The 116,677-nt window shown below is 38.0% G+C and overlaps 4 protein-coding genes across 11 annotated transcripts in view; 3 read left to right on the top strand and 1 right to left on the bottom strand.

Moving 5' to 3' along the window:
- Positions 1-9,153: 9,153 nt before the first annotated feature.
- DHCR7 (7-dehydrocholesterol reductase) lies at positions 9,154-19,622 on the bottom strand. 4 transcript variants are annotated; one of them, XM_062576677.1, is made up of 9 exons: positions 19,419-19,622; positions 18,918-19,121; positions 15,184-15,289; positions 13,797-14,019; positions 13,486-13,576; positions 12,583-12,796; positions 11,885-12,089; positions 11,016-11,147; positions 9,154-10,437 (listed from the first exon to the last, which is right to left on the bottom strand). In XM_062576677.1, exons 3-9 carry the CDS (start codon positions 15,279-15,281, stop codon positions 9,973-9,975), a joined length of 1,428 nt encoding a protein of 475 aa, XP_062432661.1. In that variant the 5' UTR covers positions 15,282-15,289; positions 18,918-19,121; positions 19,419-19,622; the 3' UTR covers positions 9,154-9,972. The 4 variants fall into 4 exon arrangements, with proteins under 4 accessions (XP_062432661.1, XP_062432662.1, XP_062432663.1 ...); XM_062576678.1 differs by lacking the exon at positions 19,419-19,622 and having other exon boundaries at positions 18,918-19,148; XM_062576679.1 differs by lacking the exons at positions 18,918-19,121; positions 19,419-19,622 and adding an exon at positions 18,461-18,485.
- Positions 19,623-19,854: 232 nt separating this feature from the next.
- NADSYN1 (NAD synthetase 1) lies at positions 19,855-40,116 on the top strand. Of its 2 annotated transcripts, XM_062576454.1 has the most exons (22): positions 19,855-19,961; positions 20,151-20,211; positions 20,734-20,850; positions 21,654-21,707; positions 22,148-22,237; positions 23,508-23,559; positions 24,254-24,342; positions 26,130-26,247; positions 27,953-28,084; positions 28,877-28,951; positions 29,125-29,249; positions 29,438-29,486; positions 30,178-30,280; positions 31,040-31,208; positions 31,553-31,688; positions 33,005-33,111; positions 33,903-34,034; positions 34,497-34,566; positions 35,240-35,368; positions 36,093-36,269; positions 39,133-39,206; positions 39,937-40,116. In XM_062576454.1, the coding sequence occupies exons 1-21, from the start codon at positions 19,877-19,879 to the stop codon at positions 39,184-39,186; spliced, it is 2,124 nt and encodes a 707-aa protein (XP_062432438.1). In that variant the 5' UTR covers positions 19,855-19,876; the 3' UTR covers positions 39,187-39,206; positions 39,937-40,116. The 2 variants fall into 2 exon arrangements, with proteins under 2 accessions (XP_062432438.1, XP_062432440.1); XM_062576456.1 differs by lacking the exons at positions 36,093-36,269; positions 39,133-39,206; positions 39,937-40,116 and having other exon boundaries at positions 34,497-34,595; positions 35,240-35,340.
- A 3,127-nt stretch (positions 40,117-43,243) lies between these two features.
- Positions 43,244-75,139, top strand: TPCN2 (two pore segment channel 2). Of its 4 annotated transcripts, XM_062576450.1 has the most exons (25): positions 43,244-43,352; positions 45,902-45,966; positions 46,941-47,017; positions 47,537-47,714; positions 48,317-48,433; positions 49,990-50,096; positions 51,010-51,082; positions 54,147-54,246; positions 54,559-54,624; positions 55,316-55,380; positions 58,676-58,773; positions 59,143-59,224; positions 60,946-61,032; positions 62,001-62,120; positions 62,532-62,591; positions 62,684-62,812; positions 63,459-63,508; positions 65,711-65,810; positions 66,774-66,845; positions 69,707-69,780; positions 70,260-70,350; positions 70,466-70,548; positions 71,727-71,808; positions 73,747-73,832; positions 74,518-75,139. In XM_062576450.1, the coding sequence occupies exons 1-25, from the start codon at positions 43,244-43,246 to the stop codon at positions 74,594-74,596; spliced, it is 2,250 nt and encodes a 749-aa protein (XP_062432434.1). In that variant the 3' UTR covers positions 74,597-75,139. The 4 variants fall into 4 exon arrangements, with proteins under 4 accessions (XP_062432434.1, XP_062432435.1, XP_062432437.1 ...); XM_062576451.1 differs by lacking the exons at positions 60,946-61,032; positions 62,001-62,120; XM_062576453.1 differs by lacking the exons at positions 70,260-70,350; positions 71,727-71,808; positions 73,747-73,832; positions 74,518-75,139 and having other exon boundaries at positions 70,466-70,542.
- Positions 75,140-100,536: 25,397 nt separating this feature from the next.
- The window catches only part of SMIM38 (small integral membrane protein 38), a 21,443-nt gene continuing 5,302 nt past the window's right edge, over positions 100,537-116,677 (top strand). The window contains exons 1-3 of the mRNA XM_062576983.1: positions 100,537-100,675; positions 113,623-113,720; positions 115,328-115,359. The gene's annotated coding sequence lies outside the window, so the exon portion shown is untranslated. The remainder of the gene's footprint in view (positions 100,676-113,622; positions 113,721-115,327; positions 115,360-116,677) is intronic.

Here is a 116,677-nt window from a genome sequence, read left to right as displayed (position 1 = left end):
TTTGTATGTCTTTCTTAATGCCCTTCTTGCTTATTCTGTCTTGGCACGTGCTATATAATTATCATTTTCCCAGGAACTTTTGCTTGATGACTTCCTGACAAAAGTTCAGCTATGTCACTGTATAGTTTTAGGAACAGTAACACTTAAGTAGTACAACAATAGGTAACAACATAGATAATACAAATATGAAATAGTGCTACACAACATCCTGCCATGATGTCATCGTTCTCAGGATGAACATCAGTGTATAGCTTAGTTAACTGTTATTCACCCGCATTGATGAGTCTGGGAGTCAAATAGCATCGTAATTCATTTTTAAGGCCTCCCAACTCCATATAGATTTTTTACATTATTTTGCAGTTGGTTAACCCTTCTTTTGTCTTAACCTTAAAGGCTGGTGAAGTGATAATGTTTCTGCCTGAATTGAAACTTTCCAAGTAATATTTTTGATACATGCATGTGTGCAGCTTGTTTCAAAAGAAATCTTCATAAACGTCTTTTTTTTTTTTTTTTTTTTTTTTTTTTTTTAATCCAAGAAGCAGTTTATCAAAGAGAATTCTGAGACTGAAAGGAATTGCTGCACTATGCTATTAATGCTGGACTGCTAACATCATCTCAAGTACTTATACTTTGTGAATTTGGTTAAAGTACTTAAGCATCCACATGAGTAAGACCAGCTTTTAGTAGAATAGCGACCTCACAATCTCTATGAGACTGAAAGCCTTGGAGTAAGTGCATTTTCTTCAAAAGTGTGATAACAATTATCCACACTCCTAGACAATCTTTTATGAGTGACTATATGAGATTAGTGTCATTTTGATTAGATAAAGGTAAAGAGGTATTTAGGCCTTTAGCAGCTTTTAAATAGCATTTTGCACTCACTTCACTGAATAAATGAGAGAGAAGCAAGTATAAAAAATGCTATTAAATCACATCAAATTGTATAGAAATTGCAATGTAAATAGAATGCTTTTTATTATGGCAAAACATCATATTATATATTTTACATTTTATTTTATTGCTTTTAGTGCTGCTTTATGGAGCAGTGTAAGCAATAAGATTTTGCACGTAAGTGTGTCCTTTCTGAAGAAAAAATTTATAAGGCACTGTTAGCACTCCATCTATTACTAGAAGCTATTTCTGTATTGTATCTCTTAAAATATCTTTCCAGTTCTACTCTACAAAGAGTTTTAATGAAGCTACAGGAATATCACCGTAAAGACCTGCCAACAGACACATCATTGTAACTCTCCCTCTCTCTACTCTCCCCTACATCTATTAAAACAAAACTATCAATCAGCTGTGCAAGTGTCTGTGAACTTTGAATAAAATGGGTTGTGAGTCTATTCTGAGTGATTCCAAAGAACATTTAAGTTCCTTTTTTTTAAACTTTTTGTCTATAGTCTCACACAGCCAAAGGAAGTACGGGGGCACTGAGGTATGAGGCAATAACTGAGGTACTCTAATCTTCAAGTTCGCAGAGGAAAAAGTCTTGAAGTCTTCTGTGTTGCCACGCATCAAAACTGAACTACCAGCTACCATACTCAAGAATATGTTTTACAGATTGCCTGTGTGTATGACTTAGACCCAGACTGCTTTTCAGGGAAGATTCAGACGACTTAGAAAGTTAGATAAAAGCCCAGAATGTCCTATCTCAGAGAAATGTGCAGTTTGAAGAAGCTTATGAAAGCAGTTTAAAAACTGTTGTTAATTTATTCTGAAAATGCTTGCGTATCTGTGATTCTCTTTTCATGTAATGTTAAGAATAGTATTAAAAAACCTTCATTTTGATTAAACTGTTGTCTAATAAAGCAATTAAAAAAGAGGATAGATTCAGTGGCTCTCAGCAAAGGAGTTAAAGACACACAAATAGACCTAGCACTGAAGAAAACGAGATGTGCTGATTACTGGTTTGTCTGTACAGCTTTCCCTGTGTTTCACAAACAAAGCAAAGCGCGTATCAATTTTAATGCTGCCCAAGTTTTAATTAATAACATGATCTCTTAGGGGAGCTGACATTATTATAGTTAGGGAAGTAGTTGTGATTTGATGAATGTTTTCTATTAGAAAGCAAGAGAAGTCAGTGGGACAAAGCAATTTGTTTCCTGTGCTCTCAAATAACAAATGGGGACAATGTTGCCTAAAGAGACCCACCATGTCCCAGAACCATCATGTCCATGTCCACACAAAGCCAAATGGCACAGAGGTAAGAGATGCTGAAGTATACTCCTTTCTTCTATAAGACTGTAAATCACTTTTAAGATATGATCCTTTAAGTACTTCTTTTAATCACAAAACTGTTGACATAAGGAGAGAACAGTCATCTGAGAATACAAATGCTTCTTTCAGAGCAACCTCATTTCTTGCAGCTGCCCATACTAGTTCTTAAAAAATAGGAGAAACATTTAAAGAGTGTGTGCATAGTCTGCATTTCTGATAGTTGTGGTTTATGTTTGAATCATAGGACTTTATTATATTACAACAGCGAACCAGTTCATTTACATTGCTAGCTACAAAAAGCATCAAAAACCTAGCATAAGGGCAATAATTCAGTTCAAGCTGGTGAAATTCCACTGAAGTTACACAAAGGAGGAAATCAAACAAGAGGAACATGTTTTGTTGCTGTTGAGCAGAGCAACTTTGGTAATTAGAGAAAAAGGATTTACACAGTATAATTCAGTACAGAATCTCACTTTGTCGCTTCAGTCTAACTTTAGGTGTCAGAAATATGTTTTTTGGAAATACGTGACTTTTGGCTCTCCAACTGCTGGCGGAAGCACTGATACGGAAGACTGTAAAGCTAAAGAAGAGAGCTATATTAAACAAAAGCAACTCAGATTCTGAAAAAAAAGGAGTAATTATTGGTCTTATCTTGCAAACATAAATTAAATCACTGCAGTAAGCAGGAAGCCAAGTCCATCTTCATGGTGTGCATGACATAACATGGAAGACAGGGCTGCAACCGGGAATTAGAGAATATTAATGTACAGCTGCTAGTAATTTGTATTAAATTGTAAGTTTTGGCTGCAATATTTTGAATGTAATGTCATGATTTTGCTCAACTGTCATGAACTACTCATTGACATGTGACCTACAGTTTTACAAAGAGAAAACATATCACTGAATGATCTTTGATAGTAACTACAAAATGCCAGTTGGAAAGCCAAATGTTACAACAAAACATACTTTCCAGACACCAAGATTATTACTTCTTATCGCATTAAAAAGAATGAATATATTTCAAGATATTTTGTGAGTTTATGATAGCCATCTGCTTGATGTATTCATTTTCCGCATAACTGAAATTCTGGTAGTGATATCATATTTTTTGTTTTTCTTTTTTTTTGTTTTATTTTCGCAAGTGATCCGTCTTGTAGCACCACCCACTGTAGATATCAAACAGTTAATTGTATTTCCCCATTCTAATACATTTTTTCTGTCTGCAGAGAAGCTTTATCTCTGAAGAAGGGGGTTAATTTTGCACATGCAATAAAGCAATAGACTCAGGTTTGAATTAACAGACCATTTAATACATGCTTTGGTCACCTCTTTAAGAGCCTGATTCCAAGTACATTGAAATTGATTGTAAGCTTTCTTTTTAAATTATGAGAGATGAACATGAATGCACCATTATAGACACTCTTGAATTGGAGCATATTAATGCAGTGTAAAATATATGACACTAAGAAAATCACCATTATTTCACATGACTTAGTTTTCCTCTACTCCAGCACTGTGCAAAAATACTTAGTTTTCTTGTTGGGTTGCTTCTGTCATACTTCTTGGCATACTAAATCTGTCTGTAGAACAAAAACTGGCAGCCTCAAACCTAATAAATGTTTATTATATGAGTTCATTCATGTAATTAGGTTGCAAGCATCTTGAACTTTAGAATCCTTAAAAAAATCACCTTCCAAAGGGAGGTTGTTAACAGAAAAAATAGTTGATTCAAGAACAAAGCTTAAGAAGACTTGTGGAAGAATAAATTATCTTGATTCCGTGTTTTCAGCATTTCAATACTTTCAGCATACAGCAGATTGAGGCCCTTTTCATACTAAAGAAATTTCTATTAATAGTGTTACCATATGGTATAAGATTAAATTCAGCACTCATCAATTATAGCCTTTATCAATACTGCAACTATAGTCTAGAGTTTTGCATTCTTTGTAATCACAGTAGCATGAATTTATTTCACATAGTCAGTCTCTTTTTGAAGTTACAGTTGATGCCTGATAATACCAAAGGGAAGTTTAAGGGTGGTAGTGTAAGGAAAACTCTGAGGTGGTTGCCCTGAAAGCAGTTGGCTTCCTCCACTGTTACAAAAGCAGAAAAAACACAATGACTATCTTCTCCCTAGCCACTGCAACTGTCTTAAATGTTTCACCAGGCTGTCCTGACTCCCAATAAACATTTTAGTAGTCATAGCTGGCAACTCTTGTTCAGCTGCTGACTTAAGTCTTTCGTATTTCAGGAGACAGTGCAGTATTAACAAGAAAGCCTGGACAGGGACTAAAACAATTACTTAATTTCTCATTAATATACATTTGAGCCACAGTTGCTGTTTGAATTCAATCTTAACATTGTGCATAACCTTTTGCGTTTTATTTGCTTTAAATGTAGGAATTACCAAACTAGATCAAATCAGAGGTCCACTTAAGTCCCGCATCCTGCTTGATTAAAAAGGCTTCAGAAGTTGGCTGCTGTAGTATGCAGCTAAGAGACAATCAAACCTCTTCATAATTCTTCTCCTGAATTCTAATAAACATTTGTTTAAACTCTTTGTCAAAACCTTTAACTTGACAAATTTTAAATTTTGTTATTAGTTCATAACTCTGGATAATCCAGATGAATATTGACAATTAAAACCTTTTAAATTCTGGACTTCAACCATTTCCAGTAGCTACTAGTTCCACATCATCATGACATGTTTTTTGTTAGTTTCAAGTTCCCCAACCTAATTTTCTAAATTATCTCCGCTTCTTTCTATTTGTTTACTTTCTGAGCTGACCTTCTTCCAGTTTTTGTTTTCTCTATTTGGAAATTTTTCCTATGACTTATGCTTGTCGTCATTCTCTGATTCATTCACAATACTCGAGAAAGAACAGATATGGCCATCGCAATACATACTTAATTTCTTTTTTTTTAATCTGTGTTAATTGAAATATATTAATTTCTTAAATTGCAAAAATGTCTCTGATAATTAGGTGGGGAAAAAAAAAATCGAGAAAAAGGTTTTGAATTGCCTACTTAAAAATAACAACTTCCTTACTTGTCCAGTTACCATAAAGTAGACCTGTATTTGTAATCTGGAAAAAAAACCGTAATTACTAACTTTATTTTCCTTTTGATTTGTCAGACACTTTCAGGCTTTTTCCGTGTGAGCTGAGACAAAAAAGTACACAGGTCCAATTTTATTTTCAACTGCAGCTAACTTTTAACCTTCAATGACAATAGTATATTATTTAAAATTATCCAGTGCAGCTCTGGGTTAAGGGCACTGGCACATGGTCAGAACTTGCATTGATAATTTACAGCAGAAAATATTTTGTGGCTGCCCCCATGAGGTAAAAGTGTGCGCTTCTGCTGTCATTTATATTCTCTGAATAAAGCTGGAACTGAACAATCAAATCCCCTTATATTCTAAGCATAGCGCTTTGGATTAGTCCTCCGTTGCTCAGAGGTGTAGGTTTTATAAAAGTCTACATATTTATGAATCTCTTAAAAACCTGCATGCATAATGTACCTGATAGTCCACCGTTGAACTGTGTCAGCACTCTTGCAGTCTGGATTGGAATGAATTGAACTGCAGCTTTGTGCCAAGGGTTATAAATGAATAACCTTCCTTTTGCTGAAAAGTAAGGGCATCCTATGAGCAATGATATCAGAAATGCTATCCTACTGCAATGCCCATTAGTGTCAGGATTTTTAGCATGGGAAGACACCCTCTGTCTCCAGATTATTGGAAATTCTCTTCCCCCCACTTGGCTCCATCTGTAGGTTGGATGCTGACAATCTGTAATAGTTATACGCTAGAAGAAAGTCATTTTCTTCCTTAGACAGACCAATGGCAATCTAGAACTTATTTAGATTGTTCTGCCCTAGTCACATAGGCATTTGTTACTTTTTTCATACACTAGTTCAACCAAAGTAAACGTATTAAAATACTGTGCTATAACTTTATATCTGCTCCAAGTAATTATCAGAAGCTTTTGCTGTATTTTCCTGTTCGTTTTAACCTGCATGTAAAGCAATACCATTTTACAAATAATAGAAACCTTATATTCAGAATTTCCAACATACCCCAGAGACATATGCACTCAAAACCTGATAGGCGATATTAATAGCTTAACTTTAATAAATATGAAATAGGGCAGAAGTTAATCTAAAACACACACTCACCCACAAACTCTTCTAGGCAAAATAAGTATTGACATGTTTTTTGGTGTTCTACAGGAAACAAGTTTGAACAGCACTGCTATGCATACAACACAAAATGTGACATAGGCATCACTCAGTCTGAAGATGAGTAAGTCTGTAGTCTTTCAAATGATTCGGTTTTAAAGGATGAAATTAGTAGGACACTGCTTAAAGCATTGCTTATGCATTTGCATGCTTCTCCAAAAAATCATTTATTTAGAAGAAATACAAACCTGAATGGAATTACCACTTTCTTCCCCAAAAAGATGGAGAGCCCTGTATACAGTACACACTTCGTCTGCGTGTGCCATGAAGGTGAAATATAAATGAAGATCTGTATAGACAGCAGGAAAACCTGGAGAATCAGGATCTGTCATCCTCACAACTATAAGGATGTGAATGTGGCCTAGAGATGGACTCCTGCTTGAACAATCTTGCAACTAATTGCTTGCTGTCATGGGTTTAACAATCTGGCTGACAGAGTTCTCACTCGTGGCAGCTCAGCTATCTGCAGGGTAAAGTATTCCCAGCAGCAGCAGCAAAGGCTGCAGCAAAGAAACAGATGAAAGAGCTTCGGTGCTCCAGTGTCAGGCAGTACAGAAAATCCTTTGACTAAGATTAGATGCAACACAAATTGCCTAAAAGAAGCCTTTGCATACATAATGCACTTAGTGCTCAAAATACCACTCTTTCTCTTTAAATTGCTCCATTTTATTTTTAAAATGCTGATGTTTTTATTCACCTTAATTTGGCAATTCTTTCCACTAATCATCCAGATTTTATCAGTGAAAAGAGCATAACATACTGTGGCATGCAAGGCTACCATGATTTAGAGTCCAGATCATCTTGTAGTATTTAAATAGCCTTGGCATTAACAGCAAGCTCTCAGTGTAATTCCCAAGGCTACATAAGAAAAAGATGCAAATGCATGGCCTTCAGGAAGCTGTGAAGAGAAACTACCCAATTACTCCAGCAAAATCGGGGTCAGCCTAAAGCAATGCGTTCTGATGGGGACCACAGTCCTGGAAGCTCACAGCTCTGTTATCCTCTGCTCCAGTGTTCTCTCAAACCAATCATTTTACAGTACCACTCTTTGGTGAACTGCTAAATATATGGGACTATGCATTTTCAGTAAAGGCAGTTGGCATTGGTTCTTTTCTTTCAGCATTTGCATTGGATGTTCTTCTTTTCATTAATAGGTGTAGCAAAATATTTATTGCCATGGTGTCATCACTGTGGCAGCAATTTCTCCTTCTAAAGGCACCACTTCAAATAGGCTACTTCGTCAAACAAGTTTATGGGCACAAATATCTTCAAAAGCATCATTAAATTGCAACAGCCCACTTGGCTGAGGTTTCCAGCTCATAGACTGCAAAGCTGCTGCATTTTATACAGGGTACTACATAGAAGAGATTCTGCTTTTCGCTTCTGTTGGGCAAGAAAATGGTGTTGCCCTCTCCCAGGTAGAAGTGCAGGTGAAACCAGAAGATGCAGGAAGATGAGGTTACAGTGATCTTTGATGTTAAGGACGTGTAAGAGCTGTTATTCTACTGTATTTTCCCCGATACCCAAAATATTAAAAATCCCCAATACAACACGCAGGCCCTAGGACACCTACCTTATGGCAAGATACATGAATGCCATACACAGGCAATTCAAAAAACTGAATTGTACCTGTGTAAGCACCAATATGTCTGTAACTCTGAAGATATTCATCAGGTTTAGCACTACCGGTTGCATTATCAATTAAGTGTACTTAAACATGTGAGTTTTAAACAATATTGGGCAATATAATGACATTATTAAGTTTGTAACCAGCTCTTTACCAACACACTTGAACAGCTTTTTATTCCACGTGACTGCTTTGGGATTTCAGAGTAGAAATTGCTGCTAATTAATTATTTTATTGAAATACTGCTACCACTTATTTAGAAAAGTTCACAGATCCAAGATTTTATGTCTTGGCATTCTCTTTCCCTTAACACATTCTCACTACTAGATAAACTTGGCTGATCCCCAAGTACTATACCCGTCACCAGAGTCCCACAGACTTCGGACGGCTGTGCATGCAGGCCTGCATCCTTCCTGTGCCTTATGACCATTCAGAATCACAAGACTTGATTGCCTGTTCTGCCAACACAGCAACATGTTGAGCAGCAGGGTATCATCCGTGTCCTGGTAAGGAATTGGAAGAGTTACCAGATATAGCTTCTCCCAGCTCCATGAAAATGCTGTTACTAACAAGTGTCTTGCATTGAAACTGTTATCTGCAAAACTGGTGATAAAATAGTTACCTCAGGTCTATGGTTGGTATTGACACTACAGGTAGAAGAACTATATACACTTACGCATCCAGCTCTGAAACAAAGCCAAACTAAACAATGCATTTATCTTCTGGGTTTTCAGAGACACTATTTCTCCTGGCAAACTTATCCTTTTAGGGAATACCGCAACAAAACTAAAACACTAACACACACCCCTCATTTAGGACTCCCATGAAAATCCTGCAACTCCTATAAGAAACCAGTTGATACAATTATCTACTTACTGTAAAAGCTAGGTATGTATTTATATATGAAAAAAATCATTGTCTTTTCTATTTTTTCTCCTTTATCCATTGTTGAATTAGCTCTTCGGGTTGCATTCTTTGAAGAGCTTTGAATCCTGCAATTTTAAAAGATAACTATGTAATAGAAAAAAAAAAGATATAAAAGGAAAAAAAAGATTTTGTCTTGAAACCAGGCATTTATTTCTTGATGTTTTACAAATATTATTTTAGGCAAAAGTGATAGGGGAATCAAGTTCTCTATCCACATAAAAGAATTCAATGTATGCTCAGTATCTTTGCAAAGCAATTTTGTTTCAGTATCAAATAATACCCACCTGGACATGGACTAAACTCTCAAGTGCTGTAAACAAAACACAGCTATCCAGCTATACTAATTTACATCTGCTTTCGTAAGTATTTCTATCCGCTTATACCAGTCTTCCTGTAGCACCAGTTTAGGATCAGGTTCAGTATTTCCCCAGCAACCTCTTGAAAAGGAACAAACACCACAACCTTCTTTTGAGAGTTATTGACTGTAAACCATGACTGTCACAGGCATAACCATGTTGCATAACTGCTTTCATGAACAGATTAAGCACCTGTTTTCCTGCACTCCTCTCTGACTGAAAACTGGTTCCAGACCCCTGCTACTTTAAATGGTAAAGCCTCTTCCCAGCATAGGAGAGATTTCAGGAATATGAATACATGCAACTTTTCTTCAATTCCAAGTTAATTTTGAGAGGAGGGGAAAATATTATCAGGTAAAATAGTCTTATAAAAACATCGGCCTATTTCAGTGCCTTATTTCATTTACTTTATGTAAAATGTGACTGGTTACTAGAAGCATATTCTTTAAGTACACAAAAAATTGCTGTCCAGTCACCTTTTCTCATCCAGAGCATTAAAAGTTTCCTACAGAAATTCTTTTTGTTGGTTTAACTGTTCACATAAGCTCTTTTTGTATCAACAAAATTTCTTTTTTGTTTCTCTTGGATTCTTTGTTAGTCTTAAAATATTCCTGGTATTAGCCGGTAAGGCACTTTAGTAGTATAGCGCTTCCAATCCTTCCCATATTTGCTGAAACAACGGTGTTCATCCCTAATGCATCGGTGGGTTAGCAGAATAGCCATATAAACAATGTAGAAATAAGGCAAGATATGTGCAAACCCACAAGTCAGGCAGTAGGCTAGGGAGCCCATCAAATCTCCTGTGTAATTGAAATGGCGTGCCCATCCCCAGAAGCCTGAGGTCATCAGTTTGCTGTAGTACTTTGTCCCATCGACAGCCATGTAGGAGCATTCAATATATTCTGGTTTCTTTCCCCATATCTTGCAGTTGCCATTTGTACGTCGAAAGAGATCTTTCTGGTGGTTAGTCACTCTAAAGATATAATAACCAAACAATCCCAGTATCAAGATCCCTACAGCATTAGCTGTGCCAAGTTGGACAGGGTGATAAACCAAATATAAACCCTGGGGAGCAGAAAAAAAAAAAAAGACAATCAGTGATTTACTTTAAATGCATCTTTTCTCAATGCTCAGTGCGTGCTCAGGATGCCAAGACTAATACCCTGACCTACAGTGACCCAAAATAAATGAGTAAAAAGAACAGGAAAATCCACTGTACCAGTAAAACCATGGAGATTTTTCAAAAATTCTGCATCCTACATTCTCTCTTTCCAGAAATCACATTTTTTAATATGAGAACAATAACAAAGGGGAGTTGTGAAAGGTGCATCCAAATGTAGCAGAAGAAAAAGAATCATACAGAAACAAAAAACAGGAGACCAAAAGGATTTAGAAAAAATACAGACATGACAGACAGTGACAGAAAGGGGCACAAAAGAGGAAGAGAAGAAAAGATGTCAATTGCATGTTAGGACAGCAGGCCCAGCTACAGGTGAATTGTTCCCCGCACAGGAGGTTTTAATGGTTACTTCATTTTCAGAATGTCTAGAAGCAACTTAAGATACAAACAAAATTGATGGAGAGAACATTTATGAAAATGTTTCTTTCCTTTAGCCCAAACACTTATTGTACTGTATTTTTACCTGCAGAGTATAGAGGTATGGTAACCAAACACAGTCTCCCCAGCCCAAGTACCATCCAAAATGATCGTGGCAGATATCGATGGTTTTCAAATACCAGGCTTCATTCCAGAAAAAGTCCAAAACGTAAATACCCTGAAATAGAATGATTCCGCTTAGTAACAGAGCACTGTCACCAGTCATCATGTTTAATACCACCAGCCTAACCTTTCCGTGCTGTCTTGTGGTAAGATCTCAAAACTGACCTGTGTTTTTATTTTACCACTCTCTTTGAGAGTGTCATGCATACCAAGAGTGAGAGTAGAGCTTCTATCAAGACGATCCCTAGCTGCACTTGTGAATGAGTAAACACAAACTATTATCTCTAATAGAGACCTTGGGGTCTCATTCAGCAGAATGTGTAGAACCTGAATGGCAATTTTTGTTGTGGAGAGATCAGTAGTTGTGCCCTTCTCACATTAAAAATGTGGAGCAAGATGTGGTGCTACTTTTAGAAAAAAAAATGCCCCAATCTTGCTCCAATTGAAGTCACAAAATGTTGCCATTGTTCTCTGAATTCTAGATCAGGCTCTATCTGTTTCTAGAACACAGGTTCAGAAAAGTTTCTCTCAGTTTAAGCTTATACTGAAATCTGCTGGTGCAGGCATAACCATACCACTGGTAGCACTATGACTGAGTACACTAGAACACTGTCAGTGGCACTCTGAATGAGTACAAGTGCTCAAAGAAGCAAGTCCCAGTGCATCATCACTGAATGAAGTTGTTTAAGCCAAGAAAAATATTGCAAGTTCAATTTCAATGCAGGGAGTTTTTCTATTTCAATATTAGATTATTTCCAATTTGGTTTCTTATTTTTCCTCCTTCAAATTTACCTGGAGAACATTGACAAGGATCATGGAGTTAGTTACTTGACCATACAGCTCCTGTTGTTTAGCAGCATAGGAAAGGTTAATTAGAGTCCAGGCTACGATACCAGGGCGCCCATTGAAGAAGAGCTTGAAATCAAACCACTTTCCTATTCGAGGATTAAATTCAATCCCCATCATGTAGTCATAAAAAAAGTTGCCAGTGAATTTGCTGGAAAGCATAAGAGATTACAAATTAATACAGTTATACACAAGCTCAGGTAATTGTTGTTCTATTTAAACATTTCACTTGATTTCCCAAAACCCTTAATGTAATGATAATAAAAATCAGGTCATGTTTGCTTTGGATAAATCGATCCAATAAAGATAAATCTTGATAGATTTATCAAATATCTTCAAAGAGTAAAGATAAATTTTGGCTTCAAAAGCATTCTATTTTACACTCAGTATTACTTGTGAACAGTCTAACCATAACCTATTCTTAGTCTCAGATAGGAATGGATGTATTCGTGATACCGAGGCTTCCATAACCACACAACCTGTAGCATGAAACATAGAGGATAGAGCAAATGAAGTAAAATCTCACAGTCCTACCTTGGCCTACCCATCTGTGCCAATAGCATGCATTCTTTCATTACTGTTCTGTGCAACATTCAATGCATGTGTCAGATTTCCTAGTATTCTCTTTATTGAAAGCCACATACCAGTCTTCAGCATTAGTAGGAAAAAAGTAGCCTTTAATCATTGCAAATGTGGAAACTACATATCCCAGGATGTTGGCACACCACAGAAGAGGAATCCAATTGTCAAAAATTATGGTAGGTGAGAAGAAGTGAAAGTAATAGGCATTGGCAAACCAAAGCACATGGGTAATGATCCAAGCCTGAAGTCCATTGATTTCATACTTATTTACTAAACCTAAAAGGAAAAGGAAAAAAAAAATGTTATTATAATATTGTACTAGGACAGCTTTTCATCTAGAAAGCTCAACCTAGTGCTCAATATATGATCAAGTTCTCCCCACTTCCTTTGAATTTCACTCTCAGGAAAGTTTCATTATGCTTGGGTGTAACCATTAGGCTATGCTAGACTGTGCTTTTTTCTTCACTCTTTTCACAAAGAGTGGATTTGGAATTCCTCCTAAAACTGATTAAGGTCTCAAGTTACTCTTTGTTACACTTAGTTCACAACATTTTTTTTTTTAGCTTGAGTCTTGTAGATTAAACTAGCTTGGGTAGGTGTAGCTGCATTGCAAAATACTAGCAATAGTCCCCTGGTGATCTTAAACTGCAAAATTACCAGTCTGAGTTTTTCCACCACAGTGGTGTGGTACTAGCCATATTTTACTTAAGGATGAATTAACCACCTAATTGCATGATTGGTAGTTTTGCCAACACTAAGAAACAGAAATTCTGTAAGCTATTCTCAAAGATGAAGTTTTTTTTTTTTTTTTTTTTTTAAAAATGAAGTAAACAAAGACGATGAAAGCATTTGCATCCATGTTTCCTCCATAGATGTAGGTTTATAGATAATTTAAACATTTTAAGTAGAGATATACTATCATTTAAGAAGTGCATAGTGTCGTTAAATTCTAAAGAATATCTTACCAGCAGGAGTAACAGCACCTTCCTGTATACCTCCTACATATCCAGGAAGAAACTTATGGCAGAAATCAGGAATGAAGACATACAAAATCACCTAAAAGAGAGAGAACTATGGGAGAATTATTTGGGCCTGTGTTTGACATATTTAGTTTTTAATTATGTCAGGTTTGTTTGGATTCCAAAAAGCCACGTAAAGAAACACCAGAAAGTAAAAGCCAGTGTGACATTCCCTTATCTTTTATGAAAAAGGATTAATCAAACAGCTGGTTTTAAAGAAAGCAACTACCACCTATATCATTAAATCAGTAACATACCTGGAAAGTGACCCAAAGGATATAGATGCCAGCAGCCTTGTACGTCAGTGTAGGAGTTTTGTTCCAGATGTCAGACAGATGTGTATTCCCCATGAGTAAGTCAACAAGTGGACTGATCAGGGAGCACTGGTACTGGTCACAGGACATTATGAAATAGTATACGATGAGTGGTGCAAATATGAGCAGGAAAATGATGCTTGCCAAAGAAAACCAGTCTACTTCCCTGTAATCCAAAACAGAACATTTATTTTCCAACTTTCAATTGGAACAGTAGGTCTGATTAAGATAGCCAGTTTTTTTTCAATGGACCTTCTAGGCTAACCAGGTGAAACTGGAAACATTTTGAGGGCATAAGTTTCTCTGGGTCAAACAGTTACATGTTAACATACTTCACTACAAAGCGTTATAAACCCATGCTACTGAATCAATGCAACAGAATAGACATTTCTTCCCTCCCACCCCGCCTTCCCCCCCCAAAACAGGCTATTATTGCCATCAAATACATGAAGATAGTAATCAGGGGCATAATTTGTAAAGAGTTCAGTTAGAGGTGTTAAGGAGTCACAAGCACATTAAGCAAAGCTTGGACACACAGAACAGGCAGACTGTGGACAGACAGAAATTGAACCTGTTCTACCACACACTGTCTGTAGTGGCAAGCCATATGGAAATTCATATCTCAGTTTCCAGTTGCAATATAACACACTAATATTTGTGCAATACATTGAGGACAAAGATATGGGTCATAAATCTTGCTACAGCAAGATTTCAGCTGGTGCTGCAGGAGATGTCAGCTGGCAACACCACAAATGGATGTCTGCTGTATAACTCTGAGCAAATATTTTGTTATACTTTTGAAGAACAACAAGTGCTGCTGATTTTTATGAGTTTTCCTTTCTGCAAGCAGGAGTGTGTTTTAACTCAAGTCTTCTGGGCCCCCCCCCCAAAAAAAAAAAAAAAAAAAGTTGTTTTATGCAACTAGGTACTGGCAGATCCAAGATACCTAGACAAAGATATCTTCTTTGCCTTTGCTTCTAAATATCTCTTTAAAGATAACCATATTTGATGAAAACAAGCTGGCAAAAAAAGCAGACTTGAACATGAATTTCTCTCCCAGCTGAGGCATTACAACAAGGCATTACAACATTATGCCACTCAACAGAATGATGAAAGCATCAATACATTAGTGCATGAAAGGCAAAGCAATGTTATGCATTACTCTTTACAGCTTGCTGTAACTAGCGCCTCTTACAACTCATTCTATGAAAGATCAATGCAACCGTCTTTTATTAATAAAGTCAAGCTTTAAAAGAAAGTGGCAACCACAAGAGTAGGTTTGAACCAATCTGAAATACAGTGACTAATTAGGGTTATCAACTTCCCTCACCATGCTCTTCCCCACTGTCCTTGAGATGTTTGAGCACCGTTTTGGACACTTTTGTGTTTTCTTTCTTCAGAAGGTCTTTTCTCCTGAAGGGCTGCCATGCTTCCCTCTATGAAAGAAAATATTTGTGGTATTATTCCAGACAGTTCTCAGTAATTCTTTTGGTTTGACTGAAGAGATTTAAAATTTATTAGAAATTATTTTATTGCCTTCGGATTGCAGGAAGTTCAAGAGGGGTTTAGGAAGAAGAAAAAACCAAACAAACAAAAAAAACACCCAAACTCTTACAGTCTTTTCTTCAGCAAAACATTACCAAACTATTGATGCCAAAGTACTTCATTAAACTTGGTGCTAACTGGAAATGTCTTCCAAGCCATATTGTAAAATACGTGGCTTGTCACTTATATGTGAGATACAAAGGACAAGAATGTGGCAGAACACATTCTTACAAACCTCTGGAAACAAGGGTCTGCAATGAATTGTCTTTCCTAGAGTAATTGCTACTGCTGTAATATCATGTATACTGGACCTTCCCCTGCATTTTCCTCAGATCCTTTGCTTGATACATACTAGCTACATTGGAGAAAACAAGAAGACAACTATAATCCCCTCTGTATCAGAAATGAGTCAGAATTGAGAATGACTATACTACACCTAATTCTCCGTATAACATGCATTACAGATATTTGTTTTTTTTTCTTTTGCTTTGCCCAAATATTTCTTTTCTTAGGGATCATTATCATCCCATAATCTCAACATTTGGTAATCCTTCTTCCAAAAGGAAAAGGAAGAATATTTACCCTAAACTTTGTTTGTGTCTTATGGGAAGATACGGATTCTAAAACATATGGAATATTGTAGTTTACTATTCAGATGGGAATTTGCTAACAGTTGTTAGTTTTGTAGTTTTTAGTCTTTGATATTTTAACTAAAGCCAGAAATCAGCACTTATTTCCACTGAAATAGAAATGACAATAAAGCATGTTAAGAAAGAGAAAAATGCCTAGATGCCAAAGTAGAAAGATCTCTTAACAGATCAGCTCAAGCACAAGGATAATGTACCACCCATATTCAAAATATATAATATGCTCTGTAGAAATCTCCTCCCCATCATACATTTGAATTAAAATGCTTATTTTTTGGAAGTAATTGGAAAAGCAATATAATGCTTCCTCTCATTAATTTGATGAGCTCTAAAGAAGGAATACAAGAAGATACATGAGGCACAGGAAGCTTACATAACTTACTATTTTAATAATGATAAATTGAAATACTAATAACTTGTCTTTCAGCAGAAACTTTCTAAAATACTGTCAAAAGTAAAAAGTTTGGCTTAGATTTTAGCCAGAATTCTACATTTTTTTCAGGTATCAACACCTTCATAAGAGGGTTTCTAATGTGAGTAATGAAGCGGATAAGCAGTATAAGAACAAGAAAGACAGGAAATTTCCTGTACCAAGGTTAGGAGCATGGGACCTTACTCCAGTAATTTTTGTTGGTTTAACTTTTCATAACACTACAAGCTCATACTGGGAACAGTTACAGCGCCAGTAAAAATTCTGCCAAGATAGAAAGGCTCTTTTTCAAGAAATAACAGAATCAGAATAATTCAGATTGGATGAGACCTTTGAAAGCATTTAGTCCAACTCCAGCTCTGCTCAGAGCAGGGCCAGCATAGATCAGGTTGCTCAGAGCCTTGCCAAGTTTTGAATATTTCCATGGATTCCCCATGATATTTCTTGTTTGTCAGTCCTACTGAGGGAGGAGACATAAGATATTCAGCACAGAAACCCTAGCAACTTATCAGAGAGCAGATGAAGAGTTATAAAACTAAGTTCTGGTCAGTAGGTTGAGAACTATCATTGGTGTTCAGCTTTCCTTTAGTCTCTAAAGTAATGAAATAGCCTGGTTATTCTGCAGAGCTCAGCATATTGGACTTGAAAACCCTGCTCAGGCTGTTGAGCACTTGTAAAAAGCCTGTCTGCTGCTGGCAGCAGCTGGGATTTTGTGCAAGGCTCATACACACCCAGTTTATCATTAATCCTACCAAACAGTGCAGAAACATGACCAATATCTAATTACTAAAACTGGAAACTTGACAAGATGAAAAAGGCTGGAATTGAGTCACAGCGTATGTGGGATCCACGTGTTTCACCTGCTTAAAGATCAATAACTGCCAATAAAGTTTACCCTTCTGCAAGAGGATTTGAACAAGCACTTGCTCAGGGCCTTCCCCTACAGCTATACCCTGGTAGATAAATAGCTCTGCTGGCAACCGAGAACCTCTCTATGTTCAGAAGTTTTCCCCACACCTTAAATGCCTGCTAATGCTTCTGATTTATGACTCCCATTGACACCTTACTCCTGTGTTAAATGCTTACTAGCTATTGGAGCTGCTTTATACACAAGGATCCGGATACCCCTCTAAACTTTAATAAGTCCCGACCCATTGCTTTCCTAACCCCTCGTGAGCTTTTTAACAACAGCCTGAAGCACAATTCGCAACTTAAAGATCACCCTCGCAGAAAAATCCAGAGACATACTCTTCATCTGACTCCAAATTTCAAAGTTTAACAATAAATACTGTGTCGAAGGAAAAACCACAGCAACCCATCAGTTCACTCTCTTTCCTTTCAGTACCCAAGACACAAGTTTAACGCACAGTTCACAGGTTAAGTTTTGTACAAAGCAGAGCCCTTTCAAGCATCAACATTTCACAGCTGTTTGATGTTCTTCTGGAAACGCTGAATTTAATGAACTATCATGAAATAAGCATGGCAAAAACTACGGTGAGATTTTTCCCTCTCCTACAGAGAACACGACAGTCTCACGCCTATCTATATACGTTTAAAACAAAATCTCCCGGCCGAAACATAACGCTCCCCCAAAATCAAATGTTTTGCATGCGAGACGAACGCAGCAGCTGGTTACCAGGGCTAACTCAGCAGATTCCCGTCAGCAAAAACGACGCCACCTTCCCCCACCCCAGACCCCGCGTACTAAGACACACGCGCTTTGGAGCGCGTTATGGGGAGGGGGGAAGGAGGAAGCGAGAAGCGACCCTAGTGGGGGATGTTTATCGGATTTATTATTAAAAAAAACCCCTCCCTTCCAGCCACGCTTCGTCTCCCCCTTCCCCAAGGCCCACTATGGCTCGCGGTGAAATACGCACCTGCGCAGCGCAGCCGGCCGCAGCCGGCCGCAGCCGCCCCGCCCGCCCCCTGCCCGCGGCGGGCGCCCCGGCGCCCCCGCCCCACCTGTGCGCAGCAGCCCCGCTCACCTGCGCCGCCGCCGCCGCCGCCGGGGAGCCGAGCGCCCGCCCCGCCCCCACCCCACCGCCCTGCCCAATCCCCGCCGCGCCAAGCCCGGCCCCGCCCCCGCCGCGCCACCGCATTGGTGCGGCGCGCTCAACCCATGGGCTGAGGCGGCCGCGCGGCGGGGGGGGGGCGGGGCCGGGCCCCCTCCTCATCTCCGACCCCCCCCCCGCCCCGCGGAGCCTCGCTGCGGGGGAGGGAGGGAGCCGCCTTCCGCCGCCCGGTGCCTGCCTCGCTGCGCCGAGTACCTAACGGGTGTCCTTGTGCCCGGGTGCTTGTGGGAACGTCGCCTTGCAGTGGGTTTCCGTTAAAAAAAGGAACGTTCAGTAAATTAATGTTATTATAGTTGCAAGGAAGGATTTGTAAACGTGCTTCCTGGAGTGTAACACTAAAAGCCGCGTGTGGAGACAATTAAAATCTTACCGAAAAGCAAATCGTGTGCTTCCAGAGAAGTACAACTCACTGCTGCTTTCTGTGCGGGTTTGACCGACAGGGGGAAAGGAGGGAGCTCGTGGACTCGGAGAGGCTTGCTCGGGCTCTGGCAGGAGGGGAGAGGGAAGGAGCGTCGGCCACGGGGCTTCTCTGCACCTGTTAAATTGCTCTGGGGCTTCTGCACAGCTCCAGCTCCTCCTCGCGCGGGGAAACAAGCCAGAAAGAACAGGGCCGTCAGGATAATGGAAACCCTGGTAGGTAAGAGCACCTGCGGGCTATTTCCCCTCCCCTGTATCTTTCCAAGGTGCAGCTCCCCAACTTCCCACACATCTTGCGGGATCAGAAGTTTCCCTCCCTGCTATGAGGACTCCCCGCCACCTTGAAAGCAAGAAGCGATTCAGAGAGAATCCCTCGTGACAGCAAGTACACGAGGGATTCGGGACAGGAGGCCAGACCGCGTTCTGGATGTCCCTGCTACGCTGGGACTTGTACCGGCTGCTTTGATGAGGCACAAATGCGAAGAAACATGCGAACCCAGCTCGGCATTTCCCCACCATCTCGAGGCCTCGCATTCCGAACTTGTTTCGAGGGCCGCCTGCTAGAAGCCGTTAGCAGAGGACTAAGACAGCGTTCCCCGCGTGCCGGCGGATACACACGTTCTTAAATGGCAGAATTGCAGACACGCGATAGGGGATGTGACAAAAAAATCCCGCCGGAGGAGTCACGCTCGGGATCCTGGCAGCAGCTCTCCGTGAGAGCGGCAGCCGTTGTGCTAACGGTGCCGGAGCTCCTCGCACCAGCTGTGCCAGCAACATAACTGGGGGGAAAAAAGCTGTATCACGCCGCCCCAGCCGGGAGCGCCCACAGGCGCCACCCCGGAAGGGGCCGGCGGGCGGCGGGGCGGCGCTGCCGGGGCCGGGGCCGGGGCCGGGGCCGGGGCCGGGGCCGCCATGGGCAGGGCGGTGACTGTGGCCACCTGCGCCCTCAACCAGTGGGCTCTGGACTTCGACGGCAACCTGGGGAGGATCTCCAGAAGTGAGCGGCGGCACCACCGGCGCCGGGACTGGGCTGGCAGCGGGGGGCTGTGGGGCGGCTGTGGCGGCGGCGGCGGCGGCGGGCGCTGCCGGGGGCCTCTCGCAGCGGCGTCGGGCGCCGGGCGGTCGTTTGCGAGGTGTAAGGCCGAGGCAGGACGGTGGGGTTTAATCAGAGCTTCCCCCCCCCCAGGTATTGAAATTGCGAAATGCAAAGGAGCAAGATACAGGCTTGGCCCAGAGCTCGAGATTTGGTGAGAGCGTTTTGATTATTATTGATATATTGATTGATATACCAATAATTTGATTATGGATATATTTCCAAGAGCTGTGTTATTAAAAAGCAAGGTAGCTAAGAAAATAAGTACTTTGCGCAGGATCGTATAAGATATTTGTCTGTCAGTGCAAACAGAAATCTCGCTGCTGTAGTTGCAGGCACTAGATGAGTTCTGTTGTCTCGAGAATGTCCCCGATACGGTGTTATTGTTGTACGGTGTTATTGTTATTATTGTACGAGGTTATTTCCGTGAGTATTCCTCACGGCAACCGTAGCGCTTAGATGCTGCCTGTGCTCAGGCCCTTTTGGAAGGTGGATCCCAGCACCACCGAGGAATTTTAAACACCAGCGACAGGGCTTGTGTTTACAGTATTGCTTCTTCACGGTCTATATCGGTTGTGTATGCGTATGAGATGACTTTTGTCCGAAATAGTTTTGGTTCTGCGGCTCTGATGCTGATCTTGTCCAAAAGTATCATTTTGAATGTTTTCATATGCAGTGGTTATGGCTGCGCAGATCACTATTATGAATCCGATACGCTTTTGCATTCGTTTCAAGTTCTGGCAAAGCTTTTGGAGTCTCCAGCTACTCAAGATATTATCTGCGACGTGGGAATGTAAGTCTCGTAAAACTGTGAAGATGGGGTAACTTTACAGAAAACGGACTGTGCTGTGTAAATAGATATTCCGGACTGCACCAAACTTTTAAACGTGCTGTAGGAACTACACCTGTGCATTTTTAGTGGTAATCTATATAGTACAACTTTCTACTCTGATTTCCATGAGTAGGACTGCAACACAGGAGACATTCTTATATCCTAACTTTTAAGAAAGGAGGGGAAAAAGGTAAGATGCCTAGTGGCTGAGGAGAGAGAGACAGACAGAGACGGAAGAATTACTGTTTTTTAATGGGAACATAAATGACTGGGGTCTATTCCCCAGTTGCTTTAGACTTATGACTGAAATGGGTAAGCTTTGGGTAGGACGTCTTATCTCAATTTACGTGGCTGTCCAAGGGCTTTATAAATTGTCTATCTCTCAGGAATGTCAGAGTTAATGTTAATGTAAAAAGTGCTGGCATTCTGTGGTATAACTTGCTTGAACTGCAAGCTATTTTACAAGTGATATACATTTAATGTGGAAAACGTTGAAACTGTTGTAAGCCGCGTGAAGAGCATGAGCTGTGATAAACTGTAATTGTAAAAGTAACATGCACACACATTTTTTTATTAATATTTATATAAATAAATGTGTAAAGCTAGCTTGCTATGTTATTTTATTTAGCTCCTTATAGTGATACAATGTAGAAACACTGTTTTATAATAGATTTTCAGTGGTGAGGTAGCTTCTGTAGCTTTTCTTGGTGGGGGGAAGGTTCATCTAATAAGTTTTGCCACTGATCTGCTTCTTATTTTCACAGGCCTGTTATGCACAGAAATGTTCGCTACAATTGTCGAGTGATCTTTTTAAACAAGTAAGTAGTTCCCTATGCATTTTGTGGGACGTGGGTTAGCATATCATTTCAGAGGCCTGTTTTGCCTCTGAAATTTCATGGAAAGCATGAAAAAATGTTCCTCAGCGTGATGTGAAGGAAGATAACTGCATCTCTATCTACTACATTTTAGAGAGACAACTGATGCTCTCAGAAAGATAACTTTCTGTTACCTCCATTTCCTTTCTGAATTTGTAAACTAGATTTCCATTGACTTCCTAGAGCCCAGAAAGAAAACTTGAAAAGTCTACAGACAGGAACGGTAAAAAATGATATGTAGATGATATAGATAAATGATAGATGCATATCATAGTAGGAAAAAAAAGGAGAGACTTGCTGTTTAGAAGTGTGTGTATTTAATATTTGGTTGCATGTCAGGTCTTAACTCACTGTTTCTGTTTTGTATTATTTTATGTTTTAAGAAAAATTCTTCTGATCAGACCAAAAGTAACATTGGCAAATGCAGGAAACTACAGGGAATTCCGATGGTTCACGCCATGGAACAAAGCAAGGTAGGCCAAATACTATGAAAATAGTGTTTAAAAACCCAGCTTGTTATTTGCTGCCACAGGAAAGGGATTGAAATCTCTATTGCAGCGCATCAGTGCTGCTTCAGGATGAGCAGCAAGCCAAAGTCAGCTAAGCTGCATAATGGCAGATCAGTTAGAAAGCTTGTTAAATACAATCACGCTCAAAATTGCTAAGCTTAACAGAAAAGTGTGGCAGAATGATTCAACTAGTGTAGCATTGTCGTTTTCCTTATGTTGACTGTCTCAACTATATGCAGCTCAGGATTGGGAGAGCCTGTGTTTAGAAGAGCTTGTGTTCCAACTGCTGCATATTCTGCTCGATATTAAATTGAAAAATAATGTGAAATTGATGACTTCTGTGGTGTTCTGTTAGAATATAGTGACTCCAGAGAATGGAAGTTATGTACATTATGATGCAGGATAACTGACCTGAATACACTTGATGCTCATCTCTGATACTGTTCACTCACCATAGAGTTTAAAAAAAAATAAATAAAAATCATTCTAGCTTGATAATGTTAGTAAAGTATTTCTTAGAGAATCTCCAAGAATCTGTCCTCTTAACATGATCAATTCCAAATTAGTTCTGAAATACTAGTATGATAACACTGGAATTTTTTAATTTTTATTATTATTTTTTTAATTTGGTGTTTGACTTGCCTATAGTGTTCCTTGTCAGGTCTAGTTAACAGCTAGGAGGAAGACAACATGAAGGCTTACGCATCTATGCTACTTAGCAAACATTTCTTCCAGTTGTTTTTTGTTAAATAGATGTTATTTTCTCTCTCAGCAGCCTTTTAGCTCTTGGGAGGGTGACAGTGTTACTCCTACACAATCATTTTCAGCATCCTTCATGCTTTTTTTCTTCATAAAATCAGGATGTCTCCACTGAAGGTGTTTGGCTGGTGGAGTCTATATCAGGCTTTAGCTTTAGCCACAAGATTTTTTCTTCTAACATTGATTATTTACTAGAAAGTAGAGAAGCCAGATACCAGGCTTTTTTAATTTCTGCTGCTTACTTGCTTACCATGCATCATTTCTGAAGAAAATTGGAATGTTCTTAGTTCATAATCTTAACATTTCTGATAATTTCCTGGAAAGATTTTTTTTTAATACATATATACAAACAGTCTTTACAACTTAAGTGCAATTTTTTAACCAATGTTAAAGTTAGGCAATGCTTTATGAAGATTGGAATAAGTTTTTCTGCTCTGATTTATAACTATTCATAATTTATAAACTTGCATTTTAGGCATGTGGAGGAATATTTTCTACCCAGGATAATTCAGGAAGTGACAGGACAGGTAAGTTTAAAGGATTTTTTTTTTTCTTTTTAACTTTAGCATCTTCTAGATTCACCAATTTAAACAAAGAGAATTTACGGAATAAAACTATAGCAGACCAAGCTATTGTCAGTCACATTACAGATTCAGTCATTTCAATGATAACTCTCAGTTACATTAAGTAAGAGCTTAATTTAACCTCTTTTATGTTAGGACTTGGCAATAGAGCAAGTTCAAAATTTCCCTCAGAGTTACTGAGGATTGTGCTGAGTAGCACAGAATATAAGACAAATTATCTGTGGTGGAGACTAGAAATGACGGAGTGATTTAAGGTTACAAATTTCAGAAAGATGTTGTCTGTCTTTGTTCATTAGGATGTCTAAAACTCGTCGCTTCCTCCTGAAGTGTGAGGATGGTTTCTAGCAAAAGACAATCTCTGTTTTGTAGAGCATTAAATTCAAAAGCAGTAGTCCTGAGATAAAGCCCTTGATTGAAGTACCTATGAAATTTCATTATGATTCAAACAATTGCAGTGTAGGGTTTTCTTTGCTTAAATTCAGTATAAAATAAAGAAAGGTACACCGTGATTGATACTATGTCGCTCGTTTCTCACAAATAAGCATTTGGCTTGATTGGGAGCTAATGTTTTGACCTTTACAAAATGAATTCTTCCACTACATGTATGTCTTTTTTTTTTTTTTTTTTTTTTTGTCAGGACACTGTTCCTTTTGGAGATGCAGTATTAGCAACCAAAGATACCTGCCTGGGGGCAGAAATGTGTGAAGAACTCTGGGCACCAAACAGGTAAAGGAGAAATGAAAAGTAACCCTAGAGCTGCGAAAAGAAAATACATATTTTTTAAAAAAAGTTACCTATGATTCCTCTAAGAGTATATCCTTCAGAAAGTGCCAGTGAGCTAAATGAAATGAGGAGCACGAAATGGATCACGGGAAGGATATAGAAGAGAAGAAAAAAGAATGGCAAGTGTTACCAGTCTTTGCCAATTTTGGCACTGTTTTTAGCAGTAATGGCTGTATTGGTATGCAAAGACAAGTTGGGAGAATGATCTTATGAAGCACTTTGAGAAACTTGTGCTAATGGGAGACTCTAGCAAGGTGAAGAGCAATGTCTTACAGATGGAGGCCTAGCAGAATGGTAAAAGAGGTTTTAGGTGGTGAAGTAAAATTGATTTTACGAAGAAGCTGGGAGAAAAATATAGAATAGAAGCACAATGGAAAAGGTAACCTGAGAAAGAGGTGACAGAGAACTGTAATGTTCCCATTCCAGATATTGTTCCACTTTTAGTTGACACTGGAGTGGAAATGTCCTCTGGGTCCCACTCAGTAACTTGGTGCAAGGCCAAAGTGACAAAGTTATTTCAGTGGTTCTTAGGGTTTTAGGAAACATTGGGGAGGGCAGCCACAATAAAGGAGAAGTAATTTGTTTCAATCTGCTGGTCCTCCTTGCCTCAATGTCAAGTTACGTTCTTCTTCCCCAAATGGAAACGAGTGGGATAAGCTATCCTTTAATTTCTGCAATTAGGCTTAATTTCTGGAGCATCAGTGTGGTCTGGTATCTAATCTCATGTTATTTCCATTTACTATGCATAGTCTGAAAAATTTGGGAGAATAGTTTTGTTTTGTTTTAATTTTAATTATTCTCTTTATCTTCAACTTTTATTAATTCCTCTAAACCATTTCACATAATTGAGTTGAGCTTTGTTATACTGGACAAGCTGGAGCATAGGCTTATAGGCAACATCACTTTCAGAAGTATCATTTATTTTTCTGTTTAGCTTAATCTTTCTACTTTTTTAAAAAACTAGCTTTGGACAATTCATAAAGATAATGCAGAAGTAAACAAGTAAAGGTTATTGAGATAGAATAAATTCTAGTGCCCTGAAGTAATACTTCCTGTTAATTGTTTTAGTTTCTGTTATAATACAAGGTTTTTCCAATGATAAGGAAGATCTCAGTTGCACAGATCAGATAAAAAGAAAAAAGAGAAATGGGTGAATTAAAGCAGTTGTAATTAACACAGATAAAATATTCCTATTTTTTTCAAATTTCTCAATTCTAGTTGTTTATTTCCTTGTAATTGCAGAAAGTGCAATGTTTTACACAAAGATGTAATTTTTGGCACTTGAAAAAAATGCAGTATAATTCTTTTCCTTGCCATGGTTCTATTTGTTTGTACTTCTGAGTTTACTAAGAGAGAAGGAAAATGGGACAACTGACCTTGCAAGAGTATGTCAATGTTGGAAACATTTCCAACTCCCACTGCAGACCGAGATTGTATTTTCTTTTTATTGATGACCCAGATTTCTGTAGACTTAAGTAGAAAGTGTTCATTTACAATAGAATGAGTAAAAGTCCAACTGTCTTCTGGAACCACTTGCTATGTTTGATGAAATATCTGTGTACTGCATAAAAACAGATGTTTTTGTGAGCACTACCTTCATTTGAGCTAAGGCTTGTGTAAAGTTTGCAGTGACTTAGATGTTTTATATTTGTCCATAGATCTAAATGATACATGTAGTGTACCTTTCCAGCATTGCAAGCTGAATATTTTTCTGCCTTTTGCTTTGACAGCCCCCACATTGAAATGGGACTTGATGGGGTGGAGATTTTCACTAACTCTTCGGGGAGTCATCATGTGCTACGGAAGGCTCATACCCGTGTGGATTTGGTGAATTCTGCCACAGCAAAGGTAGGCACTTCTTAAAAAAAATAGATGTAGTTTTGGTTATGTGCTTTTTTTTTTTTTTTTTTTAAGGACAGTTTCCTGTTCTGTGATTCTGTGATAGAACTTTGTGCTTTCTTATGTGAACTTGGTGGCCTCTGCAGACCTTGCTAGTTTCTTGTCTCCTTATGCATAATTACCTCCCCTAATTGAATCAGCTGAAGGAGAACAGCTCCCCAACTGGGAACTGTACTTCTTGAGGTCCCTGCTATAAAAGCATGCTCTGATGTGAAGCATGCCAACTTCTTCCCTGCTCTGTAATTCCATGTGCAGTTTGGTAGCCTGTCAGGTCTGCCTGGTCTGTGGAGCAGAGAAGTGGAAGAGAAGCCTTTTGGCAGCTGCATGTGAATATGGGAGATAGAAGCCTGCATGTGTGTGTGTGTGTGGGGGGGGGCATCTCTGAGAGGGAACACTGTGTGGGAGGCCTTCATTCTGCAAGACCACACTAACTATTTAATCTTTCTTTCACACGGATACCTGTAGGAGAGTTAGAATTACCTTAAAACATTTTCTTGATAACTCCCAGCTCTGGGGATGTATGTTCCAAAAATGCATTTGGTGTCTCCTATTTTAATTCCACTAAACATTGAAGAAAAAATATTGCACTCATATGATGAATAGAAAATAGCTCAAAATTCAAAGTAAATGAGTGTTTAGTAGTTGGAAGCATGAGATGTTGAATCCACCATATACAGTGAAGTTTATTAAAAACAGTTTTAAAGGCTGTAGCTGAGTGAACACATTCTGCATAAAGGATAAACTAGCAGTGGCTGTGGTTGTTCTCTGTAGTGATCTGTGACTAAACAGTCTCCCTTTGTACGCTCTGTTTACTATATTGACAGGTCATTACCAACTTGTAATTCACGCCACAGGGGGGGATATTTTGCTGGCCCATAAAAAACCATTCACAAGTCTGTTTCATTTCCTTAAATTTACAGTTTATTTTCTGATCTTAGTCCACGTAGCAACATTCTGCTGAAGAAATATTAGTAATTGTATCAGGAAGTGAAGATAGAAATCAGTGTTTAAACTCGGACATTATTTTTTTTTCCTCTCATCATTTTCTTACTTAAAAATGTGTTTTATTTATTTATTTTTTTTATATTGAAAGCTTTGCTTATTTCAAAAAGGAGAAGCCTTTCAGTGATTAGACTAACTCTGTCTCACAGTTAGTGACGAGGACAAAACCAAACCAATGAATGGATGGTAAGCTGTGGAAAGTGATTAGTTCGTGTAACTCCCTTGTCATAGATATTTGACAGGCTTTGGTTGTATTTGACAACATCTGCTCTGTTCTCAGACATCCAAAACCAGCTTCTGTTGTCTTCTTCCTGCTTTTCTCAATCTCTGTCTTGAACTTAATGTTTGAATTTTGAAGTGTGGCCGTCCACATCTGGGCTAGAGGCACAACTCTTTTTGCTAATAACAGAAGAAAACTCCTATCTTCCAATAACACAGAAGGGATATTGCTCATCTACTATATTTACGCTATTTGTTTCTGTTGTGTGCATGGTGTGCTAAGTACTTATCAAATGAGAAAGAGTCCCACTGAAATCATTTACAATGTATAGACAGAGGAAGAGTATAAGAAGGGCAGGAATAGTGAAATAAAATTGTCTTTTAACATTTTGGTCTTGTTTGTTTTGTTTTTGTCTGTTTGTTTTCCTCCCAGAATGGTGGAATATATGTTTTAGCTAACCAGAAGGGCTGTGATGGTGATCGTCTGTATTATGATGGATGTGCCATGATTTCTGTGAATGGAGACACAGTTGCACAAGGATCTCAGTTCTCTCTTGATGATGTGGTACTATACTAGACTTACAACTTAACTGTTAGTTGCAGCTAAATTAAGTAGGGCTGCATGTACGCTCAACACTTTCAAGAAATTCTACTGATGCTATGTCCATATCTTTTATAATCTAAACAGATGTGATTTTACTGTGCAGTTCAACTAGATCAAAGCTTTTCATAAGTAGATTGACTAAACTTGATCTACAGTAGTTCCCCTGCTTTTGCAAGGAGGGAAGAGCCATTACAGGGGAGGAACTTTTCCCCAGATTGTGTATGCAATTGCTATGATTAGGAGAAGCTCTGTTAGTTTATGTCCCCTTATTTGACAAAGAAGGGCAAAGGTTGCAATGTTCTAATTATGACCCATTTGATAGACAAAAGATTTGATAGGATGAGCTTTACTTCAAAACCCCTTTCTCAGTATTTTCTCAGATTTGTCATTGCAGCTGTAGATTTTTTTTTTCCATGTCATGTGCCAAACTCTGTCCCCAGTATGCTCTTTACCCTTTCCTCCTGTCCTCTGCCACAGTGATGGTGAACCTATTGTTCAGCACATGTGACATTTACTAGAAGTTTGCTGTGGGTTATGGTTGTCCTAGTGTACTTGGTGAATTGATTTGGTTCTGCTGACTTTGTAATGTAATTCTACTAAGTCAGAGATGACTTGTGGGTAAAGTTAGCATAAAAAGGCATATTGAAATTTTTTTTTCCCTTTTTCAAAAATTTTCTGTAGACTATTTTCTTGCTTGTCAGAGACCGTTTGTGTTTGCATAGAATCAATCTAATGTTGAAAGCATTTCTGTAGGAAGTGCTGGTTGCCACACTGGATTTAGAAGATGTTCGAAGTTACAGAGCAGAGATTTCATCTCGTAACTTAGCGGTAAGAATTTGTTATGTGGGTTATGTTTGTAAGCTGTCCCAAGTTTGAATCGTTGTTGAATTGAAAAAGCATTTGCTCGTGTTGATTTTCACAGTATTCCATAGAATGTGATGTTTTATAGGCATACTCTACATTAAACTGATGTCTTTCTATTCTTCTGTACTATTGCTTAGGCAAGTAAAGTGTGTCCCTATCCCAGGGTAAAAGTGGATTTCACGCTCTCGTGTTCTGATGATGTAGCTGTACCTACTTGTATGCCAATTCAGTGGAGATATCATAGTCCTGAGGAGGAGATCTGGTAAGCACCTATTTTAATCTGTTGTTTGAAAATGATTTGATAAGTGTATTTTTTTTTCTTTAAGAAGGAGGTGAACATAGTATTTTGCTTATATTTAAGTATGGAAAATGTCCCATCAGAATAGCATGGTAAATATGTTGCATCTTATCCCATAACCCTCTTGAAATGCATATATTTTGTAATTTCAGCCTTGGCCCTGCGTGTTGGCTTTGGGACTACTTAAGGCGCAGCAGACAGGTAAGAACAACTGGTTTTGTTCTTTGCTTTTTTTATATATACCTTCCATGCTATCAGGACAGTACTGATTGTTATCCTATGCTGCTCTTAATACAAAGTGATGTTGTTAATCTAACATACCAGGTTAGTGCTTTTCACTGTTGGCTCTTTCAAACTTAAAAACAAATATGCAAACTATGATTTTAGTATTCTCTCCAGAGTTTCTTTTAGGATTCAGTCATGCTTCTTTTGAAAGCATTAGTCAAACATATTTACTAAAGGGGATTTCTTTCTCTCTGAAACTCTAGTTTTCAGTGAGAAAGATGGCATAAAGGAGTTGGTGTTTAAAGTAAGCAGGATGACATATAAAATTGATCCAGTTTAGTAGTGAATTGTATGTGAAGGATTTGGTCCTTTTTATTAGCTTTTCAGCCTAAGTGGAGGGTAAAGACATGCTGGCAATTTGTCTAGCCAAAAGATTTATGTTGACTCCTTGTTTGGTTATCCAGTTGATAGCTTGATAGTCCATAGTCCAGGTGATGATTTTTGGATCTCCAGTTGAGTTTGAGAGGGTTTTCTAGGTCTACTTTTTTTCTAGTAGACTTGAATAATATATGCACAATTCTTTTGCAGGAGTGTGTTTGAGTGGTAAAACATACTTTTTTTCCCCAAGGATGCTTTTTGGAATTTCTTCCTTTGTTTTATTTCCAAGGCAGGATTTCTTCTACCTCTTAGTGGTGGAATTGATAGCTCTGCTACAGCTTGCATAGTATATTCCATGTGTCACCAGGTTTGCCTGGCAGTCAAGAATGGAAGTAAGTAGATCTGCATGTGTGGCTAGTCATTCTTATTAAAGGTTGAGGGCAAATTAATATTAGCTAGATGCAATAGATGCACAAGTAAGATGCTTACATATATAATTCACTAAATATAGCCTCTTGCCCAGTTTTTCCAAAGGAATCCTTTGCATCCCTTCAGAAATCCCAACAAAAATGTGGATCTAGATTTCAAATTTTCTGAATTGGCTTAATAGTTTCATTTGGGGTTTTGGGACTGTGAAATTCAGACTAGTTTCTATTTAGAGTATTATTCAAAATGTTGACTGGGTTACTTTTGGGATTTTGGTTTGTTATGAGAATTTTTCCTCTCGGTTAAATTCAGTACTGCAAAATATGATTAGAGATGGTTCAGGCTCTTAAATTGGATTTAATTAGTCCATTGGCATTTAGCTACCCCTTTATACATATTGAATTGTATATTCTGTGAAGATTCCTTAAGATGCAGAACAATAAAATTTAGAATGTCTGTGCTGAAAATTAAAAGCCAAATTGGTAGGGTTTTTTTGTTTTGAAATATGAAAAAAATGTTTGGAGAATTAAATGATGAAGTTACTTCATTTGTGAGGGGGACTGTAAAGCTTAGGTGGAATACTGTCAAACACTTGGATTCTCTAGCAGATGCTATAAAAATGGAGTATTGGAATGCAAGAAACATGTACAAGATATTTGCATGTTCTGGGTAACAAGAGCACAGCAATTTCCTTTCTTACTCTATTTCTTCTGCTTTATCCTCAGACACAGAGGTACTGGCTGATGTGTGTAGGATTGTGAATGATGAAACCTATGTCCCTGAGGATCCTCGAGAATTTTGCAGGCGTATCTTCACCACTTGCTATATGGCTAGTGAGAACTCTTCCCAGGATACTTGCAACAGGGCTAAACTTCTGGCTGAGCAAATAGGGAGGTACAGATTGAGAAGTGCTGGGAAAAAAATCATGTTCTGGCAAAGACTTTCATACAAAACTTTCAAATGTTTTGAATATGTAGGAGAGTAAATGTGTAAGTGGTAAATGTATTAAGTAGGAGTATCTCACACATTGTTTGTGTAAATGTGCAGCACGCTTAGCAGCACTTGGTGAAGGACATAAAAATTTGTAAACAGACTCCAGAAAGTCTTATGCTTTCTTAAGGCTCTTCTAACCAGATCTGAGATGGCAGTAGGCTTGAAACATCTTTTCAAGTTTTTTTAAAATGCTGTTTTTATATAGACTGTGCTATCTGAGTCACTTCTGCTTGAATTCTTCTCAGCTATCACATCAATCTGAATATAGATGTGGCTGTGAAAGCTATTGTGGGAATTTTCAGCATGGTGACAGGTCGAAGTCCTCGTTTTTCTGTCTATGGAGGGAGCAGCAGAGAAAATCTGGCACTCCAGAATGTGCAGGTGTGTTTCATGTAGGCTAAATCTGATTAAATTCTTCTTTTGTAATAACACAAAATGGTGAAGTAGCAATGGGACCCTTCATTTGCTACTTGTTGTGAAGACCTGAACTCACTGTGCTGTGTTGGTGAAGATTCAGGGGCTTCCATTAAATGCTTGTCCTCAGCAGAAATCCAAAATCCGGTGCAACTTGGGAGGGGTCCAAGATAATTATTTCTGTGATTTTTAAAACCTCCTAGGATGGTTAGAAGAAAATACTATGTCCCTATATTCTATTGAAACCATTGGTCCTGGTGCTCTTTAGAAAAACATAGCTATAGATAGGTTAGCAGGTCAGAAAAATGTGCAGTAAACTAGTCTAACAGACAAGTCATGAGTCCAGTAGGGTTGCTACAGGTCAAGACTTAAACTTCACTTCATAGATCTGGCAACACGTTTATGCAGTGCTTGTATATACAAGACTTTTCTTTAGTGAATGTTATCAGCATTTAAGAGCCTCTATGTGAGATGTCAAGCTTACCTGTTCCAATACTTAATTGTTCTTAGTTTTAGAAAGTTGAAGAGAAAAATGTTTTTACATCAGAACATATCCAGTCTTTAGGGACTGTAGCAGCTTCCAGTCTCACCAACAAAGCTGCTTTAATTCTGGCTAAAACACTGTTGATTATCAGGTTTAATTGTCAGTTTTTGTTAGCTGATTTTTTTTTCTCTGCAGTTACGGAAAACTGCATCAGTCTTCTCTAGAAGCAGACGTTGAATCTTTTATTAGTTTTTTGGCAGCAGAGTAGGCTTTAGCCATAGATGAATGGTGATGATCTGCTTAACATCACACACAGTTGTAGCTAGAGCTGGAAATTGAATTTCAGGTGTCTCAACTTAGTACTATTAGCATCCTTAGAAAAGTTAGTTTTAGAATGAGGACAGAAGCAAAGAGAATTTACAATTTTTTTAAATTAAATGTCTCTAGCCTAATATTCCGCAAGAGGGTGTGTTAGTCAAATGGTTTGTCTGCATACTTTATCCCTGATGGATCTTTACTAGTGCTTTTGGGAAACGGAGAATCAATTCAGAATAGAATCACTTGCCCAGCCACATAAGTCTGTGGCAGAGTCGGACACTGAACCTTGTTTTCCTAAATGGTGTTCAAGATCCTATCCCTAAGACCGTCCTCCTTGCAGTAATGCTTTGCCCTCTTGCATTATGTTCTTTCTGGGTTTGTTTAGGGAATTGTTAATTAAAATTAACTTGGATTTGTGTTTGAATGGGGAAAAATTATTTTTGCTTTGTAAATTTGCTTCATTTTTCATTTTGCTTTTTAGGCTAGAATAAGAATGGTCCTTGCCTATCTATTTGCTCAATTGACCCTTTGGACTCGTGGGATGCCGGGGGGACTTCTGGTGCTAGGATCATCCAATGTGGACGAAAGGTTGGTGAATGTTAGAAGTCTAAAACAAAGTGAACTGAGAACAGGTTGCTGCAATTATTTGCAAGTCTGCCAAATCCCAGTGTAGATTAGTACTCAGAAGAGGCAAGAGGCTAAGCATACACTGATGGCAGTAGACTTGACAAAAAAATAACTGAATCAACTCAGTGGCAAATTGTGTATTTTTCAGAAGTTTAGAATCAAAGTATTGCCACAGTTTTCCAATAAACTGCTGTTCCTTCATCAGCAATTTTCAATAGAGCTTACCTGGGCAGTTACCAGGTTACATTTCCTATATGTTATTTAATGTGTTTTCAACTACTCTGTTAGTAATTAAGTTGTGAACTTTCTAAGTTGAAAAATAGATTTCAAAAGTCTAGAGTACTATTACTAGACCTGGCTGCTCAAAGATAAATGCAATCTGTGTGAGACTGTAGGACTACTAACCTCAAAAGATGGGAGTGTAATGAACGTTGATTCTGTAGGGTTTTGGGGTCTTCTGGGGGGGATGAAGGCAATATTTTAATTATTTTACACTAAATATACTACCTTAGCATGAACAATTTCACGGTGCTTAAGTTCAAAATACGATCTTCTTCCTCTTGGCAATTTCATGGCTTTAGAATAGCTCTGTTGCAGAGCTGTTATACCTTACGTGTAAATATATAAAGTAGTAATAATCTCTTTGTCCTTGTCTTTATTCTACATACGTATTATGTGATATAAACTATATATTGTTACTAATGTAACACTATTATATATTATTATTACATAAAATTTCCTTTCTTGCCTAGTCTCCGAGGATACTTGACAAAGTATGATTGTTCAAGTGCTGATATCAATCCAGTTGGTGGAATCAGCAAGACTGATCTGAAAAACTTCATACAATATTGCATTGAAAATTTTCAGCTCACATCCCTCAGGAGGTGAGTAGTGAAACAGTGATGATTGGAGACTAATCTGTATTTGCGTGCTGCATATCGTTGTCTTCCTAGTTTCTCTCTCTCCTGCAGCTTAGCTCTGTTAGTAATATTGCAGAGCTAATGAAGAAATCTTCTGCACATCCCTCTGTCTTTAAGTGATTATCTGCACTTGTACAAGACACACTAAATGGTGCAGTGCTGAAAGTGCTACCAGTCTAGAGAGTTATTATATACAAGAATATTTGTTATTAATTCCACTGAAGGAACTGCATGGGAAGCTAATCAAAATCTGCCTTAGGCAAGGCTATATTCCATTTCAGGGCCCTTCTGGACAGGCTTTAAGTGAATGTAGAACTATAGATTTCTAACAGTTAAAACCACAAATTATCAAGGCTTCAGCTATAGAAGTGATTGTGTGATAATGTGACTGGGGACAATTCATGTCTTTTCTCCTCCTTTTTATAGTATCATGTCAGCTCCTCCTACTGCAGAGTTAGAGCCCTTGGTGGATGGACAGTTGTCTCAAACTGATGAGGTAATGGGCAGTGACTTTAAAATGCTCTGGTAAGCCTTATCCCAAAATTCGTTTCTTGTCCAGTAACATGCCAATAACTCTGCTTATTGGCAAGTGTGTTTCCTCCTAGTTCTAAACACTCTTTAAATCGCTAACAAGGCACTACTGTCCCACAGCAGCCTTGTCTATGTTGACCACAATTGCTGAAATAGCAAAGAGTTTTTGGGGGCACTTAAGAGGATGAGTGTTGTGAAATTTTCTGAATTTCAGTCCCTCTTAAAGTTTGTTAACATCAAAATGAAGTCATAGCCTTAAACTGCTTTCAAAATGACTTGTGGCAAAGCTCTGTCCCCTCCCCATTCCCTTTGTTACCTGCTTCAGTGAAAAAGGACTGGTGAGACTAGCATCTATCTCTGAGGGCTAAAGGATATTGCAGATTTTCTGGGAAGGCAAAGGGTAGTCTAATTAGGATTTAATAAAATATTTTCCTGTAAGAATTTTGAATCTCTCATTCCAGAGATCCCCGCCTCCTTTTTTTCCCTCAGCTTGGTAATACTACTTTCTTCTGCTGTTTTGATCATTGGCATTTCTATTTTGGTGTTTCTTTGATTAACTGAGTTATTGCAATTGCTCATAAAATTATTACCAATTTACATAGTTGAGATTTTCAGTGGCTTTCTGTGTATGATTTCAGGCAGATATGGGGATGACATATGCAGAACTCTCTGTCTATGGCAAATTAAGGAAAATTGCAAAGGCTGGACCATACAGTATGTTCTGTAAGCTGATTAGTATCTGGAAGGAGATCTGTACTCCAAGAGAGGTAATATCTAAAATGAAAAACAAAAATTTTTTAATACCTTTGTCAGCACAGTATATATTTGGAGAAAGGTCAAATAGACTTCCTTTCACCTGAAAGGAATGGTTTAATTATTCTCCTGTGTTTAGAAATACTTTGCAGCTGTAACAGAGTATGCTGGAAAAACTGTTATGGATCTCTTGAAGGAAGCTGCTCTTTGTACTGCACATTGTTAGACTGGTAATTGGGTACTTTTGGAAACAACTACTTACAGAACTACATCTTCAGGGGAAGATTCTCTGAAATACGTATGGCCAACTACTGTTGAAGCCTTTGATTATGTATTCTGAGACGGAAAGTGGCTCTTGCTCTGAAAAATGCTTAGAATATCTACACTAAAGAGGGATGTGCTTTGCTGTGATACAGTCTTTGCTTTTGTGCAGAAAGGAGGATGTTTGGATTGTCACTTAAACTGAAGCCGTTTGAACTGCAGAGGCTACTATTTACTTTTAGATTACTTGCAAGACATTTTCCTAATGGTAAATGTTCGGATTTTAAGTGCAGGGACTCAGGTGTTGTCTGAACTGCCTCTTACATAGACAGTCATTTATGCTGGTTCATACTAGCAGCAGTGGCTAATCTGCACAAAGATTAAACAGATAAGTGAAGTCTCCACGATATTATCATCATCCGCAATTTTAAATCCTAAAACTTCAGCTGATTGAAAGCTATATTCTTTGTACACCAGGTGGCATCAAAGGTTAAGCATTTCTTCAGGATGTATTCTGTTAATAGACATAAAATGACCACTCTCACTCCTGCCTACCATGCTGAAAACTACAGTCCGGATGACAACCGATTTGACCTGAGGCCTTTCCTTTATAACACTACATGGTCCTGGCAATTTAGGTGTATAGATAAACAGGTAAACCCTCTCCTCTTTTCGTACAGTTTTATTTTTAAAGTCCTCGCAACAGAACAAACTTCATTCCATTAAATCTCCACCAAAAGGCTAATAGCACTTAGGATAATGATTAATACAGAAATAGTTATAATTGTTCTTTTTGCATTATTGTGAGACTAAGGATTTGCTGGATTTAATGTTGGCTGTGCGTTTTTTGTAGTTTAGCACAGCTTGTCCTATAGATAGGAAAGCAAGAAGAAAGAAAAAGAGAATGTATGTAGTAAGGCCAGAAACCAACAGTTTAGTTAGGCTCATACTCATGAAGCCTTGTGCCAGTGTGGAGAAAAAGGTATATGCTTCATTCAGGACCTGTCTGACAGGATATAACTGCAGGATTAAGACCTGACCTATATGTGTATGGGGAAAAAATCAGTAAAAGCTAGCAATTCGTTGTAAATGACTTTCCCACCTGCTTCTACAACAATCACCTGTTCTCCTCTCTGAACTTTGTCAGCTGGCTCACAAATACGTGTTTGTCCAAAAACAGCAACAAATGATGGTTCAGTGCTTAGTTTGGGCACTGTGAGGTGTGAAGTTAGTTATTTGAACTGTGATCTGCTTATCTTTTTGTAACTTTTAGTCACTCTTTCAAAATTATTTTTGGGCCTTTTCTATGGGAACGGTCCTGTGCTGAAGAATTATAGCACCTCGAAGTTTTCTCTGCCAGAGATTTTACATCTCAGTTGCTTTTAAGAGTATGTTTATACATGCAATAAAATATTAATTCTCTCCACTGTGAAATGCCAGACATGCTGTGATATATTTTATTCTCTTGAAAGTTAGGATAAAAGTTACCATTTGAAAAAGCTACTGCATTTGTTTTCGTATGTGTGTTCCCCGCCCCCCCCCCCGTTGTTTTTGGCTTTCTTCTCCTGAAGGCCAGGACAAAAGTTCTTTTGACTTTAATGGATGTTGAGAAAAATATTTTTGTAGGGTAAGGACCGAAATTTAATTACTTTATGTATACAGTAAATGTCATTAAGATATTTTAATGATCCAATAATGGTGGTATTACAGTCTTTAACTAGATTTCTGTGTGGCATTAATTTTGCATGCAAGGGTATTAGCCATTGCAAATTGTTACTGAAAAGTGGGAATCAAGTTTGGGGAAGACTCCATTATTTGGGCAACAAAACAATTATTTTGCTATTTCAGCAGTAACTTGAACTGATAACTTATTACTATGTAAAGCTTTTTGCAGGACTGGAAAATAATGACTTGCAGTAGTGTGAGACAAATCTGTCCTATTCAAGAAAGAGAATGCTGTAAGAGTTTCCATTTAATGTGTATATTCTGCACAATTGTAGTTCTGATGAGAATCACTGTCTAGGACAATGTCTTACTGATAATTGTGCTCCAGGGACTTAATCTGCACTTAAGTTTTTCTGGTATAGTAACAAGAATGTGAAAAGGCAGCATATGATCTTAAGTGACATGGTTTTGTCACTCAAGACAAAACCCCCCTTCCCCTTTATTTAGGTAATTCCAGTTTTCTGGAAGAAGAGTCATTTTACAACTACAGCTCATTTATGAAAGGAAACTAGTTCAAGTGCTAATGATAAAATTTGTTGAATTTGTGGAAAGTACTTTTCCACTTGGGATGTTTGAAGTATAGTCAATTCAGTTATTTATTCTTTCAAGTGCAAAAATCCTCTGAAGATGCTGCAGAAAGAAAAGAGCTAGGAGAAGGAGGTTAAGGTGTTAACATTTGCTGGGAATTAACCAGATTGCACTTGGGTCTTAATGTCATTCAGCTTTATGTGGACAATGAAATTTCTTATAGTTTAAGCCATCCCAGAAACTCCAGTGGCTCTGTCTGAGGCTTCTGGCTTAGAGTTAAATTTGGGAGAAAGGATATGTGGCCTGAGCATGTACTTTAACAATTTCCAGGAGCCAAAATATTAGAGCTTTTAATAGTTGGCATAATTTGAAAGAGCAGTGATATAGCTCAAAAGAAAGCTGACACAACTGTCCATGAGGATTAGATGTTTTCAGTCAGCCTTGTGTTTTTTCCAGTGCTTACTGGACACAGCACAAGAATAGCCACGTTTGGTCAAATCAGAAGGTCTATCAGCCTGAGTATCTTCCTGCATCTATTTCGTGACCAGTAGCAGGTGTTGAGGAAAAATACAAGAACAATGTATTTATAGTATGATCTTTCCTATGTATCTCCATAAGCTTTGAGGAACATAAAACTGAATTTCAAGAGTCAGAAAACATGCGGATCAGTTTTAATTGTTGCTGTTGGTGTCCTCTGTGAGTTTGCCTGATCCTTTCTGAAAATATTTATATTTGTTGTAACAGCTTATAAAATAGGATATTCCCTTGTCTTAAAATTTAAGAACAGTGAAGGTCAGTTCTTATAGTCATGACTTGTTTGTGTGCATGTATGAGAAGTGTTTTCCTTTGTTTATTTTAACGATTCTAGGTTCTCTGTTAGGGACAGGGTTCAGGTTAAGGCCTGATCTGATCTGACAGTTAACCGTCTTTGAAAAGGACGGGCCTGCCTCCTTTTGTCTCTCCAGGCTTCTCCCGAGATGGCTTTGGCACTTGTCTTGCTCCTTAGTCAGCCAAATCAATTCACTGAACTGACAGAAAAGTAGGAACTGATGGGAGCGTGCAGCTTGAGGGGAGGAAAAAGGTTTGACCTTCCCTTTTGACTGCAACTAGCAGTCTGTTTAGCTCGGCTGTTCCCTGGAGCATGTCCCACTGTCAGTTTCTGCTAAAGCTGGGCTCCCTGCTGACTCCTGCTGGAAGTATGAAAATGCAGTTGTTACATGCAAACTTGTTTTTATTATTGAATCCATTTTTTGTTAACTTGCAGGTGTTCAGTCTAGAAAGAAAGGAAGGATTATCTCATGTTGAAGATGTGGACTGATTGCTCTATCATTTAATATGGTAATTAATTTGATAAACAGTGTTTGAAACTGGAATGTCCTGTGATGATAAGCAGTTACCCAAACAATTGTTGAGGTGACCTTTGCAAACAGTATTTGTAATCAAGTTCTCTTTTCTGAGTAATGACTCTGATTCATTCCCAGTACCCTTGAAGCCTAGTTTGGCTAAAGAGTTGTTCATTAAAGATTTTCTTCAGCTACTTGAATTAATTTCTATTAATTGAAAATACTTAGACAAGCCTATCAATCATAAATGTAAAGGAATCTTTATTGTGGAAGTGTATACATGCACAGAAATTTAGTTTAACTGGATCAAATCAATAGCCTAGATATGATTATTTTTGAGTAACATTCAACTGAAAGCAAAATTTTATCATTTCTGAGACATACTGTTTTTTTAAAAAAATCTCATTTTACTGTGTAATAAAGTTGTAATTTTACTGAGACATGCTGTTAAGAAAAAAAATCCCATTTTACTGTGTAATAAAGTTGTAATTTTACTATGTTAATTGACTCCATATTTTACATGTTTTTTATTTATGTAGGACTAGCTATATAGACTGGTCCAGCGTTTTGAATAGCAGCAAGGTTTTAGAATGTATGAGTGAAATATATGACTAGTATCCTTGAAGTTAGTAGGTACCAAATCGGTGTTCAGTTTCTTGTTGTGCATCTGCTTGTTCTGTGATTTGTGACAACTTGTTTTAAAACCTCTGACCTGTTTTTTTCAGAGAGGAACAATGCCTATTTCATAAAGATGTTCAAGGATTGTTCAATGGTTACTGTTCTCCAAGATTCTCAGGTGAATTTTAAAGATTTTAAAGGATTATAAATAAAGTAGATATGGTGTTTCTTCCCTCCTGATATTTTTGATGCATACAGATAGGTTGGTATACCCAAAATAAATGTTTTCTGGTGCATGGCATCCTGAATAGAGATGAGAAAGTTTGGTATCCATGCCAGTGTTGTTATTACCACTTGCTGAGGTGCTTGTCCAAAAGCTGTGTCATTTGTTATCACAGACTGTGCAATCAGTGAGTGGCTGTACTTGCCACATGGTTACTTTACTTCTGGAATCAAGCTTGCTGAGTTGTAAAACACTTGGAAACAGAGTGAATATTTTAGAAATGAGGTAGTCTCATTTAGAGAATAACCAGCTTCCTTCAAAATTCGGTTAGTGTTACCCACTTTCCAAATATTGTTTACAAAAGCTGTTTCAACTTCACAGGTTTTCCACATCTCTTCAATGCTGTGGAAAACTAAAAAAAGAACAAGGATAGGTTTGTTCCTTCATCTGAGTCCCTCTTCTGCCTGACTTAATTTGTGGCCAGTTTTTTGTCATCCTGAGTTGAAAGATTCCCTTTTAATAGGGGAAACTAGAAATGCCTTTGTGAAGTTCTGGGCAAACAATGCTACAACACTACATCAGGGCAGCTTAGATCTAGCTCAGTCTTGTTAAAATGGCTATGAACTGAAAATATCTGGTGAAGGGAATGCTTTCCACAGTTGTTTTCCATGATCTCCACAGTCCAGAGAGTGGAGCTGACTCATGCAAAGTTACAGATGCTGTATTGTTCTTGGTAGGGTTCTATGTGGTTTTGGTTAAAATACATAGCTACCTTACTCTGTTAGTGGTTGATTATGCTAAGAATGTGCGTGTTCATCTGAAGGAAAACCACAGCTCAGACTCATGTTTCTCTGCAGCTGAATTTCCAGTTCCTTAAGCCATAGTGGATGAATTTTGAACAGAAATTCTGGAATCTGTTGTATATTTGAGGGCTTCTTTATTTCTCTTTCTCTAAAGTTATTGCTTTCCTCTTTGGACAATCACAGAAGGGGAAAGGAGAAGAAACCTTGATTTCTTTAAAATAAAAAATAATGGCAAAAATCATCTAACTTAGCTTCTAACACCGTGCTCTCACTGCTACTCTGGTTATCCTGAGCATTTTGAACACTTAGTGAGGGGACCTTTGTGTTTCTTAGCAACAGCAGTGTGTGTGTACATGTGTGTACATGGGTGCAAGTGTGGGCTAGTGTTGAATACATATTGTACTAGCCCACATATACTTTCCTTTTGCTGTCCAGAAACTCTTCCTGAACCTCTTCCATCTGACAGCTGTAGTTAACAATTAGTCCAGTTTTATGACTGCTTTCCTGCCTACTGAAAATGGGAAGTAGCTGTGACGTACAGCTGCTGACATGCTCACTTTAACCAGTGATGATTATTTCAGTAATGTTGTAGAGTTTCCCCCTACATCTTAATCTCCCAAAAGGTTCATGTTGCATCTGACCCCGATTCATTTGGAAACTAGTGGAAAACAGACATGGCATCTGATCTTTTTTTTCCATAGCACAATGTACAGTCATTCTTGCAGCTAAAGGCAAAACTACCCTGCTGTCAATTAAACAGTATAGGACGGACCTACTCTTACTGCTCAGCCTGGAAATGCCGAATAGATGGCTTGATTTACTTTCTGCTTATCATTACTTTGCTGTGGCCTGTAGTAAGTGGGAGAGAATGTTGTGGAGCTGTCTTGTCAAAATATCAGGGGTTAGGTTTAGCTCAGTTGGTTAGAGCGTGGTGCTAATAATGCCAAGGTTGTGGGTTTGATCCCTGTATGGGCCACTTGTTTGAGGGTTGGACTAGATGATCTCCAGAGGTCCTTTCCAACGTTAACAATTCTATAATTCTGTGAACTCATGCCATTCTGAAATTGCAATTTGATCAAATTAAACAACGAAAGTGCATGTGAAAGGGGCCATGGTAAAAGGGAGGGGATGGATGGTGGCAAAAGACAAGCATCTTCCACTAGTCCAACTGGTATAAGCAGAGTATAGTGAAGCTAGAGTGAAATGCATTCTGTTCTTATTTGTGTCTGTGTCACCCAACTAATTAATTATCCTCTGGGATTAGAGACTTTAGGACTTAAAAATGTGTAAGCAGCAAGTGATCATTTCTAAGCTCGTTTTTAGCTGACTTATGATAATAGCTAGCTTGGGTGTGTTCAGAACTGTTTATAGAGAAGAGACAAAAGGGGAAGTGAGAGCAGTTGACGTAGTTTGACAGTTGGAACCGTCCATAAGACCTTAGCAAAATAAACTAGTAATCTTTCCCAGGCTGGTGGGTAGCGAGGAAGTCTTTAGATGAATTCCATCTCTGGAGGTTTTGTGTTGTTTTCTTTTTCTTCCATGATAGATTCAGATAACCAATGTCCTTGATGTCCTTGCTCTTCCTATGGTTCTTTTGAAGAAACCTTCTTGTTTCTTCCCGAGGTCAAGTCATAGATCTGCTCTGGTACTTGATTGTGGGAAGGTCCAAAAGCCTACTAAAGGCCAGCAGTCATATGAAAAATGGCATCTGCCTTCAGACCCTACTGTACAGCAGGGCTATTTTCAGGGCAGGTTGAGCTGAGGTGGACAGTAGCCTTCAGGAAGGATGCTGTTTCTGGATGTTACTGTCTTGCGGTTGGAGCTGTGACCAGTATGGGGGTACTTGCTACTCTCCAGGACACCATACAGCTGAGCTGTTAGTTGGTAACACCTTCCTACTATCATTTTCCGACTGAATTCCCCAAATAAACCCAACACTGATACAGCATTTTTCTAACCTTTCACCCCTGTGTGGTAATAACTACCACAGAAGCATGATCAAGGAAACAGTAATGGTTTCCCTGTGTGGAGTGTGGACTCAGTCTGTGGAGTTGCGGATGGTGATATCAAATTACAGCTGCCACAACGTGACACGCTGTCTTGGATTCCCTCGCTCCCTTCGGACGAAGAACGGCGCTTTCCGTGGGGGATGCGCTGTTCACGCTGTGAAACCCCACAGCTTTGAACGGCGGAAGGAGGGAAGGGGCGGTGCCTGAGGCGAGCCCCGCCCCGCCCAACGGCCGCCCCGCCCCGCCCAACGGCCGCCCCGCCCCGCCCAACGGCCGCCCGGCGGCGGTCACGTGCAACGGGCGGGGCCGTGTCGGCGGACCGCCGCGCCGCGCCTGCAGCAGCGCAGCGGTCTGGCCGCGGTAGCAGCAGCTCCAGCTCATGGAGCGGGGAGCGGGCGCTGAGACGGAGCCGCTGCTGCTGCCTCGGAGCCGGCCGGCGGGCGCGGCCTGGCGGCGGGCCGGCGGCGGCAGCGGCGCCCATGAGGCCGGTGAGTGGCTTTTCGGGGGGCGTGGCGGCGAGCGCGGCCCAGGGGCCGGGCGGGGGCTCCGCGCGCGTCCGTCCTCGCGGGTCGCCGCGTAGCCCCAGCGGCCGTGCCGCTGCGGCCTCCTCGCGTTTTTCCTCTCCGAGGCTCGCGTCTCCTTACCGCCGGGAGCCCCGAACCGGACAGAGCGGGGCTTGCGAAGCTGGAAGTGGAGGGAAATATCCTCGTCTACCGCAGGGTGGCCCCGGGTGCGGAGCCGAGCCGAGCGGACTCGCGTCCGGGGCAGCTTCTCCTTCCAGCGAAGCTTTCCCTTTTGCTCTCTGCTTGCTTAAAGGTCACAAGTACGGCGCCGTTTGGGATAGGTTTTGCACACGCAGATTAAGCAGTACTTTACTCATCAGTTGTGAATAAGCGTCACTTGCTGTGACTATGAGTTGCAAAATTAGATGCCTTTGGTAGTGCGCTTGGAGCATGCATTTTTTTTTTAACTCAAAGTTCAAAAATAAACATTTTATGGCAATTTTTATGTTTTAGTTGACTGCAGTTGGTTAGGCTTTGGCCTTTCAAAATCATTGGAATCAAGACTAAGCTTGTTCTGCATGCTCTAAGAATCTAGAATTTTTGTGCCTTTTTATATTCACTTACTGTTTCTTTAAACAGCCTTATTTTTACCTCACTGGTGTGACAAGTCTCGAAAAAAGATAGGATTATCAAAAGCACTCTGTTGTATGAACTTTGCTTCTCTTGTGTTCTTAATGTTTAGTCTTGCCTTGCAGTTTGTATCAGGGGCAGTACAGAAATATGTTGTCGCTTATGCTGAGATAAGCGATGATGTTTAAATAATGCTTTTGGGTTTCTCAGAAAATTGATGCTGCTGAATTCTGCAGAACACAGTCATCCGGAACTGAAATCAGTGGTGCTTCTGGCACTGCTCATCAGTAGCAGGGAGAATATCGTACTGACCTTGAGACTGACTCTTTCTCATCGTACGATTCTTTGTACGATTGCTGTGTCCTGGGAGTGGCTGCATGAACTGCTGCTGGGACATGGTCCCTCTCAGTAGGTCGCAGCAGCATGTATTCTGTGTGTCTCTGGCCCCATCCGTTTGCTCTTTTATTCCTTATTTAGCACTGACTATCTTTTTCTCTTGTTAGATGAATTAAATAGATAAATCAGTTACTTTGAACTATGAAACGTCAAGCGAATGGGATTGCCCTTCACTTTTACTTTCTGTATATTTTAATGTGAACTTTGCATTAATGAGGTTTGAAATGCTCTATAGTAACTAATTTGGTGATTTTTTCCCTTTATTTCACTTTGTGTACTTCAGTTCTTTCTGAGCATTGAACTCTGATCTGTTTGATATGGTAATAATTCTCAGAGCAAATATTAAAAGATTAATTCTGTTCTCATATGAATGGAAACTTCTGTTGATTTTGGTGAGATCAATCAAAATTTCAGTACATCTATTAAGTAAAAAAACATAAAATACTGGTATCTTACTTCTAAGCTGAGCTTGGCTGTATATTTTATCATAAAGAATACCTTCTTTGAAACTCCATTAAATGGAAATGTTTTTTGCCATTCTATTTAGAGGTGTGTTGTATCTGTTTTCTTGGGATAAAGATTGTTAAGGAAGTACAGTCACAAAATATGAGCGGTGTTACTTATGGCTTATTTCTGTGTGGAAATATCTCAGTCTTGTGATAGCTATTTAATTAATAGTGTAATTTAGCTAATTAACTTAAATGTATGAGAGTGTTGTTACAAAACATAGGAAGATGAATGACATGGTTGAGTTTTTTCTACCTTTCTCTCTCTTGAAATGGGAGGATTTGGAGCATTATAAAGAAACATGGTGACCTTAAAAGCTGGAGATGCTCATGGTATGGTTTCTTCTCAATCTCTGAACTGTAAGGCATGTTCTGCTTCTGTTGATCTGGTCATCTAAAGAAGGGCTGATTTCTAGTGAAACTATGTATCCAGTGATGAACTTGGGTGTTCTTTTAATATGAAAGGTGGTATCTGTCTTATTAGAGGTATATGGGAAGTGTTTAATAAGAAATTACTACTCCTACTGAGTTTGTAGATTGGAGAATATAGTTAAAGCTCTGTGCATACATTTTGTGTGTGTCAGTGTGTACATATGATGTATATATTTGTATATGAATACATGTATGTACATATGTATATATGTGAACCCTTACATAAAACGAATTTGAGAGGGAAAAACTGTGTATACAATGTAGAGAAAATTAAATCCTCTTTCCCATCTTCAGCGTTGCTATTCAATATGTGGCTGTAATGTTTGTCATTAAAGTACATACAACTTCATTACTTGTAACCCTTTCTAATTTAGTGGTAGAGAAATTGGTTTGGATGTTTTTACTCACCTGGTCCTTTGTTAGGGAAGGCGTTGTGTCTTTGCTTTTTTCTTGTGCTTGTACAGTGTCCTTTATTACAAGGACCTGAGCTGTGGTGCTTCTGTTAAGAATAAGCAGGCAGGGTTTGTCCAAGATGCAGCAAATGATTCTTATTTCTTTTTAATTTTGTAGCTACTGGAGCTGATAATGACCTCTATATAAACCAAGCTGTAGTATTTATTGAAGATGCGATACAGGTAAATACAACTTTTTTCTTAGCTATTATGCTTCCCATGTTGGATATTTGCCATATATTCTGCTCACTTTTAGATTTTCTTGTCTTCAGGCAACTTCCACATAACATCATCTTATTTCACAAAGCAGAATCAGAATTCCAAATTCCTGTGTTATGCAAGTTTTGGTGAACTTTTGCCCAGGAAAAACATATTTGAATAAAAACATTATTGCATATTCCTAGATTGTCTTACCTTTCTGATATTAGCTCCAGGTGGTGGGAATGCTGGAAGATGTTTCTTGAGCTTTTTTGTTGTATTCAAACAAGTTATTTTGGGGAAATTTCTGAGGATCATCAGATGCATTTAAGATGTACTCATGTTTCTGGAAGCAGCTGCTACTTGGAGGAGGCAGAGTAACAGCAGCATGGGAGTGGCTGCAGGGAGTGGCTGCGCAGATTGTGGCAAAAGCAGGCCTGCTTTAAAAAAGGGGCAGGCTCTTCCTTAAGGCATATTTTGTTTAGAAACTTAGATTGAAATCTAGGCTAGCTCTTATTTTCAGAATTAAAGTTTTTTGCATCTTACAGCTTCTTGGGTGGGAAAGACAAAAGAAGACTCTTGAATAGAATGTATGCTAAAGAGGTGAGCTAAATGACTGCAGCTCTTTAGCTTGTAGCCAGAACAACAGGCGCTGAATTATTATTACAGATGCTGTTATTTGTAAAATGGTGATAGTAACACTTGCTTCAGATGGCTGCAGCAACATTTAATTATCTGAGCAACTGCTATGGTGTGATCCTTGGGTTAAGAAGGTACAATCATCAGTGAATGCAGTGTTAATAATAACATGTGCAATAATTTCTGTTTCTTACTGAAAGTGTCAAAAGATTTGAGCTGTTGTTGATTAGGGTTTGGTTCATTTTGGTAACTCGATCTTTATCTTTGTGACAGACACCAAAAGTAACGTTTGAATTATCCTTTTTGCTTTCTGCTTCCAGTATCGGTCTATAAATCACCGTGTGGACTCTAAATCCCTCTGGCTTTATCGATGGTATTACTCAAGAACTTGCCAATGGTGAGAACTTGATATTCTTTTTCCATTTCTAGTTTAGAAGTAAGCTTTAAAAATATTCTTCATCTGTGTTGGTTAATTAGATAATTGTGTTTTTATCCTTAAAAGAACTTGCTCAGGGAAATAAATGGATGATTATATGTGCACATGGTAGAAGCAGAAAGTAACAAAACATACAAAGATGTGGTCGTGTTGATGGCTCTTTAGAATGCTGTAGGACTGTTGCATGGTTGATGATTGACTATTGACATGAGTGGTGGATTTACAGTACTGTTTGTTCAAATTTTTCAAGTTTCTGTTTCTAGATGTATTAAATAGCAGTAAGATTGTATGCTCGTGTTAATTTCAGAAGGAACAGCACCTAACACTTGGTTGTCAGTAGTTTCTATTTTAATGCAGACAATAGGATCTTAAGTGGTGTAAGCCATTTGTGTTTAAATATAACATTATAAAAATTGATATTCTAACAAACTTGCTAAATATTTTTTTCTAAATGTTTTTTTTTTGTCTGTATCAAAACAGGATTTTGGGTTTAACCATTGCTATAATCCTGGCTTTGGCTTTCATTGAAACACCTTCTTCACTTACTGTCACATCAGATGTACGATATCGTCTTCCTCCATGGAATCCCCCATGTGGCCTAACAGAAAGCATTGAGCTGCTTTGCTTCCTTGTGTTCGTGACTGATATATCAGTGAAGGTAAGTGTCACTTTTATCTGGTATTGAAATACTAGGTATGCTGGGCAGCTGAGTGGAGATAATCAGTGTATTTTTTTTTCTCTTTTATATATTTATAAAAATGACTTAGAAATATTATGCAAGTTTTAGATTTAGGTGATGAGATTGCTTTGATATATCGAAGACTTACTTTCTGGAAACATTAGGAAGTACATTTTTTTTTTTAATTAATCTACTGGTGTTTCATAGAAATACAGACTTTTGTTCACATGGAATCAATGATTTTTGGCTTGGTGACTTGTATTAATCAAATACATGCTAGATTATTAAAAAAAAAACCTTTAGAAATTGAACTATTCTTTAGATACTTCTTGTTTCTGGAAGATCTCTTCTGTGATTACTAAATAGATGTAAAGGATTCTTCCTAAATAGGCTGTGTGCAGCTCTCACTTTCATTGACCTTTATTTAGTTCCTGTAGAAAAAAAATCCCTGATCAGTGTACTTTTGTTCAGATTTCAGGGAGATCTTTATGAGCAAGTGATGTAACTGTAAATATTTGAAAAAAGTATCAGTGCTGACTTTGTTACTGGAATTTATTATGAAAATAATTTTTGTTTTCCAGAGTTACTTAATTGGATGGGAAGAATTTCGGAAAACAAAATGGCTGATGGCTTATATCCTGACGTTAATTATTTCCCTTGCTGATTGGATTGTATCACTGAGCTTCTTCTGCACAGAGGTGAGGACTGCCTGCCACTCACTCTAGAAGCGATCAGAAGGGTAGCTATGGAGAAAGATAGAGGAGGAGAAGCTGCAAGGACATATTCAGTAGGACTTAGGTGGTATGGTGGTGAATTAAATGGAGGCTGAAATGGCTCATTTTTGGGCTTTGATAGCTGGAGAACATACAAAACTCATCTGTAAAATTAAAGCTTTACTGTTATAAGTACCCTGTTAGCATTCAAAAATACGGAGAATCTGGTTGCATAGCAGAAATTTTGTCGTACTACTTGAGAAAATTATGTTCTCAACTTGATTCAACTGCCGAGTCTGAATGTGTAAATGTAATGATAGTGATAACCAAGTAAGAGGTAATTGTACAAATTAAACAACTGCTTTCTAAGAGAAAGAGCTGTCTGTATTCAAAACAATTTTAAATTTTCAATTCAAAGCTATTATTAATGGCCTGCAGATATCTTTCAAACCTTTTTCAAATTATCTGAATTAACTTGCATTGAATTTGATTGCTGCTCTTAATGGTCCACTGTTTAGTTTTCCGTTCTTTAGTGGTCGCTGCTGACCAAGATGTGACACAGTAATAAGGAGATCGTCTTGAACTATTGAAAGAACATGTCGTTTAAAGTTATAAGCACGTAACTTGCTTTGAAAATATGCATGTGTCCTTTTGATATTCAAGCAAAATAAATACAATATGTCCCAAAGTAGTTAAAAATTAACTAAACTGAAGATTGTGCTTACAGACTGGAAATGTGTCTTGAAAAGAAATGACTGCAAAATCTGTCAGCATGGTAGTGCACAAATAGCTGAGCAGGACCTTCCAATACAAAGTGTGGCAGAAGGAGTAGTTTAACTGCTGGGGTGTGTGAACAAGGGACTAGTGAAGAAGAAAGTGTTCTGCTGTTATACATGGACTTGGGAAGACTCATTAAAATGCAGGCTATTAAAATACTTGAAGTTGCAGACAAGTCACAAATGATTTGAAGGCTGGAGAGAGCATCTTGAATGCAGGAATGGAACAGATTAATTACCTTATGCTAAAGAAAACTGAAATTATGACTTGTTTGATTCTTGTCAGAGAGAGAAAATACTGAGTAATAAGAGGCGCTTTGGTCAAGAAAACGGAAGAAGGACAAATTTATTTTCAAAATCTATATCTATCTCTTTATTGAAAGTAGCTTGCTGATCATTCCCCTCTTAAAATGGACCTTGGCAAAATATATGAAATGCCATCTTTTGACCTTCGTGTTGTATTTACACAGTAGTCAAATTAGGTTATTAACGAGTGGACTAGTGAGGCTATTCAAATTTCAATGTGTATGGTTTAAAGCAATCTTTCTTTTAGTTTCAGGCATCCTATGTTTATAAAAATCTCTTTGGCATTTTGTGTGACTTCAGTGGAACAGGTTTATTTTTTTTCTCACAGCCTTTCTGTCGCATTGTTAATTTTGTTCCTAATTGTTAGTTCCTCTATTTGAAACAAACTTGCCTTATGAGATTAGCATCACAAATTTCTTCTAGCAACTCAGTATTTGATCTGTTGGTCTGTTTTTGCAGAATATGAGAATAAGAAGAATTCTTCGGCCTTTCTTTCTTCTTCAGAATTCTTCTATGATGAAGAAAACGTTGAAAAGCATCAACAGCACTTTGCCTGAAATGGCAAGGTAGGTAATAGCATAGTAAAGAGCCTTTCATAGCAAACGTCTAGTTACACTGAGTATTCTCATGTGCGTAATCTGAGTAACTTGATGGTTGGGTGGTGGGTTGATGAGATCAGGTGGTGATGGACTGCGGGTTGTAGAACTTTGTCTCTTAAATCTGTCGCAAATTTCTCTAGAATACATGTCATATGACTTTATTTGCATAACAAATACTCTTTTTTTGGTGCTAGTTGAGTGTGTTTTTTAAATTCTACATACATTATATATGGTCTTTCTATAAGGGAAAAACTGAAGCATCATCTGACCGAAGATCTACGTCATGTTTCTCCAATGCAGCCTCTGAGAGATATGGGTGGGACATGCATGTTCTTTTCTCTCGGTCATGAGTGCTAAAGAACAGGATGCCTCTCTAGTCTCATCTTCTATAGTGTGCTTTGCTTCAGTGTAAATTTCAAATTGGTAGCAGCAATATATGTGCTAAATTCTGTTGTCTTGTTAGAAATTTTGAACTGGAAATCCGTCAGGTGAAATCATAAGCAGAGAGAATGATGCTTTTGGAAGGAGATTGCTTCCTGTTCAGTTATCTGTATGTACAGTTTATGAAACTTTTATCCTTACCTGTTACATTTTTAACCAAGTCCCAGGAGAAACACAGGTGTGTGCAAGCTGAGATGTTGTATCTTAATCCAAGACATAAATTTGGTCCTAGCTTTAGAAAAGCAGATGCTGGAATCTCATTGACCTCACAACCAAAGGGGGTTAGGTTGGGTTTTTCCTATTTCTTTTTTTTTTCCATGAATCAAGACTTAAATGATGTTCTGTTATCTTCATTTAGTTTTTTAGCCTTTTGTATATGATATCCTTGGTGCGTTTAGCAAAAGAGCTAATATTAATGCATATGTTTTCTTTCTGATAGTGTTGTTCTGCTACTAGCTGTTCATCTGTCTCTCTTTACCATGTTTGCCATGCTGCTGTTTGCTCGGACAAAGGTAACCAATTATATTTATGCTGTGGTACTGCTCAGTGTTTTTTTTTTTTTTCTTATGTAACTGCTGCATGTGTGGTTTTCTAATCAGACTGATGAAACTTGTTTTCCCTGAAAAGGTCATGTTACTTCATCAGACTTATTGGGATCAGTTTGAAGTGTGTTTATAGAGTTTTAAAGTGCACATATTACCAACACATAGTGCTGTTGTGAAGGTGTGTGTTAGAAGGCTCCTCAAAATAGTGTTATAATCTGTTCATCCTTTAGCTAACAATGTTTTCCAGACTGCACTTTGTTTCTAAAGTGGCAACACTCCAATACTGAGCCATTTATGAGTGCTCTAAGCAGCAGAGCTAGACTAGTTATAAAATAATGTGGCACAGCTTACAGCAAGAGTAAAAAAGATCAGTTATAGAATAGGAAGTGTTGCCACTTTAGAAACAAAGTGCTCTCATAGATGGCTCAGTGCTAAAGTCTTGACAGCATTCTTATTTGCTTTTGTTGGTGGTCCCTGGTATTGTTGCTATTGATGTTATTCTTAAAGTTCAAAGTTCGAAATCTGCTTGTGGCAGAGGCTGCCTTAGACAAGATTCTTCCAGTTACTTTTTGTGCTTCTGTTGAAATCTCCCATGCTGTTCTGTCCAAGAATTTTAATGTTGCTTTTTTTATTATATCACTCTTTTCTTTTTCTCTCTCCATATCTAATTTCTTGCTTATTTGATTTCTTCTATGTTTCTGTAGTCTCCAAATACTTGTTTTCCTGGCCATGCCTTGCTAATTTTTCGCTTGCATTGCCCTGATCTTTTGACTTCTGATTTCTTTTTCTTCCTCTGAATCTTTTTTTCCTGTTCCCCAAAAAGCAGTTTTGAAATTTTATGGTTAAAATGATTTTTGTGTTCCAGAGCTTTGGTATATCCCCATTCCTGTAAATTTTATGAATTATCTTGTTGTATCAGACTGAAATATTTTGTCCTTACTTTTAAAGCCCTCTATAAACATACTCTTATGATCACCCAGATTCTGTTGCATACTTCTCCCAGTAATATTATTCTTAATCTCAGTTTTATTTCTTCATTCTGATGCAATTTGCACTTAGACTATCTCTATGCTGTTTCTTATGATCAGCAAATTCTTCAAATTCCAATGTTACAGAATTTCTGGAAATATAAGCAGAGATTTTTACCTTCCTCGCATTTTTTCTCTGTTTACTTGCATGCTGCTGTATTTTTGAGTTATCTTTGTATGTCATATCTTATTTTAATTCTGTTCCCATCTGCTGAGAAAGTTTATATTTTTGTATACCTGAACTACATGAATGTTGTATGGACTTAGGTGAAAACTAACAAATTGTAGATAGGTGGGTTTTTTTTTTTCTTTCTTTAGTTCTCTAGCTTAATACCCATATGAACCACTTGTGTGGTATTTAACAAGGCAAAATGCTTAAAGAATGTTTAAAAAATATATTTAATAACAAAATTCATGCCTCTGGATTTTGCAGTCTTATGTATGTTCTCTAAAGCTACATTTTTCCCAGTCTCCTAAGCAGATTCAAGGAATATTTATTCTGTACTACATGAATCATGTTTGTATTTTCAGTCTGTATTTTTAACTGTCTCTACTTGAATTTGGGGGAAAAAAGTGCTGCTGATTCAAGATCTGCTTCACAGTGTGCTTTTGTTGAAAATTTTGATGCCATCAAAGTTGTAGCCAAGTGGCTGATGTTTGTATTGAGTCACAAAATAATTTTAATAATTGTAGTTAACAAAGTACTTGGAAGTATTTTTATATGCTGTAGAACCTTTCTGGTTTTTTTCCCCCCCCCCCCCCCACAAGGTGCTTAAACTATATGTAATGTTTGAGTTGATATTGTATGTGGCATTTTGAATCTTCATTCTTTTAATGCATTTTTTCAGAATGGAACAGTTGCATGTTTTCTATCTGCTCTCTAATTTCGGTCATATGTACTAACGGTAACCATAGCACACTGCTTTATACTGTTTGATCTCAGCTAAGGTACAGTAAAGCATCTTTGCGCTCATACTTTAAGCACCTCTTCACCTACTTTACTGAAGAGAGACCTAAAATTTTTCTGGCTGTGCTCTGTGCAATCTTGAGCTTACTGTAATTCAAAACAAAGCCCCCAGTCCATACATAAATGACCGGAAAATGGAGAACATGTCTGTTCCAAATAGCGTGAGTAGCTTTTGTGTAAATAACTCATTTGGAGTGTATCAGAGGTTTTCTGTTCAGAGCTTGAAGGGGAAGTGAAGGAGACATGACCCATGCAGTGAGTGTACTAATGAAGCTGTAGGTGTCTGAGAGCAGCTCGTGAGCTGTGTTGAATCTCTCACAGCACAGTAGTTACTAAGGCAGTTCTTTGTTACTGTGAAGGCTGAGGAGTCACCCAGTTGTCACCATCCATGTTTTGTTTCTGTTCTTCAGTATAGACAAAATCTATTTTAATTTTGTCCTCAAATTATGTTATAGCTTTGGACAAGTCCTAGAGAGCAGCACGATTTAGGGTTATGTATAGTTTTCCTTCCACACTGGAGTGTAGTGTGGTATATCTGGGATAAAAGTTTGCAGCTTTATAATGTGAGTTGGGACCAAAGATAGTATTAGTCTATGTTTAGGGTCTCTTATGTTTACAATTTCTGTCACGAGTAGGGGGTCCTTCCAGCTCCAGTACCACAACATTTCTTGCAGGCTAGGAGATGATGCTTTTTCTATTGATGGAGGGTGACTTTTGGTTCCTGTACTGTTTATCTGTGACTTTATTTCCTTCCTGGGTCTGAGGCATAGCTAGACTTCATTTCTAATTTGAATCTGTCTTAGCTTAGAACCATGTCTGTCTTAGCTTGCTGTTCTTCCTTATGTTTTAATGATTGCTAATAAGTGAGGTGATTACACTTCATTCCTACTCATTGCCTGAGTTTTGTGCTTGTCTCATGCTTCTTGCATGTATTAGATCTGTGTATAAGGAACTCATTTTTAACCAGTTCCTTGGTAAGACAGTCTTAGTGATTCTTCAGTGTTGTTCTGATAAAGATGAACATCTCTTTGACTAGGATGGCCAGCAGGATAAGGAATGGGTGGGGTATTTTCGGAATTTGCCAGATTCACTGACTTCACTGCTGGTGCTGCTAACTACTGCAAATAATCCTGATGGTGAGCAATCTGTTTCAGAAATAACTCCTGTCTCTATTTTCTATGAATAGTAGAATAAGATCTCTCCAGACTACTGTAATTGATCTTTTAGCTGATAGCTATTTTCATTGCTAGAGGAAGGTTCTGCAAAGATATTTTATGCCATTAAGTAACTTGTAAGATTTTTCTTTCCTTTAGTATAATTTTCGTATACAGCTCTGAAGTGGAGCTATGTGAGAGGTGTTACTCATTTCTAAAAATGGATAGAGATCTCCTGTTTTTTCCTCTTAAGCACAAAAATTTTTAATTTTCCCTTTTTTGAATTTGATACAGTGATGATTCCTGCATATTCTAAGAATCGAGCCTATTCAATCTTCTTTATACTCTTCACTGTGTTAGGTAAGTCACTTCTTGTCTTAATTGTCAGTAATTTAAAGGTACTGTAACTTTATGGTACTGGGTCATATCACCTAAAGAGTATTTTATTTTTCTAGAAACATTTCTTCACAAAGTTATTCTTCTTTGTTTCTTCTAATTACCACATAGTGTCTGCAGAGTAATTGTCATGGAAGGTGCTTGTTAATGGTGAAATTTGTTTTTTTCTTCAATAAAATAATCATTCCAGGGTAACAGATACACAGCAGTATATTATAACATAATTTTTGGAAATCAAACTCAGGAAACCTAATCGTTTTGAACTATAAGGGCCGATAAACACTAAAATGTCTTTTCAGCTCTTAGGATGGAAAATTTTGGTAAGTTTAGCAATCTTCATTAATTTCTGTATTCAACACAACCATCTTTGGAAAAAAATGATAGTTGCTTTTGTAGTTTAGGTCATTGTTTGGGGAAATAGGCTGATTTTTTTTCAGATCAGTGTGACTTTTCTGTGGTAACCGTGAAACCTTTCCAATATTGTTTTGAGAGAGAAAAGTTAGAATCCAGGTTTGGTACTTTCCATAATGTGGAAATGTTTAGATTTAAATAATCAGTGTCCTAAAATGAGAAAAATATGATAAATGTTTTGAGAAACAAAAATGTATTTCAGTATTTTTCACTGTCTTCATTTATTTTTTTTTTTTTCCAAAAGGCAACTTGTTTCTGATGAACTTATTGACAGCAATAATATATAACCAGTTTCGAGGATATCTTCTGGTGAGTAAAATGTCCCCAATTTGTGTTTCCTATCATAACCTTTAAACCACAGAGTTTAAACTGTATAATAAGCAGTGTGTCCATTCTTGTTTTAGTCTCTTAAAACCATATCAGTAAGTTCTTTAGACTGATGTAGATTTCTTTTCCGATATGCTATTGTAGCTTGTTCACTTTCCCTAAGAAAACTACCTATTTGTACCCTTGCCTCTGTGCTGAGGATGTACGACTTTGACCAATTTAGTAAAAATAATGAAGCTCTTACTACAAACTGTGTGTGAACAAGGACTACAAGTAATTTAAGCTTGTTCTGTATGTGGAGAACCTGTTGTACTATTTTAGTAGCTATTGTTCCAAATTACAGCACTTAAAATTTCTCTGAGCAGTATGAGAAGATTAAAAAAAAAAAAAAAAAAAAAAAAAAAAAAATTGTGACTGAAACACCTCTCCCATGTTTTGTCATTTTACTGGGGTGGCAGGCATGATGACAGATGACAGTGTGATTAGGGCAGTCTGCCTGTCTGGAAGATAGATTTGAGTCTTGCATTTGGTTTTACTGGAAGTAGTTACCTATAAACCGTCTGTATGTGGGTACCTGGCCTTTTGAACTGGGATTTCAGAGGAAAACTAGCACAATGATGGTCTGTTCCTTGTGTCCCTATGCAGGCCTAGATCTTTATGGGGTACTTGACGTAATTTGTAATTAGTTTGAAACAGCTGATTTGCTTCAAGACTTAGATTTTTTGGAAGTGCTTAGGCAGAAGATAATAAGGAACTATAAATCTCTTTTGTTGCTTAATCTTTCTTCCCCTATTTTTTTTCCTGTGCTTTGATATAAAGATGAATTGCTGCCTGGTATAGTAATTTTTCTTGTTAATATTAATTTTCAAACATTTTCAAATAAAAGGAAACTGTGCTTACTCTCCATGTGATGCTAGAGTCATTGGTGTAATGCTTCTGGAAGATGCCTGATCATGTGTGATTCATTCATTTTTGGGGAGTGTCAGTTGCATGTGTGGTGTAAAGACTCTCTCTCTCTCTCTCTCTCTCTCTCTCTCTCTCTCTCTCTCTCTCTCTCTCTCTCTCTCTCTCTCTCTTAACCCAATATATCTATATTGGAGAAGTGATGGCTGAGGAAGTAAGTGTACTTTGCAAACTGTGCAAATGAAGGTGAAATCTGTGGTGACAATTAGTTTCTTGGTCTTGAACTCATTACTACAAGATTTCGTACTCCTTTACTGACAATATATGTTGTAGGCTTTGAATTACTTACACTAGTTTGTTTAGTCTTCACAATGTAAAAAATGTAATCTGAATTTACTTTGGGTGGGAAAGGGTGTAAGTGCTTTTGTTTTCTGGATGAGATGATGCAGTTGAGCAGTCTGAGAGGACTTGTTGTGAAATGAGGCAAAAGTATTCTAAGAAACAGGGACAACTAATTCAAATGAAAGTTCATTTCAGTTAGTTCCAATTAAAAAGGTTCTCCAAGAAGATAAAATTTGTGAATTCCCACTCCTATACCAAAAAGTAGTAACTAACTGGATGGAGGATTAGGAGCCTGCATGGTGCAGCTGAAGATCTCCAAAGCTGGATTTATCATTAGATATCACTAGCGAATAGAAAACAGGCGAGTGCATCACAGTTCAGTGGATAAAACACACCAGTTAGGATAATTGACTGTTGTCCCGCCGACTGATGGCTGCCTGACCAGCATTCAGCTATATACCAGCACTGTGACAAGCATTTTAGTACCTACCCTAATATTCTGTTAATCTCCTGCTCTTCAGAACAGGCTGAGCTGTGATCTTGCTGAAGTGCCATCTTCTAACTTTTTTTTTTTTTTTTAATTGAGTTTTCTAGCTTTTTCGAGTTGGAGTTTCTCTTGAGTCTTTGAGTTAGTGCAATTTTTCAACAGGTTTGCTTCCACCTGTTTGTTTATTCAATTTCTTCCTGTATAGTTTATGTAGTTTCACAGCTCAGCAGCAATATTTTTCATAAGACTGAGTCAAAGTATTGGCTGTCCTGTGCAAAATCAGACGTTGTGTCAGGCAACTAAACCCCTAGGCTGCAGATTTTGCTTTCTTCCTTTTGTACCAATATGGTAATGGTATCTGTAGCTTAGAATGAACAGCAGTACCCCAGTGAGTTCATTCTACCTGTTTTTCTCTCATGTCCTTTATTTCCCTTTGTTAAATTTTTGAAGAAAGTTAGATATAATTACCCCTGTGTGCCATTTATACATAGTTCTGTAGAATTCCATCAGTCCTTTAGAGCAGTGAACATGGGAGAGAGAAGCTGTGACCAGGGCTTGGGAGAAAGTGAAGGGGAAACTGCTCCAGTAAAGGTCAGGGAAGGGGTGAGGTCTGTTGGACAGTAAAGCCTTAGGCAGTGTTAAATGGGAGGAATAGCCTGCGCCCTTTTGTGAGAGAGGGGCATTTAAATATGCAAAGAAGAACGTATTTTGCTTTCTTCCTGTCCATTCTTTCTCTTCCTTTTCCTTATGTGAGAGTATGCCACAATCTGACTCCCAGGAAGGGAGGTAGCTGAGAGGCATACTGAAAGTGATTGCTCTGAAAAATTCAAGTACAAAAAAAAAAAAAAAAAAGGTGGATCTGACCTTTGTATTTTGTTAGCATCACAAGCTGTTTAACTCTTGTCTATTTGTAATGATATACATTTGCTTCTGAACATTCAAACTTTGCTGATGCCATTGTCCTGAAAGTATGCCTGCACAGGCATACAATTACCATGACCCTGGTGTTTACTCAAGCTCCCTTGCCGGCTTGCTTGCTCTCTTCCTTCCTTCTATTTATGCAGAGTTCTTGGAAGGAGCTGAGGGTTAGCAACTCTTACTTGGATCTCTAATCACAGCTCTGCGGGGATGACAGAGAATCAGCTTATCAGCTGACCAGAGGTCTTAATTCTGCAGGGGAAGAGAGGAAGCCCTGTTCTTCCCCAAGTCCTTCTGGTAGGAATGGGCCTCTCTGATTTCAGGATTTGATGTTTTAGTGGAATTTCTTTAAAATGTAGAGTGCCTATCTGATGGGATACAGTATCTGGGCAACTAAATGTAGTGTCTAATGATGGGGATTTTGGAAGAGGGAGAAGGAAAGCAGTATCTTGCTTTCCTGAAAAAAATTATTTGTATTTGTACAGATAGGGCCCATTCTGAGGCTTGCAATAGGTTTTATCTGAGGACTGGGTAAATAATTTAGAGAGGTCTTTTCATTCATCTCATCTAGTTGGATTTCTTTTAAGTTGTGTAAGTTCATTCTTTTTTGGTGTTTCTACTGTGCAGAAATCGGTTCAGTCCTCCCTCTTCAGGAGACGACTAGGAATCCGGGCTGCATTTGAAGTACTTTGTTCGCTGAAAGAGACTGCTGCTAAGGCACAAGAGTAAGTGAGGATGTTACAACCGTAGCTAAGTTTCTTGGTCCTCTTGTTTAATATATTTGACAAGGATACTGAAATGGGGAAATGACAGTTTGTTGCCTACCTTTCTTTTCTTTTTTTCTTCTTTCACGGTGCTTGTAACATGCTTTTGAAATTCTCTTTGGGACTTTTATGGGGTCTATTTTGTGTTTATTTCTACTTCTAATTTTATTTTATCTGCTTTTTTTGGAATGGGGAGAAAGGGAAGAAAGGTGAGATTTGCATTTGGAGCAGCCTTTTTTTTTTCTTTCTTTCTTTTTTCCTTTTTTTTTTGGTCATCAAGACAGTTGCTACTCTGGGGTATCTAAGCCAATCGTGTTTTCTTTTAAATAGGTTGTATGTTAGTACTGGGGACTTATTTCAAGTGCTGCAGAATGTTGAAATGGATTCTCGTTGCAAGCAAGCCATCATGAGAGTAAGAACTGAATTTTCTTAATGTTTACATTGGTGACTCTCAAACCTTCTGGTGCAACAGCTGTGGAGACTGAAGTGCCCTTAATTACAGCATAGATATAAGCATTGTAGCTTTCAGCTCAAGCTTCCTCATGCTGCTTCATTTAAGAGTGTGAATGGAGGCTCAGCTCAGTGTCCATTTAAGTTTTGGTCTTGGAAACAAGCTGTCTCTAGTCCACTATCCAAATGGCTTTGAACTGCAAACTACTTTTGCTTAAAGACTAATGCACAGTCGTCTCTGTTGGAAAGCAGGATTGAGAGATAATGACTGTTTGTTTGTTAAACGCTTCTGTTTGCTACTGACAAGAGATGATTTATGAGTCAAGTGATAGGGATAAAAGGAGGTTCCTTGGTAGCAACAGTCTATTTTGGTTTATCCAGTCTTGTCATTAAACTCATTGAATTGGATCAGTGTTCTGAACAGTTTTTCAAAACTGTCCTGATTTTACCATGAAAAGAGAAGCTGTTTAAAAGTGCAGTGATTTAGACTAATAACTAGACCATTTGAACTTGTGGCTCTCAAATCTTCTCAGAGGCCAAACGTTAATCTTTATAATTGCTGCTTCTTCAGCTGTGGTGATGCAGAAGACATTCCCCTGTAGAGAAGTGAAAGATAATGAAAAGACTTCTATTTTGCAGAGCCAAATTTTTCATTTGCTGTACTTTCTATCTAGAAATAACACACCTCTCACTGGTCTATAGCTGCTTTCTCCAGGAGCTCCCTTCTACCATTTGAAAATGACTTTTTTTTCATTTGATTCAGCTGTGTTCTTCCCTTTAGTATTAAGACTTTTGTCAGGCTACAGGAAGAGTGCTTTTGTTTTGAGTTAAGACTTTTCTAATGCTTCAATTCATACCACAGTTTTCAGAGATTAAAGAAATTAGTTATCCCTAATAAGAGATATGAGATGCAGAGATTCTTGATTTCCTTCTGAAAAGTTGTTATCCAAAAGTAACATTGCTTTTTAAGAACACGATTTCAGTAGCTTTTCCTTGCAGCAGCTTTTGGAAATGTATATTGTATGAACTTCTGCCCAAAGGTAATGCTAGTTTAAAGCTCATAGTCACAGAATGCCAGCAGCTGGCAGACTCCAGTGTGAAGATTGGAAGTGGAATGAAGATGTATGTGTGACATATATGTTGTCCATTATTGTCTGTGACAGGGGTTGTGTAAACAAAGTTACCTGAAGATAAACACCCTGCTCTGTAGTAATGCCAAGTTGTCCACTGGATTGTTTAGATATTTAAATACAGTACATGTACTGTACTTGCAGTTAGTATTTATCATGGCTGATCTCTAGTAGTATGCTATGAAAATGTCGTCTTCATATTACAATCAGTAAAATATTTTAATCCTATCAGATAATAATGTCTCTAGAACAGTGGGTCATAACATACAATTGGCAATACTAGATGAGACTAAAATTAGACACTTAGAGTGTACTAAGAGTATGCTCCTTCTTAAAAGGCATGTGATCCAAGAGAGGGAAAATTGAAAGGGCAAGACAAATCCTACAGTCATGTGGCATGTTACTGATGAAGCCAAGCTGAAGCTTGCTTTAATACTTTTTGAAGTAGATTGTATTACATTCCCCATTTTTTTAAAAGATAGTCTGAGGTTATTAGCACTGTCTGCAAATATATCTAACGCAGATGTTGATCTAAATCTTCTTTCATGTGAAGTCACTTAAAACATGCTCCTGTGATCAACTGTCAGTTGCCCAGTTTCAGAAGCTCTTTGAAGAACTAGACAAGGATGCTATTAAACAAGTATGTATCTGACAATTATTCATGGAGTACCATAAGTTTTTGAACAAAAATAAGTTATAGTATGATACTATAGAGGCATGAAATTAAACGATTTACAATTTTTTTTAACAGAAGATATGATAGATTGTCATTGATTTTAAACTGTTCATGAATTGCTCATACAGTCACTGATGGCATTGCCTTTGGGGCTTTTATTGAGTTAGTTTGGAAATGCCAGGTAATGCTAAATGTGCAAAATGCATAATTGTTCTTTCTTTCAGCATTTCTAAATTACTTGGCTAGACAAAATAAGTAAGTATTGTGAGTGTATTTTTGGCCTTTTTATTTTATCTAATAGGAATATTAGTTACAAGAAAGGAAGATGATTTAGGCTTGCAACATACAATTTCTGGAAAGTGTTGTAGACAAATAACATGAAGTATGTTTGTAGGAAATTGTTTTCCAATGAATTGTGACACATTTGCTGTCTTGCCATGACAGTCCTATATTAAATACAGGCAATGCATTTCCCCTCATAAATGTGAAACCCTAATTGCTTACTCGAAGGTGGGCAGGAAACGGTCTTCTCAACTTCCAAGGCATTTTGCAAGGGTTTGGAAGTAGTTTACCACATTGGAATGGAACTAAGACTTTTGAATCTCTTAAGGAAGATAAATATGGGGAAGAGATGTGTAAAATTGGTTGGTTTACCCGCTTGGGGCGTGGGAGAAGTTGAGTTGCTGCACTTTTTGGATATTATCTTGTGTTTTGCCAATATCACCAACCTATTTGCTATTCAATAATGATGAGCTTTGGCTAGTGATAGGCAAATCTAGAGAGCACCTACCTATGTTGTGAAACTTAGTGTGTGGCCTTGAAGTTTTGTTTTAAACAGCCCTATTTCTTTATTCTGAAATTGTGTTTTTCCTGCATCATTATTGAAGTACTTGTGCTTAATAACTCAGCAAACCTTTTGTACTCTGTTTCAGCACCCTCCTAGTCCAGAGTACCGATCACATTTTATGCAGAAAATGCAATTTGTCTTTGGTCATCCTTATTTTGGCTACTTGGGGAATGTTGTAGCCCTTGCAAACATTATTTCTATCTGTGTAAGTAAAGGATTTATGTATATGATGACTGTTTGTTTGTTAAACACTTCCGTTTGCTACTGACAAGAGATGATTTATGAGTCAAGTGATAGGGATAAAAGGAGGTTCCTTGGTAGCAACATACCAAGCAAATCTATATTTTTCCACGCCCTGTGAATTTCAGTTCTGTTTTTGTTCTTTAGTCTCCGTTCTGAAAACCACTTTTTGCTACAGATGTCCAAGTTTAGCATACTTTAATCATGCAAAATCTTAAGAGAGTATCTACAGCTAAGGAATATATTCTGAGCTACTTAAGGTCTGTGCGAATATAATAGTGTAATAGTATAACAGGTTGTCTTACTCTTGTGCTTAAAAATCTATTTTGTGCAACAGCAAAACACCAAGTTCATAAAAAATTTCTTGTTGTTTAAGGTGGTTTTGGTGATGGATGCAGATAAACAGTCTTCTGAAAGAGATGACTTCTTCTTGGGGGTAAGGTGCATTCCTATTTCTATGGTTATTGCTGTTCCCTGAGGTGTTTGTTTAATTCTACTTTTATTTATTTATTTATTTTTAATGTAAAGGCTATCAACTGTTTCTTCATCTTGTGCTATCTGCTGGAAATGTTGCTGAAAATCTTCGCAATGGGGTTAAAAAGATACTTATCTTACCCAAGCAATAGATTTGATGGCCTGCTGACTGTAATTCTCCTGGTAAGTTTCTGTGTTCCTGGATTTGGTATCTAGGCTGATGAAGAGCTAGTAGAATTGTTGTTTGTTTGTTTTAAACTTTTTTCTGTGTGCTGCATTAAACTACTATAGCCAGTGTTCTGGCTTTCAGTGGCTTGATCTTGTTTGATAATGAAGGTGATGGATGGTACTCCTAGGGTTGCCTTTTTGGAGGTAGACTTTTTGAAATTGGAAAAGTGAGCTTTCTTGTAAGTAGCCTTGTAACATTATTTGGGGAAGTTCAGTTCTGAAAGAAGAATCATCATGTAAGGGAGCCTCTTATGAAGTAAGAGATCATTTTGCTTTTTGGATGAAAAGTAGCAGAAGTTGAATTATTGTTTGATGAATTTATTATTACTGTTTGGTAAAAGTCTGAAGCTCGTATGGCAACTGAGGCCATACTGAAATGTAGTGTAATTGATTATACTTCTTTCTGTGTATTACCACTGAGGTGGGTGTGTACATTAGGTTAATTTGAGAAATTTCTAGTCTATTATGGCAATTTCAAAGTTTTAAAGTGAGTCAAATTAGTGACTTAAAGCTCTTGAGAATGTTTCCTGACAAGAAATTTAAATAGGTTTTGTTTTCTAAATTACAAAACAATGTTTTAATTTTTTTTGCCAAACGGAAGATTTTGGAGATTGCAACTTTTGCTGTATATGGATTTCCTCATCCTGGCTGGTATGTATTCTCCATGAAATGTACTTTTCTTGGGTGCTGGGGGTAGACTAAGATGATATGTCACACACATATATGAACACAGTGTATGTACAGGTACACACACGTGTGCGTGCACACACATGTCATTATGTTACAATTGTCAGCATGATCCATAACTTACCAAACCTAGGAAAAGTTCTCTCATCTTTGTAGTTACTAGAGGCTAGGATGCATTTGTATTACTTGAAATCTAATTTAGAGTAATGCCTTGGCAGACCCACACTTACCAAAAAGTGCAAGAGGGAAAATTTGATATAACATGCAGGAGCAGCTACTAACCTGAAATGTTTCAGTATCAGACTGTCTCTAAGCCTAACTATATGGACTTCCAAACAACCAACCAGGACCCTCACTGTAGATTGAAGTCTTGTTTCATGTTTTCACACAAGCTAACTAGTACTTAAATATTGCCTTGCTGTGTAATTTTGTTATGTTGTAACAGAGAGGTGGTCTTAATTTATACTAGTATCTGTAAAGAGACCATGTAGCTGCTATCACTAGAAATTGGTTTAGTTCTGAACATTTCTTGAGTTTCCTATCACTCAGAAATGATATTGAATGAGTCTTTTGCCATAAAGATGTTAGTTGTTTACAGTCTAATGGGATTGACTCCCTGTCTGATTTATAATTGACTATATTTGGGTTTGATCTTGCCCTGTGATTCGTGAATGCAGAATGTTTTTTCCACTATCTAGATGCACCAGTAAAACTACTTAAATCCTTATTGTGTCAGTCACTGCGAACAGATTACAGTCCAGATTAGTCATCCTGAGTCCTGATGCTGCTTACAATGTATGCTGGTAGATAATTTTTTGCTCTGTAGATGTAGTATCTTCATGGCAGTGCTAAGATGTTAGTATTGTGCTAGAATATCCTTTCTATGCAGTGTTTTTAACAATTTATGATTTAAGTTGAGTATCTTTGTGGTTCAAATCATGATTTAGAAATATCCATACCAAGGAGTTTTGCATTATCACCTTTCCACCTCACCATGCACTTGCATTCCCAGCAAGAAAGCACCCAGTGTGTCAATGTAAACATCAGCCAAAACTCAGACTGGGATTTAAAGTGTATGCATATTGCTTGTAGAATACATACGTAAGGAAAAAGGCTAGCAAGCCAATTTGTTAGCCTAGTGCTTTCTTTGACGCCTATCCTCAGCCAAACACATCCTGAAGAATTAATACAGGTGTATTTTACAGTACAGGTGTCTTTGTGTAGCTAGCAAGTTTCTGAAGTATCTCGCTATAGCAATAATCTTGTTTAGCTTTGTTTTCTGATGGGACTCTCTTTGGAGCTCCACTGTAAGAAGGAAAGCCAGTTACGTAGGTGCATTAGTGCAAACATACACTTTGAGGAGCGTTATATGCATGTTTAAGATCTCTTTCGTCATCAGTCATTAGTGTTCCTTGTAGGTGAGATTCCTGTTGAGTAAATTAATTGACTTGCTTATACCAATTACAGATTGTACATGGGATATTTCAGGTTTGAAGGGACCTCAGGAGGTCTCTAGTCAAACTAGTCTAGCTCAAACCAGCTGTGAGATCAGACCAGATTATTCAAGATTTTATCCAACTGGGTCTTAAAAACCTGCAATGATGAAGACTGTACAACCTCACTGGGCAACCTCTGCTGCTGTTAGACTGTCCTCATGGTTTAAAAAGTTTTTCTCTATAGCCAGTGTGAGCCTATTTTGTTTCAACTTAAGCCCATTGTTCGTTGTCCTCCTACCATGCCCCACTGTGAACAGCCTGGCTCTGTCATCTTCAGGACCTCTTGGTAGATACTGTAAGACTGTAGCTAGGTCCCTCCAAAGCCATTCCTTCTCCAGGCTGAACAAGTCCAACTTCCTCAGCTTCTTATGGCAGGGGAACTGTTCCATGCTCTGACCATTTTGTTGGCCCTCTGTTGACCTTGCACCCAGTTGATCAATGCCCTTCTGCTGGGGGGCCCAAGACTAGTTATACTATTTTGGTGAGTCACAGGTTATGAGGAGTAGTCACCTATGGATATAAAACTTTCTTTTTCACAAAACTTTGAATGGCATATATGTTAACCAAAAGTTATGGGGAATTTGCAGCTACCTGTAGCCCAGAAACTTTAACTGTGTCATTCTATCATGGGCTGCTTCTCTTACTTGTTGTACTCTTTTGTCTTTCCTAGGAGACCTGAATTGATGGGCTTGCTATCCCTGTGGGATATGGTTCGACTGGTGAACATGTTAATTGTGTTCAGGTTTCTGCGGATTATTCCTAATATGAAGGTGTTTGTTTTTCTCCTCCACACTGCTAATTTCCTTATTAGTTGAATGATAAAATCTTGTTAAAGCTTCTTAGAATAATATGTAATAGGTTGTAATTCTTTTGCATCTGAGTGGGGTTATAACTCAGGAATCTTGGCTCTGGCTCTCTGTGCAGACCTTCATACAGCTTGTCACTAACTCACTCTCCCTTCAGATATTTTTCTCTATTGAGATGGCAGGGAAGTTCTGCTGATCTCACTGCAACTGATGCTAGTATTCTAAAGTGGGTAGAGAAATGCATCCAGAAATACTTGTAAACCTTGTGTTGGGCTCCACTTTCAAATGGATGAGTGTCCCTGAAAACATATATACTCGGGAAGTAGTAGGCTTCCTCTTGCTTGATATTGCCAGACCTTTTGGTCATGCAAAGGGTTATTTGGAAAGAACTCCTTTTTTTTTTTCTGTTCACTATTTAAGTTAAAACTTGAATCTGGTTCCAGAATACCCATATTTGAGTTGGAAATCACTTGAGGAGTTTGTTTGTTACAGTCTTGCCCTTAGACTTGCTTGAAACCTAAGCCCAGATTCATGTCAGGTACAGGACTTGTATTTTAGTTAATTAAGCATAATTATCCAGCTCATGTAATTAGAGATCATAATGTCAGTGAAAAGTATCAGCTAGAAAGCATGTGGGTCACTTGTTGGGCATTTCTGCTTTGATTTACAGTTATAGCTTCACTGTGCAAATATCTCTAAGTTACAGTACCAGTCTGTACATAAAATATGTCATAATGTGCCTGTATGGAAATGAGTGTTCATTAGTTTTATATACCTCAAGGAAGTATAGCTGTGTGAAAGGTGATCGTGTTTAGATGTGCATCATTGCCTAGTTGGCATTTTTTTATATCCTTTTAGTAAAAGTAACTTGATAAAGCTTGGAAGTTTGAATGTAATACATAAAAAATTCTGCTTTGTTTTATTTAGTTCATGGCTTTAGTAGTGACTACACTGCTGGATCTGGTAAAAAACTTGACAGCCTTTGCAGGAATTCTGATGGTGAGTCATAATGCAAGATTGTCACCTTCCCCTCTACCTCCCAGCCACTTTTTTTTTTTTTTTTTGGATAGCATGCCATATAATACAGATGTATCTTCAACAAAGTAAACCAGGGTCTTTGGATGAGAATCTGCAGGAACAGTAGCAATCACAATAGCCTGCCAATTCTTTGAGCATGTCTTGCAAAGATGCAACAAACTACTGTTTTGTTATGGGCAGCAATAATGGGTGCACGACTATGGGTGGAAATGCCTAATGTGTCACTTATTCTTTAGGTGTACCCATAAAGAGTATTTGAAACGTCTCCTTCGAAGTACCTGCCTCAGGCTGATACTCTGTTTTCAAGGAAGAGTTCATCTGGTTATAAAAGTAGCCTTGTTTTCCTTACCTTGGCTTGCTTATATTAAATAACTAAAAATAACTTTAAAACTGTTTTGCTGAGAAGGTCTTCAGATAACATGTTGGGACATGAGGATTTTAGGAAGCCTCTGTGATCCTGTGTCTGGGGTGTAGAGCATATACTCTAAACAAAAGCTGGATCAGAATGCATGATGTCCATTACTCTTACTGATTCTGCATTTCCTAACTCTTGCGTTTCTGGCTTTGCAACTATATCTTCCTGACATAGCATGTGAGAAAATTTTTGTTATTGGTTGTTTTTTTTTTTGTTTTAATGTATCTTAAATAGAAGTAATGCTTAGAGACCAGGATTTGTTGTGTATTAGATGTTTTCTAAGAAGTTTTTCCAGTATATCAAAACAACAACTTTCTTAGTGAACAGTTTACCCAGAATATCAGATTTTGTCATACTAATCTCTGCTTTTAACTGTTTCTAGGGAGGGGCTATAAGTTGTGGCCTGCAGAGGTTTATGTTGCAACTTCAAAAAAAAATGATGGTTTGGGCAAAGATAAGTTGGTTACGACTTTGTTCTGCTGCCTATGTCACTTGCTATTGGGAGCACCCCTTGAAACTGAAAAATGCTTTAGGAGTGCACAGACTGGGAAGTAGTCTTTGCAGTGAAAATATATCTTAGGAGCATGAGTTAAGTACTGATACTGTATAAACTTATTTTTTAAACAGTAGATAGTAGGACCAGCTTTAATATAATGAAAAACTTTTGATACTTCTTCAAAATAAATAAATTAAATGTCCATCCAAAACCATCATGGAAAATGTAACTTTGCCTTGTGATTATTCAGTGTAATTGGCTGTGTAAAGGCTTTGACTTTGTCTGTTAATTTTGCCAGTTCTTGTTTGAGTAAGTACACAAGGCTATAGGAGCATACATTTGCTTGTCGCTCCTGTCATAGGCTGGTAGGGTGGCATGATGGATAGGTGAGAGAGGCAGTTATTGACATTGCTGCTGATGAACTTGACAGAGCCTGTATGGCAGAGGCCCGAGAGAGTAATCTTTGGATGACCTTGATTGGGTTTGGCACCAGGACCCCAAAGCAATGCTGCTAGTGGCAAGGCTGTACGTGTGCTACAGTGTTCTTCCGGAAGCTCTTTTCCTTCCTGACAGACCTAACTAGGATGACAGGAGACTAGTATATGCTGATTTTATTTTTAGAAGTTGAGCTTTGGCATTTCAGTGTGGAGTCGCAGCCTGTCTATATGGTGCTTTCACATAGTGCCTTTGAAGTGGTTTAAGTGTCTGCTGCAGATCACTCAATGCCAGGCGTGTGAATAGTAGTCCTGTACCAATTGTGAGGCAAGTTTCTGGCAGAGAGCTTGCAGTCTAAGCAAAGTGTTTGCCACTTCCCTTAACTTAATTTGCTTTTACTTGAGGCTAAGGAGACACTTACTGAGCTTTTACCATAGTGAAGTGTGACACCATTATTGGCTGATGCAGAAAGATCTTTCCTAATATTAGTACAGAGCATATGCTGATAAATTTATGTAACTCTTTTTAGCTGACTTCTCAGGTATCGCATGTTCTAGTTTTAATATTTTCTGTTAAACAATAAAATTGATTATTATTGTCGAGGCAGATGCTCCATCTTCTGGTAAGCTGTGGAATGGTAGCTTCAACTTCTCTGGTAGTGTTTTTAGGGTATTGTGGTTCTACAGCTCAGAGTAGTTTCTTTTCCCCTCCTCCTGTGCCCCCTTTTGGGACTGTTTAGTAGCAAGATAGAGAAATGTGACACTTTCATTAGAAAACTCACCTTGCTTCAAGCAGTCCTGGGCAAATGGCTCTTTACTCCGAGAAGTAAGAAAGTTGTAGGTCTGGAACAGTCTTTGCTTTTAAAATAAAACTTGTTAAAGCACTGAGGCAACTGCTGAAGACTGTGAAAGCCAGTTCTTTATAAAAAGTGGTTTGTATTCCTAAAAAGTAAAGGAGACCAAAGTTCCAAAATGGTTTGTGCTGTTGAAACATTTACTTATAGATTAATTTATTTTTTTTCCAAAAGTTACGGATGTAATATATTGTATTAGTTTATTCTAGTCATTCAGTTAAGTTTTGTAAAAGCTTATTTTCACTGAATCTAAAACTGCAGAAAGCTCCCTATACATCTGAAGACTTCTTACACTGATAGGTAATGGGCTTTTTTGTTAGATCTCTACTACAGTGTTAATAGTTAAACATCAGCATTTTGAGAAACAACAGTAAAATAGAGCATAAAGAAAAATGATTTAATGCATTTTAACTGAAAAGTAAATAGAATATTAAAAAGTAAGAGCAAATGTTGAAAAAGTGTGCACACTTTGAGAAGTATTTTTAACTTTAGCCTCTGGAATTGTTTTTAACCATGTTCCTTCACCTGTGATACTAACAAATTCCATTTCTAATGTAATTGCATTGTTTCCTTGTTTAGTTGTAGAAATAGTCAGAACTAATATTTATGTATGTTCTTTTCAGGTGGTTTTCTATGCATTTGCTATAACTGGCATAATGTTATTTAAAGGTGCAGTTGTTCCTGTTGGGAATATCAGGTAATGTTCTGAGCATAAGTATTTGGAAAGATTATTTTAATTTTTCAAAATGCTACTGTAGCTCTGACTTTATGCTGCTAAAATGTTTACTAAATGCCCCTGTCTTTGTCTCCTTTCTGTACACTCTGCTGTTGTAGTGTATTTTTAATTTGTCATAGGTAAAGCATCTGTATCTCTGAGCTTCCGAGTAGTTTGTGGTGGTTCTTATTGTTGTAGTGCTTCCTTTAATACCAAATAGAGCAGACCTTATTAGTTACACTTTCAGTTCCTTCTTACTGTATTGAAATTGCAGAAATGCTTGTATCAAGGTTGACATTTTATCCCTCTGTTGATCTGAACTATTCGAATTATTATGCATGTTTTCTGCCCACATGAGGTACTTAACTTTATAAAAGGTACTTAAAGCAAAACAAACTCCTTACTTCTACAGTATAGTACATAGAAAGCTCTGCTTATGTGAGACCGTAATTATCTCATAGTATTGTGAATACAACATCTGGTAATGGCACTCTGCGGTGTGGGACCTACGAGCAGCTGGAATATTGGCCAAACAACTTCGATGACTTTGCTGTGAGTCTGATAATAGAAGAAGTCCATTCCCTTCTTTCTCTCTGCTTTCCCTTTCCCCTCATTTTCTGAGTCTCTTAAGTATGTGGTGTAGCCACTCAATTTCTGTTGTCTTTAGGCAGCAGTGGTGACCCTCTGGGATGTGATGGTGGTGAACAACTGGCAAGTTTTTCTGGAAGCATTTTCAAGATATTCAAGTCCGTAAGTAGCAGTAGTAATACTGACATATACCTCTTAACTTGTAAAGTGAATGAACAAGAATTACACAACACAATTCCTACCATCTTGTAAGAAGAGTTCTGCTTACCTGTGTCTTGTGTCAACTCAGGTAGCTAGGAAAGCTAATACTTTATGGACATTCTTTAGCTCATGTAACTTGATACTTGCTCAGGCTCTTGAATGTCACAAAATCTGTGGTCATGTTTAGAAGGGACTGGAAACTGGCTGGGTAGTCGTCATCTTCCAGAGAAGACTGAATCACTTAAAGTGGATTCTAAATAGATTTGTGGCATGTATGGGGTGGGTAGATGTTACTGAAGAGCCTATCTCATGGAAGAGAGATTAGTGAATCACTGTAACAGTTTTGAGCTGCTTTTGTATTTTCTTTGTGAATGAATAATTTTTTGTAGACTTAGAACCTAGGAGATGTTTTTCATTTGTATTTTATTTTATGGGAATATTTGAATCAGATAGCCTCTGAGTTTAGTTGTTTTCCAGTGATACTTACTTGCATGGTTAATACTTAATGGGAGTTTTGCTATTTAATTTTCTGAGAAGTCATGAGTTCCCCTGTGTTTTGGAGCTAGCAGTTTGAACCCAATAGAAGAAAGTGTTTCTTCAGGGTGTGTAGCTAAGTTGTGGAGTGCCCTTCTGCGAGCAATTGTGCATGGTAAATGTTTAATGCGGTCTAGGGAAGTCTGGGCAAATCAAGAAAGATGAATCCGTTGGGATCTGCAATGAATGGAAATGAGAACCTCTAGCTCAGGAAATCTCTGAGCCACATATGATTGGAGATTGAGAGACTACTTGGAGGGAGTCTCATAGGTATTTTGCCATGTTGTTATGCATTTTCCTATGCTTCTGTATTTGACTAGTGTCAGAGAGAAGCTGCTAGGCTAGATGAATCTTTTACTCTGATCCAGGCTCCTAGACTGTTTTTCTTTCCCTTTAGACCTATATTTAGCAGTGGGGAGAGAATCTTCTTGGCTAGCTTAATGAAAGGTTTAGGATTTTTGTTCCAGATTATCCTTTAGATCAGTAAGATAGTATTATTAACTTTTAAGGAAAAATGTGATTTCCTGGCTTTCTTCAATTGCTTTCAGACTATGGTTATTTACTGTCTATGTTATTTATTCCTTGTCTTTTCATCTGATCTGCAGGTGGGCAAAGATCTATTTTGTAGCCTGGTGGTTGATCTCCTCTGTCATTTGGGTCAATCTCTTTGTAGCTTTACTTCTAGAGGTAAGGAAATGTGTCTGGTATTAGATCCTTAATGACTGTTAACCCTCTTGTAAACCTATTAGAAAATTGTTTCTTTTGGGGGGAGGGTGGCGGGGTGGGGGGGTGTGAAGACATCAACATACTGGATGAGGAGAAAGGTTACTAATCCTAAAGAAGACCTAATAATGCAACAAGAGCATATATCTAACTAAATGTGGTTTGGAGATTATCTGGTTGATAGCCAGCAGTGCGAGGGTAAGAATAGTAATGAAAAAAAGCTGTGTTACCACACAGTTTCCTCATTGTGAGCATCCTTGACTTGCTACCATTCTTTATGGGACCCTAAACAAAGGTCCTATCTGCTTTGTACAGATGTTGAAGAACACAGAGAAACCAGAGAACTACTTTGGGAGGAGTAGGTTGGTTTTGTGTGTGCATACTTACCTTTTCTCTGCCCCACCTTCCCTAACAGACATTGCAGCAGCACTTTCTTTTCTAGATGACTGTGTATTTTTCTTGAGACTTTGTCACAGATCTTGTTGTGTTTCATTGCTTGTATACATTTGTCATTATAGCTTGTTTACTATAAAGTGTCTTTATAGTACATGGAAAAAAAAAACTTAAATGTTACAGAATTGCTTGTCTTATGTTAATCCTAACATTGGTTATCTGAGTTTCAGATTTTTTGTGGTTGTTTTGTCAGGAATTCCTACACTCCTCTGTATTGTTACCTTCATACAAAGGCAATCAAACTGATATTAGAAGGGTGAAACTGGTAACTTGTTTGGAAGAAATTGATAAGTAAAACACGTAGTTTTGCTTATCTCTTGCCTCTGTGTACTCTTCCGCAAGTCTAAATGCCTTTGAATTGTTGATGCTACATTTAACGCTAATCTTAACCATCTGCTCCAAGTTAATCATTATAGTCTTCTCCTATAAGCAATGGAAGAACTGAAGCACCTCTAGAGGGCACTTCACCCCCTCTTAAAACCTATGAGAAATTCTCTTTTGGAGATTTTCTTTTTTCTTTTTTCTTTTTCCCCCCCTCCTTGACTGCATAGAGAACTGTTACTTACTACAGTAGGCAAAATTGTGAACTTTTAGGCATAGTATAAAATCAGGTGAGATGAGTCTCATATTACGTGTTAGTGTTATCTGTGAGCAGTTTGGGAGAGACGTTCTAGCTGGCAGTCAACCTTGTAAGTTTTTTGCCTGCTTGCTTTTCGTATGGCTGTGGCCAAAGATAGCCAAGATGTAGCATTGTGGAGTAGGATATCACTGTTTTCCATTCCCCTCGTTTCTCTCTTCTCCTGAGCTGTCTATTCCCTAAGTCTTGATTTCTTAGTGTAATTCAAAACAGACAAAGGAGCATGAGAAAACCAGGCTGAGTGTAAGTTGCAGTGCCTGGTTCAAGAGTATTTATATTGTGGGCTTTTTGATTCTCTTCTTTTTTTTTCCTGAAGAGGAAAGAATTCAAAGCAGGTGAATTGTTATGGGTTTTTTAAACAGTTATTGTGAGGAGACAGTTTTTACTGTGAGTGGTTAGACTGCAGGACTATTTTCAGCTCTGCTGTTCTTTCAGAGTGTGATAAGAAAATTCCTGTATACCAGACTTGAAAAAGTAGTGAACTACAGCCAATAAATGTATTTATGCCTAAATAAATCACTGTTCTTTTTAAGGGTATACAGATACAATTTGCCATGAAACAGAAGGAAGTAGCACTTCTACAAGTTGGTTTGTGGCTATGTCTTGCTCATGTGTAAAGCCTGTATTATGTATGACTTTGTTGCATCTGTCTATCAGATGTCTATGAACTCTGTCAGTGTTTAAATTTCAGTGCATTCCAGCTCTGTAACAAAAACTACTCGAGACCTAAACATATAGGCCTCACATCACCTCTCTTCTGGTATCATTAGAAATAGACTTCAATTTTTTTTCCCGATCTTTTAACATTCTAGAACTTTATTCACAAGTGGGATCGTCGCTGTCATCGGGAACGTCTCTCAGACATTGAGTGCCAGAGGACAGTTGAACTAATGTTCAGGTGAGTTATACTGGCTTCATAATTGATCTAGTTTTCCAGATGATGTTTTGCTTTCCTTTAAAGATAGTGTGCTGACTGCAAGAGGGGAAAAGGCTCAACTCTTATTCTGTGCCTACATTTAATCCATTAGCCTGGAAAAACTTAGTAAATGCTTTAATTACGCCTGCTCTTAGCTGACTTGATAGCCTAACTTCTATAAACTCTTTCCTCATGTACTCTTGAGAGGTGTTAGAAGGGAATGATGTTGAGAAGAAAAGGGAGGATGAAAAAAAAATGCACATTCTTGGCTTATTATGAAATTGTGGGTGGTAAGTTGATACTTGATCGTCATGCACAAGCAGAACTTCTGGTGCAGATTGGATATTCAGTAGTGGTATTGGGAGTGTGTTCTCATTTAAGCAGTTTTTTCAGGAAAACAAATCCATTGACCTCCAGTTGTACTGTACTGCATGCAGGAAATTGCTTCTCTGCTCCTTGTGGGAAAACAGCTGCTGGTTTCCACGACACATCTGTAAAAGGATGGATCACTTACAAGTGGATGTATCTTTAGGGAGCATCAGCTTATTGTGATTTTAATTCCTTGTTTCAGTCTTGAAAAGAGCACATTACATGTTACATTAAAAAAAATCATTGAGCTGAGAAGTACCCTATGCTAGCCCTAACAACTCATGGTTTTTCTTTGTAGAGATGTTTTGGAAGAACCTACAGAGGAAGAGCTAATGGAAAGACTGCACCAGCATCCACACCTGCATTTATGTAGGTGACTGATTGGTGGGAAGGACTGATTTATTTACACCTCTGTTTTGTTGAGGTTGTCACCTGGAAGAAACTGGATGAATTTTCTGTGAGATGCTGTAATAGGGGCTTGCAGAACAGTGTGTAAATTTCTGGTAGGCAATTCTCTGCAGGAAGAGTTTTTTATTATTGGCTTATATATTTTTTTCTGGGAAGAAAATGGATTTGAAATTTGACTTGATTTTAAGTTGCAATCTTACAGCAATATTGCAGCCATTATTTTATGAACTATTGGTACCAGAATATTTTTATTTTCTTTTTTTAAGAAGGGAAAGTGTTAAAATAACAGTGCACTTTAAAATGTGAACTTTGTAACCACTAAGCCTGCTACTTTTTGCAGCACAAATAATGGAACTCCCTCTTGTGGTAGGGGAGTGTGCCAAGGACAGTGCCTTGCAATTCGTGAATGGATTAGGCAGGACTAGAACAAGATCCTTAACCCTTTCTGTAATAATGAAAGTTGAAACACTGTTTTTATTAAAACTTGACACCAGCATATTCTACTTACTGAATTTTCGGTAGTGGTTAATCGCTTTGGAATACAGTTGGGTTCAACTCATTGTTGAACTTAACAACAAAGCATGTCTGCTAGGCGCATCCTCTCTTTTTTTGGATCTAGGGTTCACACTGGTTGCATCACACTAATAACTTTGAGAACAGTTATAACTTTGAATGGAACAATTATACTCATGGTTTTCAATGCAGTAAATTTGAGCTAATATTCTCCTGTTGCTTTTTAGTTAGCTCTTCCTTTTGCTTTCTTTCAAGTCTTGCTCTTTACTGTATTATAGTCCATGAAGAAGCTGAAGAAAATGAATTTTGGCCAGAATGTAGCATCATGAACACTGTGAGTCTTCCACTTAAAGGTGGGGGGAAAAGGTTGAATGAGCTAATCAAGTGCTTAGCAGCTCAGATTTTCTTTTGAATCCAAGGGGACTTGAAAGTGCTTAACCAGTGTTGCAAGATCTTGTTCTTTTATGGCCTTGTGGTCACATGCTGTATACCAGTAGGTTTGGTGACCTGGGTAACACTTGTTGAGTAAGTAACACTGATAAAAAAAAAAAAAAAAAAAAAAAAAAAAAAATCTACAGTTGAGAATTAACAGCAAGTTATAACGGCATGCTTTTCATTTATCTCTTAGTATTTCACTAAAAAAGGTGTTTCTGTTTGGATGTTTGTCACATAACTAGAAACTCACTATGAAGAATAGAATTAATCTCAACTACTATTTTTATATGTAGAAATGAAATTACCTCTGTGCTGTTGATTGTCATTATTTGAAGCACTTGCAACTAAAATAGACTTTATTGGGACCTCATCTGCATTGACAGGGGCTTGGGGTGTATGGGAGTGAACTTAAATTGCTTCTATTTGTAAGTAACTTGATCTATGTAGATAACAGTATTTTTGGAAAGTGTGCCAGGCAGTCATCCTACTTTTCCAGTTTATCCCCCTCCTCTTTTTTTCATCAATCTCTTCTTTCTTTCCTGCATTAGAAAGGAAATTCTCTGGTATGATGGTCCATTTGAGCTCAGCAGCATATTTCTGTATTGTGGTCTTGCTGTTGTTTAGAGCTCGGCAGTATATTTCTGTACTCTTGTCTTGCTGTTGTTTAGAAGTTATGTGGTGATTCTTGTCTATTTCTTTACTTGCTGCTTATTTTACTTATGCTATTGAACAAAACATAAGCGGTGGAATTTGCATATGTGTAGAACAAATGTGTATTGAGCTCTGAGCCACTCCAGCAATCTCTCCGTACTTTTGTACTCTTGGTTCTTAAGCTATGTTGTTATTTGTGTGTATTCTCTTGTATCTGTTCCATAATAATCCACCTAGTTACTCATTTGCACCGGTTGCAGTGGCACTATCATTTTCTAGGTCATGCACTTAGAACACCTAGCAAGTAGATAAAGCCATTAGCACAGTGTTTTCCTAGATTTTGGATTGTTTCTTTAAGTACAGTTTTATGTCGGGACCGTTTCTGCTCCTAACATGACTTAATTGATACTACTAGTTTATTGACACTTAACAATGGAGATTAAATACTCTATTTTACCTTATTGCTCAGAATTTCTTAATTGCTTTTTCTGCCTTTCTGAATTCTTGGAAAAGTAGCTATATTTGCCTTGCTAACAGGAAGTGGCCAGTTCCTGTCTGCCTAGAGATTTCATCTTTCTTGGTTGTTAACATTTTCTTTGGCTATTATGTTCCACTACAATTTACCAAAGCAACATGAGTTGGTGTGGCGTTATCATAGACCTCATAAAAGTCTGTATGCAGTCTTTGCATTTGGACATTTATGAAGAGAATATTTTAGTCATGTTCTTGTATGTTTCACATCTGTGTAATAGACTGAGAATGTAACTAGAAGTTGATACAAAAATGTGATATCTAATATCAGTTATACTGTAAGATACAAATGACCACATGATACAAGTCTTATGCAATAATTGTATAAATCATGAAAATGAATGTATGTAACTGGGTAAAGTTTGAGGTTTATATAATTAAAAAAAAATCCTTCTTAAAATATGGAAATCATTCAGATGTTGAAATGATTCTTGTGGTTTATTTTGTTTCTTTTGCCCAGGTACTGACTTCTGTCCTGCTCAGTACCCATGCTCCCATTATCTTTACTAGTTGGAGGCCCACAGAAGAGGTTGCATGTAGGTGGGACATAAAAGCCTGGTTTCAAAATGCAAATTTTAAAATATGCAGCTCAGTTTTTGTCCATTTCTAGAGGCATGTGAAATCATCTGTAGGTACTTCACATTTTTAATTTTCAAGATGGAACTTCCTTGCAACTGAATCTTGAGGGTGCTGGGCAGCTCTTGTACCTTTTGCATTTCAGTCTTGCTGCATCTGCAAGCTACATGTTTTTGTCTGGTTTTCCTGGAAGTATCAATGCATTAGACATTCATATCAACTCAACATATCAAATGGATTGGATTTCGCACAGTGTTGCAGTCTGTGGCATTCTTTCGAAATAGCTTCTGGTTTAGCAGGTTGGGTTTTTTTGTTTACAGAACAGAACCCATTCTGTGTCAAGACAAAGGCCTCTTAAGTTTGCTATCCTGTCTCTGACAATGGCTGTTGTAGATGCTTAGGTGAAACCTATAGGAGCCAAAGCAAATATAAAATGATCTTTCTCCTTTGTACTTCTTTCATTTTCTGACAACTATAAAGTTTGGGAGTTCCTGAGATTGACGCTTTATTTGGACCTCACATTTGCCTGCTTCCTCTTCTTTTTACTTATTCTCCTGGCCTTCCCCACATCCTATATTGATGAATTCTACAAGTCACACATACTATGAGAGAGTATTTGTCAGACAATGGTTTTGATGGCTATGGCATTCACTACAAAACTGGAAATAGCATAAGTTTTGTTCCTGCCTAATGAAATCAGACTTGCATTTTTCTAACTTTTTTTTCTGGTCTACTTTGAATTTGTATTACCCAAGGATTCAGTAGTGGAGCAAGAAAAGAGAGACAACTGAAATGTTACTGTATTTCAGCTGGAAGAAATGCATCTCATAGGCACAAATTAACTACAAAGAAATGATCTTGTAAAGATCATTCTGACCAGAGCTGCAAATAGGGCAGTCTGAATAATCTAGTGACTCTGTACAAGCTGCAGACAAAGGAGAAAACACTCTCTTGGATGTTAAGGGATTATGTAAGTAAAGTACTTGAAGCACATTTTCTCAGCATCTCTGTATCGCAGTATTCTTATACATCTCCTGACATGTTTGGAGAATGTCAAGCAACTTTTTTTTCTAGCTTCCGGAAAAATATAGGGAAAAATGGAGCCTATAGGAAAAATGATGCAAAGTGTTCATCAGTTATCTTTGAAATAAGAGGCAAAAGTACCTTTTAGGTTGTGTCTCTTAGTTTATCTTTTTACCTACCATTATCTCACAAGTAGTAGCACCTGTGCATAGTGTAACCCTTGTGCTATTGCTAAACATTCCTTTAGTCAGATGAGGTCACTTCAGTATTCCAACCATCTGTGTCTTGGCATTTTATTAAAAACACTAAGATTAGAAGGCTCTCTGCTTTTTTATGTAGATTTTTACAAAAAAAATCTAGTAAGGATTATTTCTTCAAACACATGTACAACTGATGGCATTTTCCACAAATCAAGTGCATTTGACTTAATCTACTGTCCTTATCAACATTGGCACATACTGTGAACTCTATGTAGAAATAATTTGAGAGAGGAGGGATAGGACTTTGTTTATATTCCAACTTTAAAGTGTTTGTTTTATAGGATGCTATTAGGTTTCAAAATGACCTTGATAAACTGCAGAAAATTGCCATCCTTATTAATGTAAAATTTAATAAAGTTAAATATAGACTATTAATCTTTAGAAGTCAAACATGGAAATGTAAAATGGGAATTAAGTGGTGTTAGAGAGGAAACATAGTGTTTATAGTATACTACAATCTGAATGATCTAACAGCATCTGAAAGAGATCAAAAGGAAGAAAAGAAATTCTGTTTTCTTCAAAGAAAATGACTTTGCTGTGATTTGTAATAGTACTTCCCTTTAGGCTCCACCATTCTGGTTTTGGTCCCTGTATTTTAAAATAAACAGGTTGAGGGGGCATTTCTTAAAGGAGAGCAATAAAAGGCTTAAGAGGCTTGGAAGGTGTGACTTGGGAGGAATTTTGTTTCTTCAGCCTTACGGAAGACAAAGGGTTTTAATCAGTATTCAAGTATATAAATGATTCTTTGAAAGGAACAATCTGCTTAAGTTCTGTAAACTCCATGTGTGGTGATTGTAGGACAAGTTACAGCTAGTTGAGCTTTCTGCAGAAAGATTTGTTAGATATGAGGGACGCTTCCTGCCTCCAAGCACTGAAATCTGGGAAGTTCACAGAATCCCCTTCACTGAGAGCATTTTTAGAGCGGGTTTGACAGTCACCTGCTACAGCTTTGTCTGGATGTTTGTGAACCTGCCTCTGCAGGGGGATGCATCAGCTGGTCCCTTAGATCCTGTCCCGCCTACCTTTTAATGATTTTGTTGGAAAGAATTCCCATGGCTGTAACGAATCTAGCTTTTGTTGTTACAGCGTGTGCTGTTGGTTCTTTCTAATGACTTACAAATGTTTACAGTTTGCATGTGTTTTACAAGTGGCAATATCAAAAAGTATGCTCCTTCAGTCTCCCATAGTCAAGTAGCAAAATGAAACTTAGTTGTATGTGCTATGTTACTAACATTCTATCAGCATCACAAAGTCACTGGACCATTTCTCCATAGCGTATGCAGTTTTCCCTGCTGGGTTCCTTAAATTTGATTTCTTACAAACCCTACCTTTTGGGCAAGAGGGAGAATGTGCTGCCCTTCCAGTTTATGCATTTGCTCGTTGGCTAGCCATCAAGCCAAACAAATCAGATAATCATTGATTTTTTTCCCTTGATGAGAACATTTATTTGAGCTCTCTGCTTTACCTTGTTGCCAGTTGTTACAAATGTGCAAGAGTCGTATACCTTTGAGACTTTAGCTCGTTTGTCAAACTTCAGAATATCGCCAGTGAATTTTAAAAGTTATTACCAAGAGACTGATGCTCAGTGTGATTCTTAGGATGAAGCAGCTAGCAAATTATCTTACAAAAGGTAGCACTGCATTGTTAGGTACTGTAATGATTAAAATTGGTATTATGTTTGAGTGGATCTAGAGTGACTTAAGGTTTGAAACCTTTGAACTGAGCACTCAGATTCTGTTGGGGGAGGAAAGGGGATGATCTAGAGATTGAAGCGTCCTCACCATCATTAGTCTGTTGTAGAAGTGTGGGCTAATGTGCTTCAGAACTGTGAACTGGGCTTTCCTGCATTCTCCAAGATACCATCGCTGTTTTAAAGATGAAATAGATAATTTGTTTATCTAAATGACTGAGCTAAGATGATGGGAAATCTGTTCCTAGTCCAGGAATAGACAGCAGATCCTCAGACTTTCTTAATAAGCCTGATGTTCATTTCTGTACTAGAATTCATTCTCTGTATTTGCAGAGCTACTATTTTCCCAGCCATAAAACGAGAGAAAATGTTCATGGAGAAGCCTTAAGGCTGAGATGACATTCCTCAAATATTAAGTACATAGCGATGTGTAGAGCAAACTGCTGAAGTGGCCACCTATAGTTATCTCCAATGAGGGATATGAGAATAACTTTAAGACTATATATAAAATGCAATCACAAACCATAGTAAGTATACATGGCATTCTAAAAATGTCTTACTGGACTAAGAAATTGTTCTAACCCTGCAAGAAAAACTGTGATGTGCACTTACCTCTAATGTATATACATTTGTTTGACAAATAGAGAAAACTGGTTTTTCACAAATTACCTGTAATTCAGAGGGAAGACTGAAAAATCTGTTTTGACTTACAATTCCAACCATTTATGCAGTTCGTTTGTACAGATTTTTCATATCCTGTTTTATACTTTGAAATCTTCACAGTAATCACATCAAAAATCGTTTGCTGATGTTAGGGGTTTTTTTTGTTAATTCAAACTGTAAGTTAATGAAGCTGATTACAACTTGTCCTTTTTTTTAATGCTAGATATTCTTTGTAACAGTCTAAGTCATCTTTTTTCCATTAAGCTAGCAGAACAGGTGTTGTCTTTGTTCTGTATGGATACTTTTATGGTCCCCATCATTGTACTATTTGAGTGCCTCCCGAGTACTTTCCTGAAAACATCCTGCTGGGATAGGAAAGTATTACTATCTTTATTTTACAGAAGATCAGCTGAGATATTTGGTGATCTGCCTACAGCCAAGCTTCAAATCTGTGGGAGAGTTAAGAATCAAACTCAGAGTCCCCGCTCACAGCCTTCACTGAAAGACAATACTGCCTTCTTTTTTTGCAACAGCTGTGAACTTCACGTGTATGTTTATAAGATGTTGACATTTCCATGTTAATTGCTTTATAATCTTAGTATTGACTATTCTTGAATACCTAATTAACTTCTTTGTTTACTTTGAACCTCCAAAATTCCAACTCTGCTTATTCCTCAATCTACCAGAAAAGAAGAACTATTATGGATTTGCCATCTGATTTACAAATGTTTAATGGAGATGATCTGGGACTGGCACATGTGCATGCAAGTAAACTGCAGAATTCTAGTAATGTGCTAATGTATCTAATGTTAAAAATATACAGAATGAACATCCCAAGCACCAGTTGTTATTTGATAACTACTATTTTCACTGCCCTCAGACCTGAAATTCACTTTGAGAATTCTTAAGCCTTTGTTCAGGCTCATCTCCCTTTGTATTGCTTTTACTCTATTCTCTGAGATAAATGAGACAAACGTGAAGGATCTTCTTTCCCAGAACTGATGAATGCCTGCAACAGCATATTGAATTTTGAAAACTATATCCCAAGTGGCCAGAGTCCTGCACACTAGCTAAAAAAGGATCATCATCATTTAAGAGAATGAAAGATGTCAACGTAGAAAATGGAGTGTATCTTTAACACAAAGTTCAGTACTGCAGCAGGAGCAGGTGTGTGTCTTTGTAATATAAAATGCAGTCTCTAATATGACTACAGGTTGCTGGACTGAATGCAGACATTACTGAGTCAAATTATAAGGATTATGTTACACAACCTGTCACATTAGGTAAGTGTAAAAGTCCCTTTTAGTCCTAAAATTTAAACTATTGTTTCTGATTCTGTCAAAAATCAGTTTGGGTTCTGTTACCTTCATAAAAGAACTCTGGTTTTAAGTGTGATGCAAAACTGAAACACCGTAGTGTTGAACTTGGCATGATAGTGTCACAGTGATCTTGTACAATGAGCATCTTACAGAGCTCAGCCAGAAAAGCAGTTTAGCCTAGCAGTTAGCCTAGGTTTCCTTTCTGTGTTTTTGGATTGAATTGATTCCAAATGTAATGTGCTGAGTTGTTGCCAGTCTGTTCTTTTTAATTATTTTTTATTCAGTAATGATTTTAGAAAGTTAAACGTAAGTCTTTAATGTCTTACCTATTTGATACTGGTGAGAATAATCTTGTATTTCACTAAAACTACAAGTGTTTAGTTTCCTGCATCCTGGATAATTAGTGGTTTCTCTGAAAAGTCCTGAACAATTATTTGATGTAGAAAAACCACTGTAAAGAGCTCCTTTGTAAAATTAAAGGTGTTAAACCCGACAATAACACTTTGATCCAAGTAGTCAACAGAACAGGCCGTAAGAAGAGCGGATTGTCCTTTAAACTTCACCGGATTGTGCAAGGTATTACCTCTCTCCCTGTAATCAGATTTCATGAAAAAGCAAAGCTATACTTCCCTGATGTAATTCAATCAGAGCTCAAAGCTAGATCAGCAGGAGGAGCACCTGCTGTGCTTGCTTTAGATTTGGATGACAAATCCCAGTTTTCTGATAGCAGTTGGTTAATCCATAACCTAAGCATGTGGCCACAGCAACACCTGCCATGCAGGTGATCTCTTTAGCCTTTTTAATATACAAATATAATTCAGATTTTTTGTATTAAACTTGCACACATACATACCCAGTAGTATCATCATAAGTAGGAAAACTTATTAAAATGAGATCATAAATGTCTAAATTTTTTTTGTTGTTGTTGAGCAGTCAAATTGCCCATATTTAATTGAGGTTTTAAGTTAACTTGCTTGCTTGAGGTCTCTGTAAGGTAGATTCCATAGACTAATAGAGCATATTTTTGAAAAAAAAATTTGTGCTCTATTTTTTTTTCTCCACTCCCTTTTGACCACTAGGCTTTTCTCCTTAACTCTATTTTGGGTTGGTGCCCACTATAATATCTTCTTCCGTCAAACCTAATGCTTTTATATTAGGAACACATTTGAAACATCTGCATGGTTGAGACCCTCCACAGTGACTATTAAGCTTTTTTTGTTTCTGACACTTTCCAAAATCCTTGCTTCTCCTCTAGTCTCCTGAGTGATCCTGATATAGTTCCCTGGAGATCTGTAAAGCCGAAGGCCTATACTTTCTAATTGTAGAGATACTGGAAGCTGAAGTGTGGGTTGAGAATCTGGATCTAGGGTCAAATTTTGTAAAATTCTGAACATAGTAAGGTTGACATACTGTATAGGGTGCGACTGTGAAATTTTTATCTGTTGGACTTCAGACTGGAGATTTCAGATCTGCTCAGAAGATTCATGTATGCAATTTCTGATTTGTACACAGTGTGATGTGTTTCCTGGCTTTTCACCGCTCCTGAACAAGTGCATGAGGAGGGTTACATCTAGCCTTCAAAGTTAGAGGACTGTTGAAGTTAAATCCCATATAGTTAAGATGATAGTTCAGGTAAGAAAATGGGTTGTGAGCCATGAATGAGAATCTCACAGGGGGGCAGGCAGTTTCATCTTCGAAAAAGATTTGTCCCAACCGTATGTTGTTACAGCTATGTTTTCAGTGGCTATCAGTGTGCTAGTGAGCAAACAGACTTACCAGAAACATTTTACAGAACAAAATCTTGACTGAATATTTACAGGGGTCACCTCTGCAGCCTTGTTTCTGTTACCCTCAGGAATTTTATATTAACGTGTCTCTCATGAGAGCATGAAGGGGTGTTATAGTGCTCTGCAACCTGCCCTAACACTGCTTTTCCATAGTCTTTGGTGATGGGTGATGGCCTCACTATTTCACTGTACGATTGAGATAATTACCTTCCTATATAAAAGATACTTTGAGGACTCTCATATCATTAGATCCGATTGATGTCTGTCTTGTGCCTTTTGGTGATGCTCAGGCTCAAGTGAGATATGTGTACAATGCTGCTGTTTTAATTTGGAAGTGCCTTACTATAGAAGTGGGCTTAGTAGCAATGTTAATGGGACTGGAGCCCTCTGATTAGCACCATCTACTCTGCATGTTTCAAGTCCTGTTATAGGATTATGGTCACAGCACTGCACAATCTTTCTGTCTGTTCTCTATCATCTTAGCTGGTTAATTGCAACTTTGAAATTAATACCCATGTGGAAGACTATGGAGAGTCAGACCCAGCTAAATTTTAAAAAGCAATTTAAATGCTTTTTTTTTTGTATTAATAGCATTGATAATAGCTAATGATTAAATATCTTTTTTTTTTTTTGAGCCCATTTAAAACTGCAATGGGAAGTACTGGTGCTGAGCTTTTAAAAATTGAGGATGATCTTCGAGAATGTTGAATAGAATCTCATTATCTATGGAGATATCATAGTAATGGAAAATCATATATATAACTTCAGACATGGCAGTTTTACCTCTGTTTAACTGGGAGGCCAAACTAAAAAAAATGTGAAAATGAATATGCATGTCTTGGCCTGAACTGATTCTGTGATTCAACTTTCTGTGATGCTGAGATCATATGAATGTTGAAAGTGGGTAGGAATTGAGCCCACTGCGCTCTTCCTGTTCTTGTTTCCATTTTAGGTATGAATAAGCTCATAGGAATAAATAAAACAAGAAGTGTATCTTCTGTTCTACTAGATCAGTTCAATGTTTAAAAAGTAACATACAGAAGCTGTTTAGCCAGGACTGTTGTAGTTTTGTTAATGTTGCACTTGCTGACTTGTTATTTGTATGCTATTGTACAAATAAGAGAATTACATTAGGAAATGATAAACCAGCAACTGTGTTATATGACTGATTGTGGAAGGTGCTGGGGGGAGAGAGACTGCTCTGTAAGCTCCTTGGGGCAGAAATTGTATCTTGAGCAATATACGAAGGGAGAAAGACAAGGAAAGATCACTCTTTCCATTTTCCAGAGAAGGAACTGTAATAAAAGGAAGTTAACTGGGCACAAGAATTTCTGTGTCAGAACAGGGACTGAACCCAAATCTCACACCTGCACTTTATGGGACAACAAGTGGGAGTTCTTTCAGATGTTGTAATCTCGCTTTCCACCACCAACTTGCAGAGGTTGCTCCAGGTAGCAGGACAGTGGGGCAGGTACACCTGAAGATTTTGGCAAACTTGAGTTCAGCCACGTAGAGGAACAACATTGCCTCTTTTCCCTGCCCAGGGAAAAGGTGGGAAGCCAGGACGTTTTTTTCTCCTGAAAGTGGAACCACTAAAAGTGCCTCTCTGAGTGGAGGCCAGCTGTGGGTGGGTGAATGTGGGACCTGACAGTGCTTCTTGGGAGACTCTGAAGGGAGATATGAGGAGATAATAGTTGGAGTGGAGAGCAGGTATATTTATAGAGGAGCCTACCTTTGTGTGCACATATTTAGTGTGCGTTTATAAGCTGGGTTGTAACATTTAACTATGAAAAAAGTGAGGAAGAGCAGTGAAGAAGTGAGAAGACAAAATAAAAACCAGAGGACAGAATTAAAAAATTTGTAAAGACAACCTAATTCTTGGCCAAACAAGACATTTTGCTACTTTCTAGGCATCACAGGATGTTTCTTTTTTTCTGCAGCTGTGCCTTTTGCCAGCAGAGGGAGTTCAGGACCCCATTTTAGGCTGTGTGTGTGCCTTTTGGGCTGCATGATCAGCACTTCTGGATGCATTTAATGGAACATTCTCAGCATGGGCACTGGGGCCTGAGTTGAAGGGTCGGGATACAATGAAATTAAGTTTTATTTGGCCAAATCTAAGAAGATACATTCTGAGGCGAAGAATTATCAGTACTGAGCATCTGTTTGTACTGAAGGTTTGCAGCATACACACTTCTGCGTTATGCTTAGAGTATGAAAATCAGATACTTACACAATGGCCAATCTGGTTTCATCCTCCTGTATGAATGAAATGTAGGTAAATCGCATAAACTGCAGCTGAGTCTCAAAGCAATCTCTTTTTTTCTCTGAGAATCTCAGAAAGCAGCATTAGGCATAAAATATTTTGAAAATATCAGCCCCTAGATTTTAACACAGTCATCAGATTTTTCTTGTACCATTTAAAGAAATAAAATAATTCCTTTCTTTAGGTTTTTGATGAATGTTCTTGGACCTGTATGTTCTAGTGGCTTGGACATCCTGCCATTTCTTTTGTGCAAGAACAAGAATAATAATGAAATGCATGAAAACTCATGCCACTGTTGGGCTTCCTTTAAACTTATGAATTTAACTCCTCTGTTTTTTGACAGTATGCTCTCAACTGCGTGTTCATGCATTGATCTGCCAGGCCTTATAGCATCTTTAGCTGATTGAAAATATAAACCACATTTTTATAAACTACACTTGTAAATTTAAATTATACTAATAAGAGCAGATAGGCCAGTTGCTGCCCTAACAATGTGGACAAACTCGTGTGTGTGTGTAAATACATACTGATACAAAATTTTTTTGCTAGTTCCTGGAATTTCTTTAAATCAGCACTCTGCAACTTTATTGCAAGGAAAGCTAGAGCTTTTAGATGTTTGAAGGCTTCTTAATTGTAGGTGGGATGAATCTCAAGATGCAAGTAACAACATTTCCCTTTTTAACTTAAACCTGATGCGTTACTATCTGTGTACCATTGCAAACTTAATTTAGATGTGATGGTAAGGACTAAAACAAGTTGTGCTTTGTAAAGAACCCAAAGAAAAGAACTGAACAGTACTTGAGTGAAAACAGTGAGGGAATCAGTGTGGCTAGCACTGACATAGTACTGCAAAATTAATGCTTTGATCAACTATAAAGCATAACAACTGTATGAAGGGTTTGCTGTGGTTGGCTGGCATTATCTCTTGTGTGAAAGAAAATACGTTGTAAACCAGTAAAAATTAACTGCCAGAGCACAAAGCTGTTTTTGTAACTGAGATAAAGTTTTGCTTCTGTTGGCAGAATGATAAAAAGAAGTGGGGCCATTTGCATACAGGTGAAGAGAGGCAGTTCACAGAGTGCAAGTCACTGCAGGTATGCAAAGTGCTAAGTGCTGTCCATAATCTAACTTTTTTTTTTTTTTAACCTAGTTAGTTATAGAGTGGAAACAGGCTTAGGAAATGGGCAATACCAAGAAAAGTCATTGGATGGCAGCAGAGTATTTACCACTTGCCATGCCATCCAAAAAAGTGAAGGCAGAAAAGACTGTAGTTCTGTGTAATTTTAATGTAGGTAACCGAAAACAAGTCTTGTACTCTAGAACAAGATCTTAGAATGATATCTATGGTGAGAGAGGTCTGTGTGTTAAGACAATAAATGTCCTTTTAAAAGTGTGTGTGTGTGTGTGTGTGTGTTTATATATATGTGTGTGTGTGTGTATATATATATGTATATATATATATAAAATCATAGAATCAGTAAGGTTGGAAGGGACCTCTGGAGATCATCTAGTCCAACCTCCCTGCTCAGCAGGGTCACCTAGAGCATGTTAGACAGGGTTGCATCCAGGCGGGCTTTGAGTATCTCCACAGAAGGAGACTCCACAGCCTCTCTGGGCAACCTGGTCCAGTGCTCCGTCACTCTCACAGGGAAGAAATTCCCCCTCACGTTCCGGTGGAACTTCCTGTGCTTCAATTTCATCATCACTGCTGTGCAGTACTGAGTGGTGGAGAACCCACAACTTTAAATGTCTGAGGTTGAGAAGTGTGTGTATATATGTGTGTGTGTTCATATATATATGTATATGTATATATAGATGCGTGTTTGTGTATGTGTGTATATATATAAACTGTATTTGTGTATGACATACATGTACATATGCACATACATACTGTGTCCCTTTGGGGCCTCTGCAGATTTTAGCTCGGTGACAGAGTAGCGAGCAGTTATAATGTGATTACTAAAACTCCCAGCTCCAGAATTAGATCCTGTATCCCTGGCGGTTCAAGCTTGTTTCTTACATACGTAGGTGGTGTGAGTAAAGCCTTGGAATGCTTCTAAATTATTTTTCTGCTGGAGAGAACCAAATGGGTCTGTTAATTATGGCTAGCATCAGCCAGTTTTACTTCCCTAAAGATACTAATGTTTTTATTGGAGTAAAACTGGCAAAGACTGTCTTTGTAAGAAAAACATGAGAAGCATGATAGTGTCGTCTTCTATCTGTAGGAAAAAGGAGTTGACCTCCGTTTGTATTCTATAATTTAAATACCGGGTTTCTATTTTCACTGAAATTTTTGGACAGTGCTTGAAGGACTTGAAAATTATGTCTTTTTCCTGAATTTGGAACTTTTTATCTAAATTCAGTGTATTTTTTTTCATTTCAATGAAGGGATTGAGAATTTGCTCTATTTTTTTGTTAACTTTTTTTCTGCTTGTACCAAAGAGGGCTGATGCTGTGTACCTCATAATGTATTTCATATGAAGGAGTGGGTTATATGCTTAAGAAGCTTTATATACATAAAGCTGTAGTATGTGTTTGTACAAGCATGCTCGCTTCCTTTTCATCATACATATCATGAAGTTGTAACCTTGCTAGTTTTTGCTAAGCTGTGAGTTGCTGCTATTCTAAATAAAAATCATCCCTTCTAACTGACTGTCCTGCATCTCTCCACCAATTTTTACCTTCTGGAGGTGCTGTTTTTCTAATACTTTATGGGCACTTGGAAATTTGGTGACTGAATAGAATTAACTTCTTTCTTTTGATATTTTGCACAGGTACAAAAAATTAAAAAAAAAAAAGGGGGGGGGGGCAACTGTAGAGAAGTGTTCCTCCAGTGGGTTTTAATTTCTTCTTCTGTGATTGGGAAGTCCCACTAACAATTCATTCTTGAAGCAATCCTCTGAGAAGCAGAAGCTGAATAGTGATGTGTGCAGTGCTATGCCATAGAAGCATGCTTTATTTTGAAGATGCAGCCAATTCTGGGGGAAATGCCCACATTTAGGGTGCTTGAAGGAGATGTAAGAAGCTGCCCCAACAGACTTCTGGCAAGTAGCTTGGACAGACTACCTTGAGAATAGCTTGCTCCTGTAGCAGGCAGAGTTTTGGTCCATAGCGCCTACTGGTTCTGGGCTGAATGCGAGCCACCAGGTCTATACTCTTTGAAGTCAAGATCTTTACCTCTGTACTAGTGAGATCTTCTGAACCGCACTGTTTTCAATTTGGTTCAAAACTCAGCTGGATATGGGAGTCCTTACTGAAGCGAAGGCCCACAATCCACAGGAAGAAAGGAGCAGAGCTACTCCTGTTTCCAGGCTTTCACTGAGCTTAAATTCAGTAATTGCCCCTGCATCTCTCATACATGTGCAGGGTAGCGTTTCCTGGGTCCCAGCTCCTGAGGAGCCTTTATTAACCTTCACGATTTGGTAGCATATAGCTTCTGTGAGGGATAAGGGCTTTTGCCTCATATTGAGTTTCATAGAGCCTATTTTTACACCCCGTTTTGAGCACTGTTGGGAACTTTGTGAAAAATGGTGACTCTAAAATGATATTACCATCTTGGTTGCACACACTACTGCTGAAGATGGTTGTTAGAAGTTAATGCATTAGCTGATAAGCAAGATGTAAGATATCCTCTGCCCAGAAAAGCTTACAAAATGAATTGAGAATGTGGGAAATGAAATCTGTTCCATTACATGAAGGTCTAGTTAATTTGTTCAGTTTTACACACCTATCCCAAGAAGTAGACGCTTACCTGTATAAATGCTACAGTTAATTGAATGCAACAGTCTAAAGAGTAGCAAGTCTTCTGTAACCCATAAATTCTCAGCATGCCAGCCAGTAATCTCCTCTTCCTTTCCTGTCTAGAAAAAGCCCTGGAGCACATGTGGGTCTTGCAGTGTGACCTGGAGGTTAGCTCTGGAAAACCCGAAGCAGGAGACAAATTCCACAGGTCTTCACGAAGTACACCCTGCCTTTGTGCTTTGTGGTTAAACCATATGCCAGTGTGGTTGTGCCTTTGTGTATGGGAAGCAGGGATGGCAGAGGGAGTCGGAGAAAGCACAGGTACTTTAAGTGATACTTACTGTCACGGTAACACAGAGAGAGGGGGCAGGCTTTGATGCATCAGCACAGGTCAAAATGAGCACACCTCTCGCAGTAATTATGTAATATGATTTCAGAAGTGTAAACTACCGCATTGCTTAGAGAGCTTTTAGGAGATGGATGTTCTAGGCAAGGCAGCTGCTAAATGGAAGGCACAAAATAGAGAACAGATGACAAAAGACAGTATTAAGGCAGTGATTTGTTGCTTGTATTTGGGCCATAGAAAACATCAGAAAGATGTTACATTAGATGATCTTGTTCATTCTATCTGCAGTGATTTAATTATAGTGAAATCAGTCCATCTTTGACATTTTACTTGGTTAAAGTAGTTTTCGTGCAAATTTCTGGTTCCACACAATTCTCTGTGTTTTGAATTTGCCTATATAGTGGGCAAATGTCCTCTTGAGCAGTGTTCTGTTATTCTGTTCCATGTTGTGCAATTGATTTTTGCAGAACGTTGATGTGTAAACTAGAAATGATAGGAACAACGGTACTGAGGCTTAACGGTACAAACTCTTGCAATATCTCTCTGTGGCACGGACTAACACTCTTGCTAAGGATACAGTCATCAGTAAGAACAAGATGGTAGAAACAACACTGAGCTTTGTATCATGGGAGAATTTATTTGAAACCATTTTAGTATTACATCAACCTGTGATGAGGGAATGAACTGATGATAGAAATGTAATGTGATCCCATCAATTTTTGTTTGCAGTGCACACGGCAGAATTTATTTTCTTTTGGACAAAAACAATGTTTGGGGAGAGAAGAGTTGATACTAGGAAGAAGTTACGGCAATTTGAAGTCCATTATAACTGCTTGTTTTATTATTGATGTCTCATGTCCTCTTCAAGACTTTTTTTTTTTTTTTTTTTTTTTTTTGAACAGATTGTTTCTGGCTTTCATTTTCTCCCCATTCAGGTGTCTGTCAACATGAATGCAAAAAACCCACCACACTCATTATCCCGTGCCTATTTTACGTGCTGACAAGAGTAAAACTTATTTTTAGTTTACCACAAGCTTACGTTGATATTCTTACCTTCTCTAAGGATTATTTTGAGAGGATAACACTTCTTTCTGCTGGTTAAACTTCCTTGTGTCAAAGAGATTTGGTAGTTTCCAGTGGGTGGAAGATGGCAGCTGGAAAACTGGTAATCACGTGTGTACCTCTGCAGGCTGCTGTGAAAGATGCTATCTTAGGGCAAACCTCTAGGAGATGTAAAAACAACACGTTTAAAAAAAAAACAGCATGAAGATCTGTAAGATGAGTGCTGCCTAACATATAGAGTCCTTACAGCTTTAGTGATTGCAACCAAAAGTCAGATCTGCTAGTAACACTAGCACGAATTCCTGAAGGTTCCCTTCGATCTGCATTGCATTCAGTCAAATTGCGTGAAACCTGACATGTTTCAGAGGGTATTTTTGGGCTCAGTGACTTGTGTTTTTTTTTTTAATGAAAGATCAGTTAAGCTACAAGGCTTCTGACTGTGTAATCAGGAAAGTCTCTACACAAATTTTTGAGCAAACAGAAAAGGCAGTGTTGTTTTGGAGTGGGTCAGCATAAGCCTTCAAAGTATTAGTATATTTTTGGGGTACTTTGAGATTTAATGCAGTTTTACTCTAAAGTGACCTCTCTATGTAGACAGAGATCAGCAATGCAATACATGTGCGGCCAGATGAGCACTGTTAGCATTTGGCAGTTGGAGGTGTCTTAGTGTTCTGGTATGTGTATTGTGCTCATGGCGGAAGTGTTTTCCCAGTAAAACTGAAACGTGAAATTGTAAAGAGTAGTTCCACTTGAATGTACTCTGGGTACAAGATATGTTGGCAGTGAGTGATACAGTTATCAGTACATGCAGTAAATATCTGTTGGTAATCCTTGTGATTGTATTAAACAAACTAGAACACTTCATGCAAATCCTGATCATATGTGCCTGAAGAAGCATCTCTGATTCTCCTTCTTCAGCACTATGAATATTCTTGTTTAAGTCCCAACTCATTGTCCTAATTCTTGTTTCAGTCCCAACTCATTGTCCTCATTCAGTAGTAAGTTAGGTGCTTGAGATGGCCTAGTTACATATCGGGTTTTTATGCCTCATTTCAAGTGTAGCACGGACCCTTGGAATTTCATGTGGTATTGTATAAAAGTAACTAATGGTTATGTATTATTTGTAAAATGTTTCCATCGTTTTGTCTCTTTTCTCCTCCATAAAATCACGGACAGAAGGCTGAAGGATTTGCTTCCTACTTAATTCAGTTTATATTCATGAATAAGCTACTTGAACTCCCTTCCCAAAAGAAATATTCCCGCCACATTTTTGACCATCATTCTAAACCACTCTGCGTTTTCTGAACATGTGATGTGTGCTGCATAGCCTGCTATGCTAAGCTGAGTGGTACATCCTCTCCATAGCTGAGTGATGTTCACATAAGAAAGAAATTTGAGATGTTGCTTTTTAAGCAGTATGGCATTTTGGAGTATGGTTGTTTTACTTCTGAGCTGCCAAGTGAATATCTTTCTGAAATGAGCAGTCTTAAGCTTTTTAGATCTGCCTGATGCGTTTTGGCCCACAGAAGGGAGAGGATTAGATAAGTCTTGGTCTTGATCTGAAATTGATATCTTTTTCTTTAGTAGCCCTGGCTGATTGCTCAGCGTGGGCTACTTGGGTAAGTTCTTCCACTGTTCTTGTTGCGTGCCCTACTAAGTCGGATTAAGAAGACTTTGTAGTTGAGAACATAGCTTACGGTGGACACTTGAGCTGCATGGAAGGAAAGCAGATCCTTTTGACATCTCAGAATGGGATAGTCCTTTCAATAATCCACTAAACTTATTCCTAGAAGACTGGGATTCTGAATTCCTATTTTAAGAATTTAAGAAAATCATGTGTTACTTTGTAGAATTTGTGCTAAAATTACTTTTGTGCTATTTTGTAGAAAATGGAATTAGTTTTTGATTCCAATTCAGTCCACTGAAGAGTCTGAAAGATTTGCAATGATTTCAGTAGCCTTGGTAAGACATATGACATATTATGAAAATAGCAAAGGATGTGATGGTGGGTTTTTTGACCTTAAAAAGCGGATTGGCAACATACATATAACCTAGCTTTTCATATTTTCCAAGTGCTTTGCCACTAAGAAAATTGAATGCATAATCGTTATGAAACTATCAGTTAAAAAAACTTAAAAGCTGTTGTATATTCGGGAAAAGCTTTATAAATTTATAACAATGGTTTTCAGAGTTAAGTGTCTTCCCGAGTCTTTTGCAATTTTCTATATCCAGATACAACCTTCTATGTTAAATTTTTACAAGTTGAATGTTTTCCTAATTATATCCAGGCAGCTCTGTGCAGGGAAGGAGCAACTGTGAGCAGGTATAAATCACTGCTAAATACTCTGAAATGATAAATGAGCAAGACTTGAATAAAAACAAATTTGTCACCATGATTTACTATTTCAGAGATGCCAAGAATGGGTTTTTCATTAGATTTCATAATATAAAATTTGAAATAAGTATTTATCTATATTATTAAATGTTTTGTATGTTTGTTAGGTGCTTTCTAGGGTTTCTTTTGCGAAGATGGATAAAAATGTTTGGCCTCACTCTGGAGAGTACTTACTTAGAAGAAAGACAATTTCTTCTTATTGTCAGCTTTTTTTGTAGTGACTAAAGCCTCATCAAGATTGGGCCTGTGTTGTACCAAAGTTCTGTAAGTACACAGAACAGAAACAATCCCTGCTCTAAAAAAACTGTCCTCTAAATAGACAGGACAGCATGGGGAAATGACATACAGAGAAGCAGAGTGAATGATGTACTTAATGTACTGAAATCATGCTGTAGTGTGTGGGGTTTTTTGTTTTTTTAATGCTATTTTGCTTTGTTTTTGGCATGGTATCTTTTGTGGAGGACTGAGTAGATTGGTGAAGGAAAAGGAGCTGGCTGAATCTGCCAATGGGGGCAAGTTTCCCTATTCAGAAATAGCTTTAGAAGGTAAGGTTTTGCATTTTTGGTATGCTACAAGTGTTATAGTCTGACCTTTTCAAAATTTGGTTAATTTCTCCCTTGTTCATTGGAGTGGAAGTGAGGAAAAAGCAGATGAGCCGGAAACTTCCTTTAGTTTCAAAAGCCAAAACACACAAGGGCCTATTCTCTTCTCATCAGCATCTTTGCTGAAGTGCTTAGATAAAACATGAGGGCATGAAACACTAGATTTTTTTTCCTGCAGATTGGAGATGGATTTGGAATTATTTTTTTATTTAGCCAGGAAGGTTGATTATCATTAATAGTGCTACCTCTAATATTTCATTGTAATCTTATTTTAAGGAAATGTTTAAGCATTAAGTATTTTCCCACAGCAGTGAAACAATGTACCTTTCCCTGCCAAAGATTGCATTCGCGTATATCCTCCTCGTTCCTGTAGCTGGAAGGTAAAGTTTGGAATTTTTCCAGTAGCCAAGCTGCTAATTTAACATCATTGATCGTTATCAGGAGTCATTTGACTGAGGTATTTGATGTATAGCAAAGTGTGGTGTTAGCGGTGTGTGATATGTTAGCTGTTTCAGGTCTTGGGGTCCTGCTGGTACTGATTTCTATATGGCTGCGCTTTGTATTTGCTGAGAGATTGCCTATGCTATAATTAAGTTTTGGTGCACTAATCATAGTTAGTTGCATGTGATGTGGAATGGGGAAAAGAGAGTTTGCTGGCACCCATACTGTAAACACAATACCTAATCCAACTGCTTGGCACTCAGTGGAAGTTCAGTTATTGAGAGGAGGTGCATGCCCAACGCTTGCTACTTAATACACAACTCTCAATTTCTCCAAAATGTTACATTTGCTATTAAAAGAAATCATTACAAGATTGTTTATTGTATGCATTTGTTATAACTTCTCAAACACTTCAACCGGGAAAAATGAAAACTAAGTCTACCTGAAGCTCTTAATTCATTTGAAAAGAGATGGGATCTTCGTGTTGTAAATGTACCTCCTGGTATTTAGTACCTTAGAATTTATTAGTAAGTGACGTTGCAAGAACTTGCCAGATCATATGGCAGTGATGCGCATGATGCTGCAAGTGCTCTGAACAATGATGTTTTTTTCATTTAGTGACAGTTTCTTTCATGACAGCTAAGCATTTAAACTCAGCATCATATTTTGCATCAATGCCTTGTTTCAGCAGTTTAGCTTGTCAGCTAAGATAGAGGAACAGGAGAAATTAAAAAAATTCAATTGATCTTACTATTTTATGATACTTCTATTTTGATTTAGTGATGCCTGTTTCATTTTGAGTTTTTCAGTTCTGTATTGTTAAGATTACATATGCCATAGGAGAATTTGTTTAAACTCCATTTTTATTGCAAGTAAAATAAAAACTGGAAATCTTTCTGTTACTCTAAGGCTTTATAACAGTTTGCTTGTATAAGATCTAAACTTAGAGCCAGACTTGCCTTGTCCTTTAAAACAATAATAACCTCAGAATACTGTTAATAAATTCTAGAAGATCTGTCAGTGTTTAAACAAGTTTGAAGACCTTGATTTGTTTGCAATGCTTAGCCTTTACATTGATGGAGTTCAAGCCAGAGTTTACAGGCCTGTATTTTCTGTTATTCTATTATTTTCTGTTATTTTTATTACTTTCTAAATAATAGCTCATTTATTATTAGATGTGTAATGGTTATTGTTCATAGCTGTCCATATTTTTAAAATTTCTGTGAGCTAGTAATCATTTATTAACCCTTTATAAACCATTTATAAATGTACCCTGAATAAAAAGTGTTACTAATTCATTTTTTTCTTCAAGTTTAATATTAAAGGCAAGTCCAAGGTCAAGATGGCATAGGGAGGCTTTTGGGAGCTGGTGTAGTTTATATTTTGGCCAGTCAGCTGAGGAACCACGTGGAACTAAAATTAGTAAAGTGTGTGCAGTGAAGAAAGTTCACACGGTGTAATATGCTGTGGGCAGTATTAGCGTTGATTTACCTAATCTGTTAATGGTATGGTCTGTCTAGACCTTTGGAACATTCCTTAGCTCCTTATTTAATGTAGAAAGAATCATTCTGAAATTAGCATATAAATTATCCAGAGTCAGCAGCCCTTTAAAACAGTGTTCTACCCTTGTCATGGCACAATAGCTATTTTAAAAAACAAATTCCCGAATGGGCATGATATCATGAAGAAGCTCTCAATTGCATGCTGAAAAGAGAGCATAAACCTGAGAAAATTTGTTAAGTGTAAAATGGGGAAATGGCCAGGATTTGATTTGGGAAAGTTTTATTTATTTAGTCGTGTTAATAAGGGAAGTATATTATGATAAGGAAACATCTGGCAAGGTCTAGTAAAATCGTATAGAAGGCTTACATATGTGGAGGGTTTTCTGATTTTGACATTTTTTTTTCTTTCATTGGTCTTCCACACAGTTTGTATATAAGCTGTGCTATATGTTGCATTCATTCAAGGGCTCAGTCCAACTATGACTCCTATGAGAGCAAATCTGCTCCTGATACTGAACACCAAGTTGCTGGAAAAAGGAGGTGCCATGAACATATCAGAAGCAAATCGTCTACTCCCCAACTTGTTTTTTTGTTAGCTATTCTGAGGCTCTGTACATACTTGTTCCCCGTTTAGTTGCCAAGAGTAATATCTAGTGCCCTGTGCTTAGGTTATTATTTTCAAGGAAAGATAATATAACATGAATTCAGCTTGTGAATTTGTGCAGGTATTAGGAGCTTGCTTTTTAAGATGAGCGTATTTGTATACAGAGATTGAAGATAAATGACAATATGGTGTATAGGTTTATTGGCTTCAGTCTGAGACGACCACACTAAGCAGTGAAGCCAGCAAAATCTTTGTGCTGCAACATCATGTGTTCTGAACATGCCATGTACTTTGCAGAAAAACTATTCTAGGAATGCTGCTAGAGAGTTTTATACATTTTTTTTAGTACTTATTTTTTGTCTCCCTCACTCCAAAAGCCAGGTGCTTTAATCACAGTAAAATAAACTGCCTAGACCACAGAGAAAAAAAGAAATGGAGAATAAAGTTCTTACAGAAACTCCTAAAAATGAATGAAAAATACATTTCTGTATGTAACTGAAGAACAATTTTAAGTAGGGATTTTTCTTACTTCCCAAGGGTTAATGCTGAATTTGTTACTCAAAATGCCTTATTGAAAAGTTCTTTCCGGTCCAGAAAAGTTTGGCTTATAGCCAAGAAAGGCTCCAAGATACTGGGTCTTAAATTTGTCACGGTCCCTGTGTCTATCCTGTGCGTCACCATGGTGTTCTGAAGAGAGCATATGTTTCAGGGATGGGGGAAAGAGAAGCTTTTTTCTAATGGATAGTGAAGAACAGTTTGAAAAGGGGGAAAAATCCAAAGCCATCTTTCCCCCCCCCCCCAAAAAAAAAAAAAGGTTATCTGATGCTAGAATGAGACATAGGACGAGTAATTTTTGTAAGTTTTATCCCATCTTCGATTCAAGTGACTTGAAGTTTGTTTTGCATGTGGACAGCCCAGTGACTTTCTGATTGCTGTGGCTAAACGGGGACACTGACGGGTGCAAATTTACAGGCAGTGGGAGTCTTTGTACCTGTATTGGTAGTCTGCCTGGAGTAAGGTCTTGGATGGTGATTGTGGGCCATAAGCTTGCTGCAGAATAAAAAACACTGTAAGAATATGGCAGGAAGACAGTAGAGCTTGAAGCAGACCACTGAAATCTTGGGTTTTATTTTTAAGTTCCAGTCAGGGTGAGACAGGTACCCTCAGCCTTCCCGGTAGAGTAAATAATAGCAGTTATTTTGTGACTGAGCTTTGTAACTGAAGAACTGCATTTATTTCACAGGCTTTAGAGACTCTCTGATCCAAAGAAAACCATGCTCAAAGTGTCTGAATGTACTGGATACATCAGTGTATGCAGTTTATGAAAGCAAAAGGCTGATTATGGTGCTTTTAAATAGGCACAAGTTTGAGAGGTGCTCTTTAAAAATTTCAACACTCCTCTCTGCACACCTACTCCACCACTGCCATAGTGGTGCTGGGCCTTGCTGGAGAGCCATGTCTGGCATATCTGTGATGGTAATTTTGTTTTTAACACGTACTTCTTAGGGTCAGGCTTTGGATTATTTCACTGACTGTGTTTGTGACTCAAGTCAGACATGATCCTATAATATGAAAAATTATCATGTTCACTACAATGATGCATGGTGTTTGTGGGGAGGGGGCACAGAGTTACATTTTTGCTGTCTGCATCTCATAACAGCCACATCTTGTGCATAGTCCCCCGTGGAAAAAGATCTTTGAATTTTCTTCTCTATGCTCCACTCAAGTGTTTTGTAGCTTGTGGTAAATGCAGCATGCTTGTGTGTTTTTATGTTTTCCTTTTAAAATATTTCTGCTTCAGTGGCACTTTAAATGTTTGAAGGGTTTCTCCCCCTGCCCCTTATTACTCAGTTTAATTGGAATTATGGTGCCCATCAAGAAGTATTACTGCAAGGTGACCTGGAAGTAATCATTTCCTTTCATCTATACCAGACATTTGTAGATCATTAAAATGTCACAAATAAAAAAAGTCTGATTTACAAAGAAATGGCTTTATATGAGCACAGTAAAATATGAGATTTCATTATATACAAAAAGGCTATGTTTTGTGTTCCTGGTTCACAGAGCAAACGTCCAACACATGTGGAATGCATGGCAGGATGTAGGACCCTCTAAGGGCAGTATACAGATATGTGAAAGGGAAGGGGGGGGGGGAAGCACTTGTGGGTCTGAGGAAACGACCCCTTTCAGTAACAAATGGAGCATGTGCTCTGGGTCTCTGGGAGGATTTGTGTGGGGATCTTACTCTCCATGTGCGCACATTCCTCTGAATCAGACAGGTGTTAAGTGAAATGGTGCCCAGAGGACGCAGCACCCTCCTATGCTATCAGCAGCCTGACCACATGACGGATCCAAAAGCAGCCAAGCACAACTGCTGCAGGGTTTGCCAAGGGGTTGGATGCCAAATGCTGAGAGAGAGTATCCTTGCCAGCTTGGCACCTTTAGGCCATGTGGCTGCTCCTGGCATGGAGCTGTCATTATAATGTGCTGGAGAGAATGTAACCAGAAGCTCTGTTTTAATAGTTCCTTGTGCATGAAGATATCTTATTGTGAATATAAAATATGAATTACCTTACAAATGTGTTTAGGAGTCTGCACATGGCTTTGGCATCTGTCCAGGGTTTATACTGGTGAAATCAGAGGATTGCCTCCTGATTTGTTTGCCCCCTGGCATCTCACATTGGAAATAAATGAGAGGAACTATTTGAAAACAATTGACATCTGGAGAAAGATGTTCATTGACTTCTGGGATTTGGATCAGTCCCTGAGCTGGTGCCTTAGGATGCCATAATCTTTTGGCACCTGTTGCAGTTTTTGGCAGTGGCATAGGGCTGCTTTGATTGCACTGTGACAGGAGTAGTGAACATATGTCTGATGCCCATCCCACACAGAACAACTTAGTGCCCTTACTGCCTTTCCATTGTTTTTTTTCTACTTTCTCTTCTTTCTTAATCTTCAAACTGCTGCTAGTGGTTGTCACTATGTGCAGACAAGCATCCGTCAGCATCTCTAAAGTAAACAAACAAAAGTCAAAGCACGAGAACAGGAATAAGGACAGTTCTGTGTTGTCAGATTTCAATGGTTTTTTGCATTTGATTTTAGAATTGTTCATCTGATGCTGAATTTTAAGTGCAGTAAACAAAGGGCTCTGGGCAAAATGATACATGTGCTGGCATCTGAGATGTAATCATAGGAGGAGTATTTTGTTTTGTAAGTATGCTAATGAAAATAACCAAATATGTATCTTGAAAAAGAGAAGTCAGTGGACCCATTAAAGGAAGTCTCTGCCTACATGTCTCTGTACTGATTGTACATCTGTAAATGGCTGCCATCCAGCAAAGCTCTTAAGTGCATGCTTAACTCTCAGCACAGCTTGGCTACAGCAATGTTACTAACTTCAGCATGTGAGCTTTTGTGCATTTGAGGTATTCACATGCCTTGTGTTAAGCACATGCTTATGTGCTGTTCTGGATAACTAACTCTTCATTGTGCTTTATAGGCCTGTAGCCAGGAGTATGGGTCCCGTTTCAACTTTGGTTTCCTGCTCCTGCAGTAGGAATTGAAGATGACAATAGGGACCACACGTCATTCTTCTACAGCGCTGAGGTTTTTATCCTTCATTTGGACATCGCTGAAATACAGAGGTACAGATCCCTGAATAATACAATGAAGCCTACCGACACTGTGTATACTTTACCTTTTGTGGTCCTTTGGAAACATCCCAAGGATTCCCGGGGTCTGTAGAACAGGCTAAAAGCTGTTAATCAAAACAAGTTGCTTGCTTTTCTGAAGGAGTCTGACTGTAAACCCCTCAAGTCACCAGAGCTTTTTCATTGGACTCTGATGGACAGACACCTTTCCCACAGACTAGACTAGTAGGTGGGCTGGATATAATGATTTTTGTCCCAAATGGCCCCCATACTTACTAGTATTTAGCCCTGTTTGTTGAAAGTGAATCCCTAAGTAACCCAGGAAAATTGCAGGAAGGACAGAGAGCATAGTGGGAAAATGGGGGCATCATATGTCACCCTTCAATGCTTACTGTATTTACGTGCATTTGTACTAACAGATATTTGGAAAGTTATATGCATTAAAATATATCGTTGTGTTTGCTGCATTATGAGAAGTCAGCATTGAGAGATGGGGTAACTAGATTTGAAGAGGAACTCTACAAATCCTTATAGTAGTTCCTGGAATTAGAACTCGGCTTTGTTGTCTAGAAAGTCAGTAGAGGATCTTGGGCTTCCTATCAGTCTACAGAGTGCAAGTGAGATAAACATCGGTAAAGGCAGCCGAACTGTTAAAACTCTTAAATGATATTCGAAGAAAATTTATTAACTGTAATCTAGTAGTCACAGATCAGAGATCTCATTGAGTACCTCTGTCAACATACCTAGTTTAAAAAAAGAATAAAAAAGGAAAGAAAAAAATCCATCTGTAACAAGGAACTGTATTCATAGATAAAGTCTAAGCGAGCAAACACTGCAAAATATTCTAGTGTACACTTAGGTATCTTCAAGACTATCATTTGTATCAGAAAGTTGCTAGACAAATAACTTTGATTCTTTCCAATAGTTCCTTGGTATGCCTGGGGTGTGGTTCCAAAAGAGGAGTAGCTGGCAGGTTTTGGGGGTTTTGTTTTTTTACCTTCACCAAAGCTTGCTTGTCTTACAGGGATCAGCGTGCATCTCTGGTCTTTGGGATTTATTTATTTTAAGAAAGTTCGTTTCTTGGAGTTCGTGAGAAACCTGGATGGAGAAAAAATGTCTTGTCATGAGAGTGTTCTTATCTGCTGCATTGAAATACCTGAAAATGGCTTACTTAACAGTCTAAAGAAATTCTCTTGTGGGCTGAGACCCCAAATTCCTTTAAAAATGGCAGAAAATGCAAGTCTGAGAAATATTTTAAAGTATCTTTGTCCAGATTTTTGCCCTAGGAGAAGGAAGAGAGAAATTTAGAAACCACCACGTTGACAGATGCTGCTCAAGGTGCTTAACACATTACTGAGAGATGCTTTGTAACCATCATGTTGTGAGTGATGAAAGAATGTGAATGGGATGGAAGAGAACAGTTTTACTGTTACCACATCTATAGCTTTGCCACTCTCATGTGGTATAAAGAGGTCAGCAAACTTCTGCCAGTTCATGGGGTATGACTAAACATATCTCTGTGGTGCAAGACAGCATCATACTAGAGAGCCCCCAGGTTACCTCCAAGTGAGCTGGCATGTCTGCAGTAGATTACCACACAGGGATACTAGCTTCAGTGCCAGAAACAGTAAAGCTCTGTTACTGACATACATAGTTAATTAGCTCGGGTGTCACACCGAGCAAACACAGCTATATTGCTTCTGGTTCTGCGGCTAAGTTAATTGATGCTGGCTTGGGGATCTTTGCCCCAATGTGCAGTGCAGATATACCCAGGAATGCACTCCTATTGTTGATTGAATACTGTTTTTTCTCATAAATGTGGCAGGAGTATAATTGCAGGGTGGGAAAAGAAGGCCAATATACATTCACTTCACTTTAGAAACTAAATTAAACCTTTGACTTAACCCACTTCTATACCAGCTCCCTGCAGGCATTTCTACAGGCTTCATTAGAACCAACCTAGAGGCCATGGAAAAGGTCTTACAAAAGACTAGCCAGGAAGCCAGTCACAGACCCAGATCCTGCTGCTACAGAATACAATCTGCCTCTTGGCACCTCAGGCTTGCAGCTGCCAGGCACTCTCCTTATGTGGTCACTGGTGTTGGCTCGGAGGCTGGAGCAGATAGACGAGGAGGACGAAGGGGGAACACATTCATCACTGCCAGCAGTGAGTGGAGGCAGTGCCAAGTCACTATGTAACCAGGCACATGTGCCAATTTGCTTGGTAATTGGATTGCTATTTGAAAAATTAAAGTGGTGTCTAGAAAATTCTAGCTTTCGCATTTATATATGAAGTTTGCAGTTGAGTGGGCTGAACAGGAAGAATGAAGGTGATCAAACACAGGTACTTATGAAGGCAAATGTAGGAAGTGATCTGATTGCTTTCTGAAGTGCTTCGCTGGCCTCAAAAATGGTCACACTGTACCAGAGGCACAAAGAGCAAGATACAGTGCAATGAAAAGCTGTAACAGTATGGACAAGCTGTAACCCATTGCTTTCTAAAGAAAATTGGTGCAGACTTTTCACCTGGAAGTGATTTATATAAAGAAAAAAATATAATTAAGGAGAGGGACTTATTGTACCTGCTATAATTTTTTTCCAAAACAGGAAAAAGAAATATTGGCATTACTGTATCTTTGCCATTTATTCTGAGACTGCAAATTTGTTGTTTCTCTATGTCTATAAAATGTAGCTCTCAAATGCATTTGCTGAACAAATCCTATGCACTAATATTAAACACAAGTTATATTAAATGGTCCAGGTACACAGAGAATTTTTTATTCAAAAGTATGCCTATGCCACAGAGTCATTGCTGCTCCCCCAAAGTCAAATTCAGGCTTTGCTTTGACTTCAGTAGAAGCCTAATTATATCCTAAAATATAGGCTCCTAAACTTTTCTTCAGCCATTTCATTATTCTTTGCAGTTGAGTTCACTGGCCACCCTTGTTCAGCTAAAATTTTTGAGCATATGGATAAAATGGATTATAAATTGCCTCTAAGATAGTATTTGTAGTTTAAAGTATAAGTTGGTTGCTGGTAGATGCATAAAAGTAGCACCTGTGTTCTTCATCACTGTTAAGCGGAAACTCAAGCTGGAAGCTCTGTATTTAAAATAATAAAAAGTAAAAATCTATAGACTCATACTGAAGAACAACTATTTGGAACTTCTGTGAAATGTCTGATTATTTCTCATGAACTCAGTCCTGGCAGAATGAGGTTAACACATGTCAAAGGAAAAGCTTAGGAAACTTTGCATTACATTTCTGCCCCTAGATGGAGTGTTCTGCACACTGGTATTTTTGATATTTTGGGAGAATGGAGCTGTGTGTTAGAAGCCTTGAAATGCCTCTTGTTCTGAATTCCCTTTACAGTGTATCAAGTGCTGCCTATTGGGGCTAGGGTAACTGGGTCCATGAGACCATTTAGAAGAGGAAAATCAAAATAGAATTTGTTTGTATAATTGATTGAATGCTATAAAGGGCATTGCAATTTCTTAGTGTCTCTTATTTGTTGGTTAGTAATAGATGTGTAAAGAAGCAAGAAATTTATTCTTCTACAGTGTCACTAACTGCTATGAAACATCTGATATTTTCAGTTTTCAGTGCTTAATGTTTCTGTGATATTCATGGTATTCTCTTTTCTTAGTATCCTGTGAATACCATGGTAACATTAACTGCTTGTAAAATATTTTAATAGTGACCACTGTAATATAGCAGTTGTGTGTAAACAGCATGCACCATTGATTCAGAGGTGTTTGCAACGTTTTGTTTTTGTCACAATCAGAATAAAATGTTGCCAGATTTCCAGACGTGAATCCTAAACTTGCTCCCAAGTAGGAAGCTGAAACTACGTTCTGCTGTTTGACAGGTTCTGTTTTTGATAATTTCTGGGATTTCATTGATACATTCCTACCCAGCACTCACAAGCTTAGTGAACCATAGCTCCAGAAAGCAGGGAGCTGCTTGGGAAAAGCACTTGGTTACAGACACTGTATTTGTATTATTATTATTATTATTTGGTGGGGGGGGGGGGAAGGGATGGGAACAGTGAAGATGGAGGAGTTAGAGGCCTACTTTTGAGAAATTAGATCATTTTATGTGTGTGACTGAGAATTCAGCTGTTGCCCCTTAGCTCAGGTATATTTATATGTGGGCTTCTGATTTAACCCACTGTAACAGGAGGGACCAGCTGCAAAGTTTGTCCCTGGACTGGGAGCTGAATTCCTGCAGAATCCAGGATTTTGTTTTGGACCTTTTTTAATATGATGTAAATGCCAGCGTTTCCTAACAACTGTTCTTCAAGCCCAGAGCAGAATTTAGAGCAGACCCTTGTGAGTTAGGAAACTGTACAAGATATCCCTTCTCAGGACGGGGTGGGGGGGGGAAACCCCAACCCAGCAACAAAACCCAAGCCATCTGACTGCAGTCCTGAGAAATGCTTTCCAGCTTTCAAAGAAAGAAAAGGTCTTAATTCAGATTTGCCGGAATCGTCTAATTAGTCCCTTTAATGCCATGCACCTTATAGTCTGTGCCACCGGATTCGCCCTATAAATGAGACGATGGGCTAATTCATCTTGGCAGCAGTAAACAGACCTTGTGATTGTCCTCCTTACAAACACCGGCCTGATTTTAGGAAAATGCTTTGACCAAGCCTGTGTCTCTGCTCCCCCACCCCTTTTCCAAGCACTGCCTGTGCTTCTTGCCCTCCTTCCCCACCAACCCAACCCACCCTGTCTCACACACAGTGACATACCTCACACATTTGCCACTGCTAACAACAACCTGTCAACTCTTTCTTTGCACCGTGCTAGGCGCCCTTTGTTTCTGCAGCCCAGCAAGCCTTGCAGCTGTTGTCCGAGGCCTGCTCCGACAGCCTGTGATCAGTCAGCTGCAAAATCCTCCCTGAACAACTCGGTATTCACAGCTCTAATCGGGCCAGCGGACTGTTTCCTCCTCTCTCGCAGTAAATCTTTATCACTTGCGCTCTGCTCGTCAGTTAGTGGCGCCAGCTCTTTGGGCTGCTCTATCCCTTTCCCATACTCTGCTGCACTGTGTGCTCTGAATGCTAACTCCAGCCTTGTTTAGACTCAGTGCTGCAATCCACATGTTGGGAAGGTCCGAATTCCTGCTCCTTCCCTCCCCATCTTTAAAGCTGCACGTACAGCAAGTTTATATCTCTCTGAAGGCAAAGATACTCGAAAGCTCCCACTGCCTATTTCATATTTTACCCATATAAGTTAATTACATGATATCTATCTTGTTTCTCCCCAGCAGTTTGTTATGTTTCTGTTTCAGAGCTGTCTTTAGTAGGAAGATGAGGGTGAGCTGCCCAGTCTAGGGAAGCTGGTGATGGCAAGGGAAACCCTCGGGAAACTGGCACAAACTTTAATTTGATCACATGCCCAGGGCTATTAACCTTCCTCCTAATGGTTCCCTCATGGACGGAAACACATTTCCCTCCATCCTGTCCCTGACTTGATGCCATCTCAGTCTTTTAAAAGATTTACATCAAAGATGTTGAATTGTGAAGCAGATTTTTAGAAAAAGGATCGAAGCTTACATTCTTAGTGTCCTAGCTGAGTTGAGGAGAGTCCCTGGAGCTTTTAGATGAGTTTTCTGTCAGTCTGGAGTTGCTGAGGATTTATCTTTGTGAGGCTGAAAGCACAACTCTATCTGGGCCTGTTGCTGCTTCTACCTCCTTTGTCTAAACCTTATGGTTTTATTTTCCTGCGTGCTGTTTGGACTTGGAATTTTAGATCACGGAGAGTGCAATTAAAGCTCAGTTAAAGAGCATTTTTTGCAAAGAGGCTCAGTTCATGTTTAAGGAGAACTTACTTGGGATTACTTTTAAAAATAAATTATTCGAGACAGTAAGAGTTATTTTAGTTTGTAAGGAAATTGAGAAACTCTTGCCTGAACACTGTATTGAGGATCAGGAACTACTGAGTTTTAACCTTGTCTCTAAGGAAGGTCCATCTTTGGCACCTTTTAAGTCTTTATGTTTCAGTTGTTCCAGGTGTGTAAGTGTTGGGGGTATGTGTGAAGATTAACTAAATATAGAAATACTCCTTTAAGAGCAAAACATGAACTGGCTTTAAAAATATTTTGTGGCTATTAATTTTATGAGGCAGCTGTAAAGTAGATGTTGCTTGGAAAATCTGGGTTCATTTCTGCTCAGGCTGTCTATCCCTCATTTCTTCATCAGTAAAGTGGAAAATGTATTTGTTTGGTCAAAGATAAGTTCATGTACGTGTATATAGGGTGCTTGGTGTTCGTGGTGAGGTAGAGCCTGGAGAGGGAACTTAACATGCAAAGTGCATTTAATGACAATGTCGGTCAATCTGCTGTGCAGAGAAGCAATGCAATTAGACTGAATTATGCAGGTATATCCAGTAATATGCAAGCCATGTGTGGCACTGCTTATTCACTGAGCTCAAAATTTTAGTTTGACAGCTTTGGGAATATACCTGTCTCCTGTGTATTTATAGCAGTCTGCAATCGTGTTCACTTTCTGGCCCTCCTGGTAGTTTTATGTTGGCGTGCCCTTTTTAAACAGCTCCCACACACGATTCCAGATGGGAGGTGTTTTGCTGCTGTGTAACCTGACCTAGAGGCACACGTTAGGCTTGATTTAAGAAAATAGCTCACATTTTGCTGGTATTTGCCATAGAAGCCTCCTTCTGTCTCAGCATGTTCTTTAGTGAAATTGAATGCACCTAAACAGAATCTGAATACGGGCTCTTTTTCTGTAGACTGCCTACAAAGGCAGCAGCAGAAGTGAGCCTGAATACCATAGTGCACACAAATAGGCTGATTGTACCATGCGTTGGGGAAAGCTTAGTTGTTGAAACTGCTGTTATGATCGGAGTCATTTTGGTGGAATGTAAGAGAATGCAACATATATCTTTTAAGTAACTGTTTCCCGTTCTCCGATTTACTTTCTCGTACTGTTCTTTTCAGGTCCTTCCTTCATGTCCCAGAGTTTTACTTGTCCTCTTTTAGTGATTTTCTTTCATAGCTCTTTCCAAGCTCCCAGCGGCTACTGTGGGACTGGTGCAGTGGCCGAATTTTTACAGTTTGGGTCTCATGACTCTTGGCACGAGTGATGAAATGATTCCTCTTATCCAGTCAACTGCCCATGCCTTCTCTGTACTTGTAAGGGAGTCTTATCTATCCTCTGAGCCTTGATGGAGCTACTCTGCCTGCAGTTTGATAACTGTATCCTTTGGGGAAGGTATTGGTTGTGTTCCCTGAGCCCTACCAGCTAAAAGTATAACGACAGAATTTGGCCTCTTTTTTTCTGTAAAACAATGTGTTATCAGACAAAGTTATTTTGTGATGTGAATGTTTTCTCTTTCCTAAAATGATGGTACTTCAGCATGTTTGGGGACAAAAAAAATCCATCTAGCATCCTCTGCACAAAGAAAAAATGGTTGATCTTAGAGTTCCTCATGAGCTCAGTGTCCTTTTAAGAATCAGTATTTTGTACAACCTAATTTTTCTTTTAGAAAACACTTCATAGCTAGGAATTTAGACATAACCTAGTATAGTGGAAGGAAATATTCTGGCTTCCGAGTTACAAAGGAAGGAAGGTGGTTCAGTCACTAACATGGTAGTGAATAGAAGAAGGAGAAGACTTTCTCAAAGAAATTTTTAAAGTGAAAACAACCCAAAACATAGAACAATATTTTATCTCTCTGCACAGAAAGAGGCAAGGTTCAGCACAGCCCAGTATATGGGCTATATACACATTGTCACTATCCACATGTCCCATGTCCCAGTTCTCTTGATTGCCTGGTGATGTTTCTGCCTTAAAGTGAGGGTTTGTTGCAGGATGCAGCTGGGGTTTACTTTGGTACGGTTGTATTTCCATGATGCTCAGTGATGTGGCTTAGAATAATCACTTAAAAACTCTTGAAGTTATGACAGAAACTTTTTATCTGCTCTGTTGCTGAGAACTTTGCAGGGGAAAACTCCTTGTAGGAGGTAAATACTCATAATGGGAATGTAGTAGTATTTGAAGTATATTATCTTGGCTCTCTGTTTTGAAGAGGTAACTTCAGTGTTTCCTAAGCTTTTACTCAGATCTCCATTAAAGACTTCCTTAGTAGTATTTTCATTCTATTCAGTTACTGTTAGAAGGGGACATGTCTATGGCTGTAGGATGAACAGTTGAGAAAAAGTTAAGGATAGCTTAACCATTTTCTATTCCAAAGTGAAAGTGGACTTGATATGTCTTTCCTGACATAAATACACATCTGGATGCATATACAGGAATTGGACACTTTATTGATCTTGTTTTTTGTTTTTAAGGAGCAGTGTCTTCCTCTCTCTGCCTTAAAAAAGCCCAAATCCCAAAACTAAAAAAAAAAAAAAAAAAAAGAAAAAAAAAAAAAATCAAAAAACCACTCAGACCCCAGCAACCTTCTATTTGATTTCCCCTTCCCCCTTGCACCTCAAAGTTACTGATAATTTACTTACACAGTAATTCCATCTTAAAAGAGTTTTAGTCTAGGAATTTCCTTGTCTGATTTGTCACAGACTTTCCAGAAAAATTCTACCTTGGCATAAAGTTTGCACATAAGAAAGTTTAAAGAAATCGTTTTAGCTTTGCTAAATGAGGAAAGATTCTGCCAAAATCGAGCTTATAACGAAAGACTAGTTTGACTATAGACAGACTAGTTTCTTCATAATTATTAGCTAACATTAATATATTATAAGTCTCCGAAAGAAAAAAAGATGAGTAAATTGATTTTATTTTGCTTATGAAATCTTGTTTCTTCTTGGGCTCCTTAAGGGAGAATGTTTGATATTAACTCTTCCTTATTTAATTTTGTGAGACACTCGTTGTGTGCAAGTTTCCTGTGCATCTTGAACAAAAACGTGTAAAGGATGAACAAAGAATGAGGGGAAAAATTATAAATGGATCCATGTGACTGCCTCTTCTCTAGACTGTTTTTTTTTTTTTTTTTTTTCTCACTTAAGAAGTTGAGCGGGAATGCAGGCCATGCAGTGTTTGTTAAAGCTGATGGAATATCTTTCACCCTCAGGGTATTTCTTTAATCAATGTTTCTTTATACCATTAGGTCATCTCCTCTTTTTTATTTCTTTCTTTCTGAAGAATCCTTGTTTTGTACATTTTCATGCATCCTGACATTTATTCTCAGAATTATGGCCTGATTACTTCCTCTCTTTCCCTCAAAATTTCGGCTGTTTTATCTATTTTAAGTGCCTAAGCACAAAGATAACTCCATCATAGTTGTCCCATTTTCCTCAGCAGTTCTCCCCCGCCCAGTGAAAAATGAAAGGTCTCATGGTCTTACAGATTTTCTTTATGCTTTTTTTGGCCTATTTGCAACCCAAATACATCACCATGCTATAAGACGGCTCTCTAAGGCTCTTGGATCAATTAAAGGTAGCCCTATTCATTGCCAGTACAAACCTTTGCCTATTAACTCTTTCAAAGGGCATTTGTCATCGCAAAAAGCTGTGAATGCCGTCTGGGTTCATTGATTAAAAAAAGGTATTGTTTTAAGGCTGCTGAATATCTTAATTAGTTGTAATCAGAGGGTAGCTTGTGTCTGTAAAGTGATACAGTTACCTTTCACCTACTTGCTTTATTTGAGCATTTTTAAAAGGGAAAAAATCTGAAATCTCAAATTCAAGCACCCTGTTTTCAGGGTCGACAAAGAGTGTGTTTGCCTGATCAAACTATAATCTGTGGCATTATTTTGTAAAGCCAGATACTTAATGTTTTAACCCAGAACATGTCTCACTGGGCAATGGGCAGCCATGAGAGGGTAAGTGGACTGGTGCTGCTCATTGCCAGTTTTCATCCTCCCTCCTCCACTCAGAAATCCAACATCTGCATTCTGGAAATGTAGAAATCCACCCCAATTCTGCAAGCACTCGCACGTGCACTTAGCTTGAGCACATGAGTAGTCCTATGAAGACTAAAAGTGTATCACAACTGTTTCCAGACTGAGGTAGAATGGAGTAACTTTCCTTTTTTTTTTTTTTTTTTTTTTTTTTTTTTTTTTTTTTAATTCTCCTAAAGACCAGTAGTTTATTTGCCAAAAATGTGGTCTCCCAACTGTGAAGCTAATTGTAAATTTGTACCAAAAATGGCAAGTTGTTTTGGCTGAAAAATCTCTCTTCTGCTCTCCCTTGAACGAAAATACATTTTTTAAGTGACTAATAATAAAAATCTGTTTGTTTCTTATTTAGAGACCCGTTTGAAAATTAAGATAAACACTTTTCCCTGGGCTTTATGAAAAATTTTGGTTGCACAATGTTGCTTTTTTGGTTATTTTGCCGAGAAAACAAAATGGTTTGTATTTCCTCTAAAACATTTCACTCAAATCAAATGGTTATTTACGTGCCTTTAGTGGAGGCGTTGGGGTGTAAACAGATCCCTTCCAGGGACATGTCCCAAGGGTGTGACAAAGAACTTGCATAATTTGTCCCTCACCCTCCGGAGATGCGTTTCCGGAGAAGATGGTTTAGAGTTGTATACTTTTCTTTCCTTACTTCTACAAAATCTTCTTATAGGGAGGGAAAACCACTTGACAGAGAATCTTGCACTAAGTCAGTGTTTGGTATAAATATTTTTTTTAGCGCTTTAGCACCTGCATACAGTGATAATAGCATTTAATGGCATTTAATTTGCTTCATTATGGAAAGGGGAAGAGATACAATGGTGGTTTTTGGAGAGTCCCCCTTATTTATGACAAAAAGTCTTTAGAAAATACCTAACACACTAACCATGTATGTCAAATTGCTTGTACAGTTTGGTCATCTGGAAAGCCAGGCAGTGTCACATCTGAGAACCACCAGAGACATGAGTCTGTCACACTTGCACTAATCTTGCAGTTTACTCAAAGAATTTCGTTATGAGAAGTCCATCCCCACAGGGGTCCCAAGGTACCTGTGCAGAGCGCTGTAAATGCTAGCAGCATTGCATCCATTCTGTTAGTTTGTGTGTTTATTAGATAAAAAATGATTTGAGGTTAAAATACATTTGTGATTCTTTATTCAGCAGTCAAGATGATATATACAACTCTCTCGCAAGATGTTTTTGCTAAACATGCCTGGATTCTTCTTGGAGTACTTCATGTGAGTCCTTTATCTCCCCCCCCCCCCCCTTTTTTTTTGTTTCAAAAAGACTAATTAGTTTTATTTCAACTGACTGTATAGATAAGAGTGTCTCTGTTTTGTAGATGAGGAAAAAGATTCTAATTTAAAAAAATCCTAATTCAAGGAACTACTAAAACTAAAGGACATGTTTCTGTGATTTTGGCGTAAATGATTCTGTAAAGTCTCTCTGGGAACCTTTCAGAAGCAAAAATAGAATATAGATTTGAGTTGCGGACAGTACCTCAGCCATAGTATTCCTTGCTGCAATATGTCTACATAAGAATTTTTCTCTTCATAACAAATGTGAAGTATGACATGATCTTATAGGAAAGAGATTTTTTTTAATAGCTTATTAGTTAATTCAGTGATTTATGTGCTACTATATCAAGGTTCATTTTGGTAGGTAAACCAGTGCAGTTTTAGCCTTTTTGTTCAGCTTTGTACTTTTTCATAGATGTGTGTGGCACTTTTTCTTTGGGCAGGTGCTCTGGAAATAAAATTGAAGGAGTAAAATACACATTTATGCTGTAACTGTGATCTGCATATGTACTTATATATAGTTGTAGTGTGTGTGTTGCTGTATATAACATTTTAGGTGTCTGTTCAAGTAAAGATGATTTATGAAGTGTGACTCATTTTTCCTTCTCCACACTGTTCCAGTGGAAGAGCTGAGACTGCGATGAGAAAAACTAGTACATGTTATTAAGAATTCCGATAAAGTAGGCTGAATAAATTTGTTTTCTTTGTGAGCCTTAATCCTGTGTTGTATTGGCTTCTTGGACATGGCTAATTTATTTGGAATTCCATTCTGTTCCCGACAGCATTCCTGATTAGCAGTTTGATCACCCGGAGCAAAGTTACATACCAGCTTTCAACTCCTGTAATCTAGCAGTGTAATTTTTTCAAATGGACTCCTTTCTTTCCTTCTTTGCCCCAGCACTCTTTCTTTTTGTGTGCAAAAAGACTTTAAAAATAAGCAGGATAGAATGAAAAATTTGTTCAAAACAAACAATATAGTTTGCTGAATGCCCTACTTGGGTCTGGTCACAAAGCCTCTGATGTAAAGTTCAAATTGGAATATGGAAACTTCCAAAATCATAGTCAGATTAGTCTGTATTTATTGTAAGTTTAGTGTTCTGTAGCTATCAAAAATGAGATTTAAGAAAACAAATGATTCAGGCAAGTCAAAGTATAAAACCTAAGCCATACAATCCTACACTATTTTTTTTTTTGATTAATGTGATAGTGGTAGATTTGATAGTTCATTTTTACTTACATGGCTTTAAATGGCTTAGATTTTTTTTCTTAAAATTAAATGTGTATTTAATAAAGAGTTTGTTGAATGCAACTATATTTTTGATCATCTTTCTTCAAAGTTGTCAAGACCCCATTAATTTATGAGTAAAGCTTTGTAAGAAGTATTTCAAATAATGTAATTTCACTTTTAAATAGAAAAACAAGGTTAGGAATTGTGCCAGTATGGCATGTGAAGCATTAACATTCCATCCCTAAGAGAAGATAGCAATTTTTTCAATAACTACATTTTGTGGGTGGCATAATATATTCAAGTTCTTTCCATGATCTGTAGTTTGCCAAGGCAGATTTTGCCTATAGTGGGTTTTAGAAACATTACATACATATTCAGTAGTTAAGTCTGTCGCATACTAGACCTTGTACGGAAATTGCAATTGTGACATGGTTCACTCCTATTGGTACTGGTGTATTCTGTCAAAATAAATGATGAATGGGAAACCCAGATTTAATTGTAAATAAAAATAAATTTTGACTTGTTCTCTTTTTTGGTAGGGAGCAGGAGGAGCATTACTGGCGTTAAGCTAGAGGAGATGTAGCATGTAGCAGCCCCTTCCACAAGCACACAATCTGCCAAAGACATGTAGTTACAGGTAAGAGGGATCTGGGTTTTCCATCTCATGATATTTTCTTAAGGCTCCAATCTGGTTTTGTACCTAGTAAGAAGGAATTGAGATTTCAAAGTTGGGAGAGACCCAGGAATAGCCCAAAGATAAGTGACAACAGCACTTGTCAAGAAACTGTGTTTTTATGCATGAGTGTCTTGACTATTTAATGTTTTGAAGAAGTTCATTTGTCTCTCTATTTTCTTTTGATCATAAATTTTATGGATCTGCAAAACAACTCCTGACAAATATTTGATAAAAGCTGATTACGTGTTTTGTCAGATTTCTGGTTTTGACAAACTGGCATTTCAGTTGAAACCCTATTTTTCAAAAAGTAATAATAAAATTCTTGACTTGCTTGACATGTCATGCCATGAGTTCAGTGGGGAAAAAAAATGGTTATTCACTGATAATAGCAGAAAATTGATGAAATGATGATTTAGGACTAGATTCATTCCCTCTACCTGAATTCAGTGATATTCCTTAATTTCACCAGCAAAAATCCAGAGTATCTTTTCAAGCAGTAAAATTACGTAGCTAAGTTGTCTGTGAACACTTGGGCAAGGTGTATACTTAATGGACCTAACAGCTGCTTAATAGCAAGCTATTTTGACCTTTGTAACACAAATTCTCAATATTTATCTGAAGTTATTTTCCTTTCAGTAACTTGATTTTTTTTATTATTATTATTTCTATGCTCCTTCACCATGATGTGGACTTTATGGATATTACTTTTCTTTAAATTCATTGATTTCATTAAATATCCTGGCATATGTACAGTCTCCTACTGAGCATTGTAGCATACAGCAGCAATGTGAATTCATGGAGCTGACAGTGCAGTGACAACTACAAAGGTCTACCCAAGTCTTTTTTTTTAAATACAGATCTCTTTAGCTAATCACTCTTAAGACAGATTTGTGAGTTTCATTTTATTTCCTCTTAGTGTCTTCACCCACTTTTATTATTGTATCTCCTATACTCTTTTTTTTCCAGTATTTGTTTTTATCTCAATTTTGACTGAGAGGCCTTGAGGATGAGCTTGAGTTCTACAAGTGCTTTTGGTTTTATGGAGACTTAAGTTACTCTTGAGACCATAAATATGTATAATTAAAGTTTCTTACTTCTATTGTTTTTCGTGATCATGGAAATGGATGTATCGACCTTACTGTAGCAGGATGAATATGTTTGCTGGGGACTTTCCAGTGGAAAGCCAATGGGGCAGGTGTGTGTACTTTTCTTTGACTCAATGTAACACTGAATGATCTTGATATGTATGTAGAACCATGAGTAATTTGAAGCAAGAATTGACTTTAGAGGACAAAATAGGACATTCAAAGCTGTGAATGACTACCTTGATCTGGCTCTTTTTAAGTGCTGTTTCATTTTCAGTGTGATATAGAATGCTTGTTTAGGAGGGTTCACAAATGTAAACTGGATCAAGGTGCCTTTTAAACTCTGATAACTACAGCAGGCACATGATTTTGAAAGATAAGTGCCGGTCATGCTCTCCCCACCCCGCTCCCCTTGTATGATGAACTGGAAACTTCTTGTTAGCCATGCTGACACCTACAATTCTTTGGTGTTTTCATTTGTAGGTATCCTGACTCTTGGATATGTGGCAAATATAGTAAGTCAAATAACCTATTTCCTAATTCTAGTTTATTTATATTTTGAGATAGATTTCAAACTGATTTTTACAGCAGGTGTTATATGATTGTTGTATTGCCTCTTTATTACTTGTAATTTCAGTGGATATTTTAAAATAATTTTAGGAAGATAATGATATTTTAGGAAGTAGACAGCCTTATAATCAGAACTTGAAAATTAGATGTGAATGAAATCTTTTGTTTTGCATTTTAAAGGTCAGCAAGGATGTGTATTATATAATGTATTTCCTAAGTTACCCTTCAGTGGGCACAGATTATCAAGACAATTAATTACCTGATAATAATTTACAAGGAAACTATTACTTCAGAATAAATACTGAATTTGTCTTGGAAATAGTTTTGAATTAGAGAACTTTAAGAAATAGTTATAGCAGGAGAGTGTAATGGTACAGGCTATTGGCAAATGTGTTAATAAGAAAATACCACCCGTCAAGGATATTGTTCTATCATGTCTTTATTCTCTAAAGAGATAATTAGTTGAAAAAGGATTTTAACAAAATAAACTGTGAACAGAGAGAGAATGTTTTTATATGTGATACAGTATATATTCTTTGAAAAGGTAAGTCATTAAATGATGCCAGGCATTAGGAACATGTGTTGCTTGGAAAGATGCATTTGGGAAAATCCAAATGATAGTTATTAATATGTAGGCTTTAAATATAGCTTTTCCATAGTGAGTCTCAAAATACTTCACAAAGTATTTTGTAAAGGGAAGAACAGTTATCCACATTAAACTCCACTTCTACAGTTTAACTGCATGTTTTCATCTGGCGCGTAGAATCTTCTTGCTAATGTTATACCGTTACTTCTTTCGCATAAGTAAATCTGTCCTAAAAATTGAAAACTTAGTAGAAAAATACTATTCTTCCACCTTCAGCAATTGAAACACATTATTCCTTTGTGTGAGTAAATGTGATGCATACGAAGAGTGCTGAGTTGCCAGCCGTGGCACAGGGAGCCGTAGAGCAGCTATTGATGGGACAGCGGGAGCGACAGCCCACCCCATCAGCCTGCCTCAGAGGGAGCCCTGTGTCAGGTGCGAGGGCTGCGCTGTCTCCCTTCGGGCTTTGATGCCTCTCGGGGACCGCTGGGGATGGCAGCAGTCATCACAGGAGACAGCACTTGTTTGCCTGCTGAGGGGAGACCCCTGGAACGAGCGTGTTGCTTTGTTCCTTGGGTGCCCATACGTAACTACTGGATTTCTGGCCAGTAGCGAGTTGAACTGGACCTCATGGCCAAGGTGGGGAGATGCTGTGTTTCACGACAGTCCCACTGACT

Source organism: Rhea pennata, chromosome 5, assembly GCF_028389875.1.
Source record: "Rhea pennata isolate bPtePen1 chromosome 5, bPtePen1.pri, whole genome shotgun sequence".
NCBI lineage: Eukaryota > Metazoa > Chordata > Aves > Rheiformes > Rheidae > Rhea > Rhea pennata.
The sequence above is the reverse complement of the archived record's forward strand: the minus strand, read 5'-3'. Positions and strand labels throughout refer to the sequence as shown.

Excerpts from the sequence above, each read along its gene's own strand:
- DHCR7 (XM_062576677.1), bottom strand. The coding sequence starts at position 15,281 with ATGGCAGCCCTTCAGGAGAAAAGACCTTCTGAAGAAAGAAAACACAAA. Across the intron at positions 12,797-13,485 it reads AGGTGCTGTTACTCCTGCTG|GTTTAGTAAATAAGTATGAA; the intron begins GTAAGATATTCT and ends TTTTCCTTTTAG. Across the intron at positions 10,438-11,015 it reads CATACCTCTATACTCTGCAG|GGTTTATATTTGGTTTATCA; the intron begins GTAAAAATACAG and ends TCTGCTCCCCAG.
- NADSYN1 (XM_062576454.1), top strand. The coding sequence starts at position 19,877 with ATGGGCAGGGCGGTGACTGTGGCCACCTGCGCCCTCAACCAGTGGGCT. Across the intron at positions 31,689-33,004 it reads TGGCACTCCAGAATGTGCAG|GCTAGAATAAGAATGGTCCT; the intron begins GTGTGTTTCATG and ends TTTGCTTTTTAG. Across the intron at positions 34,035-34,496 it reads CAGCTCACATCCCTCAGGAG|TATCATGTCAGCTCCTCCTA; the intron begins GTGAGTAGTGAA and ends TCCTTTTTATAG.
- TPCN2 (XM_062576450.1), top strand. The coding sequence starts at position 43,244 with ATGGAGCGGGGAGCGGGCGCTGAGACGGAGCCGCTGCTGCTGCCTCGG. Across the intron at positions 47,018-47,536 it reads TACTCAAGAACTTGCCAATG|GATTTTGGGTTTAACCATTG; the intron begins GTGAGAACTTGA and ends GTATCAAAACAG. Across the intron at positions 59,225-60,945 it reads GCAAGCAAGCCATCATGAGA|TCACTTAAAACATGCTCCTG; the intron begins GTAAGAACTGAA and ends TTTCATGTGAAG.